General features: G+C 48.2%; 3 protein-coding genes across 7 annotated transcripts in view; all 3 read right to left on the bottom strand.

The window, feature by feature from the left end:
* PHLPP2 (PH domain and leucine rich repeat protein phosphatase 2) overlaps positions 1-529 on the bottom strand; it is a 14,078-nt gene extending 13,549 nt beyond the window's left edge. The window contains exon 1 of the mRNA XM_077288568.1: positions 347-529. Coding sequence (XP_077144683.1) covers positions 347-454 — 108 coding nt within the window. The 5' untranslated portion in view covers positions 455-529. The remainder of the gene's footprint in view (positions 1-346) is intronic.
* A 22,541-nt stretch (positions 530-23,070) lies between these two features.
* AP1G1 (adaptor related protein complex 1 subunit gamma 1) lies at positions 23,071-88,399 on the bottom strand. Of its 4 annotated transcripts, none has more exons than XM_077288566.1 (23): positions 87,979-88,399; positions 77,198-77,401; positions 64,436-64,560; positions 56,627-56,768; positions 56,347-56,443; positions 56,152-56,228; positions 54,065-54,160; positions 53,660-53,740; positions 46,787-46,885; positions 45,184-45,239; positions 44,976-45,089; positions 44,623-44,763; positions 44,470-44,524; positions 44,160-44,282; positions 41,861-41,950; positions 41,297-41,424; positions 41,083-41,187; positions 40,856-40,997; positions 38,639-38,765; positions 31,930-32,016; positions 31,678-31,838; positions 31,468-31,566; positions 23,071-24,724 (listed from the first exon to the last, which is right to left on the bottom strand). In XM_077288566.1, exons 2-23 carry the CDS (start codon positions 77,396-77,398, stop codon positions 24,623-24,625), a joined length of 2,448 nt encoding a protein of 815 aa, XP_077144681.1. In that variant the 5' UTR covers positions 77,399-77,401; positions 87,979-88,399; the 3' UTR covers positions 23,071-24,622. The 4 variants fall into 4 exon arrangements, with proteins under 4 accessions (XP_077144681.1, XP_077144682.1, XP_077144679.1 ...); XM_077288567.1 differs by having other exon boundaries at positions 87,850-88,014; XM_077288564.1 differs by lacking the exon at positions 87,979-88,399 and adding an exon at positions 84,240-84,342.
* A 6,465-nt stretch (positions 88,400-94,864) lies between these two features.
* Positions 94,865-113,745, bottom strand: LOC143807236 (IST1 homolog). 2 transcript variants are annotated; one of them, XM_077288561.1, is made up of 10 exons: positions 113,589-113,745; positions 110,240-110,338; positions 106,729-106,909; positions 105,887-105,971; positions 104,329-104,412; positions 104,013-104,123; positions 103,805-103,942; positions 103,611-103,712; positions 99,146-99,194; positions 94,865-95,161 (listed from the first exon to the last, which is right to left on the bottom strand). In XM_077288561.1, the coding sequence occupies exons 1-10, from the start codon at positions 113,728-113,730 to the stop codon at positions 94,980-94,982; spliced, it is 1,173 nt and encodes a 390-aa protein (XP_077144676.1). In that variant the 5' UTR covers positions 113,731-113,745; the 3' UTR covers positions 94,865-94,979. The 2 variants fall into 2 exon arrangements, with proteins under 2 accessions (XP_077144676.1, XP_077144677.1); XM_077288562.1 differs by lacking the exon at positions 113,589-113,745 and adding an exon at positions 112,235-112,317.
* Positions 113,746-120,966: the final 7,221 nt, after the last annotated feature.

Raw genomic sequence — 120,966 nt, 5'->3', positions numbered from 1 at the left:
GGCCCCTGTATATATAGAGACCCCCATATACAGCAGCACACACTATATACAGCACAGGCCCCTGTATATATATATATATATATGAGACCCCCATATACAGCAGCACACACTGTATATACAGCACAGGCCCCTGTATATAGAGACCCTCATATACAGCAGCACAGCACAGGCCCCTGTATATATAGAGACCCCCATATACAGCAGCACACACTATATACAGCACAGGCCCCTGTAATGACAGCTGACGCCTGAGATGCCAGCTGGTCCCGCTAGGTGTCGCTGTAGAGATAGGGGGAATCACAGAGCCAGTGCGTGCAGCCAATCCGCTCCAATGACAGGCGCCCACCTTTAGCACTCGCACCGCTGCTCCCCGGGTGGCTGTATGTGGCCTGTTCGGTTCAGGCCCTACCTCCCCGTTGGGTCCCAGTACCGGACCCGGTCTCTGGACGTCCATTTTCACGGCTTGCAGAACGACTGACAGCCAACATGTGTCCAGCCAATCCCAGAGCTCCCCGCCTCTTAGACGAGTGACAGTAAGATTTTTTTTCAGCCAATCACCTGCAGGCTTACACTTGCGCTCTTAATCCAATAAAATAGCCCCGCCCACTTCTCGTACACTGCTCCCCACAAAATATACCGCCCACCGCCGCCATCTTAACTGCTGGTAAATTACCTGAGCACGGTGCCCTTGTGATGACGTATGTGGCGCGACCCCAGCTGTCAGGGCACACGTGCTTTTACAACCAGGTTAACCAGTACAGGAATAGTAAAACTGGACGTGGGACTATCTAGGTGACTGGTCAGGGACGGATCATTAACCCATACTACAGGTACAAGTGCATGGAGCTGCCGTAGTATTGCACATAATGATCATAGGAATGCTGGGAGTTGTAGTTCTACAACAGCAGGAGAGACACGTGGTTGATCCCATGGTCTATGGCCAATGTTTTTTTGGATTGATTCTTTTTCGGACCCCTTTAGTGGTCTGAGATTAGGTCAGCAAAATAAAGAGCGTTTCCTCTGTCAAAAGGAAATCTATGTGAACACAGCCTTAGCGTCCAGAATTTCACGCATCGTCATGCTGGACACGGCATTCCTGTAATCCAGCACTAGTGTCTGGTAGGAATTATTAGATAACCTGAAATTTCTCAGCAGGAAGAAAACAGAGATCGCAGGCTATAGCATCACCAGGATTAATAACCATCCATTTATGTGTACACACTGCTCAGAAAATAAAGGAAACGCCTGAACAACACAATGTAACTCCAAGTCAATCCCACTTCTGTGAAATCAAACTGTTCACTCAGGAAGCAACACTGATTGTGAATCAATTTCTCCTGCTGTGTGCAAATAGAACAGACAACAGGTAGAAATAATGGGCAATTAGCAAGACAACCCCTCTAAGGCCGGGGACACAAACAACGTATAAAAAAACGATCCGTTTTTCACGGACGAGAATCGCACAAATGTTAACAAAACAGTGATCCGTGTGCAGTGCGAGGATGCGATTTTCTCGCATCAAATTATCCGTGTGACATCCGTGTGACATCCGTGTGACATCCGTATGGCGAGATTTTCTCGCAGGCTTGCAAAATGGACATAAAACGTTTTTTTCATCTGAAAATAATTTAAATCATCAACAAGAACACTATTTAATGGCCCTAAAACAGGTGGCAGCCACCAATCTATGCAGTACAGTCCCTGCTTGTGTTGGTGGATTTCTTATTGCTGAGCAACATGTCTGATCTTCTGACTTTTAACACCCCAGAGCTTGTGCTTTACAACTGGGTACTTTCCCAACGTTTTGGTCAGCCATACCCAGTTATTGTAGATCCGAGGAGGCGGAGACGGATGTGGGTACATACACTTTTGAAGCAACGGATCAATAAAGGCCATTTCAACCGTCTGTATGCTGCTCTGAGGACAAATCCAGACAAGTTCTTCAACTATTGTCGGATGAGGATCCAAACGTTTGATATTTTCTTGGAGATTTTGTGGCCAGGGATCACCAAGAAGGACACCAGGATGCGCAAATCTATTTCTGCAGAGGAGCGCCTTATCCTTACGTTACGGTATGTATAAATCCTCTTTTTCTAAATAATGTTTTGACTTTGATGGTCTTACCCCTTTTTATAATTCGATCATTAAATTGTTATGTAAATTCAACATCATTTGAGCATCTTTTATAATATTTTAGTTTATAGAACATCAAAGCCATCGCATGTCCTTAATGTTTGATTAAACATGGCTTCTTAGTTATCTAATCTTAGTTTTTGTCCATATAACACTGTAATGTGTTCATTTTGTGTTTTTTGTTTTAAACATACTCTGTTTTCTTTTAGCTTCCTTGCCACTGGCCTTTCATATACGGCACTGCATTTAGAGTTTTTACTGGGCAAATCAACAATTTCTGGAATTGTGCAGGATACATGCACGGAAATTTGGAGAAGACTCCATCAAGAGGTGATGCCTGAGCCAAAAATGGCAGACTGGTTACGTATTGCACAAGGATTTCAGGACACGTGCCAGTTTCTGCACTGTATTGGGGCTTTGGACAGAAAGCACATCCGTGTGCGTAAGCCGCCAGACTCAGGGACCCAATTCTATAATTATAAACAGTTTTTCTCTGTAGTGCTGTTGGCCCTGGTTGACAGCAACTACAGGTTTATAATTGTAGATATTGGGGCCTATGGGAGAACGGGAGACTCTAGAGTCTTTAGTTCTTCCATTATGGGTCGGCGGCTGCGCAACAATGATTTGGATCTTCCACCCCCAAGTCACCTACCAGGGGCTAATTTGGATGCCGTGCCTTACATGATGGTAGCAGATGAGGCGTTTCAATTATCAAGGAACATCATGAGGCCCTATCCACGGAGAGGCCTGGACTACCGGTGGCGAATTTTTAATTTGCGTCTTTCCCGCGCCCGCCATCTGGTAGAGTGTTCATTCGGCATTCTCACTGCAAAATGGCGGGTACTTCAGTCCGCAATCCAACTGAGTGAAGGCAATGTCAATGGCGTGATAAAAGCATGTGTTGTTCTTCACAACTTTACAAGATGCCATGATTGCCCATCATCTGCTGATGATGAAGTTGATTATGCAAATACTGTCTTGTCTACTACACGTGTTCTTCCTTTACGTCGTCAGCCCTCAGGCCTAAAAGTTCGTGATGTGTTAACAAATTATTTTGTGTCACCAGAGGGATCGACTGTCTGGCAAGACAATGCTGTTTTGCTTTAATCTTTAGTTATATTGTAACTTCATAAATAGCATAATGTTCCTGTTGGAATTGTGTAGTATGTTTGTCCTTAAAAAATACTTATTTTAAGTTGTCACATCATGTATGTAGTCAGAACAATATATAACAGTCATATTTGTTAAACCATTTTTACTGCTCAAAGCATATATCTTGTAGCCCAAAACATATTCACATCATATGTAATTGTAGGCATATAAACCTGAGCAAACAAGAAAGCATAACATGCCAAGGGCGCAAATAACTTAACACATAAAACAGCATAAATGACACTCCAAAAACTGGTTTGGCGAAATTACAGGTTCTGGTAGGTTGGGGGTGGTGATGGTGATGGCGGGTGTCCAGCATGTGCGGAACTTGGCCTAGGTGGATGACCAACCAGACTGTCAACCTGTGGTATGCCTGACATATATGGAGGGTGTTGTTGCAAGGATCTATCCTGCGTCTGAGATAAAACTTGATGTTGAGGGTAGAAGTGCATCAAGTCCTGTGTACTGGATTGTCCCATTTGGTCATACCCCCAATATGGCCATGTCGAGCAGACACATGTTGGGACCAGCCTCGAAACGTGTATCTGTTCAAGTGGTCAGATTGGGCAGTTGCTGGATAATCATAAATTGGCCTAAGTTGTGGTTGTTGGTTGCTTTGGCCAGGCTGTTGGTTGCTTTGGCCAGGCTGTTGTTGTGGAGCTACATGTGGCGGGGGTGGTGCTGCAACTGTTTGTGTTTGTTCCGGTGGAAGGTCTTGCACTGCCAGAAGGTTTGTAGATGACATTTGCCACCGTTCGAGGTAGTTAAACACATGAGTCGAGTTGTTTGGGGGTGTGGCCGTATCTATCACAATTTGGAGACAACCTCTGGTCCGCAGCCTGAGCGAGCGCGGAATGGGCCGTAAATAGCGGGCAAGACTGCGGAAGTACGCTTCCTCCCCATCGTCATGGGCAGCCCTGGCCAAATAGTCCAACACCCCTGTATCCACTTGCCTCCTGGTGGCAGTGGTAGAAGCCACCCTTCTGCGCCGACCACGGTTTGGTCTTGTATTAGGCTGTGGTGATGTATCCAGAGCCAAGGTTGGACTGCTGCTCTGGGCTCCTTCCTCCACCTCTGGATTGGCCTCCTGTGTGGCAGAAGACGCTGCTGCTGGTGGTGGTGGTTGGTTGCTGTTTGTTGGTTGGCCAGATGGTCCAGCCATTTCGGCACCTTCACCAACAGGGTCAATCACCACCTCAGAGTCAGATGCAGTCTCCCTTTCTGTCAGATTAGACTCTGTTCTGTATTTCAAAATAGATTTTGAAAAAAAAATTAAACATATTCACGTTCTAAGATGTGTTAAAAATTTTGTGACATACATGCACTTACGGTCTGAGCTCCATCACCGGTGCAAGAAAATTAAGCCGATCAAAATAAATATATTTTCTTTTTTTGGTTGCTGCATCACCACTCCCCCCCCAGAAAGTTGACGTTCACGCCGGTATTGGTCCCGGCAACTCCGCCAGCGTCTATTGACATCATTCACTGCAAAGAAACACAAGATTTTTATTAATATCAAGCACATAACTCCCAACAGGTACAGGGTTTGCAATCACACACGGGCCCTGGAGCCTAGGGGGACATAAAACTCCCTTTGTCCTATATTAAAGGACTATAGCTAGTACATTTCAACCATATTTGTGTGTCATGTTGATGATTTTGCATCTGCAACCAAGAGCTTTTAACATTTACATCACTCATAAACACATCACATATGATAATACCAAAGCCAGGCAACATGTTAGATACTAAGAGGAGTAAGATCGCACAAAATAGTGCCAGACAACCCCTCACCAAAAGGAACCGACTCAATAAAAGCCATAAGAATTAGGAGAAAACTTAGAGTGTATCGGTAATAAATACTTTATTGATACATATATAAGATAGCAAATCCATGCAAAAATAACAAAATACAATGAAAAACCAGGATGATAAAAAGAATGAGTGGGGATCGCCTAATGTGCACCACCAATGAGGCCAGCATGCATAGTATAATAGGTAAGAGACCATCCGCTATAGTAGCATACAGGTCTATGAGCCCAACTGGCATAGAAAGACCAATAATAAAAGGTTACTCTTACCGCTGCTAGGCACCAAGGTGGCGCACACCAGGACAGATCCTCAGGCACAATCCCCGACGCGCGTTTCGCCCACGATGTTGTATGCTTTATCAAGGGGAGATGCCCCTGAGCGTATCCGCCATCTTAAATGTGGCCAGCAGATAATCATGTGATCAGTCACATGTAGAAAGGCAGCCAATGAATGCCGGATATATCGGCGCATGCGCACGTCGCACGCCGAGTCCCAAGCCGTAGAGGGCGTCATGCATCACAAGCGCGCCTGGGACCAAAGGCCCAGTGCGCACGTGCGAGGCAAAAGAGACGCCGCCACGGCAGGGGACGGGGAGAGAGGCGGCGCACGCGCACTCCAGCAAGTGAACAATAGGTAAGTATACCATAAACCGGAATTAATAAGGTAAAAGCTCATCCAGAGAAGTCGGTATAACCAATGAATATGGTACATAAAAAACAGATGGTAATAATATAGTAAAGAGAACGACAGTCATTAGTATACCGACCCATACATCCCCACCACAGGAACAGTATATATAAAACGGCAACATGAGACATAATAGAAAAAAGAGACTGAAGACTCAAGTCCAGTTTGTTGTTAGAAGATGAAAGTTGCAGTATGGTGAGGACAATCATGCTGCGGCCAACGGAGATATAAATATGAAATGATGCAGGAGACGCTCAGACATCAATGGATTAAAACTGGAAAAGTATACAATCAAAAAAAGGAAGAAATTAGTGCTAAAAATAAAAACACATAAAATGACAATAATAGGATCCAACAAGGATACCCACCCATAGGGGAAGATGGTATAAAGGGCATAGAAAGTGGCGATACAAAGAGGCCTATTTGAATACAGCATAGTATATATACTTGTATATTCCCTTAATATACATCAAAGATTTCTTTATATAATATCTCAAAAAATACTGTAAGCAGAGACTCATAAAAAAGAGGAAAAACTTAGGGACTCATTCAGTCATATGATGTGTTCATGGTTAGTTTTATCAGGAACCCAATTTTAAACACAATTTATAAAGGATGGTACTTACAAATTTCTTGCTGAACATCATGAGGTCGCTCATCAAAATCGGGGAACATGTGGCGACAGATTGCCCTCCATGCTGCGTCTTTACGTGCACGGTCCGCATAATGTGCGTCGCATTGGTCCCATAATTCTGGTCTATCTTGGACCAGAGCAATCAGCATCTCCACATTTATATGCCTGGCCATGCTGATACACAGTACACTCTGTAGAGGCATGCTTCCTGCTTTTCAATCCAGCGTGGCCCAGAAATTAGCATGCCAAAGCTTCCTGATAATGGATGATTCAATTTCCTGTCACCTGGGAAAGACTTCCGTATTTCTCGCAATGCACACGCATGGTCCGTGTGTAATCGATTTTTTTCTCGCACCCATAGACTTGCATTGGCGATTCTCGGCTGAGATACGCTGGCAATCGCAGCATGCTGCGATTTTACTCGGATCCTGAATACGGCCGAGAAAATATCGGATGATGGGAGCTGCACCATAGATTAACATTGGGCTGAGCGCTATGCGATTTTTTTATCGCATAGCACTCGTCCATATTACGGTCTAGTGTGACTCCGGCCTAAAGGAGTGGTTCTGCAGGGGGTGACCACAGACCATTTTTCTGTTCTCATCCTTTTTGCCTCTTGTTTTGGTCAGTTTGGCATTTTGTCATTGCTCTCACCCCTAGAGGCACAGTAGAATGAGGCAGTGTCTACATCCCACACAAGTGGCTCAGGTAGTGCAGCTCATCCAGGATGGCACATCAATGCGAGCTGTGGCAAGGTTTGTTGTGGCTGTCAGCGTAGTGTCCAGAGGCTGGAAGTGCTACCAGGAGACAGGCCAGTACACCAGGAGATGTGGAGGGGGCCGTAGCAGGGCCACAACTCACCAGCAGGACCGCTACCTCAGCCTTTGTGCAAGGAGCACTGCCAGAGCCCTGCAAAATGGCCTCCAGCAGGCCACAAATGTGCCTGAGTCTGCACAAACGGTTAGAAACCGACTCCATGAGGATGGTCTGAGTGTCCGCCGTCCACAGATGGGGGTTGTGCTCACAGCCAAACACGTGCAGGACGCTTGGCATTTGCCACAGAACACCAAGATTGGCAGATTCGCCACTGGCGCCTTGTGCTCTTCACAGAAGAAAGCAGGTTCACACTGAGCACATGTGACAGACGTGATAGAGTCTGGAGACGCCGTGAATAGCGATCTGCTGCCTGCAACATCCTTCAGCATGACTGGTTTGGCAGTGGGTCAGTAATGGTGTGGGGTGGCATTTCTTTGGAGGGCCGCACAGCCCTCCATGTGCTCGCCAGAGGTAGCCTGACTGCCATTAAGTACGGATATGAGATCCTCAGACCCCTTGTGAGACCATATGCTGGTGCAGTTGGCCCTGGGTTCCTCCTAATGCAGGACAATGCCAGACCTCATGTGGCTGGAGTGTGTCAGCAGTTCCTGCAAGATGAAGGCATTGAAGCTATAGACTGGCCCGCCCGTTCCCCAGACCTGAATCCGATAGAACACATCTGGGACATCATGTCTCGCACCATCCACCAACGTCACGTTGCACCACAGACTGTCCAGGAGTTGGCGGATGCTTTAGTCCAGGTCTGGGAGGAGATCCCTCAGGAGACCATCCGCCGCCTCATCAGGAGTATGCCCAGGCATTGTTGGGAGGCCACACTGTCATTGTAGGATAGATCCACCAGGTCATCAGGGCTCATACACCCAGCTCTAGAGAAGTTGGGAGCGAATCCCTTATTTTCTAGGATGTCGGGCCAGATTTGGCAGGATAAAGCAGGTGCCACTGCTCGAGGACCTTTATAAAATACAGTACAAATAAAGTACAACAGTCAGGGGACAAATACCTCAGGAGTTTACGATGCTACCGAATTGCAATAAATCCATAAAAGAGGGATTTTTGGTTCTTACCGTAAAATCTCTTTCTTGGAGCCTTCATTGGAGGACACAGGTAACCATGGGTGTATGCTGCTGTCGCTAGGAGGCTGACACTATGCAAATAAAGAAGAAGTAACTCCTCCCCGGCAGTATACACCCTCCGACAGGCACCAGGCAACTCAGTTGGTGCAAAAGCAGTGGTAGGAACAGGTGTTACGGGGTCTACCAAGCTGGGGTACCTCTTTCAGTACCACCCCGTGTTTCAGGAGGTCCACTTTGCTTTGGCTGGAGTCTGAATGAAGGACGCTGGCTGGAATTGTTTGGTTACATGAGAGCATATAAAAGTTGACTGCTTCTCCACGTATTTCCAGTCTCACAACACTTTATTCACAGGACACAAAATATATTACACAGATACAGAGGGCAGGCCAATAGAAAAGCAGCAGGCCAGACATACATTACAATAGCCGCAGGGGGCCGGAGCCTGCCGATATTTACTGTGGGAATTACAAAGGTGGGTGGAGGACAGAAAGGGGATATCTTGTCCCCTCTACCCAGGGGCGCAGCCTGTGGGCTGATGCATCTCACATGGAACCTATTATTCATACATATAACTGCACAACATATTCTGGGTGCTGAGTGGTTCCGTAACACGGCTCCCCTTTTCAGCGACGCGATCAGCATACACAGTCTGATCCTTAACGGATCGGTTTGGGGATGACCGAAGTTTATGGAGTTGGTACAAGTTCCGTTTGTCGACTTAGTCCATCGGCGTTACCGTTTTGTTTGCCGGGTCTGTAGTGGATGGTGAAGTCCAGAGGTTGTAGGGCTAAACTCCACCGCAGTAATCTGGCGTTGTCTCCGGAGACCCGATTAAGCCAGACTAGGGGATTATGGTCCGTTAGGAGGGAAAACTGTCGTCCATACAAATATGGTTGCAACTTTTTGAGTGCCCATACTACCGCCAGGCACTCCTTCTCGATGGCCGCATAGCTTACTTCACGGGGCAGCAGTTTCCGACTCAGGTAAGCTACCGGGTGTTCTTGGACGTCTGGCCCGACTTGGCTCATTACTGCCCCCAATCCAAACATAGAAGCGTTTGTGTGAACAAGGAAACGTTTAGTTGGATCGGGTGCGGCCAATACAGGGGTATTGGTGAGGGCGTCCTTTAGCTGGCGGAAGGCTTCCTCACACTCTGAGGTCCAGGTTACCTGGCGGGGTTGGTTCTTACGGGTCAGATCAGTGAGGGGCTTGGCTACGCTGCTGTAAGTGGGAACGAATTTCCTGTGATACCCTGCTGTCCCTAGAAACGCCATGACCTGGGTTTTAGTGCGTGGGGTGGGCCATTTGGCTATGGCCTCAATCTTGGCTGGTTCTGGTCGCTGTTTCCCACTTCCCACCCAATGCCCTAAATACTGAATCTCTGCTTTGCCCACGTGACACTTGTTTGGGTTCAGGGTGATTCCGGCCTTGTGGATCCTGTCCAATACTGTCTCTACACTGTGTTCCAAATTATTATGCATATAATATTTCCTCATATTTTCTCTAAATTACCTATCTGAATTGCAGTTATTGTTATTTTCCAGTCATCTACTATTCTAGTATAATTGCAATGTTTTGGAACAAACTGCCTATGAAAACAGTATCTTTTTAAAAAAAATAAACACTCAAAATGCATGTTCCAAATTATTATGCACAGCAGAGTTTTCAACCTTTTTTTTTTATTTTGAACAAAAAAATGGTCAATTGTGAAGTTATAAGCATTATCAGCTTATTACAAAATGAAATCAAACAATTTTCAAGTGAAAACTTTATTCTAGGTGATGTTACATTTGCACATAGGACCCCTTGTTCGAAAGAAGCTTCTGAACTCTCTCGTCCATTGAATGTCAGTTTTTGGATGATTTCTGCTTCAATTGTTTTGCATGTGGACAGAATACCCTCCCAGAGCTGTTGCTTAGATGTGAACTGCCTCCCGCCATCATAGACACTCCTTTTGATGATGCTCCAGAGGTTCTCAATGGGGTTGAGGTCAGGGGAAGATGGTGGCCACACTATAAGTTTGTCCTCTTTTATGCCCATAGCAGCCAGAGATGCAGATGTGTTTTTTGCAGCATGAGACGGTGCATTATCATGCATGAAAATGATCTTGCTGCGGAAAGCACAGTTCTTCCTCTTGAACCATGGCAGGAAGTGTTGTTTTAGAAACTCCACATAGATTATGGAGTTCATCTTTACCATTCAGGGATCATAAAGGGGCCGACAATCTCTCTCCCCATGATTCCAGCCCAAAACATTACTCCACCTCCTCCTTGTTGGCGCCTTAGCCGTGTTTTCATGGGGTGTCCATCAACCAGCCATCCTCCACTCCATCCATCTGGACCATCGAGCGTTGCACGGCACTCATCGGTGAACAAAACAGTTTGGAAGTCAGTCTTCATGTATCGTTTGGCCCACTGGAGCCGTTTCTGCTTGTGTGCAGTGGATAGAGGTGGTCGACAGGATGGCTTACGCACAGCTGCAAACCTCTGTAGGACCCTGCATCTTGTTGTTCTGGGGACGTTGGAGGCACCAGCAGCTTCAAAAACTTGTCTGCTGCTATGACAAGGCATTTTTGCAGCTGCTCTTTTAACCTTATGCAATTGCCTGTTGGAAAGAGTCCTCAATTTTTCCTTATCAGCACGCACACGTGTGTGCTGGGAATCAGCTACATACTTCTTGATTGTGCGATGATCACGATGAATTGTCTTGGCAATGTTGATTGTAGTCATGCCTTGACCTAAATACTCCACAATTTGTTGCTTCTGAGCAGCCGACACATCCTTTTTCTTTCCCATTTTGGCAAAAAATGTAGCCTTCTTAAGTAGTCTTGCCTTTATTCGGACACACCTGCCAAACTAATTTGCACAGGTATCTGCAATTGCTTTCAGTGATATAAAGAGCCCTGACACACATCACCATCAATGAGTTTAAATGACAAACAAAAAAATTCTAACCTTATCACTCCTAAACTCTTTGTGCATAATAATTTGGAACACAGTGTATGTGATTTAGATGCTCTTCCCATGTCACGCTGTAGATGGCGATGTCGTCCAGGTAGGCACAAGCATAGTCCTGGAGACCATCCAGAAGCCGGTCAGCCAGCCTCTGGAAGGTCGCTGGGGCATTCTTCATCCCGAATGGCATAACTCGAAACTGGAATAAGCCGAACGGGTTGACAAATGCCGACTTGGGAATAGCGTCAGGACTAAGGGGAATCTGCCAGTAGCCTTTGCATAGATCGATGGTGGTCAAATACTTTGTCCCCACCAGCCGGTCTAACAACTCATCCACACGCGGCATGGGATACGCATCCGTCACTGTTTTCTCTTTGAGCTTACGATAGTCTACACAAAACCGTGTAGTCCCATCCTTCTTGGGTACTAACACTACGGGGGATGCCCAGGGACTCTTCAATGACCCCTAAACGCAACATCTCTTGTATCTCGTCGCATCCCTTTTCGTACAGACTCAGGGACGCGGAAGGGGGGTTGCCGCAGGGGAATCTGATCCTGGGTCTCAACCTTATGTTGTGCCATGCGAGTGTACCCTGGTCTCCCCGAAGACATCCGCTGTCGCTGCCTCAACAACTCCTCCACCTGCTGTCTCTCCCGGGGGCCTAGGTCTTCACCCAAGTATACCTGGTCCCATGTTTCATACTGAGTCCTTTCCCCTAAGTCATCAGGCAAGGGAAGTCCAGCTAAATCCTCTGCTTCAGGTGCACAGATGGCCACTACCTCTTCAGGGCGCTTCTGGTAGGGCTTCAGCATATTCACGTGGAACATGCGGATAATCCTGGGGTCGTCACAATCGGCGACATTATAGGTGGTGTCGGCTATTTTCCCCACTACCTGGTAGGGCCCCTGCCATGCAGCTTGGAACTTGTTCTGCCTAGTGGGCTCTAACACCAGGACCTTCTGCCCTATTTCCAAGGTGTGCTCTCTGGCCCTCCGATCGTACCATACGCGCTGGCGCCGCTGGGCCACCTGCATGTTCCCACGTACAGCCTGGGTCAGCTCCTGTAGGTGGTCCCGGAATTCCAGCACATAGGGTACAATAGGTATCCCTTCTATGATGCCCTTCCCAGTGTTCTAGCACTAAGTCTAGGCGTCCCCTAACCCGTCTCCCGTATACCAGTTAGAACGGGGAGAACCCCGTGGATTCTTGGGGCACCTCCCGATAGGCAAACAGGAGGTGAGGCAAGAATTTCTCTCAGTCCCTGTAGGTCCTGGTAAAAGTCCCAATGAGTTGTTTTAACGTCCCGTTAAAGCGTTCACACAACCCATTGGTTTGCGGGTGGTACGGGGCGCTTCTAATGGACTTTACGCCGCACAGCTTCCACAGTTGGTTGGTCGGTCACCTCTGCTGTAAACTGGGTACCCTGGTCCGAGATAATCTCTAGGGGAAATCCAACCCGTGAGAAAACCTGGAGCAGGGCAGCCGCCACCGTCTCTGCCAGTATGTTAGGTAACGCAACCGCCTCTTGATACCGTGTGGCATAATCTACCACTGTCAATATATACCTTTTCCCTGACGGACTGGGTTTGGCTAACGGCCCTATCAGATCGACTGCTACTCGCCTAAATGGTTCCTCCAAAATGGGGAGGGGGCGTAATTTGGCCTTGCATCGATCACCCCTCTTGCCAATGCGCTGGCAACTGTCACAGGTCTGGCAGTACTGTCGAACATTATAGGTTACCCCCGGCCAAAAGAAGTTTTGTGTCAGACGATGCCTGGTACGACTGACGCCGAAGTGCCCGGCCAAGGGTATGTCATGAGAGATTCGCAGTAACTCTTGCCTATACTTCTTGGGAACTACCAGCTGTCGTTTTATAATGGGGCTCGTCCCTGTGTGGTGCTGCTCTGTGATCCGGTAGAGGAGTCCCTGCTTCCATATAAACGGTTCCCCTTCCAGTACCCCTCTCCCCTCCTGTGCCTTCCCACGATATCCCTCCAATGAAGGATCCTCAAGTTCCCTCTTAAATTCATCTGGGGTGGCCCAAGAAATGTGTCTGGCTATGGTAATACGTGTAGGGCGGGGATGTCTTACCTGGGCCTCCTCCGAGTGTGATTCTGCCTCCGCAGCTTGAGCTTGTCTCCGGGTGGTCACAGGATATGTCTCAGCCAGAGGGGCAACCGAGAAGGCAGACAACATAGGCCCCAAGTCATTTCCCAGCAAGATGTCTGCAGGCAAATCCTCCATCAAGCCAACCTCAACAAGGCCATCCCCGACTCCCCAGTTCAGGTGAATCCTGGCAGTTGATGTATGGCTCCCCCTGCTACACAGACTGCCACTGTCCGGTCCGCCTTCTCTTGGTCCCGGACGAGATGAGGCTTCACAAGGGTCAAAGTTGCTCTGGAATCTCTTAGTCCCTGCATGCGTTTCCCATTAACCCACACAACCTGTCGATGCTGTTGTCAATTATCTGCCCGGGCTGCCTGCACGGGGTCTACTTCATGCAGCACTTCCTCCATTTCTTCCACCCCGTGGTTAGTTGTAGCCCCCAATGCCGGGTCAGCTTCGCCTTGTTAGCAGTGTACAGCGGCCCGGCTGAAGGTAGCTGTTCCCGCCTTTGGCCACTGGGTATGCCAAGTCCGGTTGGGACATTGTCTTTGCAGGTGGCCCAGCTGACAGCAGGTGTGGCATCGCACCCCAGGGGAACTGTGGTAGGCCGGGTTTCTAGCTGGTCCCCCTACAATCTTCGGTGGTTTGGGGCCCTCCAGGTCTATGGGCGGACCCTTAGTGACCATCTTTGATCCGGACAACTGAGGCCTCTTGGCGTCATGATGTTCATTGGCCAGACGAGCGGCTTCCTCAAGAGTCATTGGCCGCCTGTCCCAAAGCCATTCCTGTGTCTCGGGGGTTAATCCATTAAATAATCGTTCTAACAAGAAGAGCTGGAGGACATCCTCCTTAGTGGTTGCTTGGCTCCCTTGTACCCACTGTAGCAGTGACTGCCGTAATTTACAGGCCCATTCGGCGTGGGTATCGGTTACTCGTTTTATAAGTCCGCTGAACTTTTGGCGTTATGCCTCTGGTGTCAGCGCATACCGGGCCAAGATCACTTCTTTGATCATACAGTCCTCATCAGGTACCGTGCGATAGGCGTCCGCTGCCCGGCCTGTCAGCTTGCTGGCCAGAATCTGAACCCGTTCCTCCGGCTTCACTTGATGAAGGGCACACTGCCGCTCAAAGTCCTGCAGAAAGCCATCAATGTCTTCCTCTGCCTCCCCCAACTGTCGGAAGGCATTATACTGGATCTTTTTGTGGCTTACTGTTGAAGGTACCTGGTCGGAGGCCAGAGCTCCCCCTGCTTGCTTACTCTCCTCTCTCCGCTCTGCCATCTCCATCTTGGCCAGCTCCACTTTGGTCCGCTCTGCCATCTCCATCTTGGTTAGCTCTATCCTGGTCCGCTCGGCCATCTTTTCCTTCAGATCAGTACGCACATCAGCCATCACCTCTCGTATGATCTCTACTGCAGGGTTTGGGCCATAGAACGCCAGTCTGTTCTTTACCTCCCTCTGGAATTCAGTCTCCTCCACGTTCACATTGGGGGGCGCTGCACTGTCGTGTTCCATAATGGCTGCTATCAAATCCGCTTTTGTTTTGTTGCTGGCGATTAACCCTCGGGCTTCCACCAGATCTTTTAATGTAGTCCTCTTTAACTTCTGGTGGTCGTTTTCCATTCATTCCTTTCCTCCTGTAGAAGGAGTATCACATCCCGCTGTCTGCCACCAGTGTAACGGGGTCTACCAAGCTGGGGTACCTCTTTCAGTACCACCCCGTGTTTCAGGAAGTCCACTTTGCTTTGGCTGGAGTCTGAATGAAGGACGCTGGCTGGAATTGTTTGGTTACATGAGAGCATATAAAAGCTGACTGCTTCTCCACGTATTTCCAGTCTCACAACACTTTATTCACAGGACACAAAATATATTACACAGATACAGAGGGCAGGCTAATAGAAAAGCAGCAGGCCAGACATACATTAAAATAGCCGCAGGGGGCCTGAGCCTGCCGATACTTACTGTGGGAATTACAAAGGTGGGGGGAGGACAGAAGGGGGATATCTTGTCCCCTCTGCCCAGGGGCGCAGTCTGTGGGCTGATGCATCTCACATGGAACCTATTATTCATACATATAACTGCACAACATATTCTGGGTGCTGAGTGGGTCCGTAACACGTAACAACAGGTAATATAAAAACAACCTATGTACCAACCCACAACAACGGCACGTTAGCCAAAACGGTACAACTTCAAGGGAGGGTGCTGTGTCCCCCAATGAAGGCTCCAATAAAGAGATTTTACGGTAAGAACCAAAAATCCTTCTTTCTTTTTCGCTTCATTGGGGGACACAGATAACCATGGGATGTCCAAAAGCAGTCCCTAGGGCGGGATATTCTGCAGCAAAAGAGTAGTTACTGCAGGCGGCGATTTCTCACCGGCCGACCTATCTTCCTACCCAGAAGAATTTTACAAAGGTGTGAATTGATGACCACGTTGCGGCCTTGCAAACTTGCGAGGCCGAAGCTTGGTGACGAACTGCCCAGGAAGCTCCCACAGCCCGGGTAGAGTGAGCCCTCACCTCCGAAGGAGGCCGCCTGTCTTGGACACGGTATGCCTCCGGAACCACCAAACGGATCCAACGAGCAATTGTGGACTTGGAGGCGGAGAGCCGCTTTCGACGACCTTCCGAGACGATGAACAGAGAATCGGCCTGACGAAAGGAAGCAGTTCTGGCAACATAGATCCAGGTAGCCCTGACCACATCCAACTTGTGAAGGGATTTCTCCAAGGGATGAACCGGGCAAGGGCACAAGGAAGGGAGGACAATGTCCTCATTGATGTGAAAAGCTGAGAGTACCTTCGGTAAGAAGGAAGGAACCGGTCGGAGAACCACCTTGTCCTGGTGCAGGACTAGAAAGGGAGAGCGACAGGACAACGCTGCCAGTTCAGAGACTCTCCTAATCGAGGTGATGGCGACCAAGAAGGCCACCTTCCAAGACAGAATCGAGAAGGAAATATCCTGCATAGGTTCAAAAGGCGCATGCTGGAGGACGTCTAAGACGAGGTTGAGATCCCAAGGCTCGACAGGAGGATGATAAGGGGGAGCTATATGTGAGACCCCTGAATAAAGGTCCTCACCTGAGGAAGGGAGGCTATGTCTCTTTGAAAAAGGATGGACAGAGCGGAAATCTGACCCTTCAAGGTGCTAAGGGAAAGTCCCGAATCGAGACCCGCCTGAAGAAAACAGAAAGAATGGAAGGGAGAAGGTCATAGGAAACAGACCGTTGACCTCGCACCATTGGAAAAAGGCCTTCCAACATCTGTGGTAGATACACGAGGAAGCTGGTTTCCTCGCCCTTATCATAGTCTGGATGACGCTGTGAGAGAAAGCCGCGTCCTTCAGGACCGCGGCCTCAACGGCCATATCATTAAATTCAGAGACCGAGAATTCGGGTGGAAGAGGGGCCCCTGCGAAAGATCCGGTAAATCCAGTAACCTCCATGGAACGTCCGAAAGCATGTTCACCAGTTCCGCGTACCAAGCCCTGCGAGGCCAATCTGGAGCTACCAAGAGCACGGGGACCCCTTCCGACTTGATCTTTTTGACGATTCTCGGGATCAAGGGGAGGGGTGGGAACAGAAAGGGCATCTGGAACTGGGCCCACGAGATCACTAGAGCATCGTATCCGACAGCCATCGGCTCCCGAGATCTGGAAACGTACTGGAGAACCTTGTGGTTTGCCCGGGAGGCCATTAAGTCGACGTCTGGGACACCCCACCGCTGACAAATCTGGCTGAAAACTAAGGGAAGGAGTGACCACTCGCCCGCCACGATGCCTTGGCGACTTAGAAAGTCGGTTTCCCAATTGTCCGCCCCTGGGATGTGGACGGCAAGAGAAAGGGAACGTGGCTCTCTACTCAACTCAGAATCTTTGCCACTTCCGTCATAACTTGACTGCTGCGAGTCCCTCCCTGATGGTTTATGTAGGCCACGGCTGTGGCGTTGTCCGACTGAACGCGGACCGGCTTTCCCGAGAGGAGGAACTGCCAGCGGACGAGGGCTAGGAAGATGACTCTGATTTCCAAGAGGTTGATAGGGAGACGTGCCTCTTGAACAGTTCAGCGGCCCTGGGCCGTGAGGTGGAGAAAGACCGCTCTCCAACCCTGGAGACTGGCGTCGGTGGTGATAGCGTCCGAGATCATTTGATCCAGCTGTGTGCCGAAGAGTCTAGAGCCCTGGAAGGGCAGACCAGTGAGGGATTTTTTGGAAGCAGGATCTACGTTCCACGCTTTAAGCCAAAGTACCTGGCAAATGGCCACAATGTTACTGTTAGCTCTAGCCGAGCAGGCTGCCGCGTCAAGGGAGGCATTCATGAGATATTTTCCCGCCAGAGAAATCTGGTCCGCTAAATCAGACAGTTCCTCAGCAGTAGCCGAGGTCAATATGCCTCTGCGTACGGTCTTGGCCCAGGCCGACACAGCTTTTGCTATCAATGAAGAGGTGAAACTAGGACAGAGAGAGGCTCCAGAAGCCTCGAATGCCGATTTGGGGTCTTTAAGAGAAGCCGCGTCCAGGATAGACAAAACCATCTGAGAAGATAGTCTGGACACCGGCGGGTCGACCTTAGGAGACTCAGACCAATTGCTGACAAGGTCGGAGTGGAAAGGGTATAAGACATCTAGCTCTTTCCTGCCAGGGAAACGCTTACCGGGGTTTTCCCAGTGTGAAGAGGTAGTGTTGTCAAACTCCTTGTGATTAGGAAAAACCCTAGAGGGACATTTAATCCGTTTAAAAGCAACGTAGACGTCCTGAGAGCTTACCTCGTCCTCCTTAAGATCAAGCGTCTGAATAATAGCCGAAATAAGGCTATCGACCATATCCTGCGCTCCGGAAGTCTGATCTGCATCCGAGTCAGATTCCGACAGAGGTTACGTCAGACCCGAGGTCCGCCTGCGAAGAGGGGGAACGGGCAGATAGGGGTATCCCGGTGTGGTCCGGGGAACTGGAAGAGGATCTAGATAGAGTCCTTTTTCTGTCTCTTTTGTCAAGTCTGCCTCTGTGAGGGTCTTGGACAGGTGTGAGCGAATCGCCGTGCGAGGCGTTCGTGGCACTGGTGGCATTAGATAGAAGCGGGATACGTTCAAGTGCCTGGACCAGGGACTGAGACACTTTAGTCAGGTCTGACACTGATTGAGACATTGCAACAGCCCACTCCGGGGGAGGGGGGGTGCACTCATCCCGAGACCTAGGAGCTTCCTGAGGGACGGACATGATGGAAGGAACGCAGGATGGGCAGAAAGGAGAAGGCTGACCTGAGGCCCACTTTTTCTTACAGTGAGCGCAGGCGTAGTGGACGACCGTGGTGAAATAGCCTGGAGTGGGGTCGGACATAGGTAGAGGTATTACCATGTGCAGGTGCAGAGAAGTACTGCCGGGAAGGGTAGAGCCCAAGAGAGCAGTAGCGCCCAGCCTACTGAGAAAACAGTGACAACGGCAGCCGCAGGAGTCTGTGTCCCCCAGAGATCCACGTGTCCCACTCGAAGTGTAGGAGATGCTGCAGGAAAAGGAAGTCGCCTGTAGAGCGCGGGAACCACGTGAGGGAGGTGGGCGTGTATAAGCGCCGAAGGGGGGAGAGAACGCCCCCGAGAGCGCTGGACTCATGAGAAGCGTTGCCGCAGGGATGCAGGGCGGAACAAGGCCGTAAGGGGGTGTGGACAGCCGGGCGCCGAAAAGCCGGCTGTAGAGGAAGAGGAAAATGGCGGGCGCGCGTGCCGGTTTGAAATAGACAAACAATAAAGGTGCCCGCTGTGCGGCGACTGACTCCGAGAAGATAGAGGCTCCCCGAAGAGATCGCTGGAAAGGGGGGGGGGGGGGGTTCAAGACCCACAAAGGGGCTAGTCAAGTTGCACGCTCCGGACACATCCCCTGAGCCCTTCAGAACGAATAAATTGTTTTAACCCTGTCTCACTCCGGGGGTGGGGGCAGGCTGCGCGCTCACACTGGTCCCTAAATGTTGATTGGAGATTCCCTGAGGCACGCATCGGGAGCCCTTGTCCGAGGAGAGGGTCCTGGTATGACGTCCTCCTTCCCACGCCACGAACATCGGTGCAGAAGACGGCGTAAACCCCCAAGCAGGGGAAAAGGGTCACTGAACGTGACCGCCATCTTCCTCTCAGCCCACTCCGAGGAGAGGGATGAGGAGGGGAAAACGGGCAAGGACTGGCCACCGAGAAAGGTCACCCTGAACACCCGAAGGGGTGACAGGACGAAGTTCTGCCCAGCGGGTCCGAGAGGGTGCGATGTGGGTGAAACCACACTGCTCTCTCGGTCGCTCAAAGTGGGGAAACCAGGATGAGAAAACTGCACCCTGTTACCCTGAAGAAAGTATCTGAAAAAGAAAGGGGAAATGATTAATAACACACAACAAATCCCTGTAAAAGAAATACGGATCTGGGGTTAGATCCAGGTCCGCCTCCTACAGACACTAAGCAAAAACTGAGTTGCCTGGTGCCTGTCGGAGGGTGTATACTGCCGGGGAGGAGTTACTTCTTTATTTGCATAGTGTCAGCCTCCTAGCGACAGCAGCATACACCCATGGTTACCTGTGTCCCCCAATGAAGCAAAAAAGAAAATCAGATGCCTCTCAGATGGCATAATTTATTTCTTGCACTGTACTGATTTCAGAGTGAAATCACAGCAGCGGAGAAAAAAAAATAAGCAGATCTGCGCGGCCTCATTGAATAACATTGGTCCGAGTGAAATCAGATTTATTTTTGTATTGGATTGCATGAGTCCGATTTATACAGTAGTGTGACCGAGACCTTTACCTGTCTTTTCATGAGCTCCTTTTAGTCGATTTATGACCGCAGAAGACAAAGTAGAAAGTTCCAGGGAAATAAAAAGCCTACTTTTTTTTTTTTTTTTTTAAATTCTACCCAACTGCAATTTTTTTTTGTAGCCCCAAATATTATTATTATATAAAAGGCATTTAAAAAAAAGGAGGGGTGGGAAAGGTGAAAAAACCTTTCCCACCTCTCCTTTTTTTAAAATGCCTTTTATATAATAATACTAATAATAATAATATTTGGGGCTATAAAAAAAAAAAAAAAAAAATTGCAGTTGGGTAGAATTAAAACAAACAAAAAAAAGGGGTTGTGAAGAAACCAGATTGTATCTTAATTTCCCAGACAACCATGTTTTTGCAAAAACCAGGGGAGCTGGCTTTTTGTCTGTATATTGGCTTGTGAATTTAAGTGTTTATGTCTGGTGAGTCAAGAAGACAGACTTGCCAACTGATATAGTATCTAACATACTGTGTAAAGGTACCGTCACACTCAGCAACTTTGCAAAGAGAACGACAACAATCTGTGACGTTGCAGCGTTCTGGATAGCGATCTCGTTGTGTTTGACACGCAGCAGCGATCTGGATCCCGCTGTGCCATCGCTGGTCGGAGCTAGAAGTCCAGAACTTTATTTCATCGCCAGGTCGGCGTGTATCGTCATGTTTGACATCAAAAGCAACGACGCCACCAACGAGCATAGGGGGCGTCGCAGCGTCTCCTTCTAGCCAGTCGATACACTCCAGCTGTTTGACATGGAGCTAACAACCAGCGAGAACGAGAAGTGAGTCGCCGTTACGTCACTGGATCGCTCCTGCATCGTTCTGGAGTTGCTGTGTTTGACGTCTCTACAGCGGCCTAAACAGCGACGCTCCAGCGATCTAGTTTAGGTCGGCTCGTTGTCTATATCGCGGCAGCGTCGCTGAGTGTGACGGTACCTTAAAGGTACTGTCACACTCAGCGACGCTGCAGCGATATAGACAACGAGCCGATCGCTGCAGCGTCGCTGTTTAGGTCGCTGTCACACAGACAGCTCTCTCCAGCGACCAACGATCAGGGGAACGACTTCGGCATCGTTGAAACTGTCTTCAACGATGCCGAAGTCCCCCTGCAGCACCCAGGGTAAACATCGGGTTACTAAGCGCAGGGCCGCGCTTAGTAACCCGATATTTACCCTGGTTACCATTGTAAAAGTAAAAAAAAAAACCACTACATACTCACCTTCTAATGTCTGTCACGTCCCCCGGCGTCCACAGGGTTACGCGCTGCTGCTCAGAGCTTCCTGCACTGAATGTGTCAGCGCTGGCAGTAAAGTAGAGCACAGCGGTGGGATTGTTCTGTTTGCCATTGTGTGTTGTGTCTAGAATATGTATGTTGTTTATTTATGAAGATTTTAGAATAATACATTGAATACACAGGATTCGGCCTGTGCTTTAGCTAAGAGTGGTTGAAATCCCATGCCAATTCGCGGCCGGACTGCGCCTGTCGCTGATTGTTCGCGGCCGGCCACGTAGTACATAGCACAGCCCACGTAGTGTATAACACAGCCCACGTAGTGTATAACACAGCCCACGTAGTGTATAGCACAGCCCACGTAGTGTATAGCACAGCCCACGTAGTGTATAGCACAGCCCACGTAGTATATTGCACAGCCCACGTAGTATATTGCACAGCCCACGTAGTATATTGCACAGCCCACGTAGTATATTGCACAGCCCACGTAGTATATTGCACAGCCCACGTAGTATATTGCACAGCCCACGTAGTATATTGCACAGCCCACGTAGTATATTGCACAGCCCACGTAGTATATTGCACAGCCCACGTAGTATATTGCACAGCCCACGTAGTTAGCAATGTGGGCATCACATCCCTGTTAAAAAAAAAAAGAAATTAAAAAAAAAAAAAAGCTTTTACTGATGCTCCTCGCGACGCTCCGGTCCCAAGAGTGCATTGCGGTCTCGCGAGATGATGACGTAGCGGTCTCACGAGACCGCTAAATCATCATCTCATGAGATCGCAATGCATGGAGCGGTCACTGGAGCGTCGCGAGGAGCGGGAAAGGCCTCTTCTGGATCCGAGGGGCCGACGGACGGTGAGTATATAACTGTATTTTTTTATTATTTTTAACATTAGATCTTTTTACTATTGGTGCTGCATAGGCAGCATCAATAGTAAAAAGTTGGTCACACAGGGTTAATAGCAGCGTTAACGGAGTGCGTTACACCGCAGCATAACGCGGTCCGCGAACGCTGCCATTAACCCTGTGTGAGCGGGGATTATGGAGCGGCCATTTTGCCGCCGGACTGTGCCCGTCGCTGATTGGTCGTGGCAAAACAGCCACGACCAATCAGCGACTTGGGATTTCCAATACAGACAGACAGAAAGACGGAAGTGGACCTTAGACAATTATATAGTAGATCTATAACGGTGGCCGAAACTCTAAATTATATGTAGCCACCAGTAGGGGGAGCACCAAGGAAAGAATTGCTAAGTAACAGTATGCAGTAAGCTCTGGAGCGTCCTTTAGTGGTGGCAGCAGAAAAGCAGAGTCTTAGAATTTAACTCTGCAGGGTATTTGGAGTTCTGTGTCAGAAATACTGAGATCTGACATGTAGAGCATGTTAACGATGCATGTAATGAATGTCTGTGGGGTCACAGTGCAACCCATGAATGAACGCCATCACATGACAACTGTTGTGTCAATATTTTTGGCATCACAGGACGCCATGCTGGCAGTGCCCAGACTCACACCGATCTGAATTGTACTACGGACAGATAATGAATATCCAAATAGTGGATAAGCCATTTAACTATACAATGGCTAAACCAGCACAAATCAGGTTTGGAGACCACCCCCCACCACTCCTGACAAGTATAATACAAGCCATATTCGAAGTCCGATTATTTTTTTTATTTTTAACTCTATTAGTCACTTTTCAGAATTTGCTTCAACCAAAAAAAACAAACAAAAAAAAAACGATAATACACAGCAGTCTAGTAACCCATGAAAATGTTTACACCCTTTAATGCTCCCCCATTGACTTTTTTTATTTTACTTTTTTTTTAATTTTTTTACAAGTTTGCTTTTCCATCTCCAAAGAAAAAAAAAAAAAGTCTGCGGTAACATAGCAGTTCCTTTGTTGTCCAACCCCACTTCGCAGATGGAATATTTTGGATCTTCCTTCCAATGAGGCCATCAAGGGGTAGATTGAAAGGCAGGGGAGGGGGGTAAGAAGAGTCGTTAAGAAAGTTGTAACTTACTGAAAAAGGGGGGAAAAAAAAAAGATGATTTTTACGTGGTGGGGCGGAGGGGAGTGATCGGCCCCTCGAAGAGACTTAAAAACAGAGAGTACCAGCATGTGGCAAGTATAACGTGTGTCCAAAAATTAGGAGACTGCTAAGCAAGAGGCCACCCGGGACTCGGGGGGTGAGCGCAGATGTGGTGGCTCCTCTCTTTTTCTGCATTTGTTCTTAATGGATGATCCACTTTTTTGTAAAACCGTAACCGTGTCCATTTAGGGGGTCTGGAGTGATTCCCACCGAGACCGACACTTCCCTCTTTATTTACATAATCATTTCATTTGGGAGGTGAAGCCGCCTTACGGTTTTCTTAGCCAATCTAGAAAATGACTAAAGAAATTAGCGGCAACTAAAGAAAAAAAAAAAAAAAAGTCAGACACTGAATATTCGGGCTCCTTGCCATCTGTGCAGCCGACCTACTGACAGTCACCGTATCGGTACCATCAATGTCTCATGTACATGTCCACAGGGATCCGGGATGAGCTTTTCTGCAGCATTCACTGGTGCCCCTGCGCTATACCCAGTACAACCAGCGTGAGGCACTGTAACCCGGACACAGCAGTAAATTACATAAAGGTTACTATCAGGGCAGCAGATTGGGGGCAGGGTAAAGGGGGGCTGCAGAACTAGCACTTAAGTATCCAGAAGAAAGGGGGCAGCGATTCATCCCCAGGATCAGGGTTTGTTTTTTGTACAATTTAATAATATTCTAAAAACAAGTAAATTCTCTCCGGGAGAAAGAGAATAAGAGGAGGAGCCTGGAAGGCGAGTGGGTGCGGGTGTGAGTGGAAACATGTCTGCAGGAATGTACAGAGGAGAAAAAAAAAAAAAGAAGAAGGAGATGAACAAAAAAAAAAAAAATAATAATAATAATCCCATGTGATCCGGCCTGGGAAAAATCAACTCTAATTCCCGGCGGGAAAGGGTGCGGGGGTTGAAGGAGGCCAGGCTGCTCCTCGTGTTGAGAGGCAGCAGTGTCCTCGCCTTGCGTCGCGTTCGTTGCTTCACTCGGTTGCAGAATGTCCTTCAACCTTTTCAGCTTCCCCGAGACCCAAAGTGCAATTGTTGGCAATCCGAGGGCAGAGGCTCCAGCCCAGAGTTCCTTCATCTTGGGTGGGGTGGGGGGGTTGAGTAGACACAGCGCAGTCTTATTGCCAGGACTGAGGGGGGAAGTTGCTGACTTCAGCGAGGTCCTGCATAGCCGAGCCCTTATGGTTATACGTCAGCTTGATCCGCATGCGCAGCTGTTGCTGCAAGGAACAAAGAAACAACATTAGATCATTTCTTTCTTTCACTTTTGGTAGGAAAAAAAAAAGTTATGGTTTGTGCAGTAAAAAGTTACTACAAACTTTTTCAAGCAATTCATTTTTTTGCTTACAAGACTGCGCTGTTTATTCCCTTCATGACCGAGACATTTTTTGCGCTTTTGTTTTACTCCTTGCCTTTCACGAGATGTCTCGTTTTTGATTTTCCATCTACAGATACATATGAGGGTGTGTGTGGGTTTTCCTACAGGACCAGTTGTAGTGTTGGATGGCACCATATGATGTGCTGAATATAAGGAGAATCAAGTATGGTGAAATCAGGGGAAAAAAATATCCCACATTTATTCCGTTTTTTTGGTTTTGTCATCATAGCGTTCACTGTGCAGTAAAAAATGACCTGGTAACATAATAATTTGGGATAGCATGATTACAGAGATACCAAACATTTGGGGGGGGTTTATATTTAAAGGGGAAGAAACTGCAAAACTGTCAAAATAGGGATTTTTGTGTACTCACCGTAAAATCCTTTTCTCCGAGCCATTCATTGGGGGACACCATGGGTGTATGCTGCTGCCACCAGGAGGCTGACACTAAGTAATACAAAGAAAGTTAGCTCCTCCCCTGCAGTATACACCCTCCTGCTGGCTCCCAGCTAACCAGTTCGGTGCAAAAGCAGTAGGAGATCAATAACAACATATAAGCGTATAGCATGTCACATTATATATGAGAGTATAACATATCAAATGATAAAAACAAGTACAACTAATAATAGGGAGGGAGCTGTGTCCCCCAATGAATGGCTCGGAGAAAAGGATTTTACGGTGAGTACACAAAAATCCCTATTTCTCCTTCGCCTCATTGGGGGACACAGACCATGGGATGTCCCAAAGCAGTCCCTGGGTGGGGACAACATCAGATTAGGCCGTGTAACCGCTACTTACAAGTGCGCCACTGCGGCCTGCAGAGTCCGCCTGCCCAGACTCACATCTGTGGAAGTGTGGGAATTATAGTGCTTCAACAATGCATGCGGACTGGACGAATCCGCAAGCTTGCAGGCGTGCCTTGCCGACGCCTGGTGCCTAGAACCCTCGACAGACAGGGAGATAGGCTGACATCTAGCATGGAAGGACTCCTGGATGGTGAAACGGATTCACCATGTTAGCATGGCCGATGAAATGGCTAAACCCTTCCTGAAAACGTCAGGAAGCCTTCCTCTACCGTCAGGAAGCCCAAATAAAGAGTCCAACCGTCGGAAGGACGCCGTCCTCGAGACGTACCTACTCAGAGCACTCACTTCGTCCAGAATATGGGGAACTCGTTCCATTTTGTGGACTGGTGCCGAAAGAGATGAGGGAAGATCTATGCCCTCATAACAGTGGTAATACATTACCACCTTGGTAAGAAGTGAAGGGGATGGCCTGAGGACAACCTTGCCTTGAAGGTAATAAGGGAAAAAAACCTGAAAGAGCAGAACAGCTAGCTCCAAAGACTCGTCATAGTGAGGATATCGCAGAGAAAAAAGGGCGACTTTCCCTGATAGTAAAGTCTGCTCGGATGAAAAGAAGTCTACTGTAAGACTCCTAGGATCATTAAGGTCCCAATGACCTAACGGTATGCGATAGGGAAGAACTACGTGTGAAAACTTCCTGTGAGAAAGTCCCTAATTGCAGTTTTGCTGCGATAAGGCGGGATGATACTAGCTCCGCAAACAAAAAAACTGACGTAGTCAATGCGAATCTCGGAGGATCGCTGGGGCCCCTTTCTGCTTCCGAAAGGCTTTCAGAAGTAGTGGAAGGAGAGTTATGGAAACTGGTACCACGGCAGAACCAGAGCATGGAGTGCGATGGCTCTTGGATCTCGAGGCCGAACCACGAACACGAGTACATTGGCATTCGGTCTGGACGTCATCCGACCTACAAGTGGAGAGCTCCAGTGAAGGCAGATGTGATGGAAGACCTCGGGGGGAAGTTCCCACTGACTTGAGGCGGAACCCTGATGGCTGAATTTGTTTGCCGTCCAGAGTTCTACTCCTGGGATATATACTGCCGAGATCACTGAATGATAGATCTCGGCCCATCATAGAATGTGAGGTATCTCGGTCATGGCGCCTGGCCATGGGTACCTGCTAGATGATTGACGTATGGCACTGCCGTGGCATTATCCAATTGAATTTGGATAGGGTGACCCGCCAGAAGGCAGTGGACCTGCTGTAGGACTACCGTTCGGATCTCCAGAGCAATGATAGGGAGAGGAAGACTGGCATTGGTAGTTACTAATAACCATTGAACCAGGAGAAAGGCCCTGGATGAAGAAGGAGCTCAGAGACTATCGCCTGAAAGTCTTTTTGACTTGCTGAAAAAGAGCGGAGCGAAGGAAACCGCTTCCATTGTCGTCACCATTTTTCCTCAGAACTCTCCTAGCAAATCGAATGAAATGAGGGGGAGAGTAATCAAGCCCTCAGAACTCTCCTTGCGCGAGATCCCTGTTGAAGGGCCATGACCTTGTCTCGAGGGAGAATTACCAGCCTTCTAGAAGTGTGCAGGATTATCCTCAAAAAGGATATCTGCTGGGCTGGAAATGAGGAGAATTTGTTTAAGTGTAGCTGCCAGTCCAGGTGAGAGGGTATCGCAAGTGATATAGACGACTCAGCGTAGTACTGGAAGGGCGGCTAGACAGTCGACCAAACAGGGCAGGACGAGCACGCCTCTAGGGTGCAAGAGAAAACATGACATCCGCCATGACCTGTGCGAACACTCTGGGTGCGGAAGCAAGGCCGAAGGACAAGGTTGTGACTTGAAAATGCTGTTCACGGATGGAAAGGCGAAGGTTAAGCATCCCGAGTGTCGATGGATGCCGAAAAAAAAAACAAAACAAAAAAAAAAACTGCACCTTGTTCTGTTGAAGTAAGGACTGAGCTGAGGAACTCCATCCGAAGAAGGAGGACCATGTCAAAGGTTGTTAGAAGTTTGAGGTCCAGGGTCAGTCTAGACTGTGCTGGACAATCCTTAAACAATCCTTTGTCAGTCTCCCGCTCAAAAGATTTGATTGGCCAGTTGTTACTGGTGTGAATCAAGGTAGATAAGGTCTAATCCATGCGGCGGCTAGGGAAGATCGAGAGCTGAACCCGAAGGCGCAAGACGGGACGAACCAGATTTGCTATCTGACAGTCCGTGGTATTTTTAATTGATGACCTATCAGGTAGGGATACTGGTAGGTATACCACAGGAGATTCTACCCAGTTAATCTACCCCATGGCGTAATGTGCAGCTGCATCCAGCAGGTCATAGTCTCTTGCCATCGCCGCTCTCTTTTGACAGTGCAGAAATAAAACTTAGGAACCCTCGATCCATCATCCTCTTAACAGGGAAGTGGAGAGGAATTGTCCGCCTTCTTGCATCATCCGCTAAATAGTGGTGATGCAGAGGGGGGTGCTCGTACGCCAAAAAAGGGTGCCTCTGTATATCCACAGAGTTCAGGTTTCCGGAGGACAGGACAGGTTGTCTGGCGTTAGGCCTGGATGCAGAAGAGGAAACATGGAGGCGACATTCCATGTGCTCGTCTGTTGATGGTGTGGGGAGATCGGGGCCCTTTAAAAGGACCCGTCGCCCTTAAAAATCAGGCCAGGCATGGCATCCCACGTAGAGGCTTCTGTCCAGTGAACTCCTTATGAAGGACACTGCGTAGTCTAGAGCAGAACCAGAGTCTTCGTCAATGTACCGAGATTGGTTACTCGTCTCTGAAGCTCTGGCAAGTTCAGGCAATATCCAATCATATAATCAGAGCCTTGTTGTTATCAAATCATTGGTGAGGGAGCAGGAAACGAAAACTTCCGTTTTCTAGATGCCTGTATGTTTCAAGACGCCTGTACGTTTCTAGAATACTTGCGGCCCCTGCTAGCCGACGGCTCCCATGTAGGATAGGGACCATGTATATCAGTCCTGCAAGCACTCCGGGCCACAGAGGGTACCCGAGGGGATTTAATCTCTTGGTCAGAGAACCATGGATTGCGGTCAGTGACGAAGTCCACTGAGGGGAACTAGAGGATAAGCTGGGGTTGGCGGCGGAGGGCTCCTCAGATTGATCATGCGCCCTTAAGACCAGGGAATACCGGTCATTCGCCTTTAAGACCAAGGAATACTGGTCATGCGCCTTTAAGACCAGGGAATACTGGTCATGCGCCTTTAAGACAAGGGAATACTGGTCATGCACCTTTAAAACAAGGGAATACTGGTCATGCGCCTTTAAGACAAGGGAATACTGGTCATGCGCCTTTAAGACCAGGGAATACTGGTCATGCGCCTTTAAGACCAGGGAATACTGGTCATGAGCTTTTAAGATCAAGGAACACTGGTCATTCGCCTTTAAGACCAGGGAATACTGGACATGCGCCTTTTAGAACAAAGAATACTGGACATGCGCCTTTAAGACCAGACAATACTGGACATGCGCCTTTAAGACCAGACAATACTGGACATGTGCCTTTAAGACCAGAGAATACTGGACATGCGCCTTTAAGAACAGAGAATACTGGACATGCGCCTTTAAGAACAGAGAATACTGGATATGCGCCTTTAAGACCAGACAATACTGGACATGCGCCTTTAAGACCAGACAATACTGGATATGCGCCTTTAAGAACAGAGAATACTGGGCATGCGCCTTTAAGAACAGACAATAATGGACATGCGCCTTTGAGACCAAGGAATACTTGTCATACGCCTTTAAGACCAGGGAATACTGGCCGAGTGCCTTTAAGACCAGGGAATACTGGTCATGCACCTTTAAGACAAGGGAATACCGGTCATTGTGATGTAGAGTGGATGTGCCCCTTTAATGCTAAAAATCGTTGCCCCAGTGTGAACCGGCCGGGTGGACCAAGATGGCCACCGTGAGTTGCAGAGTTGATAAAATCTCGCAGAGAGCGAGAAGCGCCAACTCAGGGGGCGGAGCCACGGACACGATGTTGAATAGGCCCAAGCCGGGGCCTAAGTTTCTGTAGCAGGCGGGCGACACCAGCGGGGCGTTTCAGGCGAAACTTCCAGGATGCGGCCTACACATCGGCCGAAGCCAGGGGCTAAATTTTTGCAGCTGGCCAGAGCGTTACCTCAGAGAGGTGGGCCACAGGAAAGTGGCTGAGGCTGCCTGTCAGCATGTGGATATCCCTCTGAAGATCGATCTACTCACCATCGCTGCGCGTCCCGGCATGGAGCCGCCGCGGATGTGGGTTTCAGCGCTGTTCTGTGCAGCGTGGACGGTGCAGGGATAAACCTCAATCCATCATCCGTATGTTAGGGAGGTGGAGAGGAACCGTCCGCCTCTTTGTGCCATCCGCTTTCACAGTGGTGGGACAGTGGGGGCTGCTCGGACGCCATAGAGAGGGGCCTCTGTACAGCCGAGGGTAAAACCTGGTGGACAGGGCCAGTTGTCCGGCATTAGGCCTGGCTCCAGGAGAGGATACATGGAGGCGACACTCCATGTGGTCGCCTGCTGCTGGTGTGGAGAGATCGGGACCATGAAAGGAACCGTCGCCCCTGAACTGAGCTCAGGCATGGCTTCCCACGTCGCAGGAGAGGGTACGGGGAGGTATACTCGCCGTGCTCGCCTGTTGATGGTTCGGGGGAGATCGAAACCTTGAAAGGAACCGTCGCCCCCTTCACTCTGTTAATTAAAAAATAAAAATTTACAGAAAAGTAAAAAATTAAATAAAAACGTTGGGGTCTGAAACAGACCCGTGTGCCTCCTACAGACACTAAGCAAGAACTGGTTAGCTGGGAGCCAGCAGGAGGGTGTATACTGCAGGGGAGGAGCTAACTTTCTTTGTATCACTTAGTGTCAGCCTCCTGGTGGCAGCAGCATACACCCATGGTCTGTGTCCCCCAATGAGGCGAAGGAGAAAAATAAAATACAAAAAAATTATTATTTTTTTTTTTATTCGCCGTCTTCCGAGATCCGTAACTATTTTTCTATTAATGGCGCTGTGTGAAGGTTTGCTTTTTGCATGGTGAGCTGTTTTGTCTAACATTTTGGGGTGCCTTTATTGTTTTTCTGAGGCAGAGGCGGGGGAACCACTGATTCTGGCATTTCAATTTTCCTCTCCTTACAGCAGTTACCATAATTGCCGATTTATTTAGCTTTATATGAACCTTTATGGATGCAGCGATACTGAATATGTTTATTTTTTTATTTAATCCCTTGTAAAAAGAAATCATTTTTTAATTTATTTTTTGTTTTTACAAAGAGGGGAGCGATTCATATTTTTATATGTTAAGAAACTTTTAGTTAATATTTTTACTTTTTTATTTAATCTGGGATCATTGGATCACTTGTACTATATACTGCACCCCATCAGGACCCCACATTTGCATTGCAAGGGATCCTAACATGCAATCTAGACAGTTAAATGCCGCTGTCGACAGACTGACGGCAGCATTCAAGTTGTTAAATCACAGCAATCGACACCTGCAGCTTAGATTCATGAGTCCGCTCCATCCATCCCGTACACCCATATAAGCTAAGGGGTTAAGTAACGGGCACCAAGTTCACGGCGGGTTTTAATTGAAGCCCATTTACATGACCAGGATAGATTTCCAACCACTAGAAGCCAAGTTTACAGCAAGCAGTGATCCTGATAGCTGACAGAGTGATACCAAAGATATATCGGAAAATTGCAGAAATTACATTTTTTCAGAAACCACCTTTAAAAAGAAATAAAAAGCGTCGATATTCACCTTTTGTGGGTTCAGAACCTTAATGACCTGCGTGACACTACCAGCGTTGAAGGGTGGAAGGACATTACTGGTCGGAGATAGGAGCTGAAGCTGGAACGTCTGGAACAAAACATGCACCGATAAGTGAGTGTTCTTGGCCCGAAGCCTCGGAGTCTAAAAAGAGCAAATACGAGGACAAAGGCGACGCTGTGTAACCCCTGTAAGAGATACCTTTGGTACGGCCGCCTGGAACACATAGTCCGTCATCTCGCTGTCTGTGCTGTTGAACGCTTGGGTTGTGATCACCGTCACGCTGGCGTTCGTGCTGGATCGCTCAAAGCTGAAGTCTATTTTCAGGCCGTTCTTGTTGTAAGCAATGATGGGTGGAATACCTGCGGAGAGATGAGAAGAATGGCTCCGATAAGCTGATACCTACCCGACCTTTAATATTTTAGTATATGTGGGGGGGGCTTTTGTACAGACCTGATATTTCATTGAATAGAGGTTGCACTGACAGTCCATCTAGCAGGAGCTGGGGTGCAGGCATCTGCTGGAGCGCTGCTGGAGGAGCTGATGGGATGAGGAAAGAAATTATAATTAAAATCGACAGATAAATGAGTATATTTATTGAATCAATAAATCAAAATTGTCCTTTTTGGCAATCAATCTGGGGTCCCACACAACGGTCGCAATACAGCCACTTTAAAAAACGGCAGCAGCTTTAGGCCGGTCTCCCGGTTCATGTAAGGACCACGGCTTCCAGACCCTAAATCAACAGCCTCATGTTATATTACAGAGCAGGTTTCCTTTACTCTGTCGCCTCATTGGGGGACCCAGGACCATGGGTGTTATGCTGCTGTACACTAGGAGGCGACACTATGCATAATCTGAAAAAGATTAACTGTGGCTCCTCCTGTGCAGTATACACCCCTGGACGGCATCAGCCTTCTCCAGTTTTTGCTTAGTGTCGCATAGGAGTCACACCTAAAAGATTTTTACTCCTTTTTTTCCGACGGGATTACAGATGAAGAAAAGAGGGTCTCTTGTGAGACTCCCGGCATGGCTCCTTCCTCGGCCCCCTATTATGGGGTGCCCAGTTGAAGTAGAGATGGCTATTCCCCATGTTGCTCCTTCCCCAGTCCCTCAGGTGCTGGTTCAAAGTAGAGACCCCCCCATCCTTCCCCAATTCCTTTTGGTTTCTGGGTTGAGGTCGAGGCGAGGATAAAGGCCCCTGAAGGTGACAACAGCACCCTCCCTATCCCCCTCTGGGGGTATTAGGTTGAGACACCTCAGGTAGGGCCTGTACAGGCAGCATTCTACAGCTCCCAGCAATGGGCCAGCACACTGCGCCTGCATCCAGGGACCCCAGCCCAGCTGCAGGCTCCTGTTGGGGCCGGGGGGAGTGCAGGCAGGCATGGCACATACAGACACAGGGCTCCCTGCGCCCGTCTCTGCGGCAGCACCAGCTCTATACTGCCTCAGGGAGACCCCTACCGGGCTCCCCCTTCCGCTTATAGCCCCACCGCCATCCTGCCTTTAAATCCGGAGGGGTCCGGTTCAGATCCGACCCTCTCCCGGACTTTCGCGCCGGCCTGGAGCCCTTCTGGGCCTCAGGCATCTAATTTAGGCCCTGGCTTCGGCCTAGCTGAAGCTGCCGCCTCCTCTCCGCCCCCCGGATGACAAATATGACACTCTACAGTGTCATAAAGTGGGTGGATCGAGACAGAAAGGGCGCGTTTTTACACAGCCTTGCCGCCGTTTTCCAGCTCTCCGCCCCCTTCTCCTCCTTTCCTCTCTGTCTCAGCAGCCATTTTCGGCTGCAGATTAACCCTGCATCTCCCGGCCTGCAGGACCAGGACCAGGCAGCCAGTCTCCGGGGGGCACAGGACTGTGGATCTTCGGCGCTGGACCTAGGGGCACACTGGTGGGGTAAGATCACAGCTGGGTTTTTTACTCAGCTGTGAATCCATATTACCCATAAGGCTCCCCTATAGGTTTCTCTACCCCTGTAAGGTCCTCTGCTGGCAGCACTTCTGTGCACTATGCCGGGCTCAAGGTCCAAGAGAACCAGGCAGAACTGCTATTATGCATTCTGCACAGCCTGCGGGACCGCTCTCCCCAGTAGTAGCACCTACCCGCATTGTCAGAACTGTATACAAACTAATGTGTCAGAGCTCCAAGAAGCCCCTGCCAATGCCTCGGTGTCTAATGCCACGCCGGAATGGGCTACTCAGATATCGCAATCTATAGATAACCTAACCTCCACATTGCTTCAGGCTCTGCAGGGTCATGCCCCGGCTATGACCGTTACCCAGCAAAGGGAGAGCTTGACTCAGGAACAAGATGACCCTGGCACATCCACGTCTAGGTCAGGACGCAAGCGGACCCATAGATCAAGTCCATCTGCGTCATCCCATAGCACACGGTCATCCCCCTCTAGGGATAGACACCGTAGCTCCAGGTCATCTAGACCGTCCCATTCCAGGGACAGACGATGCAGATCTCCGCAATCCCCGACCAGAGAAGGCCTCCTCCCCGGCCCACTCAGCAGGGGACGCCCCAGTGATACACAGGATTCGGAAGGCATCTGCGACTCTGACTCGGACAGAGAAACGGAGGGGTCCCTGATCCCAATCCCTCCTAGCAATACAGCGCTAGTTGAGGACATAATTTCATCCATCCATCGGGTGCTGGACATTTCTGATCCGCCACCAGAGGCCCCAGAACATAAGATTTCCTTTGAAGGACCTCTGAAGCCGCCTAAGGTTTTCTCTAACCACCCAGAGTTTAAGGCGATCCTTAAAAAGCAGCTCTCACAGCCTGAGAAAAAAATCGCTAATCGCAAATATCTGGAGGCGAGGTACCCCTTCCCACAGAAGGACACCAAGGAATGGACAGATCCACCTGAAGTGGACCCCCCAGTCTCTAGGCTAGCAGCACAGACTCTCCTTTCACTGCCAGATAGCTCAACCCTCAGGGACGCAGCAGACCGGCAGGTAGAACGCATGGCTCGTTCAATTTTCGAGGCAGCAGGGGCATCCTTGGCTCCCGCGTTTGCCTCAGTTTGGGCTGCCAAGGCCATTCTGGCCTGGGCGAAGAATTTACAAGCTCTCCAAGCATCCGCTCCTGAGCTGTCGGACCAAGCGGTTCAAATAGCAGTTGTAGCAGACTACATGCTCCATGCAGCTCTGGATTCAGCAAGGGGAGTAGCGGGGATAGCATCAAACGCCATCACGATTCGGTGTATCCTCTGGCTGCGGGAATGGAAAGCGGACGCAGCCTCAAAGAAGTCCCTCACGCACCTCCCCTACCTCAGTGGGAGACTTTTCAGTGAACAGTTGGACACTATGATATCCAACGCCACCGGGGGTAAGAGTACTTCTCTTCCCCAACTGAAACCTAAACGCACTTACAAGAAGCGTAACTAAACTCGATTCCGATCCTTTCGGAGTACCTCCGGCTGGTCCGTCTCGCGTCCAGCACAAAATCGTAACCGTTCCCCACGCAGGGACAACTCACGATCGACGCAAAGGTCGGACAAGACCTGGCAGTCAAAAGCAGGCCAGCCTAAGCCCAGAGGAGGAAAATCTCAGACTTTCTCCTCATCATGACTCACGGACTCCGGAAGACACCACACCAGTAGGCGGCCGACTTTTGCTCTTTCATCAAGTCTGGCTGCCTATTACAGAAGACAGGTGGGTCATGGAACTAGTGTCTTCCGGATACAAAATAGACTTCACCTCCAACCCACCGGACCAATTCTTCCTCTCTGTCCCCCCAAAACCGCCAGCCAAGGCTCGTGCCTACCACCAAGCGGTCTCCTCGCTTTTTCAAGCAGGAGTCATAGTACCGGTACCCACGACCGACCGCTTCCGAGGGTTCTACTCCAATCTGTTCGTAGTTCCCAAGAAAGGAGGCAGCGTATGACCCATACTAGACCTAAAACAGCTCAACAAATATGTACGGGTCCGTCATTTCCGCATGGAGTCCCTTCGGTCCATCATTGCGTCCATGGAGAAGGGAGAATATCTCGCCTCCATAGACATACAAGACGCATACCTGCATATACCCATTGCACCTGCCCATCAGAGGTTTCTCAGGTTCGCAATAGGCCAGGACCACTACCAATTCGTGGCTCTCCCTTTCGGACTCGCCACGGCTCCCAGAGTGTTCACCAAGGTCATGGCAGCCACCATGGACGTCCTGCACTCCAGAGGCATAGTAGTCGTTCCATACCTGGACGATCTACTCATCAAGGCTCCCACCCTCAAGGACTGCGAGCTCAGCGTCTCAATCACAACCGATACTCTCAGTCGCATGGGCTGGTTAATCAACCTACAAAAGTCATCACCAACCCCGAGTCAGTCCCTGACCTTCCTGGGAATGTTATTCAACACCTCCAGGGGTCTAGTGCTCCTTCCCAAGGACAAGGCACTGGCTCTCCGACTAGCAGTTCGCACCCTCCTCCGCAAACCCCCTCGATCTCTCCGGTTTGCCATGAGAGTCCTCGGCAAGATAGCAGCAGCAATAGAAGCTGTCCCATTTGCCTAGTTTCACCTCAGACCTCTCCAACTAGCCATTCTCAAGTCCTGGGACAGGAATCCCTTTTCTCTCGACAGGGAGTTCCAGCTAACGCCGTCAGCCAGGAGGTCCCTGCACTGGTGGCTCAAGCCAACCTCGCTAGCAAAGGGGAAATCCTTTCTCACAGGTCAATGGAAGGTTCTGACCACCGACGCGAGCCTGACGGGTTGGGGTGCGGTGCACCTACACCACAGGGCAAGTGGTCCCCAGTGGAAGCGACCATGCCCATCAACATCCTGGAAATTCGTGCCATCCTTCTGGCATTGAGGGCAGCCTCTCACATCAGAATACAGTCGGACAATGCCACGGCTGTGGCATATGTGAATCACGAAGGGGGGACCCGCAGTACCCAGGCGATGCGAGAAGTGTCACACATCCTCCGCTGGGCGGAGGACACAGGGTCGGTTCTTTCGGCGGTCCACATTCCGGGTGTGGACAACTGGGAAGCAGACTTCCTCAGCCGACAAGGAATAGACTCGGGAGAGTGGTCTCTCCATCCCGAAATTTTTCAACAGATCTGTCTCCGCTGGGGGACCCCGGATGTGGACCTAATGGCATCCCACTTCAATGCCAAGGTCTCCAACTTCATGGCCAGAACACACGATCTGCGGTCACTCGGAGCAGACGCTCTGGTTCAGGACTGGACCCAGTTCCAGCTTCTGTATATTTTTCCACCTCTCCCCCTGATATCCAGAGTGGTGAGGAAGATCAAACAAGAGGGAGTTCCAACCATCCTAATTGCACCGGACTGGCCCAGACGCACATGGTACGCCGACATCGTACAACTCACAGCAGACGCCCCCCGACCGCCACGATCTTCTATCATAAGGCCCGTTCTACCACCAGAACTCAGGGGCTCTCAATTTGACGGCGTGACCCTTGAGACCTGGGTTCTAACCCAGGCAGGGCTCTCGACGGACGTCATTGGAACCATGATCAGAGCACGGAAACCAGCCTCTGCCAAGATTTATTACCGTACCTGGAAAGCTTTCTTTACCTGGTGTGAATCTCGTGGCCAGATCCCACTCCCTTATTCCCTACCTAAAGTACTTGGTTTTCTCCAATCGGGTCTGGAGGCCAGGCTGTCATTGGGCTCGCTTAAGAGCCAGGTGTCAGCCCTCTCAGTGCTTTTTCAAAGGCGCATTGCTACCAAGCCGCAAGTAAGGACTTTCCTTCAGGGGGTTTCCCGATTGGTTCCCCCCTACAGACGACCACTAGAAACGTGGGACCTCAACCTGGTCCTGACAGCATTGCAGGAACCACCCTTCGAACCCCTTAAGGAGGTCCCGCTCCGCCTTCTTTCCCAGAAGGTGGTTCTCCTGGTGGCAATCACCTCGCTACGCAGGGTGTCTGAACTGACAGCACTCTCCTGCAGACGGCCCTTCCTGGCTTTTCACCAGGACAAGGTAGTTCTTCGTACGGTCCCATCCTTCCTTCCGAAGGTTGTGTCCGACTTCCACCTCAATGAGAAAATTTCACTACCATCCCTTTGTCCGGTTCCGGTTCATAGAGTGGAGAAGGCTCTGCATACGCTTGACCTTGTCAGGGCATTGCGTATATACGTGTCTAGGACTGCGTCCTTCCGGAGGTCTGATTCTCTTTTCCTCCTTCCAGAAGGCGGCCACAAGGGTCTGCCAGCTTCCAAAGCTACCCTTGCCAGGTGGATCAAATCCACCATACAAGAGGCCTACCGCCTTAAGAATTCTCCTCTTCCAGCCGGTATTACGGCACACTCTACATGGGCGGTAGGGGCCTCCTGGGCCATTCGGCACCAGGCTTCGGCACAACATGTGTGTAAGGCGGCCACTTGGGACTAGCTTACACACATTTACTAAACACTACAGGGTTCATACCCAGTCCTCAGCGGACGCGAGCTTGGGTAGATATGTCCTGCAGGCGGCGGTGCCCTAAGTATAGGGGCCTGTCTGCACAATATTCGTCCATTGCTTCCCACCCAGGGACTGCTTTAGGACGTCCCATGGTCCTGTGTCCCCCAATGAGGCGACAGAGTAAAGGAGATTTTTGTGTACTCACCGTAAAATCTCTTTCTCTTAGCCTCTAATTGGGGGACACAGCTCCCACCCTGTTGCCCTTTCCGGGCCGTTGTAACTGTTGAGTTCTCATATTGTTTTCTTGAGCTCGTACATAGTTGCCTTCTTACAGGCATAATTAGGTTATTCATGTTACATAGTTGCCTTCTTACAGGCATAATTATGTTATTCATGTTACGTTCCTCCTACTGCTTTTGCACAAAACTGGAGAAGGCTGATGCCGTCCAGGGGTGTATACTGCACAGGAGGAGCCACAGTTAATCTTTTTCAGATTATGCATAGTGTCGCCTCCTAGTGGACAGCAGCATAACACCCATGGTCCTGTGTCCCCCAATTAGAGGCTAAGAGAAAGAGATTTTACGGTGAGTACACAAAAATCTCCTTTTCTCCTGCTTGCACTTCAGAGGTGGAGACGAGTCCTCGGTCTGCACAACCAGCTTGTATTTTTCCGACTCACTTTTTTTTTTATTGAACTGAAGTTGAAATAACTCTGGGAGCATTGACGTCACGCTTCAAACAGAAGCCCCCCTACCGACGTGCTCCCCTCATCAATCACTCACCTCCAAGGTTTAGATCGCCCAGTAAATCTAGCAGTTCTCCTCCCACAGTGGATTGTTTCGGAGGTGGCGCAGTGGGTATCACCAGCTGAATATCATTTCCTCCTAAGAGATCTAATAAATCGTTGGCCTGTAAAAGGAAAAACAGATGTATTTTGGAAGATACAAAGTCTGGATGACTCAGCAGCGGCTGCTATTGATCACATCTGTTCACCTTTCTGGTACCGTCTCCATTTATTATCTGTCGGGCCCTGCACAGCAATAGTGTGGGCAGCCGACCTCTGAGAGGAAGCGTCAGTAGAGAAAACATGTCCCTTTCCAGGAAAAAAACGCCAAATTATGCAAATTCAGAAATGAACTGAGTGATAATCTCCAATTCCTAATGCACCAATGATATAAATATGGTCTATAGTGCAGAGGCTGGATATGCGGGATGCATAAAGATAGAAAACAAAAAAAAGACAAAATGGTGAGCAGCGGGCGGCCAGAGGTGAGTATTGGTTAAATAAAACAACTAAGGCCGGCGTCACACTGGCGAGTTTTACGGACGTATGAGCGCAGAAAATACACCCGTAAAATACACATAACACACGGCCCAATGATTCCCTATGTCCCAGCTCCTATCAGCCGTATTTTACTGATCAGTATTATACGGTCTTGTGCGGCCGTACAAAATCGCAGCATGCTGCGTTTGTCACCATAATGCGCAAAAAAAAAATCGCCAATGAAAGTCTATGGGGGCGAGAAAAATACGGATTACACACGGACCAGCAGTGTGACCTGCGAGAAATACGCAGCGGTGTTCTATAGAAAAGCCGGTAATTCAATTGCCGGCTTTTCATTTCTCCTTCACAAACCCAACAGGATAGGAGACATGGTTTACATACAGTAAACCATCTCATATCCCTTTTTTTTTTGCATATTCCACCCTACTAATGTTAGTAGTGTGTATGTGCAAAATTTGGGCGCTGTAGCTTGTAAAGAAAGGGTTAAATCGCGGAAAAAATTGGCACGGGCTCCCGCGCAATTTTCTCCGCCAGAGTGGTTAAGTCAGTGACTGAGGGCAGATATTAATAGCCTAGAGAGGGTCCATGGTTATTGGCCCCCCCTAGCTAAAAACATCTGCCCCCAGCCAACTTGACCTGAGCATCGGAAGGTATGAGATATTGTTTTTTTATTTTTCCTTTGTTACAGAACGAGGGTCATCAGGTGGATTACCAGTATAATAAAATATTACAACAACCTGTGTCTTTATTTCATTAAAATACTTGTAAATAATGTGTGTGTTTTATTAACCATTTCGTACTATTGGATTAATAATGGATAGGTGTCATAATAATAGCAAGGTGACATTAACCCTTCATTACCCCATATCCCACCGCTACACGGGAGTCGGAAGAGAGTGGCCAAGTGCCAGAATAGGCGCATCTTCCAGATGTGCCTTTTCTGGGGTGGCTGGGGGCAGATGTTTGTAGCCGGGGGGGGGGGGGGGGGGGGCAATAACCATGGACCCTCTCTAGGCTATTAATATCTGCCCTCAGTCACTGGCTTTACCACTCTGGTGGAGAAAATTGCACGGGAGCCCACGCCAATTTTTTCCGCCATTTAACCCTTTATTTTACAAGCTAGAGTGCCCACATTTTGCACATACACACTACTAACAGTAGTGTGGAATATGCAAAAAAAAAAGGGATATGAGATGGTTTACTGTATGTAAACCATGTCTCATATCCTGTCGGGTTTGGGAAGGAGAAATGAAAAGCCGGCAATTGAATTACCGGCTTTTCACATATCTAGCGCTGAATTAAATATAAGTACAGAATATAAATATATATATTTTAACGAACATTTGAGCACATAAATCCATTAGATGTCGGTTTTGCAAGCCTACGAGAAAATATCACAGTACGGATGCCATACGGAGGATGCCATGCGCAAAATACGCTGACACACCCTGCCTACGGATGACATACGGATCACTATTTTGGGAACATTTCTGCGTATTACGGCCGTAAAAAACGGACCGTATTTACATACGCCGAGTGTGACGCCCCGCTGCTCACTGTCTGGTCCTCTTCTTACCGCAAAAAATAAAATAAAAAAAATGCCATAGATCAAAAAGCAGTGTGCCCCGTCACCTGGATAATTTCAGAAGCTGCCTGTTACAGTCGCCCAGAAATAGCCGAGTACACAGCTTTACCAGCAGCGCTGCGTTCTCACCTGGCTGGATGGTTGTTGAGTAGAAGGAATGGGTTTGGTGTCTATGATTCCAGGTTCTGCTTCCCCATTAGTTTGAGCTATGTCGGTAGGGCCATTCGTCATGGTCTTCTCCATGATGGGCATCCTCTCCAGAAGCGCAGACCTAGAAACCCGCAGGCATGAGATCTGTGGAGTGACCCCGGATGGCGTTTACAAACCCAAATTACAGATGCAGTCGTTCTTCTCACCTCATGTGGTCGTACTTCTTGAATAAAGCATTGTACTCCACCGCTCTCTGCTGAAGCTCTACATCAATGCTGCTGCCATAGATGGAAACCACTTTCTTTATGCGGCTGCAGAAATCAAGAAGGATTAAGTTAGAAAATGATCAGAGAGAACTAGAAACAAGGTCCTGGCGCAGCTCAGCCGGATCTGATCTTCCTACCGATCCTTAGTACTTACTTGACAGTGTTCGTGAACCTAGTGGAGTTTTTCATGATGGCAGTCAGGACAAAGCCTCGGGTAACGGAGGAGGACATGTTGGAAATCAGGAGACTCTCTAGAATATCCAGAACCTCGTCTTCGGTGACCTGGTGAGGAATAAATCTACTTAAAATGTCTAGCTCATATATAGCCACAGAAAATGCCAGAAAATTGTACCCCCTTTCTGGATAAAATCACTACGGCATATTAGGAGGGGTATGCTCAAGTTTGGAAGTGGTATCTTCCCTATCAATGGGGGTCCAACGATCCCGAGAACCGAGGCTTGTGTGAATGGAGTGGTGACTGATTACACACAATTCCACTTCATTTTTAACAAGGACTGTCAGAGCCCAATAAATGCTGCGCTTGAGTGGACTCCGGCAGTCAAGGAGTGGAGGTGTGCATGATCGACCATCACTACATTCACACTTCGGGATCATGGGGGTCCCAGCAGAAGGAAAGTTATCCCCTATCCCCTGCCAAACTTGAGAACACCCCTTTAAATGTCTAAAATCATTATACAGCTTTCTCCACACGTTGTACCTGGATAGGTTCCTCCTCTTCGCATTGGCCCGATACCAGCAGGTCTCCATATTCTCCTATACACCAGGACGCCACCTGGACCAGCGGTTGCTGCAGAAGACAAGAAAGGTCAAAGAAAACTGACTAGAGAGTCACCATAAAATACAGAGGAAAGCAGCACCACCTAGTGGTCATACAGAGAATTGACAGGAAAATCCTTTAATTAAGTCATTTAAAAAAAAAAAAAAAGAATGACCCACATTTTTTATTTATTTTCTTATCTGATAAGAAAAAAAAGTCTCTCAAATATTAAGTATTTTTGCACCGTCATTTCAAGTCTGAGTTTAATTTTCCTCTTGCAAATAAAACATGTTTCCTTCATACACTCATGGTTGAAAATGTTGGCACCCTTGAAAGTGTTCCAGAAAATGAAGTATTTCTTCCAGAAAATTATTGAAATTACACGTTTTGTTATACACGTTTATTTCCTTTGTGTGTACTGCAACACAAAAAAAAAAGACAAATTGGACATCATTTCACACAAAACCCTAAAAATGGACTGGACAAAATTGATAGCAGCTTTCCAAAATTGTGAGTAAACACCTTTTTTTCAAGCATGAGATGCTCGTTCAAACTCGCCTGTGGCAAGTAACAGGTGTGGACAATATGAAAATCACACCTCAAACCAGATAAAAAGAGAAGTTGACTCAATCATTGCATTGTGTGTCTGTGTGTGCCACACTAAGCATGGAGAACAGAAAGTGGAGAAGAGAACTGTCTGAGGATTTGAGAACTAAAATTGTTGACAAATATCAACAATCTCAAGGATTAAAGTCCATCTCCAGATATTTTCATATTCCTGTGTCCACGGTGCGCAACGTAATCAAGAAGTTTACAACCCATGGAACTGTAGCTCATCTCACTGGACGAGGACGGAAGAGAAAAATGAATGAAAGGTTGCAACATAGGATAGTCCTAATGGTGGATAATCACCCACTATCAAGGTCCAAGGAAATTCAGGAGACCCAGGAGGACCCTACTGCTGACACAAATATAAAAAATAGACTTCAGTTTACCAAAATGTACATGAGTAAGCCAAAATCCTTCTGGAAAAGCGTCTTGTGGACAGATGAGACCACAATAAAGCTTTTTTAGTAAAGCATATTATTCTACTGTTAACAAAAATGGAATGAGGGCTACAAAGACAATAACACACTTCCTACAGTCAAATATGGTGGAGGTTCAGAGATGTTTTTGGGTTGTTTTACTGCCTCTGGCACTAGGTGACTTGACTGTGCAAGACATCATGAAATCTGAAGATTACCAAAGGATTTTGGGTGGTAATGTAGTGCCCAGGGTCAGAAAGCTGGCATTGTGTCCTAGGCCATGGGTCTTCCAGCAGAACAATGACACCAAACATACTTCAAGGAGCCCCAGAAATGGATGGAAACAAAGCGCTGGAGAGTTCAGAAGTGGCCAACAATGAGTCCAGATCTAAATCCCATTGATCACCTGTGGGGAGATCTTAAAATACGGGAAACCTGGAGCAGTTTACAAAACTAGAGTGGTCCAAAATACCAAATGAGAGGTGCAAGAAGTTTGTTGATGGTTATAGGAAGCAATTGCAGTTTTTATTCCAAAGGATGTGCAACTAAATATTAAGATGAGGGTGTCAAAAATGTTGTCAAGCGGGTTTTTGGTTTTGAGTGAAATTATGTCTAATTTGCCTTTTTTTCCTCTATTTTTGGGTTGCTCCAATACACACAAAGGAAATAAACATGTGTATAACAAAACGTGTGATTGCAATCATTTTCTGGGAGAAATACTTCATTGTCAGGAACATTTTCAAGAGTGTCAACTTTAATTTTTTGGAAGAGGGGGTGGGTATTTTGAGAGGAAAATTTGGTCTCAAAAAAAAGGGGAGACATATTTGGCTTTGGTCCAATTTGAGGACCACACATACGTCAATGAATGGGACTGTGATGTGAAACACATGACTGCCATGCAGTCCGTTAGAAAGCATGGACGTATGAATTCTGCCTTAGTCTAACAATAAGGTCTCGTCCCTGTAGTGGATTTGTACACATCATTCATTGTTCACATCTGGCGACCACCCCTATTTCTTCAGAGCAGGGAATCACAGACCCCCATCCTGCATGATGTAACTAACGCATCCAGCTGGAGTAACAGCAGGATTGGGGTCGGGGGTAAGTTTGGGTCCCAGAAGCAGCACCTGCATATTTTAGACATTTATGGCATATCCTGTCGAATTGTCATAAATGTCCACAAACTCTCCATAGGCAGGAGCATGGGTGCCTACCTGGGAGATGTCGTCTAGAATAGCTTTATAGAGTTTCTGTACAGTGTATTCATGCATCTCATTGCTATTAGTGATGAGCTGAATTAAATTAGGAACGGCGTCGTCCCGTACGTAGCTTCCAGCCTGCAAGTACAAAACGAGACCATATCAGATTAGTAAGAGAAATCATCTGGAGATCGAAACAGAACTGATTTTCGGCAAATCTGGCTGTTTTATTCCATACAGAGGCACCAGTATAAAAATATAAATATATATGTTTGATAAAAGCGCAGCGAATTTACAGCGAGGTGAATCTAATCATTATACTTACAGTAGTAAGGACTCTCATAATAGTGTCTATGTGCCATCGCTTCGAGGGAGCATATCTGTAAGAAATATGAATATATATATATATATATATATATATATATATAATCTCCGGCATTTTGTGGTGCGCGGTTCAAGTCCTTCATAGATCACTTACTTCTCAGCTGCTAAGAAGATGCCTGATGCACAATCGGCTTTAAATTCGGGTTCACAGGAGTCCAAGAAATAAAGCAACTCCTTCATCATACCTCGGATGTTATTGCCGTTGACTAATGCAAAGCTCAGCTCCATGGCTCGCCTAGAAAACAAGAGGTTTTACCAAAGGGGTCAGTAATGTCTCCATACAGAAAAAAAGAAAACAGCTGCCATACAAAGACAGCTCGGGACGTGTTCAGATATTGGTGTCAGCATTGGAGCTCAGCCGATGGATCACTCAGAAATCATCATAGGTCAATCCCTCCGATCAGCATCTATACCACGGTGGTCCAAGATGTAATAATCAGCTCCTACCTCTTTATGGAGACGTCCAGGTCCTTCAGACAGTCCACGATGGTGCTGCGGTGTCTCTGCACTGCATTGTGATCCGTCTGTACGGTTTTAAGTAGAGACGTCAAAGCCACATAGCTGTAAGGGGACACAAACGAGACATCGCCATGATCCAAACCGCATCCATGCTGTCACATTTTCTTGCGACCATGTTGCTGTGATGTGTACTCACCGAATATTCTTATCGTTATTTAATAGGAACCGTCCCAGAATATTAATTGCTAAAACCTAAAGAAAAAGAACAAATGAGAAAAATGTTGGGACTAGGGAAGACAAATATAACGGAGGGGAACAAGAGGCGAGGCATGGGACACGGGCAATAACTTCACACATTTTCTGAAGAAGTGTATAGTTTATTGTTTGCTTCCACCGTGCTATTGCACAAGAATTGATGGGGGAGATGTAAAACGTGGAATAATTGTCAAGAGTGAAGGATCGGAGAAGCTAACACAAAACATCTTGGCGAATAGGGCAGCGTTGTAGCTCTTCAACCCCATATTTTCGCTTTTTCCTCCCCTTCTTCCCAGCGCCATTACTTTATTTTTCCGTCAATATAGCCGTATAAGGGTTTTATTTTTTGCAGGACAAATCGTACTTTTGAATGACACCACTTATTTTACCATATAGTGTAGTGGAAAACATTTAAAAAAAAATTAAAATCCGGTGAAATTGCAAAATATGTGAAATCCCACAATTGTTTTTGTTTTTTTATTCACCATGTTCACTATATGGTAAAACTTAGGGGGCATTATGATTCTCCAGGTCAGTACAAGTACACAGATACCAAACATATAGCTTTTTGCTTTTGTCTCCATTTTCCGAGACCTGCAGCGTTCTAATTTTTTCGGGATCTGAGGCTGGGTGAGGGTTTCATTTGCACCCTGAGCTGATGTATTTATTGATACCATTTTCGAATAGATATGATATTTTGAGCACTTATTACATTTTATTGCAATGTTGCAGTGACCAAAAAAAAGCATAATTCAGAATTTTTGATTTTTTTTTTTCTCGTTTTGCTGTTTACCGATTGGATTAATTTACTTTATATTTATATTTTGTTAAAACATTTCTGAATGCAGTGATTGAAAATAAAACCATAAAAAAAAAATTTGCTATGTGGGGGTATTTGAACTGGTTTTATTTTGCTTCATATTTTTATTTTTTCACTTTTTACTTTAACAGTCCCATTAGGATACTTGAAGCTGCGATCATCTAATCGCTTTTGCTATACATAGCTTCAGCACCGCTATGCATAGCAGAAATAATGATCTATGAATGCAAGCCACGAGCCAGCGTTCACAAAAGTATCGTAATGACAGGCACCAAGCAGCATAACACCCACGGTCTGTGTCCCCCAATGAGGCGAAGGAGAAAGTATCGTAATGACAGGCACAGGGGTCTTCAGGAGAACCTCGTCTTACATCACAACCCATCAGATCCCTCTGATCACGCCAAAGGGAGAGTGGAATGACGCAAATCCCACCCACGTGTGCTAAATCCCACTGTCAGACTGACAGCAGGATCATCATGTGCCATGAATGGATTAAGCAAAATATTTGACAGAAGGTCCAGTGTAAAAAAATAAACTAAAATAGGAGGCACAGAACATAAAGGATTATTATTCCTAGAATCAAAAGTTGTTCTACCTAAGAACAATCAGTTCAGGGACCATTTATATGAGTGTGAAGTAAACAAGAATGGAAATCTCATCATTACTGAATATTAGAGGAAGAGTAAAGTGTCAGAAATATAACCGTGATTGCCCAGATACATACCCGCAGGCCACTTTCTGATTTTATGTCCATGATCGTTAGGACTGTTTCATACAGAATTGCATTGCCAACGTTTTTGCTGGTCTCTGTGTTTGTTGCAACCTGCAGAAAAAAAATTTGCTTATTAAATAGGCATTTTTGTGTGTACTCACCGTAAAATCCTTTTCTCCGAGCCACTCATTGGGGGACACAGGACCATGGGTGTTATGCTGCTGTCTCTAGGAGGCTGACACTAAGTTGAGACAAAAAAGAGTTAGCTCCTCCCCTGCAGTATACACCCTCATGCTGGCTTCCAGAGACCCAGTTCAGTGCAAAAGCAGTAGGAGATTAATAACAGTACAATACCTAACATTAGAGTATAACATGTCGAAGACAGTCAGGAACCAAAAAGGTAACAAGCTATAAAGCTAAAAGGGTGGGTGCTGTGTCCCCCAATGAGTGGCTCGGAGAAAAGGATTTTACGGTGAGTACACACAAAAATCCCTATTTCTCCTTCGCCACATTGGGGGACACAGGACCATGGGACGTCAAAAACCAGTCCCTGGGTGGGAAACAAACCAACCAAATAAACTCCGTGTACCAACTGACTATAAATGCGCTACGGCCGCTTGCAGAATACGTCTGCCAAGGGCCGCATCCGCAGAAGATTGAATATGGACATTGTAGTGCTTTGAAAAAGTATGCAGGCTGGACCACGTTGCGGCCTTGCAAACCTGCTCCGCTGTCGCCTGGTGCCGGATGGCCCAGGAAGCACCCAATGACCGAGTAGAGTGTGCTCTAATCCCCGCCGGGACAGGTCTGGCCCTGACCCGATAGGATTCTTCGAAAGCAGACCGAATCCATCTGGCTATCGTGGCCTTAGACGCCGCTAAACCCTTTCTGTGACCCTCCGGGAGAACAAAGAGGGAGTCCGATTTGCGGAAAGGAGCAGTTCTGGAAATGTATCTCCTGAGGGCCCGTACCACATCCAGGGTATGAAGGGCCTTTTCGACCCTGTGTTTTGGCTGTGGACAGAAAGAGGGAAGAATGATGTCCTCGTTAAGGTGGAAAGATGAGACCACCTTAGGGAGAAAGTCCGGAGATGGGCGTAGAACTACTTTGTCCTGGTGGAAGGCAAGGAAAGGCGCCCGGCAGGATAAAGCAGTCAATTCTGAGACCCGTCTGATAGATGTCACTGCCACAAGAAAGGCAACCTTCCAGGAGAGGACAGGTAGCGGCACGTCCTGAAGAGGTTCAAACGGAGGTTCCTGAAGAACACTCAAGACCAAATTGAGATCCCAGGTCTCTAACGGCATTCTGTAGGGGGGTACCACATGGGAGACCCCCTGAATGAAGGTCCTGACTTGCAAGTTGGCAGCGATCCTACGTTGAAACAACACGGATAGAGCCGAGATCTGACCCTTGAGGGAACTCAGTGCCAGGCCGGAATCTAAACCGGACTGCAAGAAATCCAAAATGGAAGGAATAGAGAAAGCAAGCGGAGGGCGACTTCGGAGCCTGCACCACGAGAAGTAGGTCTTCCAGGTACGGTGGTAGATGCGAGCGGAGGACGTCTTGCGAGCTTTGATCATGGTGGGAATGACCTGCTGAGAGAAACCGGCTTGGGTTAGAATCCAGGTTTCAACAGCCACGCCGTTAAACGTAGGGCCCCTGAGCTCTGGTGGAAGATCGGCCCTTGACGAAGCAGATCTGGGCGGTCTGGTAACCGCCAGGGAACGTCGGACACGAGCTGAACGAGCTCTGCGTACCATGCGCGACGTGGCCAATCCGGGGCAACAAGGATGACCTGAACCCCCTCCGTCTTGATTTTTCGGACCACCTTTGGTAGTAAGGGAAGCGGAGGGAACACGTAAGGAAGTTGGAAACGATGCCACGGGTATATCAGAGCGTCCACCCCAATGGCCTGGGGATCCCGAGAACGTGCTATGAAGTTGTGAACTTTGGCGTTCAGTCTGGACGCCATCAGATCCACGTCCGGGGTTCCCCATCGAAGGCAGATTTGCCGGAAAACCTCTGGATGAAGTTCCCACTCCCCCGAGGCGAGGCCCTGACGGCTGAGAAAATCCGCCGCCCAGTTCTCCACGCCCGGAATGTGCACCGCGGAAATGGTAGAGTGGTTGGCCTCGGCCCAACGAAGAATGTGGGAGACTTCCTGCATCGCCGCCCTGCTGCGGGTACCCCCTTGATGGTTTATATACGCCACGGCTGTGACGTTGTCCGATTGAACTCGAACTGGGTGACCCGCAAGCAGGGGATGAAAGCGTCTCAGGGCGAGTCTGATCGCACGAATTTCCAGGATGTTTATAGGGAGCCTCGACTCCCGAATTGTCCAACGCCCCTGGGCAGAGTGGTGTAGGAAAACCGCTCCCCAGCCGAGGAGACTGGCATCGGTGGTTACCACCAGCCAGCGGATCGGGAGAAAAGACTTCCCCTGGAGGAGAGAGGATCCCAGAGTCCACCATGTGAGGGCTTGCCTGATCCGTGGTGACAGAGGGCATGGGCGATCGAGGGATAAGGGATTCCTGTCCCAGATGTCCAGCAGAGCCTGTTGTAAGGGGCGGAGATGGAGTTGAGCGAAGGGAACAGCTTCTATTGCGGCCACCATCTTTCCCAGAATCTTCATGGCAAAACGGATGGACCGGGGACGAGGGTGACAGAGCGTCCGAGCTCCCTGCTGAAGCTCTTGGGCCTTGGACCGAGGAAGTAAGATCAGTCCCCTCGATGTGTCCAGGATCATGCCTAGGAATGAAATCCGTCGGGCAGGAATGGGAGAGGACTTGTCCGAGTTGATTAGCCAGCCCAGGCGCGAAAGAGAATCCAAGGTAATGCGGACGCTTGCTTCACAGGCCTGATAAGACGGACCTTTTATGAGGAGGTCGTCTAAGTATGGCAACACGACCACTCCTCGAGAGTGAAGAATAGCCATGACAGCCGCCATGACTTTTGTAAATACCCTGGGCGCCGTGGCAAGACCGAAGAGTAAGGCTGTGAACTGAAAATGGTCGTCCAGGATGGCGAAACGGAGAAACTTTTGATGTGGCGGGAAGATAGGGATGTGAAGGTAAGCATCCTTGATATCTATTGATGCTAGGAACTCCCCTCTTTCCATAGAGGAGATGACTGATCGGAGAGATTCCATCCTGAAGTGCCGTACCTTTACGTACTTGTTTAGGAGCTTCAGGTCCAAAATAGGGCGTACCGTCCCGTCCTTTTTCGGCACGACGAAGAGGTTTGAGTAGAAACCCCTGAATCTCTCGTGTTCCGGAACCGGAACAATGACCCCGCTTTGGCGGAGGGATTTGATGGCGCAGTGAAGGGCGCCGGAATGAGCTCCCGAACTTGGGAGACGAGAGGGAAAAAACCGTGCTGGAGGGGAGGCGGAGAATTCTAGTTTGTAACCAGACGACACCAGATCCCTGACCCATTCGTCGTGGACGACGGAGAGCCAGACGTGCTGAAAAAGAAGCAGACGTCCGCCAACTTTGGAGGTGTCGACTGGAAAAGACCCCGAGTCATTGCGAGGCGAATCTGGCAGGCCTGGACCCTCTGGTTCTGGGGTGCCTAGGCTTTCCTCGCCAGGACTGATTCGGCCTGAAGGAAGGTCGAGAGTCCCTATCTGGGCGAGCGGATCGTTCTGATCTGGATGAGGGGGCAGAATTGGACCAGAATGGGCTACTGCGAAAGGGCCGAAAGCGAAAATATTGTTGACGCTGAAAAGCGGCTTTGGGCCTATGTTGAGGGAGGAACTTGCTCTTTCCTCCTGTAGCGTCGGAAATAAGCTGGTCTAATTTTTCTCCGAAAAGACGCCCGCTCTGAAAGGGAAGGGAAATCAGAGACTTTTTTGAGGAGGAATCTGCGCGCCACTCTCTGAGCCAGATAGCTCTCCTAATGGTGATGGCGTTAGAAGCTGCAGTTGCTGCACAGTCCGCCGTGTCGAGGGACGCATACATCACATAATCTCCAGCCATGGCAATTTGTTTGGCCAGGTCTGCCACCTCAGTAGGAAGTTCCTGTTCCTGAATGGATTTAGCGAGGGCATCCGCCCAGTAAACCATTGCCTTGGCAACCCACGCCGCAGCGAAGGAGGGAGATAGAGAAGAACCCGAGGCTTCGTACACTGAGCGAGCTAGGGAATCTAGCTGGCGTTCTGTGGGACTCTTAATAGAAGCACCGTCAGGAACGGATAGGAGAGTTTTGGTTGCCAAGCGCGAAACCGGAGGATCTACTTGTGGAGATTCCGTCCAATCTTTAACAAGATCTGCGGAAAAAGGGATACTTCGACTCCAGAGTCTTTTTGCCTGTAAAACGCTTATCCGGACGCTCCCTGTGTCGCCTGACTATATCCAGGAAATCTGGGTGAGAGGCGAACGTCTTATGGAAATGCTTGTTTCTCGTAAAGGAAACAGAATGGTCCGGGGCAGAATTAGAATCATCGTCCACTTTTAGTGTATGATTGACTGCCTCAATGAGTGAGTCGACAGTAGACCTAAACTCCGGAGCATCCGGGTCTAAGGATGCATCAGACTCATACTCAGAGTCGTGATCGCTACGGGCCTCTAGGGAGGGTGAGCGAGAAGTGGAGCTACCAGAGGCTGACTGGTGTGACGAGTGCTCAGGGGAGGTAGTGCGGATCCGTTTTCTGGATGACCGTGCCTCCTTCCGGTGAGAGCGGCCCCTGCTGGCCGACGATTCCCCTGTTACGGAGGGATCTCTTAACCCAGGAAAAAGAGGGCCCCGCTCCCCAGAGGGGTCCTGAAGGGATTTAATCGCTTTGGCCAGCGAATCCACAGACTGACAGGGACGCCACCCACTCCGGGGGACTAGATACACTGGGGTCGGTAGCGGCGGAGGGCTCCTGGGCACCTGGGGCATCGCAGGCTGAGCAGAGGGAGGAACTCTGAGGCCGAGGAAGAGGAGCCTGGCAGGTGATACACATAGTAAAAAAGGTAGTATGCACCTTAGTGATCTTTCTGGTCCTTGACTGGGACATGGTGTACGCTAAAGTAAAAGACAGTGCACAGGGCCTGTAAGCTGTGGAAGCGAGGGCGATGCTGCAAGGGAGAACTAACGTCGTCTCCTTACCCGTGGTCCTGTGTCCCGCTGAGAGAGGAAGAGCGGCGGTGCTGGTGGAGAGACAGCCAGCGGACAGGGCGCTGCACTTGGAGGAGCGCAGCCGGCAGTCAGAGCTCTGCACGTGGAGCTGGGGCGTGCAGAGAAGAAAGATGGCCGCCGGGGGTTGGTGAGTGAAATCTCGCAGAGAGCGAGAAGCGCCAGGACCAGGGGGCGGAGCCGCCGAATGACGCAAAAAAGGGGGGCGGAGCCTATCGGGAACCGGCCTACTAGGCTGAAGCCGGGGACTAAATTTGCGGCTTCGGCCCGGCGCGGCCGAGGAGCGCCGGACCCTAGGGGAGACCCTGAAAAGGAGAGGGAGCCCTCCGGAACCGCTGGGGAGACCGACCCTCCCCCAAATGGTATGGCACTTACCCCGACAGAAGGGGAGAAAAAGCATAGAAGCCTGCTGCACCAGCGGTCAGAGATGTTTTCCATGGATCTGGTGAGCTGTGCCTGGGGGATTAGGACGGTGCAGGGTTGGGGGAAGCCTCTATCAACCATCCCCATGAAAGGGGGGTTGAGAGGAACCGTCCGCCTCCTTCCATCATCCGCTTTCTCAGTGGTGATGCAGTGGGGGCTGCACGGACGCCACAATGTAAGGTGCCTCTGAACAGCCAAGGGTAAAACCTGGTGGGCAGGGCTGAATGTCCGGCAATAGGCCTGGCTGCAGAAGAGGATACTGAAGGTGAGACTCCAGTGCTCGTCTGATAAGGGAGGGGGGAGATCGGTGCCCTTGAAGGGGCCCGTCGCCCCTAAAAATCAGCTCAGGCAGTGGCTTCCCACGTCGCAGGAGAGGATACGGAGAGGTGAAACTCCCGTGCTCGCCTGTTGTTGGTTCGGGGGAGATCGGAACATGAAAGAATCCGTCGCCCCCTTCGTCCGGGATAGAAAGGTTTAAAATCAGTGTGCCTCCTACGGACACTAAGCTTGAACTGGGTCTCTGGAAGCCAGCATGATGGTGTATACTGCAGGGGAGGAGGTAACTCTTTTTTGTCTCAACTTAGTGTCAGCCTCCTAGAGACAGCAGCATAACACCCATGGTCCTGTGTCCCCCAATGTGGCGAAGGAGAAAATGCCATTATTAAGAACTCGTATACAAGCCGATCCTGGGATCCCCTGACAATCCCATACACGTGAGGACAGTGAGACAGACTAATCCTCAATTGGGTAAAGGGTCAGACGCGCTGATTGCAACCCATCGGATCCTTCCCTGAGACATAAGCAATACCAGAGGTGTGTGGCAACTGCTTCTCTAACTATCCCAGCACATGGAGCGGCGCTGAATGTATTTATATGTATATAGTGTAGGAAGGGAGATTATATAGACACAAATATATTTCTCTTTTTTTAAGGGACATTCCCAACATTAAAAGTTATAATAACTTGCAAATTAGTGAAAAGTCCTACTGTGAGACTCTGCACCGATCTGGAGAACCGAACTGTCAGTATGAAGCCATAGCCATAAATGCGCCACCGCTTTATTTCTTTTCTATCAGACTGCCAGGAAAAAAGCCAAGTGTTATACTTGGTTATCTCCAACAGTCCTATAGAATGGATACATAAGAATGGAGAGGTAGCAATCCAACAGGAAATTTAAAAGCTTGATTATCCAGATCATTTGGGGTCAGACTCTCAACAAACTTTTACGTTACTGCCCCTTCTGTGTAACGGCGATGACTTAATATTGAGAATAACCCTATAATTCAATTTCAAAACATAAAGCAGACTTAATAAGGCAGCTACGACTCTGCTGCATCCACAGACCTGGGCCAAGATGTCATTCATTGCTTCGCTAGAGTCATCGTCGTTTCGACCAAGAATCCTGAGAAGTCTCAGTATTCGGACCTAGAAGACATCAAGGAAAAAAATAATTAAATGTTAGATGCTGCAGGATCCCGTATTGCACGATGCTGCCAAAGAGATGCCACGGCTTGCCGTCGTCCACCTCATTGTGGCAACAGCATTAGCCCAAAATTTCTATGTCTACCAATGACACAGATGAAAGCAGAAAAAAAAAAGATGGCAAGGTGACTAGAAGCCTAAACCGCTTGCTTTTATACTCTTGGTACAATTACTCACAGTCCGAGTCCCCGCATCCTACCCTCTCTATATCAGTGCCAATAATGTAAGATTAGAAGCCGGCCGACCTCCTGGCAAGTTCATGCTCACCTGTAAGAAAGGGTCACTGATGCCAGACACGTCGTGCTCAGGAGAGTACCCTGACATGATGAGATTCTTAAGGATACGCACGAGCTGAGGAACTAGCTGTGGAAATAGAGGACAGCGTTAACAACCCCAAGCCAATGCTCTCCCACCAAACACACACAATACGGTCACCGATGTGCAAACTGGACACTACAAAGCTACTACGGGGCCCCTGGAGCCAGAATTACACAGCCCGTGTTACACTACAGCAATGGTCTCCAACCTGCAGCTCTCTAGCTGCTGCAAAACGACAACTCTCAGAATGTCCTGACAGCTGTGGCTTGTAGGCCACGCTAGGAGTTGAAGTCCTGCAACGGCTACAGAGACCCAGGCTGGAGAGTTCTGCGCTACGGCATCACAAGAGAGGCAAAGTAATAATCAGTGCAAAGGGGAAAAGTTTAGTGATAAAACACAGTGCAGGGGGAAGATTTTATTTCTATGATTAAATAGACAAACATCTAATGACGCTTACCTTCTCATTCTAACCGCAGGATCCGAAAAAGGCAGAGAGCAAAAGACAGGAAGCAGGTGTTAGGAAGAGGCAACAGCGGAGCCTGCGCTGTGCTGTCCGTACATGTATATAGCATTACAGGCAGCACAACCCTCATATATAGCATACACCACAATCCGTATCACTCACCTACAGTACACATACAGAAGTGTCTTATAAAATATACCCCCAGATTAATGGGGTGCAGCATTATTTTGGTGCCAACCAAAACATGACATAAGGAAAAGCTGCATCAGACCGATCATACAGAGGGTAATAGTAGTATATTACTAAGCTTAAGGTAAAATTAACCCCTTAAGGACAGTCTTTTTTTAGTAAGATAAAATGTATTTTTAAAATGATACCACTTTGGGTTACTAAAAAACTAAAGTTTTTTTTGGGGGGGCAGAGGGCAGCAATGGGGTCCCTGTTAGACTCCCAACAGCAATGGCAATGCATTTGGGAACGCCAGGATGAATGGGCCAGTAGGCCGACGACAGAGGGAGCTTCCTCCCTCACTAACGGCCTACATGCTGCGGTCACTATTAACCAAGGTACCTAGTGGCTTAAACTTACCTCCCCCGTGGTATTAGCTGGGCTCCTGCAGCTAGAAAAGCACTATATATCCCTTATGGGGCGTTAAAGGGAACCTGTCACCCCCCCAGGCGTTTTTAACTAAAAGAGCCACCTTGTGCAGCAGTAATGCTGCATTCTGACAAGGTGGCTCTTTTAGTTATTGGTGCTGTAACTGCAGAAATAATCTGTTTTGTAATTTGTCCTAAATACCTTTCTTCAGTCCTGGAGGCAGGCCTTTCCCCCCCCTGCTGCAGACGCCACACAGCCGTCACTCAAATCTTCTTGGCGCCGCCTCCTCAGCGCTGTTTTGAAATGAGCCGGCGCCTGCGCTCTTTTCTCCTGCCTTGGGCAGGTGCAGTGAGCGCTGCCCGTCCTCATATGCAGTCTAGCTGACTGCGCCTGTGCGGCCGCCCTGCCTGTGAATCCCAGCCCTGCAGTGTCTCCTGATTTATTCACATTGCGGGGCTGGGATTCATAGGCAGGGCGGCCACACAGGCGCAGTCAGCTAGACTGCATATGAGGACAGAGGACGGGCAGCGCTCAGTGCGCCTGCCCAAAGCATGACAAAAGAGCGCAGGCGCCGGCTCATTTCAAAACAGCGCTGAGGAGGCGGCACCCGGCGCCAAGAAGACGTGAGTGACGGCTGTGTGGTGTCTGCAGCAGGGGGGAAAGGCCTGCCTCCAGGACAGAAGAAAGGTATTTAGGACAAATTACAAAACGGATTATTTCTGCAGTTACAGCACCCAGAACTAAAAGAGCCACCTTGTCAGAATGCAGCATTACTGCTGCACAAGGTGGCTCTTTTAGTTAAAAACGCCTGGGGGGGGGGGGGGGGGGGGTGACAGGTTCCCTTTAACTTACCAGACATATCCATCATAGAGTGATAAGAAGTTACTAAATCTGCCCCAAAGGCTTTTAGAGAGGACGATCTTGCCAAGATGAAAAGTACCAGAGCCAGCAATAAAAATAAAGACAGGCTACCTACCTTCCTAAAATGTGTCAACATGTCGGGGCTCCGCTCACACATCTCTGTCAGGAGCACCACGGAGGTATGCAGCACTCCTGTAAAAAAGCCATGAAAATAAAATGTACTAAAATGAAATAAAAGGTACTGAAAGTAACGCAGGAATATAGGCACCTGAGTAATCGCCACACATGTCATCATGTCGCTCGCACATACCGTGGTTTTTCTCGTTCAGCAGGTTTTTAGTAGCAGGTAGAAACATTTCCATAAGCTCTGGGACCTTCCTGATGACGTGAACTGCACATAATGCGGCCTGCAGAGACAAGTACAGAGCAAATGGCAAATTCCCTAATATGGCGGTGGCCAGCCTAGCTGCTGCAATACTACAGCTCCCAGCATGCCACGGCTCTGTAGACTGTGCATGCTACAAGTCTGCCCTCATCTGAACTTGCATTTTCGGAACCCGTCCACAACGATGAGCGCTCTGTGCACTTACCTTCTTCCGCAGGTAGGAATTGGACGTTTTCAGAAGTTTCTCTACCTCCCCTGCAAGGTCTCTGCACATCTCTGAGGATCCCATGCAGCCCAGCGTGCACAGCGCCAGACCCTGCACATACTGAGTGCTGTGATTTAGGTCACTACAAGAGAGAAGGATATAGGTTACAGTAACCGAGCGTGCATGTGTACGAGGGACAACCACTGAGTATTCGCCGACTGTGATGTGCTGTCTATCACCAGTGGGATGATGCACGCAGACCCCAATAATCACATCCTTGTGTTACAGCTTTAATGAAAGTTCATCTTAGAGCCAGAGAACAGCAGAGGCGCAGGAGCGGGAGCGATTACTCAGCCGCTGCTGTTTTCTCCATAGACCACCCACATAGAATGATATCACCCGTGGGGTAAACAATTGTACACAAATCAGAGGATATTTATACAGCGAGGCAAAAAAAAAAAAAAAAAAAAAAAAAAAAAAAACAAGATTACAAGCTTCCCAATACCAAACGCAGACAGGTCATGATGTGACCAAGCAGCGCAGCGTAAAGATACTGAACCACATCTACCCTGGGGCTCAATGCTGCATTGTAGAAGTGCACCTGTCATTAGGGATGGGGGGGGATCCCATCTCCAATGTGGCCCCCTTTTAGCGGGTTTTCCCACTGAATTCAGGAGAAGGGATAGACCATGAATGCATTTATTTAATCTCATCTCTGTGATTCTTTCTCAAGATGCAGGTAACTAGGCAAAATTAATATATAAAAAAAAAAATCTACAAACCTAAAACATGCAAGCAGCGTACAATATACACTGCACGGATCCTCTATAGGTCAGCTGCTCTCTGTATATTTTACAGTAGAAATTTTGCTATTTGCTGCACTTTTTTTAAGCTCCCTTTCCAGTGTTGCATGTCACTAGATCTTACTTTCTCCAGTTACAGCCCCGGCTCTTAGTCTCGTCTCCTACCTATAATCGTGCACAGAAATGAGAGCTAGGAACGACAACAATGGACAAGTAGAGCGATTTAGCGCATTCATTTGGCTGCGCTGGGAATGAAAACATGAAGAGCGGCCACCATGGGATTCAGCTTCAGCTGTCTGCAGATTATTTGCCCTCTGCAATTAACCCCTTCATGACCTTGCCGTTTTTTGCAATTCTGACCAGTGTCCCTTTATGAGGTAATAACTCAGGAACGCTTCAACGGATCCTAGCGATTCTGAGATTGTTTTTTCGTGACATATTGGGCTTCATGTTAGTGGTAAATTTAGGTAGATAATTTCTGAGTTTATTTGTGAAAAAAACGGAAATTTGGCAAAAATTTTGAAAATTTCGCAATTTTCACATTTTGAATTTTTATTCTGTTAAACCAGAGAGTTATGTGACACAAAGTAGTTAATAAATAACATTTCCCACATGTCTACTTTACATCAGCACAATTTTGGAAACAAATTTTTTTTTTGCTAGGAAGTTATAAGGGTTAAAATTTGACCAGTGATTTCTCATTTTTACAACAAAATTTACAAAACCATTTTTTTTAGGGATCACCTCACATTTGAAGTCAGTTTGAGGGTTCTATATGGCTGAAAATACCCAAAAGTGACACCATTCTAAAAACTGCACCCCTCAAGGTGCTCAAAACCACATTCAAGAAGTTTATTAACCCTTCAGGTGTTTCACAGCAGCAGAAGCAACATGGAAGTAAAAAATGAACATTTAACTTTTTAGTCACAAAAATGATATTTTAGCAAAACATTTTTTATTTTCCCAAGGGTAAAAGGAGAAACTGGACCACGGACGTTGTTGTCCAATTTGTCCTGAGTACGCTGATACCTCATATGTGGGGGTAAACCACTGTTTGGGCGCACGGCAGGGCTCGGAAGGGAAGGAGCGCCATTTGACTTTTTCAATGAAAAATTGGCTCCAATCTTTAGCGGACACCATGTCGCGTTTGGAGAGCCCCCGTGTGCCTAAACATTGGAGCTCCCCCACAAGTGACCCCATTTTGGAAACTAGACCCCCCAAGGAACTTATCTAGAAGCATAGTGAGCACTTTAAACCCCCAGGTGCTTCACAAATTGATCCGTAAAAATGAAAAAGTACTTTTTTTTCACGAAAAAATTATTTTAGCCTCAATTTTTTCATTTTCACATGGGCAACAGGATAAAATGGATCCTAAATTTTGTTGGGCAATTTCTCCTGAGTACACCAATACCTCACATGTGGGGGTAAACCACTGTTTGGGTGCACGGCAAGGCTCGGAAGGGGAGGCGTGCCATTTGACTTTTTGAATGGAAAATTAGCTCCAATCGTTAGCGGACACCATGTCGCGTTTGGAGAGCCCCTGTGTGCCTAAACATTGGAGCTCCCCTACAAGTGACCCCATTTTGGAAACTAGACCCCCCAAGGAACTTATCTAGATGCATAGTAAACACTTATAACCCCCAGGTGCTTCACAGAAGTTTATAACGCAGAGCCGTGAAAATAAAAAAATAATTTTTCTTTCCTCAAAAATGATTTTTAGCCCAGAATTTTTTATTTTCCCAAGGGTAATAGGAGAAATTGGACCCCAAATGTTGTTGTCCAGTTTGTCCTGAGTACGATGATACCCCATATGTGGGGGTAAACCACTGTTTGGGCGCACGGCAGGGCTCGGAAGGGAAGGCACGCCATTTGGCTTTTTGAATGGAAAATTAGCTCCAATCATTAGCGGACACCATGTCGCGTTTGGAGAGCCCCTGTGTGCCTAAACATTGGAGCTCCAGCACAAGTGGCCCCATTTTGGAAACTAGACCTCCCAAGGAACTAATCTAGATGTGTGGTGAGCACTTTGAACCCCCAAGTGCTTCACAGAAGTTTATAACGCAGAGCCATGAAAATAAAAAATAATTTTTCTTTTCTCAAAAATGATTTTTTAGCCCACAATTTTTTATTTTCCCAAGGGTAATAGGAGAAATTGGACCCCAAAAGTTGTTTTCCAGTTTCTCCTGAGTACGATGATACCCCATATGTGGGGGTAAACCACTGTTTTGGCACACGTCGGGGTTCGGAAGGGAAGTAGTGACGTTTTGAAATGCAGACTTTGATGGAATGCTCTGCGGGCGTCAGGTTGCGTTTGCAGAGCCCCTGATGTGCCTAAACAGTAGGAACTCCCCACAAGTGACTCCATTTTGGAAACTAGACCCCCAAGGGAACTTATCTAGATGTGTGGTGAGCACTTTGAACCCCCAAGTGCTTCACAGAAGTTTATAACGCAGAGCCGTGAAAATAATAAATGTGTTTCCTTTCCTCAAAAATATTTTTTTAGCCCAGAATTTTTTATTTTTGCAAGAGTAACAGGAGAAATTGGACCCCAAAAGTTGTTGTCCAGTTTCTCCTGAGTACGCTGATACCCCATATGTGGGGGTAAACCACTGTTTGGGTACATGCCGGGGCTCGGAAGGGAAGTAGTGACGTTTTGGAATGCAGACTTTGATGGAATGGTCTGCGGGCATCATGTTACGTTTGCAGAGCCCCTGATATGCCTAAACAGTAGAAACCCCCCACAAGTGACCCCATTTTGGAAACTAGACCCCCCAAGGAACTTATCTAGATGTGTGGTGAGCACGTTCAACCCCCAAGTGCTTCACAGAAGTTTACAACGCAGAGCCGTGAAAATAAAAAATCATTTTTCTTTCCTCAAAAAAGATGTTTTAGCAAGCAATTTTTTATTTTCACAAGGGTAACAGGAGAATTTGGACCCCAATATTTGTTGCCCAGTTTGTTGTGAGTACGCTGATACCCCATATGTGGGGGTAAACCACTGTTTGGGCACAAGTCAGGGCTCGGAAGGGAAGTAGTGACATTTGAAATGCAGACTTTGATGGAATGGTCTGCGGGCGTCACATTGCATTTGCAGAGCCCCTGATGTGCCTAAACAGTAGAAACACCCCACAAGTGACCCCATTTTGGAAACTAGACCCCCGAAGGAACTTATCTAGATGTGTGGTGAGCACTTTCAACCCCCAAGTGCTTCACAGAAGTTTATAACGCAGAGCCGTGAAAATAAAAAATAATTGTTCTTTCCTCAAAAATTATGTTTTAGCAAGTAATTTTTTATTTTTGCAAGGGTAACAGGAGAAATTGGACCCCAACAGTTGTTGCCCAGTTTGTCCTGAGTACGCTGGTACCCCAAATGTGGGGGTAAACCACTGTTTGGGCGCACGTCGGGGCTTGGAAGGGCGGGAGCACCATTTGACTTTTTGAACGCAAGATTGGCTGGAATCAATGGTGGCGCCATGTTGCGTTTGGAGACCCCTGATGTGCCTAAAACAGTGGAAACCCCTCAATTCTAACTTCAACACTAACCCCAACACACCCCTAATCCTAATCCCAACTGTAGCCATAACCCTAATCACAACCCTAACCCCAACACACCCCTAACCACAACCCTAACCGCAACACAACCGTAACCCTAATTCCAACCCTAATCCTAACCCTAATCCCAACCGTAACCCTAATCCCAACACACCCCTAACCCTATCCGTAACCCTAACCACAAGCCTATTCTTAACCCTATTTCCAACCCTAGCCCTAATTCCAACCCTAACCCTAAGGGTATGTGCCCACGTTGCGGATTCGTGTGAGATTTTTCCGCACGATTTTTGAAAAATCTGCAGGTAAAAGGCACTGCGTTTTGCCTGCGGATTTACAGCAGATTTCCAGTGTTTTTTTGTGCGGATTTCACCTGCGGATTCCTATTGAGGAACAGGTGTAAACCGCTGCGGAATCCGCACAAAGAATTGACATGCTGCGGAAAATACAATGCAGCGTTTCTGCACGGAATTTTCCGCACCATGGGCACAGCAGATTTGGTTTTCCTTAGGTGTACATGGTACTGTAAACCTGATGGAAAACTGCTTCGAATTCGCAGCGGCCAATCCGCTGCGGATCCGCGGCCAATCCGCTGCCAATCCGCTGCGGATCCGCGACCAATCCGCTGCAGATCCGCGGCCAATCCGCTGCGGATCCGCTGCGGATCCGCTGCCAATCCGCTGCCAATCCGCTGCGGATCCGCGGCCAATCCGCTGCAGATCCGCGGCCAATCCGCTGCGGATCCGCGGCCGATCCGCTGCGGATCCGCGGCCGATCCGCTGCGGATCCGCGGTCGATCCGCTGCCAATCCGCTGCAGATCCGCGGCCAATCCGCTGCAGATCCGCGGCCAATCCGCTGCAGATCCGCTGCGGATCCGCGGCCGATCCGCTGCGGATCCGCGGCCGATCCGCTCTGTGTGCACATGCCATAACCCTACCCCTAACCCTAACCCTACCCCTAACCCTACCCCTAGTTCTAACCCTAACCCTAGTGGTAAAAGAAAAAAAAATATTTTCTTTATTTTATTATTGTCCCTACCTATGGGGGTGATAAAGGGGGGGGTTTATTTATTATTTTTTTATTTTGATCGCTGTGGTAGAACCTACCACAGCGATCAAAATGTACCTGTAACGAATCTGCCAGCCTGCAGATTCGGCGGGCGTACTGAGCATGCGCCCGCCATTTTCCAAGATGGCGGCCGGACACCGGGAGGATCGGTAAGTATGAGGGGGTGGTGGGGGGGTGGATCGGAGCACAGGGGGGGGGGAATCGGAGGACGGGGGGATCGGACAGGAGCACGGGGGAGCGGACAGGAGCACGGGGGAGCGAACAGGGGGACGGAGGGGGGTACCTGAGAGAACGGACGACTGGGGAGGAGATCGGGGGCGGTGGGGGGGGCCAGTACATGATTTCCAGCCATGGCAGATGCTATTGCAGCATCGGCCATGGCTGGATTGCAATATTTCACCATTTTCATAGGTGAAATATTGCAAATTGCTCTGATTGGCTGTTGCACTTTCAACAGCCAATCAGAGCGATCGTAGCCACGTGGGGGCAAAGCCACCCCCCCTAGGCTGAAGTACAACTCCCCCTCTCCCTGCAGATCGGGTAAAATAGGAATTAACCCTTTCACCCGATCTGCAGGGATGCGATCATTCCATGACGCCGCATAGGCGTCATGGGTCGGGAAGGGGTTAATGAGACGTCGCTCTGATGTGAAAACTTAAAAATATGATGACCACGGGTATGTCTGTCCTTAACCCCTTTCTGCCAGCTGACGGAATAGTACGTCAGCTGGCAGATCCCCTGCTTTGAGGTGGGCTCCGGCGGTGAGCCCACCTCAAAGCCGCGACATGTCAGCTGTTTTGTACAGCTGACATGTGCGCGCAATGAGCGCGAGCGGAATCGCGATCCGCCCGCGCCCATTAACTAGTTAAATGCCGCCGTCAAGCGCTGACAGCGGCATTTAACTAGCGCTCCCGGCCGCGCGGCCGGAGGTGCTCGCACCACTGACCCCCATCACATGATCGGGGGTCAGCGGTGCATTGCCATAACAACCAGAGGTCTCCTTGAGACCTCTATGGTTGTTGATGGCCGATTGCTTTGAGCGCCACCCTGTGGTTGGCGTTCAAAGTACACCTGGATTTCTGCTACATAGAGGTGATCTGTACTTCACCTCTATGTAGCAGAGGCGATCGTGTAGTGCATGCTTCTAGCCTCCTATGGAGGCTATTGAAGCATGCCAAAATTAAAAAAAAAAAGTGTTTAAAAATATAAAAAAAATATATAAAAGTTCAAATCACCCCCCTTTCGCCCCAATCAAAATAAAACAATAAAAAAAAAAAATCAAACATACACATATTTGGTATCGCCGCGTTCAGAATCGCCCGATCTATCAATAAAAACAAAGGATTAACCTGATCGCTAAATGGCGTAGCGAGAAAAAAAATCAAAACGCCAAAATTACGTTTTTTTGGTCGCCGCGACATTGCATTAAAATGCAATAACGGGCGATCAAAAGAACGTATCTACACCAAAATGCTATCATTAAAAACGCCAGCTTGGCACACAAAAAATAAGCCCTCACCTGACCGCAGATCATGAAAATTCGAGATGCTACGGGTATCGGAAAATTGCGCTTTTTTTTTTTTTTTTTTTTGCAAACTTTGGAATTTTTTCCCACCACCTAGATAAAAAATAACCTAGACATGTTAGGTGTCTATGAACTCGTAATGACCTGGAGAATCATAATGGCAGGTTAGTTTTAGCATTTGGTGAACCTAGCAAAAAAGCCAAACAAAAAACAAGTGTGGGATTGCACTTTTTTTGCAATTTCATCACACTTGGAATTTTTTTCCCGTATTCTGTTACACGGCATGGTAAAGCAAATGATGTCGTTCAAAGATACATCTCGTCCCGCAAAAAATAAGCCCTCACATGGCCATATTGACGGAAAAATAAAAAAGTTATGGCTCTGGGAAGGAGGGGAGCGAAAAACTAAAAGGAAAAAAGCTCCGGGGGTGAAGGGGTTAAACGACATGTCTGGTGATGGTGACAGGAGTTGAAAGGTCTGATACTTGCAAATCTGCAGCATGCCCCATCGGTTAGAAACGTGCTAGGAGGAAACTGATCCGTGCCACGATCAAATATCCGATGAGGTGCTATTCTAGTCTCCTGACTGCTGCAGCCAAACACAGGCCGCAGCGGTGAAGTGACAAAAGAACATTCACAGCATGGCTTCCAGTCCAGCACGGACCACCAGTGCGTCACATCCTGAAAGCTATGAACAGCATCACATGTAGGGGGATTCACATATGCACAGCCCATCATAGAGACAGCCCGTGTAATCAGTGCCGGTGGTGGGGTACTACTGATCTCAGCGGGCCCTGGGCAGATGTGCGTTAGGAGATGACTGCAGCAATCAGCCAATGGTCGCTCCCCTGTTTTAGGCCTTACTTCTTAATGCAGTTGGTCATCAGCAGGTGGACATCTTGTCTTTCATCCAGCAGGAGCATAGCACCCAGGTAACCGATCCTCTTGTCTGTGAATTTCTGAGAGGCGATGAGCTTCAAGCACTCGAGCTGCAGAGGAAAAACAAACAATTCAATTCAGGGTCTGTGTCATCCCTCGAGGAAAAATGTGGGAGCAAAGCTGCAACGAACACAAAGTGGATCGTAGGGCAAACAATCCGACAGGTGATGAACCGAAGAACAAAAGGCTTAAAAATAAGAGTGGGCGCCCCTGATGAATGCACAATCCTCTGCTACATGTGTACACTTGGGTTTCCTCCCCTTTTTTTTCATTTTTCAACAGATGTGTAATGGGCTTTATTTTTAATTTTTTTAATGGAGAGCTACTGTTTTTACTGGTACCATTTTGAGGCACAAATTATGTTTTCATTTTTTATGAAAAATTTTTTTGGTGGGTGAAGAGGGGTATGTGACATTAGAGAGACAAAAGCATATCTGGACACTTTTTTTTACATTAAGTTGTTTAGCTATATTTTATTTTTTATTATTAACTTAAACTTTCTTATACTTTTTTTTGTTTCTTGAACTTGATAAAGTAAAGTGATTCAAACTTTTATAATTTTTTTTCTTACAGTTGTAAAATCTTTATTCCCTTTCACTTACCGTATGTTCCGGCATATAAGACGACTGGGCGTATAAGAGGACCCCCCAACTTTTCCAGTTAAAATATAAAATCTTCTTAAAAGTCGGGGGTCTTCTTATACGCCGTATGTCATCTTATAGGGCCGGTGAATATGTGCCTTTTGCCGTGGGGAGTGGTCCCGATGACTAAGACAGGGGGCGTCTCACAGTAAAGTGTGAGTGGAGTATATCCCCCTATTACCTCAATGCGGCAGCGTGGGGGTCTCTGTGCTGGGAGCGGAAGCTCCTCTTCGTGCCGTGGGTGCTCTGTGCCGTGGGTGCTGTGGGGCGGCGGCGGCGCATCTTCTTGCAGCGTCAGGGCTTCTCCGGCATCTCCTCCAGGCCCGGAGGCAGTCCGGCAGCCCCATTGCTGTGATGCAATGAAAATGGCCGCTGGGGGCGGCGCATGCTCAGATTCAGATCTCGTCTCCCGAGACCTCGGGAGATGAGATCTGAATCTGAGCAGCGGCCATTTTCCCGGAGGCCACCGCATCAAAGCAATGGGGCTGCCGGTGCCTCCGGGCCTGGAGGAGATGCTGGAGAAGCCCCGACGCTGCAAGAAGATGCGTCGCCGCCGCCCCACAGCACCCACGGCACGAAGATGCGCCGCCGCCCCACAGCACAGAGCACCCACGGCACGAAGAGGAGCTGCCGCTCCCAGCACAGAGACCCCCACGCTGCCGCAATGAGGTAATGGGGGATATACTCCACTCACACTTTACTGTGAGACGCCCCCTGTCTTAGTCATCGGGACCACTCCCCCCCCCACCCACCATATGCACATTTTATCTGTACCCGTCGTATAAGACGACCCCCGACTTTTAAGAAGATTTTGAGGGGTTAAAAAGTCGTCTTATACGCCGGAAAATACGGTACTTTTTTGGTCCTCTCCTTAGGGGATTTGAACCTGCAATCACTTGCTCCATATACTACAATACCTTTAGTATTGTTATATTAGTCAAAAAGACGATCTATTATTAACCCCTTAACGACCGCCGATACGCCTTTTAACGGCGGCCGCTAAGGGTACTTAAACCACAGCGCCGTTAATTAACGGCGCTGTGGAAAAAGTGAATAGCGCCCCCCAGAGTCGGATTTTCTCTGGGGTCTCGGTTACCGGGGGTAGCAGAGACCCCAGAGAACATGATTCGGGGGTTTTTTACCGACCCCCGAGTTGCGATCGCCGGTAATTAACCGTTTACCGGCGATCGGAAAAAAAAACAAAAAACGCAATTTCCCATTTAATTTCTCTGTCCTCCGATGTGATCGCACATCGGAGGACAGAGAAATGGGGTCCCCGGTCGCCCCCGATGCCCCCCCCAATACTCACCTGTCTCCCCCGGTGCTCCTCGTGGTTCCCCATGGGCGCCGCCATCTTAAAAATGGCGGGCGCACGCGCAGTGCGCCCGCCACCTGGGAGATCTTTGGGGTCTCGGCTGCTGAGGGTAGCCGAGACCCCAAAGAACATGATCGGGGTCGGTTTTTACCGACCCCTGTTTTGCGATCGCCGGTAATTAACTGTTTGCCGGCGACCGCAAAAAAAAAAAAAAAAGTGATGTGTAATTCTCTGTCCTCTGATGTGATCGCACATCAGAGGACAGAGAAATAGGGGGATTCGGGGACCCTATCATACTTACCGGTGTCCCTGGGTCCTCCTGTGTCTTCTCCTGCCGGCCGGCTTCTTCCTATAGAAAGAAAATGGCGGGCGCATGCGCAGTGCGCCCGCTCTCTGCTGCCATCTGCCGGCCGGCAGGAGAGAAGAGTTGGGGCTAAAATTAGGGTTAGGGCTAGGGTTAGGGCTAGGGTTAGGGTTAGGGTTGGGGCTAAATTTAGGGTTAGGGTTGGAGCTAAATTTAGGGTTAGGGTTGGGGCTAAATTTAGGGTTAGGGTTGGAGCTAAATTTAGGGTTAGGGCTGGGGCTAAATTTAGGGTTAGGGTTGGGGCTAAAGTTAGGACTAGGGTTGCGGCTAAAGTTAGGGTTAGGGTTGGGATTAGGGTTTGGATTAGGGTTGGCATTAGGGTTACGTTTGGGATTACGGTTAGGTTTGGGATTAGGTTAGGTTTGAGGTTAGGGTTGAGATTAGGATTAGGGGTGTGTTGGATTTAGGGTTCTGATTAGGGTTATGGTTGTTTTGAGGTTAGGGTTGCGATTATCCTTAGGGTTGTGATTAGGATTATGGATCGGGTTGGCATTAGGGTTAGGCCTCTTTCACACTTCAGTCTTTTGGCGTCAGTCTGAAACGGCCATTTTCATCAAATAGCGGATCCGCCATTTTTTTTGGCGGTTCCGCTATTTTCCCAGAGACATGCATTAGCGACGGATTGTGGCGGATGGTCGTCCGTTTCATCCGCCATGTGACGGATCCGTCGAGATTTGGCGGACGTCATCTAGACATTGACGGCCATTGTAACGTTTTTTGTCTGCGCCGAAATGGCGGTTCACGACGGATCCGTCGCGTTCGTCATTCCATAGAATGGCCGCCTATGGGCGACGGATCCGTTGTTACCGTCATTTCAGCGGATCCGTCGCCCCAATCCGCTTTTTCAATTGCGCATGCTCCAAAAAGTAGATACTTTTCCCAGACAACCCCCAAGTAACGGATCCGTCAAAAAAACGGATCCGTTAATACCGTTTTCTCAACAATTGTGATGGATCCGTCACTATGTCGGAGCTGACTGACACCAAACAACTGAAGTGTGAAAGAAGCCTTAGGGGTGTGTTGGGGTTAGGGTTGGAGTTAGATTTGGGGGGTTTCCACTGTTTAGGTACATCAGGGGGTCTCTTAACGCCACAGCCAATTTTGCGCTCAAAAAGTCAAATGGTGCTCCCTCCCTTCCGAGCTCTGCCGTGCACCCAAACAGTGGTTTACCCCCACATATGGGGCATCAGCGTACTCAGGATAAATTGGACAACAACTTTTGGGGTCCAATTTCTCCTGTTACCCTTGTGAAAATAAAAACTTGGGGGCTAAAAAAAATTTTGTGTGGAAAAAAAAAAATATTTTTTATTTTCACAACTCTGCATTATAAACGTCTGAAGCACTTGGGCATTCAAAGTTCTCACCACACATCTAGATAAGTTCCTTGGGGGCTCTAGTTTCCAAAATGGGGTTACTTGTGGGGGGTTTCTACTGTTTAGGTACATCAGGGTCTCTGCAAACGCAACATAATGCCCGCAGACCATTCTATCAAAGTCCGCATTCCAAAATGGGGTTCCTTCCCTTCCGAGCTCTGCCATGCGCTCAAACAGTGGTCCCCACCACACATGGGGTATCAGTGTACTCAGGACAAATTGGACAACAACTTTTGGGGTCCAATTTCTCGTTACCCTTGTCAAAATAAAAATTTGGGGGCTCAAAAAGGAGATTTTTGTGTACTCACCGTAAAATCTCTTTCTCTTAGCCTCTAATTGGGGGACACAGGACCATGGGTGTTATGCTGCTGTCCACTAGGAGGCGACACTATGCATAATCTGAAAAAGATTAACTGTGGCTCCTCCTGTGCAGTATACACCCCTGGACGGCATCAGCCTTCTCCAGTTTTGTGCAAAAGCAGTAGGAGGAACGTAACATGAATAACATAATTATGCCTGTAAGAAGGCAACTATGTACGAGCTCAAGAAACAATATGAGAACTCAGTTACAACAGCCCGGAAAGGGCAACAGGGTGGGAGCTGTGTCCCCCAATTAGAGGCTAAGAGAAAGAGATTTTACGGTGAGTACACAAAAATCTCCTTTACTCTGTCGCCTCATTGGGGGACACAGGACCATGGGACGTCCTAAAGCAGTCCCTGGGTGGGAAGCAATGGACGAATATTGTGCAGACAGGCCCGTACACTTAGGGCACCGCCGCCTGCAGGACACATCTACCCAGGCTCGCTGAGGACTGGGTATGAACCCTGTAGTGTTTAGTAAATGTGTGTAAGCTAGTCCCAAGTGGCCGCCTTACACACTTGTTGTGCCGAAGCCTGGTGCCGAATGGCCCAGGAGGCCTCTACCGCCCGTGTAGAGTGTGCCGTAATACCGGCTGGAAGAGGAGGATTCTTAAGGCGGTACGCCTCTTGTATGGTGGATTTGATCCACCTGGCAAGAGTAGCTTTTGGAAGCTGGCCTACCCTTGTGGCCGCCTTCCGGAAGGAGGAAAGGAGAATCAGACCTCCGGAAGGACGCAGTCCTAGACACGTATATACGCAAAGGCCTGACAAGGTCAAGCGTATGCAGAGCCTTCTCCACTCTATGAACCGGAACCGGACAAAGGGATGGTAGTGAAATTTCCTCATGGAGGTGGAAGTCTGACACAACCTTCGGAAGGAAGGATGGGACCGTACGAAGAACTACCTTGGCCTGGTGACAAGCCAGGAAAGGCCGTCTGCATGAGAGTGCTGCCGGTTCAGACACCTTGCGTAGCGAGGTGAGTGCCACCAGGAAAAAAACCACCTTCTGGGAAAGAAGGCGGAGCGGGACCTCCTTAAGGGGTTCGAAGGGTGGTTCCTGCAATGCTGTCAGGACCAGGATGAGGTCCCACGTTTCTAGTGGTCGTCTGTAGGGGGGAACCAATCGGGGAACCCCCTGAAGGAAAAGGCCTTACTTGCGGCTTGGTAGCAATGCGCTTTTGGAAAAAGCACTGAGAGGGCTGACACCTGGCTTTAGGCGAGCCCAATGACAGACTGGCCTCCAGACCCGCTTGGAGAAAACCAAGAACTTTGGGTAGGGAATAAGGGAGTGGAACCTGGCCACGAGATTCGCACCAGGTAAAGAAAACTTTCCAGGTACGGTAATACATCTTGGCAGAGGCTGATTTCCGTGCTCTGATCATGGTTGCAATGACCTCTGTCGAGAACCCTGCCTGGGTTAGAACCCAGGTCTCAAGGGCCACGCCATCAAGTTGAGAGCCCTTGAGTTCTGGTGGTAGAACGGCCCTTGTGATAGAAGATCGTGGCGGTCGGGGAGACGCCAGGGGGCGTCTGCTGTGAGTTGTACGATGTCGGCGTACCATGTGCGTCTGGGCCAGTCCGGTGCAATGAGGATAGTTGAAACTCCCTCTTGTTTGATCTTCCTCACCCTCTGGATATCAGGGGGAGAGGTGGAAAAAATATACAGAAGCTGGAACTGAGTCCAGTCCTGAACCAGAGCGTCTGCTCCGAGTGACCGCAGATCGTGTGTTCTGGCCATGAAGTTGGAGACCTTGGCATTGAAGTGGGATGCCATTAGGTCCACATCCGGGGTCCCCCAGCGGAGACAGATCTGTTGAAAAATTTCGGGATGGAGAGACCACTCTCCCGAGTCTATTCCTTGTCGGCTGAGGAAGTCTGCTTCCCAGTTGTCCACACCCGGAATGTGGACCGCCGAAAGAACCGACCCTGTGTCCTCCGCCCAGCGGAGGATATGTGACACTTCCCGCATCGCCTGGGTACTGCGGGTCCCCCCTTGATGAGTCACATATGCCACAGTCGTGGTATTATCCGACTGTATCCTGATGTAAGAGGCTGCCAGTAAGTGATGGAAAGCCCTCAATGCCAGAAGGATGGCACGAATTTTCAGGATGTTGATGGGCATGGACGCTTCCGCTGAGGACCACTTGCCCAACAGGAGCCCACAGCTGAGCCGGGGTCCCTGGATGCAGGCGCAGTGTGCTGGCCCATTGCTTGGAGGTGTAGGATGCTGCCTGTACAGGCCCTACCTGAGGTGTCTCAACCTATACCCCCAGAGAGGGATAGGGAAGGTGCTATTGTCACCTTCAGGGGCCTTTATCCTCGCCTCGACCTCAACCCAGAAACCAAAAGGAATTGGGGAAGGGAGTCTCGACTTCGAACCAGCACCCGAGGGACTGGGGAAGGAGCAGCATGGGGAATAGCCATCTCAACTTCAACTGGGCACCCCATAATAGGGGGCCGAGGAAGGAGCCATGCCGGGAGTCTCGCAAGAGACCCTCTTTTCTTCATCTGCTAGTCGGAGGGCCAGTGCCTTGTCCTTGGGAAGGAGCACTAGACCCCTGGAAGTGTTGAAAAACATTCCCAGGAAGGTCAGGGACTGACTCGGAGTTGGTGATGACTTTGTAGGTTGATTAACCAGCCCATACGACTGAGAGTATCGGTTGTGATTGAGACGCTGAGCTCGCAAACCTTGAAGGTGGGAGCCTTGATGAGTAGATCGTCCAGGTATGGAACGAGTACTATGCCTCTGGAATGCAGGACGTCCATGGTTGCTGCCATGACCTTGGTGACACTCTGGGAGCCGTGGCGAGTCCAAAGGGGAGAGCCACGAATTGGTAGTGGTCCTGGCCTATTGCGAACCTGAGAAAAAAACCTCTGATGGGCAGGTGAAATAGGTATATGCAGGTGTGCGTCTTGTATGTCTATGGAGGCGAGATATTCTCCCTTCTCCATGGACGCAGTGATGGACCGAAGGGACTCCATGCGGAAGTGACGGACCCGTACATATTTGTTGTAGCTGTTTTAAGTCTAGTATGGGCCGTCCGCTGCCTCCTTTCTTGGGAACTACGAACAGATTGGAGTAGAACCCTCGGAAGCGGTCGGTCGTGGGTACCGGTACTATGACTCCTGATTGACAAAGCGAGGAGACCGCTTGGTGGTAGGCTCGAGCCTTGGCTGGCGGTTTTGCAAAAGTCGGCCGCCTACTGGTATGGTGTTTTCCGCAGTCCGTGCGTCATGAGGAGGAGAAAGTCTGGGATTTTCCTCCTCTGGGCTTAGACTGGCCTGCTTTTGACTGCCAGTCTTGTCCGACCTTTGCGTCGATCATGAGTTGTCCCTGCGTGGAACACACGATTTTGTACTGGACGTGAGACAGACCAGCCGGAGGTACTCCGAAAGGATCGGAATCGAGTTTAGTTACGCTTCTTGTAAGTGCGTTTAGGTTTCAGTTGGGGAAGAGAAGTACTCTTACCCCCTGTGGCGTTGGATATCATAGTGTCCAACTGTTCACCTAAAAGTCTCCCACTGAGGTGTGTGTGGGGGGGGGGGGGGTGCGTGAGGGACTCCTTTGAGGCTGCGTCCGCTTTCCATTCCCGCAGCCAGAGGATACGCCGAATCGTGATGGCGTTTGATGCTATCCCCGCGACTCCCCTTGCTGAAACCAGAGCTGCATGCAGCATGTAATCTGCTACAACTGCAATTTGAACCGCTTGGTCCGACAGTTGAGGAGCGGATGCTTGGAAGGCTTGTAAATTCTTTGCCCAGGCCAGGATGGCCTTGGCAGCCCAAGCTGAGGCGAACGCAGGAGCCATGGATGCCCTTGCTGCCTTGAAAATTGAACGAGCCATGCGTTCTACCTGCCAGTCTGCTGCGTCCCTGAGGGTTGAGCTATCTGGCAGTGTAAGGAGGGTCTGTGCTGCCAGCCTAGAGACTGGGGGATCCACTTCAGGTGGATCTGTCCATTCCTTGGTGTCCTTCTGTGGGAAGGGGCACCTCGCCTCCAGATATTTGCGATTAGCGAATTTTTTCTCAGGCTGTGAGAGCTGTTTTTTAAGGATCGCCTTAAACTCTGGGTGGTTAGAGAAAACCTTAGGCGGCTTCAGAGGTCCTTCAAAGGAAATCTGATGTTCCGGGGCCTCTGGTGGCGGATCAGAAATGTCCAGCACCCGATGGATGGACGATATTATGTCCTCAACTAGCGCTGTATTGCTAGGAGGGATTGGGATCAGGGACCCCTCCGTTTCTCTGTCCGAGTCAGAGTCGCAGATGCCTTCCGAATCCTCTGTATCACTGAGGCGTCCCCTGCTGGGTGAGCTGGGGAGGAGGCTTTCTCTGGTTGGGGATTGCGGAGATCTGCATTGTCTGTCCCTGGGATGGAACGGTCTAGATGACCTGGAGCTACGGTGTCTCTCCCTAGAGGGGGATGACCGTGTGCTATGGGATGACGCAGATGGACTTGATCTATGGATCCGTTTGCGTCCTGACCTAGACGTGGATGTGCCAGGGTCATCTTGTTCCTGAGTCAAGCTCTCCCTTTGCTGGGTAACGGTAATAGCCGGGGCATGACCCTGCAGAGCCTGCAGCAATGTGGGAGTTAGGTTATCTATAGACTGCGTCATAGATTGCGATATCTGAGTAGCCTATTCCGGTGTGGCATTAGGCACCGAGGCATTGGCAGGGGCTTCTTGAGGCTGTGACACATTAGTTTGTATACAGTTCTGACAATGCGGGTACGTGCTACTACTGGAGAGAGCGGTCCCGCAGGCTGTGCAGAATGCATAATAGCAGTTCTGCCTGGTTCTCTTGGACCTTGAGCCCGGCATAGTGCACAGAGTGCAGAAGTGCCGCCAGCAGATGGACCTTACAGGAGTAGAGAACCTACAGGGGAGCCTTATAGGTAATATGGATTCACAGCTGAGTAAAAAGAACCCAGCTGTGATCTTACCCCACCAGTGTGCCCTTAGGTCCAGCGCCGAAGATCCACAGTCCTGTGCCCCCCGGAGACTGGTTGCCTGGTCCTGGTCCTGCAGACCGGGAGATGCAGGGTTAATCTGCAGCCGAAAATGGCTGCAGAGACAGAAGAGAGGAGAAGGGGGCGGAGAGCTGGAAAAAAGGCGGCAAGGCTGTGTAAAAACGCGCCCTTTCTGTCTCGATCCACCCCCTTTATGACACTGCAGAGTGTCATATTTGTCATCCGGGGGGCGGGCCGGGGGGCGGAGAGGAGGCAGCAGCTTCAGCTAGGCCGAAGCCTAAATTAGATGCCTGAGGCCCAGAAGGGCTCCAGGCCGGCGCGAAAGTCCGGGAGGGGGTCGGATCTGAACCAGACCCCTCCGGATTTAAAGGCAGGATGGCGGTGGGGCTATAAGCGGAAGGGGGAGCCTGGTAGGGGTCTCCCAGAGGCAGTATAGATCTGGTGCTGCCGCAGAGACAGGGGCGCAGGGAGCCCTGTGTCTGTATGTGCCATGCCTGCCTGCACTCCCCCCGGCCCCAACAGGAGCCCGCAGCTGGGCTGGGGTCCCTGGATGCAGGCGCAGTGTGCTGGCCCATTGCTGGGAGCTGTAGGATGCTGCCTGTACAGGCCCTACCTGAGGTGTCTCAACCTAATACCCCCAGAGGGGGATAGGGAGGGTGCTGTTGTCACCTTCAGGGGCCTTTATCCTCGCCTCGACCTCAACCCAGAAACCAAAAGGAATTGGGGAAGGAGGGGGGTCTCGACTTCGAACCAGCACCCGAGGGGCTGGGGAAGGAGCAGCATGGGGAATAGCCATCTCAACTTCAACTGGGCACCCCATAATAGGGGGCCGAGGAAGGAGCCATGCCGGGAGTCTCACAGGAGACCCTCTTTTCTTCATCTGTAATCCCGTCGGGAAAACGAAGTAAAAATCTTTAGGTGTGCCTCCTTTGCGACACTAAGCAAAAACTGGAGAAGGCTGATGCCGTCCAGGGGTGTATACTGCACAGGAGGAGCCACAGTTAATCTTTTTCAGATTATGCATAGTGTCGCCTCCTAGTGGACAGCAGCATAACACCCATGGTCCTGTGTCCCCCAATGAGGCGACAGAGTAAATCTTTTTTGTGGAAAAAAAATTTTATTTTTATTTTCACGACTCTGCATTATAAACTTCTGTGAAGCACTTGGGCATTCAAAGTTCTCACCACACATCTAGATAAGTTCCCTGGGGGGTCTAGTTTCCAAAATGGGGTCACTTGTGGGGGGTTTCTACTGTTTAGGCACATCAGGGGCTCTGCAAATGCAACATAACGCCCGCAGACCATTCTATCAAAGTCTGCATTCCAAAACGGCGCTCCTTCCCTTCCGAGCTCTGCCATGCGCCCAAACAGTGGTTTACCCCAACATATGGGGTATCAGCCTACTCAGCATAAATTGCACAATAAATTTTGGGGTCCAATTTCTCCTGTTACCCTTGAGAAAATAAAAAATTGCAGGCTAAAAAATCATTTTTGAGGAAAAAAAAGGATTTTTTATTTTCACGGCTCTACTTTATAAATTTCTGTGAAGAACTTGGGTGTTTAAAGTGCTCACCGCACATCTAGATAAGTTCCTTAAGTGGTCTAGTTTCCAAAATGGGGTCACTTGTGGGGGGTTTCTACTGTTTAGGCACATCAGGGGCTCTCCAAACGCGACATGGTGTCCGATCTCAATTCCAGCCAATTCTACATTGAAAAAGTAAAACGGCACTCCTTCTCTTCCAAGCTCTGCGGTGCGCCCAAACAGTGGTTTACCCCCACATATGGGGTATCGCCACACTCAGGAGAAATTGCACAACAACTTTTGTGGTCTAATTTCTCCTGTTACCCTTGTCAAAATAAAAATTTGGGGGTAAAAAGATCATTTTTGAAAAAAAAATGCGACTTTTTATTTTCACGGCTCTACGCTATAACCTTCCGTGAAGCACCTGGGGGTTTAAAGTGCTCACCACACATCTAGATAAGTTCCTTAAGGGGTCTAGTTTCCAAAATGGTGTCACTTGTGGGGGGATTCCACTGGTTAGGCACATCAGGGGCTCTCCAAACGCGACATGGCGTCCGATCTCAATTCCAGCCAATTCTACATCGAAAAAGTAAAACGGCACTCCTTCTCTTCCAAGCTCTGCAGTGTGCCCAAACAGTGGTTTACCCCCACATATGGGGTATCGATGTACTCAGGAGAAATTGCACAACAACTTTTGTGGTCTAATTTCTCCTGTTACCCTTGTGAAAATAAATATTTTGGGGCAAAAAGATCATTTTTGTGTAAACAAATGCGATTTTTTATTTTCACGGCTCTACTTTATAAACTTCTGTGAAGCACTTGGGGGCTCAAAGTGCTCACCACACATCTAGTTAAGTTCCTTAAGGGGTCTAGTTTCCAAAATGGGGTCACTTGTGGGGGGTTTCCACTGTTTAGGCACATCAGGGGCTCTCTAAACGTGACATGGCATCCGATCTCAATTCCAGCCAATTCTGCATTGAAAAAGTCAAACGGCGCTCCTTCCCTTCCAAGCTCTGCGGTGCGCCCAAACAGTGGTTTACCCCCACATATGGGGTATCGACGTATTCAGGAGAAATTGCACAACATTTATGGTTAAATTTCTGTTTTTACACTTGTGAAAATAAAAAAAATGGTTCTGAAGCAAAATGTTTGCAAAAAAAAGTTAAATGTTCATTTTTGCCTTCCACATTGCTTCAGTTCCTGTGAAGCACATAAAGGGTTAATAAACTTCTTGAATGTGGTTTTGAGCACCTTGAGGGGTGCAGTTTTTAGAATGGTGTCACACTTGGTTATTTTCTATCATATAGACCCCTCAAAATGACTTCAAATGTGATGTGGTCCCTAAAAAAAATGGTGTTGTAAAAATGAGAAATTGCTGGTCAACTTTTAACCCTTATAACTCCCTAACAAAAAAAAATTTTGGTTCCAAAATTGTGCTGATGTAAAGTAGACATGTGGGAAATGTTATTTATTAACTATTTTTTGTGACATATCTCTCTGATTTAAGGGCATAAAAATCCAAATTTTGAAAATTGCTAAATTTTTTATTTTTTTGCCATATTTCCATTTTTTTCATAAATAATCGCAAGTAATATCGAAGAAATGTTACCACTAACATGAAGTACAATATGTCACGAAAAAACAATCTCAGAATCAGCAGGATCCGTTGAAGCGTTCCAGAGTTATAACCTCATAAAGGGACAGTGGTCAGAATTGTAAAAATTGGCCTGGTCATTAAGTACCAAATTGGCTCTGTCACTAAGGGGTTAAGCCCATCTGCAAACTGGAATTCATGGGAGTACAAAGATGGAGATGGCGGTGCCTTTAGTTGGCCCCTGACTGCCGTGTAACCCACCTCCACCCCACAACTGTGTCACATGGGATCTGAAGGTCACACAAATATCAGAACCATTTAAATGCTGCTGGTAGAGATTGTCAGAGGCATCTATATGGTTAAACAGCAGCAATGGGAGCAAGCTCTGGTCACTGCTGTTAGGAGGAGGATGCCTGCTGTATAATGCACAGAAATAACCCAAGTAACCATTACAAGTAAAATTTTAACCAAAACGGCAAATCACACTGCACAACAGCCCGCCTGGCCGGGTACAGGTAGTGCAGCTCGCATGTGTTGTGAATGGGCTTACCTGGCCAAAATGAGCGGGATACCCCAGCATGTGCATATACAGCAGCTTGGCCACATTGCGGCAGCGATACGTGTTATCTTCCTCCCGGAATGATGAGCGGATGGCGGCGCACTCCTTCTGGATCATCTCCCGCTCCTCGGCTTGTGTGCGCGCTGTCCGGATGGTGCGGATCAGCTCCCGCAGTCTGATAGGGGCCGGCATCCTCTGCAGGAAACACAGACGCCATTACTTAAAAACACGGTCAGCAATGATCAGGCAGTGTCTAGTTGTCAGGTGAAGAACCAATACTCAGTGGTCAATCTATTCATATGTTTCCAGGAGGAACAGCAGAAGGATGGTCACTATAGATTGCAGTAGGGTTAAGCAGCCCGGATCTGCGTTCTCTCTGATCTCAGCTGTACATTAAGACCCCCTCTGATCTGGAGATTAAGAATTACATTAATTCTAAGCACAGCGCCCCCCCATCCTCCTCAGGCTGTGCAAGGAAACTGCAGCACTCAAAGTGAATGGGAAAGTGCATTACGAAGTATATAAAAATAAAAAAAAAAAACAACAAGCTACCAAAGCAGTGACCAAAGGCGGATTGATGAGATCCACACTAATCACGGAGTGATGGCTTCTCCTAACGATAGTGTTGTGCCCAAATGATGGCCTAACTGTGCACTATGCACCACAAACGCAGCTCTGCTACATCAGTGTTAATTTATAGGGCTATTCTCGTCTTCATAGATACTTATTGTCACATAAGTGCATGTAAAACAAGCACGTTTCCAATTTACTGCTTATTTAAATTTGCAGCCCTTCTTGATTTATGAACACATCTTGTTTACAGCTCGTTGCCTAGGAAACTGACCACCGACGCTGTCTAGCTTGTAAACTCCACACCAAAGATCTTGGACAGCTTCAAATCAATGTTTACAAGCTCAATGTGTGAAATGGTACACGATACTGGTGGATGAACGCCACCGACAGGATTTATTTTTTTTTTCTTCCAGGAACAGCGGCTCTGGTCATTATAGATCAGGGTCCATGGAAACTGCCACACCTCACCGTACAAACAGCAGGCATGGAGGCCGACCATCTCCTATCCCATGGGCGTGATCTATCGACCTGCCGGCCGAGCTTAAAAAAAAAAAGGAAAAGCCGGCGATTACTTAAGAGGCAAAGTTGCAAAAGACAAACCTCTTATTATGACCACTACAATACGGACACCACACAGTATAGATGGGCAATGCTGAGCGGACCCTCACAGATAGGAATTCATTCATTCCTACACACACAATGACGACGGTCAAGCAGCCACGTTGGTAGCCCAGGGCACTTTGAGCCCCTTCCTGGGCAGTGGACATGGGAAAGCGCAAGGGGATTGGCTGTCGAAGGAACTTTACTGGGTTTCCAAAACACACTGGCTGCATATTAGCAATCCGTCCTTTATAAATGTCATTCACATTCATTTTTGGCGATATTTCTACATAAAGCAGGATACAATGGTTCCAAATGGAGATTATTATTATTATAATTATTATTTTAGCTGCAAGTTCTAAACATTTGCATCTGCAGAAAAAAAAGGGAAAAACAGAAGACAAAAACAAATACAATGCAAAGAGGAAACGATAAAAATAAAATGCAGGTGTTAATGAGTCCTTAATCATCTCTCCATCTGCTGGAAAAAAAAAAGTGTCCACTGGCAAGGCATGTTGGGAGTTGTAGTTTTGCAGCAAGTTAGTAACCGCTTTCCTGCACAGCCCTCTTGTTATAAATTGGGCCATTCCTCTAATGTGGTGAAGGACGGGATAAAATATCACGTGATGGACTGAGGTTTTGGTCTGCAACCTGTGGCCTCCAGGTGTCACTAAAATACAACTCCCATCATGCCCCAGAAGTAGTAGTTCGGCAGCAGCCAGAATTAGTAGACCACTGGCCTAAGGAGGCGATGCTGTCACTGCGGAGACTGCCTTACCTTCCATTTTTCGCTTGCTAGGTCTGACAGGGTCTCCAACAAGTCCATCGGCCCAAAGCTTCACGACGCTCTCCTCCTCTTCACCCTTCCCCTGTTTAAATCAGACTTAAGAAAGAGAGAGGGCGAGAGAGGCGATGCCCCTCCCCGGGGAGCTTTCTATGCAGGTGAATGGGAACCGGACAGGGGAGGGCCATACAAAAAAAAAACAGCTCAGCAACTCAAACAGGTGGAGCGGAAGAGGAGTGGAGTGCGGCGTGGAACCGTCCGGAGACTGGACCCTGGGGGTGAGGCAGGGAGAAGGTACGGAAAATACATTTATTGCATACGAAATGCCTAAAATTAAGTCAGCGATTGTCCATAGAATTAGGAGGAGTAGGTTTATCTTCAAGTCGTAGGTCAGTCCCCGGATGCACGAGAGGTGCCTGCGGCAGATTGCAAGGAGCACTCGTAACCCAAACAGTGTGTCACGTCTGTGGATCTGCCTTCCCCTCTGCACATGTATGCAGCTCAGCAAGCTCACCATTGTCAGAAACGTTAAAGTCAGATAATAGTCCCCGTCCCCAGCGCAGGCTCGGTCTCCATTGTGGCATCATGTCGAGAGATCACACCGCTATACTGCAGCCAGTCACAATTGGCTGCAGCGGAGATATAAGCCTTTAATGTGACGTCACATTCAGACCGCTGCAGAGGGGTTGTGCTGACAATGGACTTGAGGAGGGTGGAGTATTATCCGATTTTGTCATTTTACATAACGTCTGGAGTCCACGTTTTCTTAAGAAGTTGTTTTCACCAAGACAAGCCCTTCACACTTTCTATGGACTTGTTTCAACCCCCTTCTGACATCATTTAAGGGGTCCCACCACACAGATGTCCCCTTGATTCAGGACGGAGGAGAGCTCTCATGCATTGAAACATAGTACCACATTTCCCCTGCAGGAGGCGCTAATGAGACGAGATCTCAATGCAGACGTTTGGCTCAAATTCCCTCTTTAATAAGTAATAGCTGCCTGGTTCTGACAACCCCCATCCTCTTATAACAGGACCCTCCACCGCACAGCCGGCTATGTCCGCTGGCCGCTCATTTACCCTCATTCTGCAGGGAGATGAAGCCTCTGTACGGCGGCCCCTGATCGGATCAGACCACACACAGGACTGTTTGTAGTCTGTAACCATGGCGACACACAGCTCCGCATGGAAGCTGTAAGCACAAAACTGATGTTTTTAATTAAGGCGCTTTTGCATTTGTTGCTCCATTTTAAGAAAATGCCCAAGAATTTTCCTATTCCGCTTAAAGGGAAAGTTTTACCATAGTAAGTAATGGCATACGATCAGTGCAATCATTTATAGGGGTTGTCTAGGCTTCTGATATTTATGACTTATCCTAAAATTAGGAGCCAATTCTCACCATCGGCCACAGTGCAGTGCACATCCAAACCAGGTCATAGGTGATCAATGGGGGGCAGCAGATGTCAGCCCCCCACTCATCTGATATTGGTGACCACTCTCACAGATCGGTCATCAGTTCCATAGTAGTTCTTTAGAAGTCTGACCCGGAGAATTTATTAGTGAGTCCTGTGTTCTCATTGCAGTTTTTGCCCTGCACAGGTGCGCTCCGACCTCCAAATTCAGTGCAATTCCCTGCATACCTGTGTGGTCTGGGAGGCGCTGCTGAGCTGCAAAAATAAATATGAAAAGGGTGCAGTTCTGGGCACATTTTTTTTGGACACGCATTTGACAGTTTACAACTTGCTCACCTAGAAAACCTGAAAATAAACCGATAAAGGGCGACTTAAAGGCTTTCACCGAGTGCTGCTTAATGGGGCGAGGCCTAAATAGTCACCAAAACGAAAAACCATTCTCTGAAATCCGCGTTCTCGTTACCTGATCCGGCAGAGGCCGCAGCGCTCTCCTGTAATAATGAAGGCTGCACAATGGACGGTCATGTATATTTAAGTTGCCGTCTGAAACCCTTTTCCTCCTTTTCGATGGCAGCGCTGTAACATGAACCACACTGACCCTCATGTGCACGGCTATGGACATTGCAATGAACCCTATAGTCTTTCCTGGGGTTTGGGAAGCAGAAAACGGGAGAATCTGCAAATCACTTTCTATAAAAATCCCTCCAACGTGCCGACCGCTGGGGGCCTCGCTCCTGTGTAACTCGACTGCCTGTTGTCAAGTGTAATCCGTCTCCGGCAGCAAAGACCCTGAGACAGATAAAGTAAAGAGAGTGCGCATCTTCACCGGACTGATAGGCTACTGATCCACAGACGGAAAAAAGGATAAGGCACCTAATTGTGCACATTTTTGTTTCCACATTGTAAAAGGATAAAATCCTCCATGAAAAGCAGTAGCACAAACTAACCAGCAGCAGATCTGACATCTGCATCACAAGGACATTTGCTGCTGGACGGAAAACTGCAGTAAAATCTGCAGGCAGAGGCAAACATGGGGGATCTTTCTGCCATTTTTACGCCTGCTCTCCACCATCTCTACACCATCAGGTTCAGTAAGGAATTCAGAACGAAGAAATAACCAGTCTGATCTCTTCAGGAATGAAGGAGGGAATGTGTTTTGTATACAGGGGGCACAGTTCCAGGAGAACAGAAAAAAAAGCGCAATAAAATGGGTTCTAATGTTTTATCAAGCGGCACAGTTCTTCAGAGACTACACAAGGATGGTGCCCCGAGATCCGCCTGCCTTTGAAATGGTTTTCCATTCACTGACTGCAAGCAGTGACATTAAAAATAAATAAAAAAAGGGAGACAAGAAAAGCAGTAAAAAGTTTGGGACGACAAAAATGGAGCACAATGAAACACGTGAAATGAAAGGACGGTAATTCTAGAGCGAGCGGATCTGCGGGAACTTGAGACTTTTGGGTCGCGTGCTCCTTCCAGTGACGGTAACGCAATACAGACGGTGTCTCGTCTGCATATATCGTAGCGGTGTCATCTGAGGAATAGCAGAGGCTGCTGCAGATCAGTCCGGATTACACTTTCTCCATCGACCTGCGGCTCAATATTCCAGAACTGTGGAGATTGAGCAGTGGAAGTGGCAGAGGTCATAAGCACAAATTGGGGCCAATTAGGACTGTGAAGCAGGATGACCTCACGGATAAAAAAAAAAAAAAAAAAAAAAAAAACACACGCAACTCCGTGCAAGCCTAGAGAGGATGTCCAGGACTCCAATACTGATGACCTACCCTCTTGTTACAGTGAACAGGAGCAGAGAATGGCCACTACATAGTGACAGGAGAACCTGGTGACAGCTGATGGATAGTGGTGTCAGACCCCCACTGATCTGATATCGATCAAGCCAACAATATCGGACAACCCCTATAAGCATGGTGCATCCTTTTACTCAGCATGTGCACGAGATTGCTTTTCAATAACAGATTAGCAGGGGTCCGACACCCAAAACCCCCACGATCAGTTGTTTTCTAGAGACCTCAACAGCACAGCGCCATAAGATTTATAGTGGCCCTTCTCAGGTACTGCAGCTCAGCTCCTATTGAAGTAATTAGGAGCTGCACTGCAGTACCGAGAACCGCCACTATACATCCAACAGCACTGTGCTGTTGCAGCTTTTTACACAGTGGGCACCCGGCATCAGCGGGGCTGTACCAGGCTGATCAGTGGGATCTGGTACTGATGAGCGCTCATAAATATCTACATAATAGGTGGGAAGAAGCTAACACAGATGAACCAATCCAGATATACTGCATACTGGCAAACTGCGGAAATAGTAACTCCCCCTAAATAACATCCAGTATAAGGACAGGCTACAGACAGATTCTACTTCGAGGATTTCCAACTCATTGCTGTACAATCTGTGTGATGGAAGACTACAATACCTCGTTCACATGTACTGAGGAAACAATCCCAGCAGACGTCCATGTCGTCAGCCAGAGACTCCATGCTGCATCCAAAAGCAAAGTGACAGGTGGTGGCCAATGGCTGAACAATTTCACAATTAAAAGGGTTATCTGGCGCCGATCACGTCGGCAGGTATCATACATGAGTCCAGTTCATTAGAGTGACAAACAGGTCTTTTTGCGGTGTATGAGGGTCATTACATAGGCGGCACCAGAAAACCCCTTTCTCCAAAGTCATGTGGCCATCGGCCATGTCACATGAGTGAATTGTTTCAGCCACAAAGGAGAAACAGAGATTTAAAGGTTTATTTCCCCGCCCCAAAAAAGCAAGTTATCCATTATTCATTGGATAGAGAATATCAAGCTGATCATTGGGGATTAGATGGCTCTGACCCCCAAAACTGGACTCTGCAGGCCCAGCTGGAACAGAGTGAGGCCTTTGCTTCATTCATCATCTATGGGACTGCCGGAAAAAGCTGATCACTAGTCCCATAGTCAATGAATGGAGTGGAGGTCGTGCACCATTCAGGAAAGGGCTGTAAAAATCCCGTTCGCAGAGTCGCAGATTCCCAATCCCACAATAACTCCAAATCCCAGCTGTCCCACCCAAAAAAAAGTCAACACATTAACCCCTTATACCAAAAATATAGGATAACTTGATTTTTGAGAAATAAACCCCTAAAAGGTAACTCAGCTTATTAGCATAAGGAGTGCAAAAAAAGTAAATTTTTTTTTTGGGGGGATGAGCCGTACTCCGGGTGCCCCTCATGTACTGTAAGGTCTCTGCGGAGATTTAGGAAGCACTAAACAACTTACAGATTCCCTTTTCGGCTCAGGGTATTATCTAGTAGGAAACACCCAACTGGGCGAGTTGTTTTTTCTTCAGTTTAATCTCTGAATGCAAATAAGAACGGTCCCATTCACTGACACGGAGAAGATCTTACAAAAGAATTAAAATCAGAAACCTGCACATTGTTTAGTTAAGAATGATGACGCTTTCTATCCATCCGCAAGGTCTTTTATAAAGTCAGGAGAGTGGAAAACTATGTTACCCCCGCAGTACAGGCCGGGGAACGATACTACCCCCTGAGTACCATTCAATGCCATCTATAATCCCACGTCCTAGCACAAAAGGTCCTCAGACGATTTCAGGAGGCTAGAGGTGTTTACCAATCCCCAAACTAATAAGCCGAGGAGTAATCTTTTACCATTAACTGGACACTGCGTTCCTGCCCTCCATGGATTGCTGCCTGGAATGTGACTTTATAACCTTGTCCTGCAGCCTACGGTGAACCGCACGCAGCAGATCCCGGCGGAGCCGCGCAGCTCCCGATGTAGCAGGACATCTGATCCTCTTCCTATCGGTTAATTAGCAGCCGGGGAGACAGGATCTGAGAGCGGCAGAGCCGGGGAAACTTCATCTTACAAAACGAATTAACATGTCAGCTACTCCCTGACTGCAAATCATAGATCAGTGCATTGCTGCCGCTGCTACACCACTCCCTCTAATCAATGCCAGGACCCTGCCCATGGTGCATGCCAGCTACTGTCACACAGTATTTCCCCATATCATACAGATCGCTAGTAAATAAGCACCTTCTCCTGTGAAGTCACTAAATATATCAATTTCTAGGAAAGCAGGTTGCAAACAAATGTCATTCAGCTTTCCTAGAGTCCTGAACGTTACAAGGGCTGCTCCGTCACAATACCTGCAAGGACATGCACACACCCGGTAGGTATCGTGCCGACACAACTCGCCTGTTGATGTGGACGTGAGTAATGTCGGAGAATCCCTTTAAGACCTCCTAGTCAGAAGAGCAAGCATATTTTCAGCGCTATTGAAGAGGTGGTGGCGCAATGAGCCGCTCTCTCCCATCATTGCTATGGGAGCTCCAAAAATGTCCATCTCATAAACCGATTGCATATAAACTAAGATGTCCCATCAATTTATTGTTGGGGTGTCTATCTTATGGGAACCTCACCAACCCTGAAAATGATGGACCCACGGTGCCGATTCTACTTCTTCATATGCCTTGCTGAAGATCCCTGCACAGAGGCCGGGGCACCGCTGGGCAGGAAAAAAAAAAGATCGAATCACAGCTTCATTCTCGGGAACAGCGGGTGGTGTGTCCATGGCTTTATAATAATTAGAATACCCCTTTAGTAATATACAGCTGAATTTCCACCAAATCGCCTCCTCGTGTAATAACCAGACCCCTCTGTGCTCGCCCCAGACTAGAGGGGACATTCCAGGGCTCATTACTTGGACTCCGGGTCTTAAGATTCCTGTATTACATGCTAAAAATCTTAATCCATAGGACGGCTCACGCCTAATAAATGCATTCAATGTATCCCACAGAGCGAGCCACAGAAAAACATGAATAAAGGAAGCATTAACAAAAGGTAGGAAAAAATAATACACCACACCCGGCCCCCTCCAATAACATGGGATACTATAGCCAACAGGGGAATTAAGTGGTTAATCCCAGTTCTCATTGTAAAGAACTACAATCCATCCACTAAAATCAATACATGTCTATGTAGTGAGGTCATCTAAATATCCTCCTGAAATGAAGAGCACCGGACCCGGGAGGGTGAGTAAAGCCAAGGGATAGGGGTTTCCTAAAAGCAGAAAACCCTTTAATATCCAAGATAGGTGTATCCCTTTAAATCAGACTGAATAGCTACACAGAATCACTGCTGCCCCAACTTTTCATTTATAGTAATGTATGCTCAAGCGGCAAAAACAGCCATGAAGACTCGGAAACAAAGTCATCACGTCATAAACTTTTTGTAAAACTTACAGAATTCAGAAAAGTTAAATTGTGATTGTGTCATGCAGACACTGATGTAACATCTCCACGTAGCGATTCCCCAGAGGGCCGATCCGGGGATTGTAAGCTCATCACCAGGTACCTGGACGTCTATGATACCTCCCCGTCCTCTGAGCCTCGCAGAAAACCTTACACGGCCATCATCATGGCACTACCCAATGCCTCCTGAATAAATACCCAATTTCCTATCTGTAATCATCGATCCTCCTCCTCAATCTATTCTTCCCTAGTTCCCTAAATTCTTGCACCCTCCAACGCTTCATTATTTTGCACCAGATAAAGCAAGAGAGACTTGTCTGTGTTGCTGAGAATTGTATCCTGGGACTGTGTAATTAAAGCTCCCAGGCTGACTGGGGTGGAAACCCCTAAGGGTGCAGCCAGACAACCATATAAATTGGACCGAGACCAGACTGGCCGGGGGCTCTCCTGACCCGAGCGTGACAGCTGCATTTATTTCTATGAAGCCGCCGGCCAGTCCAAGCATTGACGTCCGATTTATATGGTCGTCTGACTGCCCCCTAATACAGATCCAGTGACCCTGCCACTCCTCTTAGTTAATACTTTTCCCCACAGATCACCTTTTCTCTGCCTTTCTCTGTTATCCCTTCTGGATATCTAAAATTAATAAAAACAAAATTACATCCCCCCATGGGTCGCCCAGCAGGCTCACTAGCAACTAACCACTGCAGGGCAGGCTGTCAGTCATCACATAAGACCGCCTAACTGGACTCCAAAGCACAGAGATTCCCCATAAGTGATCTGCTCACGACCTCCATAGACTACACTGCATGCTCAATGTGTACAGCTCCCTTTAAAAAAAAAAATAAAACCCGTATTATCCGCTATACACCTTCTTTTGGAATCCATAAGCGTCACAGAAAACTCCGGGGAAGCCGAACTGATGACACTTAGTGGTCAGGAATCAGCCCTGTCCTGACAGCTGTCGGCATCTTCTTCTAAACCGTGCACACATGGGAGAGACCCGTCACTCATCTGTAGAGGGGCGGGGAATAGCCGGGAGCACCAGACTAGTCTCCTCTTTATCTATGGTCCCCGCTTCTCCAAAAGACAGTCATAGTAAACTATACTTGGCTGCAATCGAGCAACCAAACTCTGATTCATGCTGTCCGGATCTAAACACTGGATCCCTTTAAAGCCGAAGATGATTGGGAGCAGGGTTCCCGGGTCATAACAATCGCACGAGAGCCCCGGGACCGCTGGAACGACACGGGAGGGGGGGAATTCGTGTTTTTATTTTATCGGCACCAAACATTCAGATTGAGCAGGGGTTGTCCTAGTAGTAAACAACCCCTTTAACCTCATTAAAGGCAGCATTTAAATGGTACAATAATGAGAGATTGTGAGGCACTGATAAGTTTTCTAAGGCAGTCGGGGGACCTGACGACGTCCTCCTGTGAAGTTCACACACTGGCTCATAGGGGACCCCGTAATTCGCACTTTATACTGCAATCTCAGGATCAAGGGGACTAAAAAAAGTGAAACATTAAAAAAATAGTATATTAATATTATATTATCCTCTTGTCCATATAAAGAAAAAAACATTCCCATCTGTAAAAGTCCAATCTATATAAACACATCAGCTGGGCACACAGAACATGAGCCCCCACACACGAGGGGTTAAGGGTTACCCATCTTTGGAAATTTTTTCCGGTACATTTGACAGTGAAATTAAAAAAATGGTGACGTTCAAAACTATAAGCGGTCCTGCAAGATTCGGACCCTCGCACGGCTGCGGGGACGGAAAATGACGAAATTGTGGTTCTGCGAGGAAAGAAAAAAAAAAGGGAAAAACATTGCCCTGGAATGAAAGGGTTAAGCTGTAATATAAGGGGAAGGGTGGGCTCCCTCCTAATATAGGGGACGCGGTCACATGACTCACAGACGGAGAGTGATAATACCACAGTGGTCACAATATCGGACATGCTGGGAGTTGTAGTCCCACAGCAGACATTGGGGTAGTTACCTCAGGTCCACCCTCTGCCCCAGAGCTGTCACTGCCTTCCCGGCCACAGCGCCCCCTGCCGGTGTCAGCAGCCCCCCACTAGGAGCCTCCCCAGCCGTCACAGTCCCCCCGTGTCGCTGTCACTCTCACCGCCCGGTGCTGCTGCTATTTCCTCGGCTCCGGGACACCCAAAATGGCGGCTGATGGGCCGCAGCACCGCGGCTGTGCGGAGGGATCCTAGTGAAGCCGATGGGAAACACGTCCCGTAAAGCGATCCGGCTGGAACGACAGTGGAATCGCGAGAAGATAACGATGAAGGCGCCGCAGATGGACGGCAGTGACGGGCCGCTCACACGGAATCTTCTACTTGGCCCGGAATTATTTTCTTTTTTCCCTCATCTAGCGGAAGGACACAAGTGAGAAGCTTCCAGGGCAGCCAGTGATGACGTCAGCACAGTGCCCCGTCACTGCCAGACCCGGAAGTAGAGGAGGGCGGTGCCCAGGAGGTCGCCTGGTACACTGTCAGGGCGCAGGGTGATGACGTAGCAGGCACCTGTCACACTCCGCACCCACCCAGTTCATGCATTGACTTCATTTAAGGGGCAATTCCATCATTATTATTATCGTTAAAGGTCACCTGTCACCCCGTTTTTTCCGTATGAGATAAAAATACTGTTAAATAGGGCCTGAGCTGAGCATTACAACAGTGTATTTTGTGGACCCCCATTCCCCACCTATGCTGCCGTAATACGTTACCAAAGTAGTTGTTTTCGCCTCTCAATCAGGCTGGTCTGGTCAAAAGGGCGTGGTGTCTTCCCCCAGATCTTGCTTAGTTTTCCGTTGGTGGCGTAGTGGTTTGCGCATGCCCAAGTCCAGAAACCACTGCACAGGGGAGGGAAAAGAGCGCGATCTGCGCTATTCCCCTGGTGATCGGTGGGGGCGGCCATCTTCCTGTGGCCGCGCGTGCGCAGATGGAGCGCTCTGCTGCGAACTCTGCTTCAGGAAAATGGCTGCCGCGATCTCCATCTGCGCACGCGCGGCATCCCGCAGCCATTTTCCTGAAGCCCCAGGCAGCTGAGCACTCGATCTGCGCACGCGCGGCCACAGGAAGATGGCCGCCCCCACCGATCACCAGGGGAATAGCGCAGATCGCGCTCTTTTCCCTCCCCTGTGCAGTGGATTCTGGACCTTGGGCATGCGCACACCACTACGCCACCAACGGAAAACTAAGCAAGATCTGGGGGAAGACACCACGCCCATCTGACCAGACCAGCCTGATTGACAGGCGAAAACGGCTACTTTGGTAACGTATTTCGGCAGCATAGGTGGGGAATCGTGGTCCACAAAATACACTGTTGTAATAAACAGCTCAGGCCCTATTTAACAGTATTTTTATCTCATACTGAAAAAACGGGGTGACAGGTGCCCTTTAATGCTTTTTATTTTTTGATTTAAACTGTTTACAATAATAAATAATAATTATTAATAATAATGATGATTCCTACCATTTTGGTATAGATAACGACGTTTTGATTTCTATTTATTGCATTTTTGCCTTTCATTCGTTTTTTTTCTTTCCAGCATGGACAGGGCGGTTTGACTAATGTGATAGTTTCATAGATCGGACTTTTACAGACTTGGCGAACCCAATATAATAATTTTTCCTTTTTTTTATATTTTTTTATATTATTATTATTATTTATTGTTATAGCGCCATTTATTCCATGGCGCTTTACATGTGAGGAGGGGTATACATAATAAAAACAAGTACAATAATCTTAATACAAGTCATAACTGGTACAGGAGGGGAGAGGACCCTGCCCGCGAAGGCTCACAATCTACAAGGGATGGGTGAGAATACAGTAGGTGAGGATAGAGCTGGTCATGCAGCGGTTTGGTCGATCGGTGGTCACTGCAGGTTGTAGGCTTGTCAGAAGAGGTGGGTCTTCAGGTTCTTTTTGAAGGTTTCGATGGTAGGCGAGAGTCTGATGTGTTGTGGTAGAGGGTTCCAGAGTAGGGGTGATACGCGAGAGAAATCTTGTATGCGATTGTGGGAAGAGGAGATAAGAGGGGAGTAGAGAAGGAGATCTTGTGAGGATCGGAGGTTGCGTGTAGGAAAGTACCGGGAGACGAGGTCACAGATGTATGGAGGAGACAGGTTGTGGATGGCTTTGTACGTCATGGTTAGGGTTTTGTAGTGGAGTCTCTGGGTAATGGGGAGCCAGTGAAGGGATTGACAGAGGGGAGAGGCTGGGGAATAGTGGGGGGACAGGTGGATTAGTCGGGCAGCGGAGTTTAGAATAGATTGGAGAGTGTTAGAGGGGAGGCCACAGAGCAGGAGGTTGCAGTAGTCGAGGCGGGAGATGATGAGGGCATGGACTAGGGTTTTTGCAGATTCTTGGTTGATTCTTGGTCATGTGTCCAGACCCCCGCTGATCATGTGATTATGACCACTGCACCATTCACTTACATACATGCTGCTGCTCACACTGGCTTATAGAAGTGAATGGAGCTGTGGTCACGCACCACTTCTTTCACTCAGGACTCTGGGACCCCATTCTTAGGCTCGGCAGAGGGGATAAATGATTTTGGTATGGTAAATCCTGTAATATTAATTACCTTTCTATAGGTTAGTCCAAGAATGATTGATTGAAGATGCTGGAGAGCGCAGAAGTGGCACAGTGCCACACATTGTGAACTGGCCGTGAATGGTACTGCGGGCTCTCTCCCATTCACTTTTATGACTGTGGCACCTTCAGCCAGCCGTGCGAGGACTGGAGATAATAGGGTGGGTTTATTAATGTCTAAAAAGTAGAGTTGAGCAAAAACATTTGAAAGACCCTGGCCGATAGTCCGCATCCAGCCCTGTTCCCCTATCTACCAGCATCCCTAGATCTTTCTCTGATTAGTAGGTTGTTGCGGTGTGACATCGTAATAAGCCTACTAATTAGAAAAAGTTCTGGGGACATCAGCAGGTAGGACGAAATTTGCAGGGAGTTGAGCCCACGACCACAGACCAGGGTCATGCAAACTATTTTTGCTCAATCTGTAGACAGAAGATGCGCCATGGATTTGTCGTGTCTGGCTAGACACGTTCACAACTTTTACTTATACCCCTCTTGGTTGGATTACGTTAGCCTGTTATTTTGCACCATACATGTGGCAAAAGTTATTAAAACACCACAATAGCTGCAGCTTTGTAATCTCTTGCCCCTCTCACACATACCAAAGCTCGCAAAATCAACAGACAGCCCTGGCACACCAGCCTGACCAAAGAACTGAGGCGAGCTTCCAGGGCTGCAGAGCGGAGATGGAAAAGATCCCACTCCAACGAGCACTTTATCGCATTCAAACAGTTCCTCACTACTTTCAAGACCACACTCGCCATAGCAAAACAAATCTACTGCTCATCTCTCATACCCTCCCTGTCTCACAACCCTAAACAGTTATTCAACACCTTCAATTCTCTCCTCCGCCCCCCAGCACCTCCTCCCTCCCCACTCATCTCAGCTGAAGACTTTGCCTCATTTTTCAAGCAGAAGATTGAGAACATCAGAGACAGTTTTAGTCGACAACCCCCAGAGCCCTTCCTCCCAACTACCCAGCCCTCCACCTCCAAAACCAACTTCTCCACCATTACAGATGATCGACTCTCCACTCTACTCTCAAGATCGCATGTCACCACCTGTGCACTTGACCCGATCCCTTCCCACTTCATCCCAAACCTCGCCACAGTCTTCATCCCAACTCTAACCCATCTCTTCAACCTATCACTAACAACTGGTGTTTTCCCCTCAAGCTTTAAACATGCCTCAATCACACCTATCCTCGAAAAGCCCTTCCTTGACCCATCCTCTGTATCTAGCTATCGCCCTATATCACTTCTCCCCTATGCCTCAAAATTACTGGAACAACACGTCCATCTTGAATTGTCCTCCCATCTATCTTCCTGCTCCCTTTTCGACCGCTTACAATCAGGCTTCCGGTCACACCACTCCACTGAAACTGCCCTAACTAAGGTCACCAATGACCTATTAACCGCCAAGAACAAGCGACACTTCTCTATCCTCTTCCTCCTGGACCTGTCCTCTGCCTTTGACACAGTGGACCATTCCCTATTACTACAGACCCTTTCATCCCTTGGCATCACAGACTTGGCCCTATCCTGGATCTTGTCATACCTAACTGACCGAACATTCAGCGTCTCCCACTCACACACCACATCCTCACCTCGCCCCCTATCTGTCGGAGGCCCGCAAGGTTCAGTTCTAGGGCTCCTGCTCTTCTCCATTTACACTTTTGGCCTGGAACAGCTCATAGAATCTCACAGTTTTCAGTATCATCTCTATGCTGATGACACACAGATCTACATCTCTGGACCAGATATCACCACCCTACTAACCAGAATCCCTCAATGTCTAACCGCTATTTCATCCTTCTCTGCTAGATTTCTAAAACTTAACATGGACAAAACATAATTCATTGTCTTTCCCCCATCTCACGTGACCCCCCCCCAACGAACCTATCCATTACAGTAAACGGCTGCCCACTCTCCCCAGTCCCACAAGCTCGCTGCATCGGGGTAATCCTTGACACTGATCTCTCCTTCCAACCACATATCCAAGCCCTTTCCACTTCGTGCCGCCTTCAACTCAAAAATATTTCACGGATCCGTACATTCCTAAACCAAGAAGCTGCAAAAACCCTAGTCCATGCCCTCATCATCTCCCGCCCCGACTACTGCAACCTCCTGCTCTGTGGCCTCCCCTCTAACACTCTCGCACCCCTCCAATCTATTCTAAACTCTGCTGCCCAACTAATCCACCTGTCCCCCTGCTATTCTCCGGCCTCTCCCCTCTGTCAATCCCTTCACTGGCTCCCCAATACCCAGACACTAAAGTACAAAACCCTAACCATGACATACAAAGCCATCCACAACCTGTCTCCTCCATCCATCTGTGACCTCGTCTCCCAGTACTTTCCTGCACGCAACCTCCGATCCTCACAAGATCTCCTTCTCTACTCCCCTCTTATCTCCTCTTCCCACAATCGCATACAAGATTTCTCTCGCGCATCACCCCTACTCTAGAACTCTCTACCACAACATATCAGACTCTCGCCTACCATCGAAACCTTCAAAAAGAACCAGAAGACCCACCTCTTCCGACAAGCCTACAACCTGCAGTAACCACTGATCGACCAAACCGCTGCATGACCAGCTCTATCCTCACCTCCTGTATTCTCACCCATCCCTTGTAGATTGTGAGCCCTCGCGGGCAGGGTCCTCTCTCCTCCTGTACCAGTTGTGACTTGTATTGTTCAAGATTATTGTACCTGTTTTTATTATGTATACCCCTCCTCACATGTAAAGCGCCATGGAATAAATGGTGCTATAATAATAAATAATAATAATAATTAAAAAGTTTGACAACTTTTGGGACATGCCTTAACCACGTAACCATTACCAGACACTTTTTCATCGCAGGTTCCCAACATTCGGACCTTCAGTAATCAGTTGTCCCCTAATCGATCAATAGGATACATTTAATTTACCTTGTATGACCCCCCTACATACAAAGAGGCAACATCAGCCAGACCCCCCCCCCCCCAATAAGGACACAACAGGCGCAACCCTGGTAATCTAGATTACACTGTTCATTTATTGGACAATATTCATTTTAGTTTTTTATTTTCTCGGTGTCTGATCATCAGTGCAAGCAAAAAAAAAAAAAAAAAAGAAAGTAACAAGGTAATCCTATGTGGAAATTAATTTGTAGCACAATCTCTGTGCATGTGTTCAGGTGCAGATCTGGGGATGGAGCAGTTGTGTTCTCGCCTCTTGCTGCCTATGGGGTCCCCGCAATTTTATGACACATATTTACAGTAGGAGGCCATTGCACCAAAATTGAGGCTGGTGCCTATTTTTGCACAAAAAAACATGTAATGTACTTCATGGACCATGTGGATTTGAGCAATGTGGGATTACACAATATAATATACAGACGTCTTTATTGCACAAAAGGAAACGTGGCCTAAAGGAATGGGTCAGATTTCTGCTTCCTCCCTCTATACAGTGTTTGGAAAATGCAAGCTATCATCTGGTCCTTGTTTATTGTGACATGGACAACTTTTTTTAAGCATGTCCCATTTACCCTTTATTGCCCCCTCCCTGCCAGTTAATTGCCCCCCAAACCCCCCCGAATGTGTATTTCGATGGCTGGGTACATGGTGTCAAGCACAAGAAGTGCTGTGGCTGGAAGATTTGCCAAGCTTCTGAGGAATATGAGCAGTGTAGCCTTTTTCCTGGAGCCTGCTGGATATTTCGGGAGAGTATTGTGCACCCTATTGTAATGTCACAGGCTCAGCTGATGAGCTGTAGTTCAGGGTAAGCAGCACGGACCAGAGGCGATGATGCAGCGGAGCTGGACTTGCTGGACGGCATGTTCACCAGCGAGGAGCAGGGCAAGCAAAGCTGTAAGCAGTAAATGTAATGGAGGTGGGGAGGGGGCAGTTAAATACAGGAACAATAGAGAAGTATATGAAATTAGGCATCTTGCAGGAGGGATGTATCAGAATTGTAGTGTGCAATGGCACCAATTAGCAGTAATGAGAAGTTAAACAGGTACCTTGAAAGCAGAAAAGTGTTTGTAGCTGGTCGCTTCACTCAGCAAGAGCTTATTAGAAGAGAAGAGTTAGTATATTGCAGCCTGATACAGCAGAGCCGAGTAAGCAATAGCAACAGGATTTACTGGACTGAGCTGTGAGGAGGATAATGAGCCAATTGGCAAGAACATATAGAGTAAGATGAGGCTAAGTTCCACAAAAGAACATTGTAGCAAGGTGCTACACTTCCTGAATACTCAGGCTGCTTATAGCTGCCCGAGCCGCACCATGCCGGTCAGGACCTATACAACTGTTATACGCTTGGTTCTGAAAGGAGCCCTAGTCGGGGACATCTTGACCAAGAGCCACCACCAGTAAGGGATCAATTTTCAACCCGTTGTTCCTACGACGGTGGGTACTATGATGCAGCATGTAGCAAATCAATTAGTTTTTATTAATTAGAAGTAAAGTCCAATAACTGTAAACTTATGGCTTTCTCATGATACACAGGTTTAACATAAAGCATTAGGTCTTCATCATCACAGATTCTACGTCTTCTTTTTAAGGGACTCCAGTCTTTTCGACAGATCTTCAAAGTCAATATCCTCATATGCAGAGGAGTCATTAGTTGGCGACTGCCGGGCTGGGCTGACCGGTACCGATGGAAGCTTTGGTAAAGTTAGGTGGTCAAAGTTTCCTGGGGCAGTCGCGCCTGGTTTGATGTCAGCACCTGCAAGTGACAAGAATTGACGCCAACGTCAGGGTCATAGTGATACAATGGACCATTGATCATCTGGCCTAGGAGAGGTTAAGGAATAATTTAATTTTTTAAGTTTGGATTCTATGGGTCTCAGGCCTCCCTTCAATGCATACGTCAACCCTTACACCGCCTATAGGGATGTGACATTACATCACTAGTCTAATACAGGGCCGGACTGGCCATCGGGCACTTCTGGCAAATGCCAGAAGGGCCGGTGCTAGTCGTGGGCCGCTCGATCCGCCTCCCCCTGCCGACTCACCCCCCTGCCGCCGCATTCAACTATACCGGCGTTGACGCCGGTACAGTTGAATGCAATGATGGAGGAGAGAGCGTCTACAGACGCTCCCTCTCCCATCATTCCCCGCTCTGCCTCTGACACTGTGGGTGCGCGATGATGTCATATCATCGCGCACCTGCTGTGTCCCGGGCAGACTGCAGCCGCTGAGACAGGAGCAGGAAGCAACGCGGGCAAGAAGAAAGGTGAGGAGAGTGTTTTTTTGTTTTTTTTTTAACTGGACTGTGGGGACATTCTCGGGGGGGAGGAGGAGGGGAGATGCGGGCTGTGCTGGATATACTACTGTGTGGGCTGTGCTGTATATACCACTGTGCGGGCTGTGCTGTATATACCACTGTGCGGGCTGTGCTGTATATACCACTGTGCGGGCTGTGCTGTATATACCACTGTGCGGGCTGTGCTGGATATACCACTGTGTGGGCTGTGCTGGATATACCACCGTGCGGGCTGTGCTGGATATACCTCTGTGCTGTATATACCACTGTGCGGGCTGTGCTGGATATACCTCTGTGCTGTATATACCACTGTGCGGGCTGTGCTGTATATACTACTGTGTGGGCTGTGCAGTATATACCACTGTGCGGGCTGTGCTGTATATACCACTGTGCGGGCTGTGCTGTATATACCACTGTGCGGGCTGTGCTGTATATACCACTGTGCGGGCTGTGCTGTATATACCACTGTGCGGGCTGTGCTGTATATACCACTGTGCGGGCTGTGCTGTATATACCACTGTGCGGGCTGTGCTGGATATACCACTGTGCGGGCTGTGCTGGATATACCACTGTGTGGGCTGTGCTGGATATACCACCGTGCGGGCTGTGCTGGATATACCTCTGTGCTGTATATACCACTGTGCGGGCTGTGCTGGATATACCTCTGTGCTGTATATACCACTGTGCGGGCTGTGCTGTATATACCACTGTGCGGGCTGTGCTGGATATACTACTGTGTGGGCTGTGCAGTATATACCACTGTGCGGGCTGTGCTGTATATACCACTGTGCGGGCTGTGCTGTATATACCACTGTGCGGGCTGTGCTGTATATACCACTGTGCGGGCTGTGCTGTATATACCACTGTGCGGGCTGTGCTGTATATACCACTGTGCGGGCTGTGCTGTATATACCACTGTGCGGGCTGTGCTGTATATACCACTGTGCGGGCTGTGCTGTATATACCACTGTGCGGGCTGTGCTGTATATACCACTGTGGGGGCTGTGCTGGATATACCACTGTGCGGGCTGTGCTGGATATACCACTGTGCGGGCTGTGCTGGATATACCACTGTGCGGGCTGTGCTGGATATACCACTGTGCGGGCTGTGCTGGATATACCACTGTGCGGGCTGTGCTGGATATACCACTGTGCGGGCTGTGCTGGATATACCACTGTGCGGGCTGTGCTGGATATACCACTGGGCGGGCTGTGCTGGATATACCACTGTGCGGGCTGTGCTGGATATACCACTGTGCTGGATATACCACTGTGCGGGCTGTGCTGGATATACCACTGTGCGGGCTGTGCTGTATATACCACTGTGCTGGATATACCACTGTGCGGACTGTGCTGGAAATACCACTGTGCTGGCTGTGCTGTATTTACTACTGTGTGAGCTGTGCTGTATATACTACTGTGTGGGCTGTGCTGTATATACTACTGTGTGGGCTGTGCTGTATACTGCTGTGTGGGCTGTGTTATCTACTATGCGGGCTTTGCTATATACTATGGGGAGTATATTATCTTCTATGGGGAGGCCATGTTAAGTACTATGTGGCTGTGGTATATACTATTGTGGGGGTATATTATATTCTATGGGGGAGGTTGGGTTATATACTATGGGGGAGGTTGTGTTATATACTATGGGGGCTGCATTATATTCTATGGGGGCTACATTATATTCTGTAGGGTGGTGGCTACATTATACTATATGTGGGCTGCATTATACTGTATCGAGGACTATGGGGAATACGTTATACTATATGAAGAACTATGGGGTGCATTATACTATGGGAAGTGAATTGTACTACATGGATGACTATGGCGGTGCATTATACTATATGGAGCACTATGAGGAGTGTATTATGCTATATGGAGGACTATGAGGAGTGTATTATACTATGTGGAGGACTGAGCAGTGTATTTTAATATATGGAGGACTATAGGGAGTGTATTATACTATATGGAGCACTATGAGGAGTGTATTATGCTATATGGAGGACTATGAGGAGTGTATTATACTATGTTGAGGACTGAGCAGTGTATTTTAATATATGGAGGACTATAGGGAGTGTATTATACTATATGGAGGACTGTGGAGCACATTATAATATATGGAGGACTATGGGGTGTATTTTACTAAACAAGTAAAATGCTGCATATTCAGATTGTTTTTGCCGGAACAAAAATCATTGTTCGAAGCAGCACATCGCCGCTGTAAACTGTAGATGTGCTGCTGATAACATGATACTGTATGGGGATCGGTTAGTGATCTGTTAGTGAAGTGATCGTTCTGTCCCATCATTCTTTCTCAGACGGTGGAAAGAGGCCGGGAAACAAGTGTTGAACAACTTCAGTATTGTCGATCAAACTCATTTAGCGGCCTGAACTCAGTGCTTGTAAATACAACCGAAATGCTTTTGTGTGATGTGCAATATGTTAGCATTTTGGGCCCCATTTTAAACTTTGCCTAGGCGTAGGGCCTCACTTTGCCTAAAACCGGCCCTGCCTACAAGTGTACAAAGATATTATAAAGTCACCATGTGACAAGTGGGCCTGTGTAACTTCAAATGCCAGGGCTGAATTTTAGTCCCAGTCAGGCCCTGGTCTAAAGGCCCCGTCTCACTAAGCGATTTACCAACGATCACGACCAGCGATACGACCTGGCCGTGATCGTTGGTAAGTCGCTGTGTGGTCGCTGGGGAGCTGTCACACAGACAGCTCTCTCCAGCGACCAACGATCAGGGGAACGACTTCGGCATCGTTGAAACTGTCTTCAACGATGCCGAAGTCCCCCTGCAGCACCCGGGTAACCAGGGTAAACATCGGGTTACTAAGCGCAGGGCCGCGCTTAGTAACCCGATGTTTACCCTGGTTACCAAAAAAAACAAACACTACATACTCGCCTTTCGGTGTCCAGGTCCCTTGCCGTCTGCTTCCTGCTCTGACTGAGATCCGGCCGTACAGTGAGAGCAGAGCGCAGCGGTGACGTCACCGCTGCGCTCTCGCTGTACGGCGGCAGTCAGTGAGAGCAGGAAGCAGACGGCAAGGGACCTGGACACCGAAAGGCGAGTATGTACTGTTTGTTTTTTTGTACATTTACGCTGGTAACCAGGGTAAACATCGGGTTACTAAGCGCGGCCCTGCGCTTAGTAACCCGATGTTTACCCTGGTTACCAGTGAAGACATCGCTGGATCGGTGTCACACACACCGATTCAGCGATGTCAGCGGGGCCTCAACGACCAAAAAAAGGTCCAGGCCATTCTGACACGACCAGCGATCTCGCAGCAGGGGCCTGGTCGCTGGTACGTGTCACACATAGCGAGATCGCTATGGAGGTCGCTGTTGCGTCACAAAACTAGTGACTCAGCAGCGATCTCGCTAGCGATCTCGCTATGTGAGACGGGGCCTTAATACGTGTGGTTTCCATTTGCACTTACCATTATCAGGTGCAGGAAAAACCTGTGGATCCAGTCCGGGGGGTTTCAGCTGATAAAACACAAGGAAAACACAGTTACTTGGTTATAATGTGGTCAGGTAAGTAAATCAACAATGGACCTAAAAGGCCTCAGTAGCTCCGGTTATAATTGATTTATTACATTTAGTAAGTTTTTGCCAGTTAGACTTACAAGCTCTGCAGACCTTTAAATAAATTTAGTTTTTATGGTTCACTTCCTCCCTGACATGCAAACCTACTGTAAGCAACTTTCTTAAAAAAAATTCTACAATCTTGCTTTTGCAGAGAGTCTGTAACTTCTTTATCTAGCTGAGTGATCTGTTACAAATTATTACCAATCCATCAAAGCTCCTACTCTGCTCTCAATCTCCCTTCTCTCAGCTTTAGAAATAGCAGCAGGGAGGGTAAAGGGTTTGTACAGGCACCCAGTGAGGAGAGTGGAGAAGGCATCTACAGTCTCAGGGAGATTAAAGAAAACAAGCTATAGAAAAGGCACAAACATATTAAGAGGGAATAAGTGCAGGACAGAAGCTGTGCTAAAATATGACAATTAAACCAGCAGTATCCTAGATACATACAGACCTCACATACAGCCTATATTATTGGGAGAGACACAGACCTCACATCCAGCCTATATTATTGGGAGAGACACAGAGCTCACATGCAGGCTATAATACTGGGAGAGACAAACAGACCTCACATCCAGCCTGTATTACTGGGAGAGACACTCAGACCTCGCATTTAGCTTTATTACTGGGAAACACGTAGATCTCACATCCAGCCTACATTACTGGGAGAGACACACAGACCTCCCATCCAGCCTATATTACTGGGAGAGACACACAGATCTCCCATCCAGCCTATATTACAGGGAGAGACGCACAGATCTCACATCCAGCCTATATTACTGGGAGAGACACACAGATCTCCCATCCAGCCTATATTACTGGGAGAGACACACAGATCTCACATCCAGCCTATATTACTGGGAGAGACACACAGACCTCACATCCAGGCTATATTACTAGGAGAGACACACAGACTTCACATCCCAGCCATTATTGCTGAGAGAGACTCACAGATCTCACATCCAGCCTATATCACTGGGAGAGACACTCCCACAAAAGAAAACTTTTGCTCAGTTTGTAAACTGTATTTCAGGTGGATGGAAATAGAATGAAGGCTTGAAGATTGTAGACTGAAACTTAGGTCAACCTTATTAGCCAAAGGTATCCACTAACACGTCAAACATGTCCAAAAACAACATCCGCAGACCAATGGGACTCCCATCGATCCTGAGAACAGGTCTGTGATGGTGTGATATGCTATGTGGGTATCATTTTGTGTATATTTCTATTTTACTTATTTTCATGGTGTTGAGTTGTTATTTGCCATCTGATATTCTCCCCACAGTTCTGTATTGTTATCCCTCCACAGGGTCAGTGAATAATGTTGTTTGCTAATATTCTAATGACATGTTGACCTAGCTTGATGAAACAATGAGCCCCTGCGACCCACCCCCCTAACCTGTGAATGGGGAGGTGAGACACAGACCAGTTTTGTTTGGAACTATGAAGTGAACACAGCACGTCAGAGAGAGAAAGAAAGGAATATGGATTGTTATCCTCTGTGCTGGATTGTTGGATTTTTATCCTGTAACTGAACTGCATTTGTGTTCTGGAATATTTTTATCCTTTGTGTGGTGGACCGTATATGCGTATATGGACCTTTCATACTTTTGCCTAAATAAAGGTCTTGGAATTGTTCACTATTCTCTTGCTCTGTTGATTGTGTGATACCGGAGAAGGAACCTGTGACAAATGGTGGCAAGCAGCGGGATCAACAGAGCGTAACCTAATGGAGAACCACCCACAGAGTGAGTACAGAAATTGGACTGTATCCAGTTTACAGGAGAGAGCCAGAGACCTGGGCCTGAACTACCAGGGACTGACTAAAGAGGCCTTAATTGATCTCCTGGTGGGTGCTAGCCAAACCACCTACTCCCATATGTCTGAAGGACGAGCACTGGAGACGAGGACCCCCACCCCAAAAAGCCAGTGGGTGGTGTGGTACGAAGAAGAGATGGCGGTTCTGGGCCCAGGCGTCTCTCAGGAGTACAAGGAGGAGGCTGCCCGCCGGGCACAACGGAGACAAGAAGCAATGGAGCTTGAAAGAGGGAGTAACGCAATGTGGAATGTAAACCCAACGATCCGGGAGCCTGTACGGATCACCCAGACAGACTTTAAGCCATTTTATGAGGCTTCTGGAGATGTGGAGGGGTTCTTCAAGGACTTTGAGCAGCAGTGTGCTGTGATGGAGGTGCCCCACTCTGGCTGGATGGGTTTGTTAGTGGGACTCCTGAACGGTAGCCTGGCGGAGGCTTACCGAACCATTGACTCCCAGCAGAACCAGGATTATAACATTGTAAAGCAGACTATCCTGGATTACCATGCTATCACCCCAGACTCGTATAGGGCCAAGTTCCGAGACCTCCCATGCACTTCGGGGGGATCGTTTAGGATGTATGCACATAATATGTCCCAGGCATGTCGGAGATGGCTGGAAGCAGAAAACGCCTTTACTGTGGAAGATGTTATACAGATATTCCTTATAGAACAATTTCTTGCCAAGTGCCCCGCAGAGGTACGGGAATGGGTCCGGGAGCGCACGCTGTGCACCGTGGATAGAGCTGAAGCCCTGGCCGATGAAGCCCTCACTATCTAACCGCAATGGAGGAGGCTTCTGGACAATGAACCACGGCCTGCTCCCGCGTCCCGTCCCCCTCCGATTATATCTGCCCCTCCACCCAGCCGCAGGCCGATGACAATCACAGCTCACAATCCTGGGCCCCAACAGTTCTGACCACGACCTGGGGGTATCACAGAGAGGAGATGTTACGGGTGTGGGCAACCTAGACATTTGCAGTCTGGCTGTCCCTCAAGGATTCGGAGGGAGCCCCACGCAGCCCCACCTCGTCCAGTGCATCTTGTGCACTCCATCCCGCCTGAGGAAGAGCTACCACCACCCCCACCAGAGTGGACCACTGACCACAGCACCATAGATACCCCTCCTGGAGTGTACGTACGGACTCCGGCCTTTGTCTATCAGAAATACACAGCAACGGCATTGCCACCTGCAGGATGTCTTAATTGATGGATACAAAGTGTCGGGATTTAGAGACACGGGGGCATTCCTGACTATCGCTGACCCCCGTGTGGTTCGACCCGAGGCAATTCACCAGGGCCTGGGAATTCCCATTGTCCTGATGGGGGGGTGTCCGCAAATATATACAGAGAGCTCTGGTACGTTTGGATTTTGGTTTTGGAGAAAAACTGTGCTGGATTGGAGTTATGGGAGGACTTCCTGCAGATATCCTCCTTGGAAATGACATTGGGGAGTTGCAAAGTCATTTTGTGGGAGCAGAAGGTCCGTGGGCCTCTCCTTATGAAAGAACAATCGGAGGGAGATATCGCAGATACCGTAACGCCCATCATTCCCTACGTTCTAGAGTTCAGAGACTGTCTCGCCCAGCTAGCTACCTTGGCTAATGAACATCAGCGAACGGCCCAGTCCAGACAAAAAGCCTGGTATGACCATAAAGCCAGGACCCGGGAATTTATGGACAAGTGCTCATGATTATTGCAATCCCTGCCACTGTACAAGGAACTATAAACAGTGGAACAAAGTGGACTAAAGTGAGCAGGCCAGAGGTCTGTGTAGACCTAATGGCGTGCTCACTTATTATGAGGAAGGAGAGGTTGTGATGGTGTGATATCCTATGTGGGTATCATTTTGTGTATATTTCTATTTTACTTATTTTCATGGTGTTGAGTTGTTATTTGCGATCTGATATTCTCCCCACAGTTCTGTATTGTTATCCCTCCACAGGGTCAGTGAATAATGTTGTTTGCTAACATGCTAATGACATGTTGACCTAGCTTGTTGAAACAATGAGCCCCTGCGACCCACCCCCCTAACCTGTGAATGGGGAGGTGAGACACAGACCAGTCTTGTTTGGAACTATGAAGTGAACACAGCACATCAGAGAGAGAAAGAAAGGAATATGGACTGTTATCCTCTGTGCTGGATTGTTGGATTTTTATCCTGTAACTGAACTGCATTTGTGTTCTGGAAAATTTTTATCCTTTGTGTGGTGGACCGTATATGCGTATATGGACCTTTCGTACTTTTGCCTAAATAAAGGTCTTGGAATTGTTCACTCTTCACTGGCTCTGTTGATTGTGTGATACCGGAGAAGGAACCTGTGACAAGGTCAACCACAATCCACTGCATGAATGGAGCGGGAGTGATCATGTGCGACTCTCGGTGAAAGGATCGGTGGTTGCACGTGCTTACATTAATTCCATGTGATTTGTCGGTTGAATCCACCAGTGATCACACATTTATCCCCCATCCTGTAGATACTAATACTACTGTTTTGCACTTACTGAGTCATAGGATGGATGAAAGCCGGGGACTGGTGGTTTTCCTTTTGGAGGCGGCTGTATAAAAGTGCATTCCTCATAGATTCCTACGTCAGGAGTCGTCTGCTACAAAGTTAGGGATAAATAATGAGTGCAACACTGGATCTACATTTCTTAGCAATGTACGGTGCAGATTGTACTGTATGCTTTATACTTACTGTAATCTGGGGATAAGGACCTCGAGGTCCATTGCTTCTGAAGTCACCCCCACCGCCTCTGCCCCCAGGTCCTCCTTTTTTGTCATTTGTAAAATCTATGGGATGTCCATCAACTTCAAATCCAGTAGGGGCTTCAGCCTGGAAAGTAATTACTCAATGTATCCGCCTTAGAGGAAACAAAATGGGATTGACAGTCAGATCAACTCACCATCACCCGGGCGTCTGGCTCGTACTGGACGTTGTAATTTTTGGCAATCTCAATCAGGTATCTCTCCACCAGGATTTTTGGAGGGGCTTCCGGGCTTAGTTTGTGCATCAGCTGTTGATATGGGACAATTTATGGTTTAGTACAAAATAGGTAAATCTGACCCAGATCGATCCACTCTTTTTTAGGGGATGTCCTCCTTTTGGGACAATATGGGGTTTAAAAACATTTTAACAATTGGTTTCGTTAGCCCATAATACATGCCATTAAGTAAAAAAAAAAAGATGGACAACCCCTTCTAATCTATTCTTGGACTTACTCTTTCACTGACTGTTCCGATCTGATTTGTCCTGCACAGGTTTCCGTATTCTTTGCTATATTTATGACAAAGTTGGTTGGCCACCTGGAATAAAAACAGAAAGTTTCACTTTTTCGTGGTCCTACAAGTCGATTCTTCACAATAATGGTGCACCGAGGTCAAAGCTCCAACCCCTGCAGAACCCATTGGCCACCCAAGATTTTCGGCTGCACCTTGTGGTGTCGGTTTCTCTTGAACCCAGTGATCTGGATATACGATAATAAAGTAAATCCATGGTGCAAGCTTCATGGTGTCTGAGTCAATGTTGTGCAAGTGTTTTGCCCATCCATCAGCTGGAAGAGGCGTCTATGGACCATAAAGGCAGGAGGGAATGTGAGTGCAGCGAGCGTGGCCACCATGGCCGGCAGCGGTATGGGAGTTTTGTGGCATACGAAAAATTGTCCATATTTTTGCAATATTTTTTCTTTTTTTGCCAGCAAAGAAGGAGAATAACAAATTAACTAGAGTTTACTGTGGAGGTTGGTGTAAATTGTATCACAAATATTCATCTGCCCAATAGCACTTGGAGATGGGACTTTTTTTTTTTTAGCCCCAAGATAAGATGAGCCCGATTTATTCTGCATATCCAATCAGCAGCAAATTTATTTATTTTAAAGTACAGGTTTTTTTCTCTTGTGGAGACTGAGGTGGTGTAAGGAGTCTTATGGGCTGTAGGTTTCTTCAAAAATTTTCTTATCAGGACCACCCCATCCCCATGTCTTATAAGGACTTATAGAGAATATAGAGAGGGATCATCCACTTCTTTCACTTTTGGGGGGAACGTATAGAGGTCATCGAAGGGGATCCAATACTTTCTTCACTATTGGGGGATACATAGAGGACATGGAGTGGGATCCTTCACTTATTTCACTATTGGGGGATACATAGAGGGGGATTCTTCACTTATTTTCCACTATTGGGGATACATAGTGGATATAGGGTGGGATCCTTCACTTATTTGACTATTGGGGAATACATAGAGGACATAGAGGGGGATTCTTCACTTATTTAACTATTGGGGATACATAGAGGACATAGGGGGGATCCTTCACTTTTTTCCACTATTGTGGGATACATAGAGGACATGGAGTGGGATCCTTCACTTATTTCATTTGTAGGGGATACATAGAGGAAGATCATTCACTTATTTCACTATTTTGGGATACATAGAGGACATAGAGGGGGATCCTTCAGTTATTTCACTATTGGGGGATACATAGAGGAGGATTCTTCACTTATTTCACTATTGGGGGATACATAGAGGACATAGAGGGGGATCCTTCACTTATTTCACTATTGGGGGATATATATAGAGGACATAGAGGGGGATCCTTCACTTATTTCACTATTGGGGGATATATAGAGGACATAGAGGGGGATCCTTCACTTATTTCACTATTGGGGGATACATAGAGGACATGTTATAGTCCTGTAGGTCTCTATTATATCATTATTACAATTTATACCACGTCGGAGTAATTAATATTCCAAGCACACATTTTATTCCTGAACCACTTACTATCTTTAATTCAGAGATTTCTATCAGACGTGGAGCAGCCCAGATGACAGTGGACACGGCCTCAGCCAGACCTGGGTCCAGCTCCCTGCAGAGAGAGAGATAGAGTGATTACTAATATATATATATTAATTAGTGTAATTATTATTATTACATCAGAGTTAATCCGTTATAACGCTCCTCTCGGCTCTGTAATTATTGCCCTTGCTCCTCTATGACTTTTCAATATCCAATAGTTTACTTGTCGAAGACACCACTTGAAGAAGACTGGTGTACATTCTTCTTGTTCTTATTTTATTCCCGCTGCTCCCCTACATATTCTGTTTTAATCCTTTTTAAAATCCATCATACGGTTCCAGAGATATGGGCCTTTTTATTTGGTGCACTTTTTTTTACCAAGAGGGTGGTGCTCGCAGGATCCTCTGGGGCGTGTCTCTAGGCTGCTCTGCTTCATTACCCAATGAGTAGCTTCGACTTGCTAAAGACCATAAAAATAAGAACTAAATAAAAAGGCCCATATCTCTGGAAAGGTATAGCTCGGACCACAAAACACAGATTTGTGAAACCGGCCTTACTATTTGCTCAGAATCTCTAAGTCAAGACACATTTCTGAGTCTGGATCAAAGGATAAATTGAGGACGTGACTGGTTCCGAGTGGTCATCGCAGACGAGTGAAAAATCTGCGTAAGAAAAATGAGTGAATATTGCAATTTTTTTTCATGAGGCCAGTGTGCGAAAATGACCCTTGTACACTAGCAAAATAAGGCAAACAGAACATGGACTTAAAACACGCATGTGTGAACAAGCCCCTATGTGCAGATTTCAGCTCTGCTCCCCTGACTTACTTCATGGACTGAATTAATCCGAATCGTGCCAGGAGCAGGTCGCAGTACAGCTCTAGGATCTCCATCGCTTCCACCATATAGTCTTCCCGGATTATATGTTCCACCCGGATCCTCGCTCTCTCATCCTTCCGGCATGATAAATAGTCGGCGATCTCCTTCCGAGATTTCATTGCCATTTCAGCTATTGGGAGGATGATAATGTGATTAAAACTGTAATATAAAGGAATTATAGTGCCATCTCATTGCCTATCTTGACAACTTGTGCTTAAAGAGTAACAGTCGTTTTAATTTTTCTTCCATAAATCAATAGTGCGTGGGAAAATAAGACACTTTGTAATATATCTTGTCAGAGAAATCTGCTTTTTTTTCCTGGACTGATCTTTTAGGGTACTGTCACACAGTGCCATTTTGATCGCTACGACGGTACGATTCGTGACGTTCTAGCGATATCGTTACGATATCGCAGTGTCTGACACGCTACTGCGATCAGGGACCCTGCTGAGAATCGTACGTCGTAGCAGATCGTTTGGAACTTTCTTTCGTCGCTTGATCACCCGCTGACATCGCTGGATCGTTGTGTGTGACAGCGATCCAGCGATGTGTTCGCTTGTAACCAGGGTAAACATCGGGTAACTAAGCGCAGGGCCGCGCTTAGTAACCCGATGTTTACCGTGGTTACCAGCGTAAACGTAAAAAAAACAAACAGTACATACTCACATTCCGGTGTCTGTCCTCCGGCGTCTCAGCTTCTTTGCACTGTGAGCGCCGGCCAGCCAGAAAGCGAGCACAGCGGTGACGTCTGACGTCACCGCTCTGCTTTCCGGCCGCTGTGCTTACACAGTGCAGAGAAGCTGAGACGCCGGGGGACAGACACCGGAATGTGAGTATGTACTGTTTTTTTTTTACGTTTACGCTGGTAACCAGGGTAAACATCGGGTTACTAAGCGCGGCCCTGCGCTTAGTAACCCGATGTTTACCCTGGTTACCCGGGGACTTCGGCATCGCTCCAGCGCCGTGATTGCAACGTGTGACCGCAGTCTACGACGCTGGAGCGATAATCATACGATCGCTGCGACGTCACGGATCGTGCCGTCGTAGCGATCAAAATGGCACTGTGTGACAGTACCCTTACTCTCAATCTGTTAGGCGCTGAGATTCTCCCACTGCATGGGGTAGATCCCAAGCTTTGTCTGCCTTTGCGGTCTCCCATCCTGCTTTGGATACAGTGGGTGCTGCTCAGCATCTTGCCCAGACTTGTGCTGTTCGCTTGGTTAATGCTGGCTCTCCAGCCAAAGATATAGTAACTAGCAATAGGCAGCGGTGAACAGGCCTTCCAGAGGCTAAGTCCAGAAATCACCCTACTGAACATGCTCGTGAGGTGGCGACCTCTCATTGGTGGTCGGTCATCAGCTGCTCGGGTGACGCAGCAGTTCCTGATTGGTCAACGAGCAAGGTCCTGTCTGACTGGACTTGAACAGGAACGTATAAAAGGTTTACTGGCGTGCATGCCGGCGTGCTAAGATATAATATGATAATAATAATAATAAGATCATTTATGTCCTATATGTGTGTGGAACATAACGGTAGTGTGGACTTGTCTGCGTGTGCTCAGGGCAGGCGTATAGCTTTTAGAATTCCGGCACCTCCGGAGAGGAGTTTGAGTGAATTCAGGGCAGGTGTTAAGCCTTTAGAATTCAGGCACCTCCGGAAAGGAGTTTGTGTGCGTGCACATGCTGTGATTGTGTCCACTACCTGTTCCCATGCCCCAGTGAGGTTTGCGTTCTCCTGTGAAGTTAACAGGGTTCATGTTTAGCGCTATACCTACTCTGTTACTGTGTGCGATTAACACAACTGCAGAGCATCTTTTCTGTTACTGTGTGCAAGTGACACAGCTCTACTGCAGAGCATCTATTCCGTTGCCGTCTGCGATTGACACAGCTCTACTGCAGAGCATCTATTCCGTTGCCGTCTGCGATTGACACAGCTCTACTGCAGAGCATCTTTTCTGTTACTGCATGCAAGTGACACAGCTCTACTGCATAGCATCTTTTCTTTTACTGTTTGCAAGTGACACAGCTCTACTGCAAGCATCTTTTCTGTTACTATGTGCAAGTGACACAGCTGTACTGCAGAGCATCTTTTCTGTTACTGCATGCAAGTGACACAGCTCTACTGCAGAGCATCTTTTCTTTTACTGTGTGCAAGTGACACAGCTCTACTGCAGAGCATCTTTTCTGTTACTATGTGCAAGTGACAGCTCTACTGCAGAGCATCTTTTCTGTTACAGTGTGCAAGTGACAGCTCTACTGCAGAGCATCTTTTCTTTCACTGTGCAAGTGACACAGCTCTACTGCAGAGCATCTTTTCTGTTACTATGTGCAAGTGACACAGCTGTACTGCAAGCATCTTTTCTGTTACTATGTGCAAGTAACACAGCTCTACTGCAGAACATCTTTTCTGTTACTGTGTGCAAGTGACACAGCTCTACTGCTAGCATCTTTTCTGTTACTATGTGCAAGTGACACAGCTGTACTGCAGAGCATCTTTTCTGTTACTGTGTGCAAGTGACACAGCTCTACTGCAGAGCATCTTTTCTGTTACTATGTGCAAGTGACACAGCTCTACTGCTAGCATCTTTTCTGTTACTATGTGCAAGTGACACAGCTGTACTGCAGAGCATCTTTTCTGTTACTATGTGCAAGTGACACAGCTCTACTGCAGAGCATCTTTTCTTTTACTGTGCAGGTGACACACCTCTACTGCAGAGCATCTTTTCTGTTACTATGTGCAAGTGACACAGCTCTACTGCAGAGCATCTTTTCTGTTGCTGTGTGCGAGTGACACAGCCTTGTGTTCTATACACTGAGCGACGTTTAACTCAGTGCGAGCTAGCTATTGCTCACTGTATGTTCCACCATTGTTCACGTTAGCTGCAGTTTTCCATCTCTGTACGGTGGACCCTGGGTTGCAATCTCACTTCATCTTAATTTATATTTAGTGCGATCCGCCAACCCTAACACAATCCATGGGTAAAATGTGTGTTCCATGAAGACAGATTTTTCTATTACTGAAATAGAAGATGACGGTGCTACACGTTCTCCTGAAACCACAGTTACAGTTCTCTATAGAACTTTATAAGCACCAACTGTCACCTCCTATCTCAGTCTATATTCACCGAAGACCGATTTTATCCATGAATTGAGTTTTTTGAAAAAAGATGAATACGAGCGGAGAAAGAAGGGGCTTTCTCCCATATAATACAAAGTTTCTTATTTTCACGAGTATTATTGATTTATTAAATAAAATGATGTACGGACTGATCGCAGATTTCTCGACCTGAATATACAGCCTTATATATGCCGATGAGGCTGTTGAATATGGGTGAGGATATCATGGTCTATAGTCGGACTAGGAATGTTGGATAAATTAAACCAAACGATGGTGTAGAAACTTGATACCACTATGGCAATAGTACATGATCACTAATAGTAACTAAAAATCCCAGACTCACTTTTTTTCTTTTCCAGCAACTTCAGACGATTGATGGCCAGTCTCAGGTTGACCCGGAGGCGCTCACCCTTGAACCCACCCTTCAACATGTTTCCCCTTCCTTTAAATTAAACGGAAAAAATAAATAATTAGCAAAATCTGTATTTTTTATCAATAATATTTCTATGTATCCATGAGTATTTTCTTTACGGTAGTGTTACAGATCAGTATGGAATTGAAAAGTTACGCAACTTTCTTATAAACTTTTTCACCATTATCAGAATCTGGGTGACACTTGCCGTCAGCCTCTGTGTCATTCACTGACAGCAAACAGAGATTTGAAATGTTCAAAAAGTTTAGCAGAGAGTATATAATAGACTGGGAGCTGACATCTTCTTTTTTTACTGCGTCCACTGACTGGAAAAGTTGGAGATTTGCATATGAAAATTCTCAGAACAATGCTGTAAGAGTGTAAGCACCCTTAGGCTATATGCACACGTTGCGGATTGGGGTGCAGAATTTTCCGCACAAAATCCGCATCTCCTGGCAGAAACAGCAGGCGCGGATTTTCTGTAGATTTTGTGCGGTTTTGATGCGGAATTAATGCGGAATTAATGCGGATTTTGTGCGGATTTTCTGCGTTTTTTTACCCACTGAGGATTTCTATAATGAAAGGGTGCAGAAACGCTGCCGTTCCGCACAAAAGAAGTGACATGCACTTGTTTTCAATCCGCAGCGGATTCAGTGCGGATTTTTCCGCACCATTAGCACAGCTTTTTTTTTTTCCCTATTGATTTACATTGTACTGTAAATCACAGTGCGGAACTGCAGCATTTCTGCGCGGAAAAATCCGCTGCGGATCCGCACAAATTCCGTATCGTGTGCACATAGCCTTACTCATGGAGTAAGCGACATAGCAAATCAGAAGAATTATACTACATTTCTAATTGGGGTATTTACTAATAATATTATTACACCTACAGCATATTCGGATGCGATGTTGGAGATGAGAACACTCCTTTAACCTCTCTCTTTCTTTTGATATCTTTCCCTTCAGTTTCAAAAACGTCGTCCCTTGACCAGAACTGTGCCGCTAACTACAGACCTGTCTCTAATCTTCCCTTCATCTCCAAACTCCTAAAACGCCTGGTCCACTCCCGTCTTACCCGCTATCTCTCAGATAACTCTCTTCTCGACCCTCTTCAATCTGGTTTCTGCTCTTTACACTCTACTGAAACTGCCCTCACTAAAGTCTCTAATGACCTACTAACAGCTAAATCTAATGGTCACAACTCCATGCTAATTCTCTTGGATCTCTCCGCAGCATTCGACACTGTGGATCATCAGCTCCTCCTCACTATGCTCTGCTCCATCGGCATCAAGGACACCGTTCTCTCTTGGTTCTCCTCCTATCTCTCTGACCGATCCTTCACCGTATGTTTTGCTGGTTCCTCCTCCTCTCACCTTCCCCTTACTGTTGGGGTTCCTCAGAATCAGTCCTAGGCCCCCTCCTCTTCTCCTTGTATACCTCCCCTATTGGACAAACAATCAGTAGATTCGGTTTTCAGTACCATCTCTATGCCGATGTCACCAATTAGACACATCGTCTCCTGACATTACCCCCACCCTAATACAAAACACCAGTGATTGTCTGTCCGCTGTCTCTAACATCATGTCCTCCCTTTATTTCAACTGAATCTCCCCAAAACTGAACTTGCTGTGATTCCTCCTGCTACTAACCTACCTATACCCGACCTTGCAATTTCCTTGGGTGGTGCAACCATAACTCCCAAGCCACACACTCACTGTCTTTTGGTCATATTTGACACAAAACTTCCCTTTACTCCCTATACCCAATCACTCACTCTTGTCACCTGCACCTTGAAAACATCTCAAGAATCCGACTTTCTCTCACCTTTGAAACTGCAAAAACTCTGTTGTTCTTATTCACTCTCGTCTGGACTACTGAATCTCTCCTCTGATCGGTCTCTTCCCTCATCTCTGTCTATCCCCCTACCTGTGCTCCCCGGGGTGTTGTTCCTGGAACTACTGAGATGAGTGTTGGATAAAAGTCATGTTCCTTTTATCTCGGACATTGTTTATGTGTCGGTTTCTGTCGGCTCATTATCATGTGAAACTCTGAGCTCACATCAATGACGAGGAACCTGAAAAACCGGTATGTGACTCGTCATCACATGGCTTGTGGAATCAGACACCACAGCTGCCGATGTTTTCATAGTCGGGGAGGAGCTCTGAATCCAGGACTCCAATATTTACTATGGAGGACCGACCATGAAAAGCAGTGATTGCTCTTCTACACCTTTAAATTTTCCGACCTCTTTGCTTTCAGATAAATCATCTTTATTTCTCCTTCATTTGCCTTTTTAACCCCAAAACTATTTCTTTGCCTAAAGTTCTTTTATTTTTGGATATACTTAGTCCTGTGGGAATTGCAATTCCAGCAGAGGTCAATTCTCCATAATCCGTAGTGACAAATGTCCCTTGTGCCAGCTTCACACATCCGACATTCAAGATCCGAGTCCAGATAGACCGAGGGTCTCCTCACCCGAATGTAACACTCCCTATATCGACTCGACAGGACATGTCTGTCCGTACTCAAATATCGGACTTGTAAAACCTGTCTGTAAAGGGCAAACATGGCTACTTTGTTCGAAACAGCGCCTTGCCTGTCTGTGGGTTGTGTTTGGTATTGCAGCCAAGGCCCTTTGATATGAGGTTGATCCAGGTGCGAACATACCAATTTGTGCAGCCGCAGAGGGGCCCTACAGGTAAGAGGGCCACTACCACCTCCAAAGTAGGTAGAATTTTGCATACAGGTGAATTATTGGACTGCAAAGGGCCAATATACTATTTTTGCACAAGGGCCTCTTTTCTCTATGTCCACCACTGGGTTGATCTTCAATACCACACACCACCTATAGTCAGGTGTGGCGCTGTTTTTTTGGGGGGAAAAAAACGAATCCTGGACAACCCCTTTAATAAGACCACTTCAAGGATCCTACTACAGTCACACTTGGCACAGACACTCTTGAAGTCTGCTGCTGAGAGATTCTGTTGCAATTAAAGCAATAGTACAAAAAATAAGTGTATATATTACCGCCATCTACAACACTTGCGTCACCGCTACTAAAAATCACAAACTATGAACTAAGACACTAACAACAAAAAAACAGCTACAAATTGTTATTTCTTTGTTAAGTATTTTTCCATTGTTTTAGTCTTCGCTGCAGAATCGAATGAATTTATATAGTGAGATGTTATTCAGGATCGATGCCGTAAAACACCGCTATAATACGCCAGATACTAGAAAAGTCCTAAAACATATAATTCTGATGGAATAATACATTTACCTGAGCTCTCTCCCCGCAGCAGCGTCAGGAAGCAGTCTGGCAGGATATGTGATATATTATTTACTGATGTGGGGAGGGAGGCACGTGTTCTGTACCGTGATGTCACCGCAGGGCGGGGATCATGTGATGTGTATGGCCACATAGTGCCATACCTTACCTGGGTGTGTGGCTGCAGTACATACATAGCAGAGGTGGTGTGTACGCAAGAGCAGCACAAACAGGAAAATGCCAAAGCGAGCTAGTTATCCTGATGAATGTGCATGGATTGGCAGCAAGAGTGACCCTAAATGCAAGAAATACAGCCACACTTACCTATAACAGTGCCAACTACACTGATCTATAACAATGCCAGTGCTCCATAACAGTGCCAGCCACAGTGATCCATAACAGTGCCAAGCAATGTCCCATAATAGTGTCACCCAGTGTCACATAAAAGTGCCAATCAGTGTCCCATAATTGTGCCAGTGGCCGTGATCCATAACACTGCCAGCCTGAGTACCATAAAAATAAGAGTGTCAGTCATAGTGTCCCATAATAGTGCCAGCCTGCGTACCATAAAAAGACCAAGCAGTGCCCAATAACAGTGCCAGTCCCAGTGTCCCATAACTGTGCCAGCCAGTATCCCATAACAGCGCTAAGCAGTGTCCCACAATAGTGTTACCCTGTCTCACATAACAGTGCCAGCCACAGTGATTCAAAACAGTGGCAAACAGTGTCACATAACAGCGCCAGTCAGAGTGCTTCACCTTTACTGAGAGGTCACGGACCAAAATTTCTTGGCCACTGTTAGTTGAAAAAGCCCTTTCTTTTGCACTATTGGATTATTTTTCATCTATAAAGCAGGCTGCAATGTTCTGCTGCGTCTATTAGTCAGATGCAGCAGGAGAGTAAGGCTACTTTCACACTTCCGTCGGTACGGGGCCGTTGCAAGCCGTCAGCCCGATGTACCGACGGACGTTGTGCTAAATTTAGCACAACGTGGGCAGCGGATGCAGTTTTACAACACATCCACTGCCCAGTGTGATGAGCGGGGAGGAGGGGGCGGAGTTCCTGCGGGCAACTTTGCAGGATGCGTTTTTTCTCCAAAACAATGCATTGCGACGTATGCCATAAGACGGAAGTGTGAAAGTAGCCTTAGGCCCCGGCAGGGCAGTGCGGATGCAGCACTGTGGCTGGTAATGCCATGATCCACTGTGGCCAGCACTGTGTGAGTTAGGCTACTTTCACACTAGTCTGTCGGTACGGGCCGTCGCAAACCGTCGGCCCGACGTACCGACGGACAGTGTGTTAATGTAGCACAACGTGGGCAGCGGATGTAGTTTTACAAAGCATCCGCTGCCCATTGTGAGTTCCGGGGAGGAGGGGGCGGAGTTCCGGCCACGCATGCGCGGTCGAAAATGGCGGACTCGACGTACAAAAAAAGTTGCATGGAACTTTTTTTGTGTTGACGGTCCGCCAAAACAATCCGGTAATCCGTCGCAATGCGTCGCTAATGCAAGTCTATGGAGAAAAAAACGCATCCTGCGGGCAACTTTGCAGGATGCGTTTTTTCTCCAAAACGACGCATTGCGACGTGCGTCGAACGAGGCTAGTGTGAAAGTAGCCTTAGGCCGGTTTCACACGTCAGTGGCTCCGGTACGTGAGGTGACAGTTTCCTCACGTACCGGAGCCACTGACACACGTAGACCCATAAAAATCAATGCATGTGTTCAGATGTCATTGATTTTTTGCGGACCGTGTCTCCGTGTGTGAGGCCGGTTTCACACGTCAGTGGCTCCGGTACGTGAGGTGACAGTTTCCTCACGTACCGGAGACACTGACACACGTAGACCCATAAAAATCAATGCATCTGTGCAGATGTCATTGATTTTTTGCGGACCGTGTCTCCGTGTGCCAAACACGGAGACATGTCAGTGTTCGTGGGAGCGCATGTATTACACGGACCCAATAGAGTCAATGGGTCCGTGTAAAACACGGACCTCACACGGACGTTCTCCGTCTGGGGTCCGTGTGCGTGCAGGAGACAGCGCTACAGTAAGCGCTGTCCCCCCCACATGGTGCTGAAGCCGCGATTCATATGTTCCCTGCAGCAGCGGTTGCTGCAGAGAAAATATGAATAATAGTGTTTAAAATAAAGATCTATGTGTCCGCCGCCCCCCCACCCCCTGTGCGCCCCCCCGCTGTTCAGAAAATACTCACCCGCTCCCACGTTGGCTGTCACTCCTTCCTCTCTGCCCCGCGCCTCCTACTGTATGCGGTCACGTGGGGCCGATCATTTACAATCATGAATAGTCGGCTCCGCCCCTATGGGAGGTGGAGCCACATATTCATGACTGTAAATGATCGGCCCCACGTGACCGTATACACTAGAAGCCGCGGCCAGACCAGGAAGCAGCGAGGGAGGCGGGTAAGTATTTTCTGAACAGCGGGGGGGGGCGCACAGGGGGTGGAAGGGCGGCGGACACACAGATCTTTATTTTAAACACTGTTATTCATATTTTCTCTGCAGCAAACGCTGCTGCAGGGAACATATGAATCGCAGCTTCAGCAGGATACCACACGCGTGGGTACCACACGCTCCGTGTGGTACCCACTCGCCATACGGGCGGCGCACGTGTGCTGCACGTATGGCCTACGTGAGTTCCCAGGCACACGGACACGGATAACTCCGGTACCGATTTATTCCGGTACCGGAATTATCTGGACGTGTGGGACAGCCCCCAAACACGGAGACATGTCAGTGTTCGTGGGAGCACACGTATTACACGGACCCATTAAAGTCAATGGGTCCGTGTAAAACACGGACCTCACATGGACGTTCTCCGTCTGGGGTCCGTGTGCGTGCAGGAGACACCGCTACAGTAAGCGCTGTCCCCCCCACATGGTGCTGAAGCCGCGATTCATATCTTCTGTGCAGCAGCGTTTGCTGCAGAGAAAATATGAATAATAGTGTTTAAAATAAAGATCTATGTGTCCGCCGCCCCCCCACCCTCTGTGCGCCCCCCCGCTGTTCAGAAAATACTCACCCGCTCCCACGTTGGCTGTCACTCTTTCCTCTCTGTCCCGCGCCTTCTACTGTATGCGGTCACGTGGGGCCGCTCATTTACAATCATGAATAGTCGGCTCCGCCCCTATGGGAGGTGGAGCCACATATTCATGACTGTAAATGATCGGCCCCACGTGACCGCATACAGGAGAAGATGGGGCCAGACCAGGAAGCCGCGACAGCCAACGAGGGAGCGGGTGAGTATTTTCTGAACAGCGGGGGGGCGCACAGGGGGTGGGGGGGCGGCGGACACATAGATCTTTATTTTAAACACTATTATTCATATTTTCTCTGCAGCAAACGCTGCTGCAGGGAACATATGAATCGCGGCTTCAGCACGATGCAGGGTACCACACGCGTGGGTACCACACGCGCCGTGTGGTACCCACTCGCCATACGGGCGGCACACGTGTGCCGCACGTATGGCCTACGTGAGTTCACAGGCACACGGACACGGATAACTCCGGTACCGATTTATTCCGGTACCGGAATTATCTGGACGTGTGGGACAACCCAATACATTGCATTGTATACCAACGACTCATAAATGTGCTTTGCTGCCATCTACTGGCCAATGTGTATATGAAAGCTAAGTGATTATTCTCCTAACAACAATGGATTAAGGCCATGGACCTGGAAGAACCTAGTGTCTAGCAAGTTAAATCCCGCCCCACTGTCTAGACATGCAGACACCTCTATCTTAATTAAAGCATCCTTCAGGGTATGGGCACACGTTCAGGTTTTTCGCATTTTTTTCCGCGTTTTTTTCGCGGTAAAAACGCTATAAAAACTCATTAAAAACGCATACATTATGCATGCTATCATTTAGAATGCATTCTGCATGTTTTGTGCACATGGTGCGTTTTTTTCCCTGAAAAAAACGCATCACGGTAAAAAAAGCAGCATGTTCATTAATTTTGCGGATTTTCCATGTTTTTCCCACAATTCTATGCATTTGGAAAAAAATGCACAAAAAAACGTGTCAAAAAGGCGAAAAAAACGCATGCGGATTTCTGGCAGAAATGTCTGTTTTTTGTCAGGAAAATTTCTGCTAGAAATCCTGACGTGTGCACATAGCCTTACTCTTAGGCCGGAGACACACTGGTGCGAGATACGTCCGAGTCTCGCTGGTTAAAAGCAAGCTGTGGCACCGGCACTCCGGAGCGGAGCGTGTGGCTCCATGTATTGCTATGCAGCTGCACGCTCCGGAGTACAGGTGCCACAGCTTGCTTTTAACCAGCGAGACTCGGCCGTATCTCGCAGCAGTGTGTCTCCGGCCTTACTGTAAGCCCCTCACAGAACAGGCTACAGAGCAGGCCCGGATTAAGGGGAGGCCCAATGGGCCCGGGCCCTGGGCCACCCACCAAGCCGGGGCCTCCCACCAATATAGGGATAAATATCTCAAAACATGTAAAATACACATCTCTTTTTTGTGAACCATTTCTAATGATAATAAACATTCAACAACAGAGAAACTATTGAAAGTGTAGGGACCTGGCTACGGTCCTACATCTCAGTGGCTGGCGCAGAGCGGCAGAGTCATGGCACCTGACCTGCGTCAGCATCCACTGACCTGGCTAGCCAGACTTCCTTAGTACCCTCCCTGTACCTAATGCTTAGCTTATGGCATGCGGCAGCCTTCTCCGATCCCAACAGAAGCTTCTAGGCGCTTCCCATTCAGCTATATGATCGCTCCCTCGGATTAGATCAGTTGAGTTTGTTCAGCTACCTTCGAGGAAGGAGGCGGAGCCACGATGTCGGCGCGAGAAGAGGATTCTCCACCGCGGGGCGCGGCAGGACTTCACTCTGGATCTTCAGTCACTGAAGATCCAGAGGAGAAGTGGTTCAGCCTTCACAGTGTCGCGGTGGGTGAGTATGATCTCTGTCTGTCTGTCTATCTATCTGTGTATCTTTCTTGCAGCTCCTGTCCTACACAGTACCATACTGTATATACAGGTCCACACTATATCCTGCATTACAGTGTGTCTGTGTATACTGTATGTACAGTGCCTTGCGAAAGTATTCGGCCCCCTGGAAATTTTCAACCTTTTCCCACATATCATGCTTCAAACATAAAGATACCAAATGTACATTTTTGGTGAAAAATCAACAACAAGTGGAACACAATTGTGAAGTTGAATGAAATTTATTGGTTATTTTAAATTTCTGTGGAAATTCAAAAACTGAAAAGTGGGGCGTGCAATATTATTCGGCCCCTTTACTTTCAGTGCAGCAAACTCACTCCAGAAGTTCATTGTGGATCTCTGAATGATCCAATGTTGTCCTAAATGCCTAATGATGATAAATAGAATCCACCTGTGTGTAATCAAGTCTCCGTATAAATGCACCTGCTCGCTCTGTGATAGTCTCAGGGTTCTGTGTGAAGCACAGAGAGCATCATGAAGACCAAGAAACACAACAGGCAGGTCCGTGATACTGTTGTGGACAAGTTTAAGGCCACGTTCACACTTTGCGGCGTCCCTCTGCGGGTTCTCCCGCAGCGGATTTGATAAATCTGCAGGGCAAAACCGCAGTTTCCGGTTTCCGCTGCGGGTTTCCGCCTATACTATTGAAGCTGCATATGCAGCAATATGCAGCATCAATAGTAATGTTAAAATAAAAAAAAAAAAAGTTTATATACTCACCCTCTGACGTCCCGATGTCCTCGGTGCTGCACCCGGCGCTCCGGTTCCAAAGATGATGTGCGAGAAGGACCCTTCGTGACGTCACGGTCATGTGACCGCGACGTCACCGCAGGTCCTGTTCGCACAGCAACTCTGACCGGCCGGCCGCGTGCAGCGCTGAGAGGTGAGTATAACATGATTTTTTATTTTAATTCTTTTTTTTTACCCCAAATATGGTTCCCAGGGCCTGGAGGAGAGTCTCCTCTCCTCCACCCCGGGTACCACCCGCACATTATCCGCTTACTTCCCGCAACGTTTCAATGCATTCCTATGGGTGCAGAATCGCAGCGATTCTGCACAAAGAAGTGACATGCTGTGGGTTGTAAACCGCTGCGTTTCTGCGCGGTTTTTCCCGCAGCATGTGCACAGCGGTTTGCGGTTTCCATAGGGTTTACATGTTAATGTAAACGCAATGGAAACTGCTGCGGACCCGCGGTAAAAACCGCAAAGTGTGAACATGGCCTAAAGCCAGATTTGGATACAAAATGATTTCAAAAACTTTAAACATCCCAAGGAGCACTGTGCAAGCGATCATATTGAAATGGAAGGAGCATCATACCACTGCAAATCTACCAAGACCCGGCCGTCCCTCTAAACTTTCATCTCAAACAAGGAGAAGACTGATCAGAGATGCAGCCAAGAGGTCCATGAGCACTCTGGATGAACTGCAGAGATCTACAGCTGTCACGCTCGTGCCCAGACTGGTAGGCACGGGCGTGCGGGGGTGCGGCCCCACTGGACCACAGACCAAAGTTCCCTGGAAGGGGAGTAACTAAGTAGCTTCCTAGGTGTTCGCTGGAGCCTCTGATGGTGAGGTCAGACTTGTGCAATAGGAAGCTACCAGGTACCACTCCAGGGTGGAGTCGGACTGTGGATGCTGATCCCACCAGGGAACGGAACATAGACAGGCAAGCGGGCACGGCTGGCACTCAGGCAGACACCGCTGGGACACAGGCGGACAAGACTGGAACACTGGAAGAACTGGTAGGGACAGGCGGACAAGACTGGAACACTGGAAGAACTGGTAGGGACAGGCGGACAAGACTGGAACACTGGAAGAACTGGTAGGGACAGGCGGACAAGACTGGAACACTGGAAGAACTGGTAGGGACAGGCGGACAAGACTGGAACACTGGAAGAACTGGTAGGGACAGGCGGACAAGACTGGAACACTGGAAGAACTGGTAGGGACAGGCGGACAAGACTGGAACACTGGAAGAACTGGTAAGGACAGGCGGACAAGACTGGAACACTGGAAGAACTGGTAGGGACAGGCGGACAAGACTGGAACACTGGAAGAACTGGTAGGGACAGGCGGACAAGACTGGAACACTGGAAGAACTGGTAGGGACAGGCGGACAAGACTGGAACACTGGAAGAACTGGTAGGGACAGGCGGACAAGACTGGAACACTGGAAGAACTGGTAGGGACAGGCGGACAAGACTGGAACACTGGAAGAACTGGTAGGGACAGGCGGACAAGACTGGAACACTGGAAGAACTGGTAGGGACAGGCGGACAAGACTGGAACACTGGAAGAACTGGTAGGGACAGGCGGACATGACTGGAACACTGGAAGAACTGGTAGGGACAGGCGGACAAGACTGGAACACTGGAAGAACTGGTAGGGACAGGCGGACAAGACTGG

The sequence above is a fragment of the Ranitomeya variabilis genome, chromosome 2, assembly GCF_051348905.1.
Source record: "Ranitomeya variabilis isolate aRanVar5 chromosome 2, aRanVar5.hap1, whole genome shotgun sequence".
Lineage (NCBI taxonomy): Eukaryota > Metazoa > Chordata > Amphibia > Anura > Dendrobatidae > Ranitomeya > Ranitomeya variabilis.
Note: the sequence above shows the minus strand (reverse complement) of the source record. Positions and strands in the feature narration are given on the sequence as shown.

Bases quoted from the DNA above. Each gene is read 5' to 3' on its own strand.
- AP1G1 (XM_077288563.1), bottom strand. From the start codon at position 79,205: ATGGACTTGTTGGAGACCCTGTCAGACCTAGCAAGCGAAAAATGGAAG. The intron at 44,764-44,975 runs GTAGGAGCTGAT...CTTGTTTTCTAG, and splicing joins CTGGACGTCTCCATAAAGAG to GCGAGCCATGGAGCTGAGCT. The intron at 44,525-44,622 runs GTAAGTGATCTA...TATTTCTTACAG, and splicing joins ATCTTCTTAGCAGCTGAGAA to ATATGCTCCCTCGAAGCGAT.
- LOC143807236 (XM_077288561.1), bottom strand. From the start codon at position 113,730: ATGTGGCCATACACATCACATGATCCCCGCCCTGCGGTGACATCACGG. The intron at 105,972-106,728 runs GTAAGTCAGGGG...CTCTCTCTGCAG, and splicing joins GGATTAATTCAGTCCATGAA to GGAGCTGGACCCAGGTCTGG. The intron at 99,195-103,610 runs GTAAGTGCAAAA...GTGTTTTATCAG, and splicing joins TTCATCCATCCTATGACTCA to CTGAAACCCCCCGGACTGGA.